The sequence below is a fragment of the Pezoporus flaviventris genome, unplaced genomic scaffold, assembly GCF_033815535.1.
Source record: "Pezoporus flaviventris isolate CSIRO_AGI_PZ_B2104156 unplaced genomic scaffold, CSIRO_AGI_Pfla_v1 ptg000031l, whole genome shotgun sequence".
NCBI lineage: Eukaryota > Metazoa > Chordata > Aves > Psittaciformes > Psittacidae > Pezoporus > Pezoporus flaviventris.
The window spans coordinates 67,327,703-67,452,046 of NW_026892579.1; the positions used below are offsets into that span (position 1 = coordinate 67,327,703).

At 41.9% G+C, this 124,344-nt stretch overlaps 4 protein-coding genes and 1 long non-coding RNA gene across 23 annotated transcripts; 3 read left to right on the plus strand and 2 right to left on the minus strand.

Annotated features, from left to right (window-relative positions):
• The first annotated feature begins 780 nt into the window (after positions 1-780).
• CCDC88A (coiled-coil domain containing 88A) lies at positions 781-82,813 on the plus strand. 18 transcript variants are annotated; one of them, XM_061461690.1, is made up of 36 exons: positions 781-919; positions 1,448-1,818; positions 1,938-2,038; positions 23,135-23,243; positions 29,405-29,474; positions 34,081-34,139; positions 34,893-34,976; positions 35,521-35,661; positions 36,775-36,944; positions 40,376-40,457; positions 40,972-41,130; positions 44,547-44,693; positions 45,419-45,563; positions 46,065-46,249; positions 48,642-48,779; positions 51,620-52,690; positions 53,248-53,375; positions 57,135-57,276; positions 57,909-58,085; positions 58,634-58,795; positions 61,286-61,563; positions 61,754-61,897; positions 63,890-64,076; positions 64,439-64,584; positions 65,173-65,265; positions 65,458-65,672; positions 70,654-70,737; positions 71,765-71,968; positions 72,263-72,334; positions 72,868-72,954; positions 73,102-73,158; positions 73,308-73,388; positions 74,812-75,077; positions 76,491-76,980; positions 81,119-81,218; positions 81,762-82,813. In XM_061461690.1, exons 2-35 carry the CDS (start codon positions 1,756-1,758, stop codon positions 81,181-81,183), a joined length of 5,802 nt encoding a protein of 1,933 aa, XP_061317674.1. In that variant the 5' UTR covers positions 781-919; positions 1,448-1,755; the 3' UTR covers positions 81,184-81,218; positions 81,762-82,813. The 18 variants fall into 18 exon arrangements, with proteins under 18 accessions (XP_061317674.1, XP_061317676.1, XP_061317677.1 ...); XM_061461692.1 differs by lacking the exons at positions 72,868-72,954; positions 73,102-73,158; XM_061461693.1 differs by lacking the exons at positions 72,868-72,954; positions 73,102-73,158 and having other exon boundaries at positions 57,138-57,276.
• A 4,197-nt stretch (positions 82,814-87,010) lies between these two features.
• Positions 87,011-88,545, minus strand: LOC133273341 (prolyl-tRNA synthetase associated domain-containing protein 1-like). The gene is made up of 2 exons (XM_061461662.1): positions 88,404-88,545; positions 87,011-87,730 (listed from the first exon to the last, which is right to left on the minus strand). Exons 1-2 carry the CDS (start codon positions 88,488-88,490, stop codon positions 87,293-87,295), a joined length of 525 nt encoding a protein of 174 aa, XP_061317646.1. The 5' UTR covers positions 88,491-88,545; the 3' UTR covers positions 87,011-87,292.
• A 4,501-nt stretch (positions 88,546-93,046) lies between these two features.
• Positions 93,047-102,497, plus strand: MTIF2 (mitochondrial translational initiation factor 2). Of its 2 annotated transcripts, none has more exons than XM_061461663.1 (13): positions 93,047-93,578; positions 94,108-94,213; positions 94,687-94,858; positions 95,304-95,464; positions 96,021-96,197; positions 96,720-96,859; positions 97,850-97,974; positions 98,884-99,088; positions 99,701-99,953; positions 100,656-100,796; positions 101,584-101,748; positions 101,948-102,088; positions 102,247-102,497. In XM_061461663.1, the coding sequence occupies exons 1-13, from the start codon at positions 93,354-93,356 to the stop codon at positions 102,414-102,416; spliced, it is 2,181 nt and encodes a 726-aa protein (XP_061317647.1). In that variant the 5' UTR covers positions 93,047-93,353; the 3' UTR covers positions 102,417-102,497. The 2 variants fall into 2 exon arrangements, with proteins under 2 accessions (XP_061317647.1, XP_061317648.1); XM_061461664.1 differs by having other exon boundaries at positions 93,450-93,578; positions 94,072-94,213.
• Positions 102,498-103,056: 559 nt separating this feature from the next.
• RPS27A (ribosomal protein S27a) lies at positions 103,057-105,254 on the minus strand. Its single transcript, XM_061461665.1, has 5 exons — positions 105,136-105,254; positions 104,793-104,847; positions 104,566-104,651; positions 103,913-104,044; positions 103,057-103,235 (listed from the first exon to the last, which is right to left on the minus strand). Exons 1-5 carry the CDS (start codon positions 105,181-105,183, stop codon positions 103,086-103,088), a joined length of 471 nt encoding a protein of 156 aa, XP_061317649.1. The 5' UTR covers positions 105,184-105,254; the 3' UTR covers positions 103,057-103,085.
• A 5,891-nt stretch (positions 105,255-111,145) lies between these two features.
• On the plus strand, positions 111,146-113,471 carry LOC133273347 (uncharacterized). The gene is made up of 3 exons (XR_009744757.1): positions 111,146-111,593; positions 112,014-112,898; positions 113,402-113,471. It is a non-coding gene; the product is annotated as an uncharacterized LOC133273347 (long non-coding RNA).
• The last annotated feature ends 10,873 nt before the right edge of the window (positions 113,472-124,344 follow it).

Here is a 124,344-nt window from a genome sequence, read left to right on the forward strand (position 1 = left end):
TTACCGCGGTGGTCTCCAAAAGGACTTCGGTTTCACTGCACTGTCTAGTGGTGGTGGTTTGGGCTTTTTTGTTAAGCTGTGCGTATAAAAGTAAAGGTCTTTGGTCAAACACTGCTGCAGTTTAATTTGTGCTACATGGGAAAGAAGCCGGATTTACTCGGAGCTTTTGCAAGACGCTTTGTGAATAAACTCCATGATCTATTAAGCAGGCACGGTCCCGTATGGCAATGCAGGGACGTGACACACAAGTAGCAAGAGACAGCTTAAGGACAATAGCTTAGGCGAGCAAATCGCTGTCATCATTCGCTTTCCAGCGGCCAGGTCGCCCCCTCCCCGCTCAGTCCCTGCCGTGTGCCGGGCTTTCACCTCAGCAGCAAACCTGTCCTGCTTCCCAACGGTGAAGCATCCCCCATTTTACCCTTCAAGGGCGGCAGCGACTCCAACGGGAGTCTCCCCCCCTCCTCTTTTTTCTTCCCACACAACGAGTTTTTCCTCACCGACCCCTCATTTTTTCCCTTAAAGGCGACTCCACCAGCACCTCCCTCACCCCAGGGGCAGACCTGCGTGTGCCAGGCCCCCGGCCGCTCCTCCATCCTCCCTCCTCATCCTCCTCTGGGGGCCGAAGCCGCTCTCCCGCCTCCCCTCACGCGGCGCGGCCGTTGGGCGCGCGCTCCGCCGCAGCGCGCCGCGCACGAGCCCTGCAGCGCTTCCCCCCCCCCTTCCCCGCTTCATTCTTTGGCCCCGCCCCCGAGGAGAGGGAGAGAGGAAGGGACCGGGTCCCGGTCCGGCGGAGGGATCTCCGGGTACCGCGCACACAGCGAGGGGCGGAGGGATCCGTGCGCTGGAGCCGCCCGTCAGAGGGAGAGGGAGGGAAGGAGGGGCGGGAGTGATGCGGCGCAGCGGGGCTGGCTGAGGCGAGGTGGCCGTTATCTGGGAGCAGGGAGTGGGAAGCGGGGCTGGTGCGGCGGGAGGCTGAGGAGGGGTGGGCGTAGAGGGGCAGGCGAAGAGCTGGACACGGGGGTTTAGAGCTGGGGAAGGGGGTCGGGGGGCTCCGGAGGCCGAGGGGAGCGGCCAGCGCGGGGGAAGGGCGAGGTTGTGGGGCGAGGCGGCGTGTGCCGGTCCTGCCGCTGTCTCGTTTGGTGGAAGAGGGAAGGGGGTAGAAAAGGGAACTGCGTTAAAATAGCCTCTCATCCCTGCCGCCGGGGGCTGGTTCCCCCTCTGTGGCTGTCGTGCCACTGCGGGGAGGGGAGCGGAGGGGCTCTCTCGTGTGCAGGGGCTGAGCTGGGGGTCTCTGCCCCTCATTGCCTCCCCTCCTCTGGATTTTTGTGTGTGGGGAGGGGGCAGGATGAGCCTGCAGAGTTTTACTGGGATTTCTCCTTCCTTTCTGAGGAGCTGCCGCTGCTGAAGCAGATTTTTTCCTTCCTTCCTTTTTTTTTGTCTGATGCAGAATCCCAGTAGCTAGGCAGCCTCCCTCTTTTCTTTCCTTCCGTCCTTCTACCCCTTCGGTATGTAGGAAGGGAGAGACCTCAATGGAGAAGCTGAAATACGCGTAGATGGACTTTCAGATGCCTTTTTTCTTGCACGAAGAAGATAAATCCCAGTTGCCAGCGCCCTTTTTGTTGGTGTTGAATTGCTTGGTAAAAATGGGGTTCAGTTCCTCCAGCTAAATCCTCGGAGCAGTTCAGAGTTGCTACAGCAAAGGACTTCAGGTTTTTTTTACATCAGCTACGTTGATGTTAACCGTGTTCTTGTAAGATGGAGAACGAGATATTCACACCCCTCTTGGAGCAGTTCATGTCTAGCCCTCTTGTCACCTGGGTAAGCATTCATCTCTCCTCACACCTTAACTCATTTATGTGCTCATTGTTTGATGATAAACGCCTTGCGGTGGAGAACAAGGTGGAGTTAGTGTCACGGTGGTGATGGTTGTGTTTTAGGTTAAGACGTTTGGACCGTTAGCTGGAGGAAATGGGACCAACCTGGAGGAATATGTGGCGCTGGTGGATGGCGTGTTTCTGAACGAAGTCATGCTGCAAATGTAAGTGTGTGCGAGTTGTGCCTTGGGTTCGTTTTTCTGCTCTTCTTTCTCTTGCGTGGTTTTATTTAATACGAAAACTCTTCCCCCCCCCATATTCGCCTTGGTAAATTTCTCTGTTTTATACTTGAAGTAGTAACATGGTTAGTTAAGAGGAGACTTGGGAGCATAGCAGATACTCTTCACACTTGGCTGTCCGAGTGATGTATTTGCAGGATGTATAGTGAATCACGATATGCAGAACTTACTGGAAAACTGGATGACTGTAAATAGTTTCCCAGCTTTCCAGTGGGGAAGCATAAAGGTTCATTCTGCTGTAAGTCATGCTCGTAAACAAAAATCTGAATAAATTTGCTTGCTAATAAGATTTTAATACCTGTCTTGGTTCATGTGACATGCTATTTAAAGATCATATGCAAGTCACATAATGTTGTTTACTGGGCAAACGGACTGTCCTTCAACTCCTTCTGCTGTATTATTCACAGTTCTAAATCAGAGTAGGTAGTTGTGCAGTAAAACTGATGTTTTAATTGACTCTATAGAATGCTTTTTGTCTGTGAGCCAGTGAAGAAACATTTTTACATGGTTTTATAAACTGTTTATTCAAAACTCTGATTGTTAGAAACATTTCTTTATAGTGACTTTTTGTTCATCGTAGTTGTGACTGGAATGTTGCCCACTACTGTAATGCTGGAGAGTAATGCTTTTGTCAAGTGCCTACTGATTTAATCATAAAAATGTTACTAGTGGAAAAATATTCTCCATACCTTTTTTTGGGGGGGGGGGGGGCATTTTAAGTTTTTACAGAGAAATGCAGTCTTTGTTTGTATAGATATGAAAAAATGTAGGTTTATGAATGGCTGGATAGATACGGTGGTGTGTGAGCGTGGCTTGTGTTGACAGCTGTTCCTCAGCAACACTGCTCAGTGATGGGCATCCTTTTACTCTGTTTACAGTTTTGACTCATTTAGTACTTCAGAGGTTTTTGCTGTTGCTATTCAGCTTGTACAACTCGTCTACATAGAAAGATCCACATGTTACATTCAAGTTTGAATTTTCATCCTTGTGAAATCAGCATTTGCTTTTCTCACCTAGTTTTGTGCAGCTAAAATTCCAAGTGTTCACTCATGTAAAATTGAGAAACATGGAAAACTTGGTGGAATTGAACTTTTTTGGAAGAAAAAAACATCTTGAGCATATTTCTAGCATATTTTAATAAGAATTTGAAGCGATGCATTCACTGAAGCATGCTGCTTTTATTTTATGTATTTGTTTTCTTGGACTACATCTAAATGAAGTAGCTTCTCAATGGTGACCATGCACTGAACTTGTAGAGCTTGTATCTGGTGAAAATATTTGGAAGGTGGATTTGGCACTGGAACTGGATCAAGGTGCTTGTGAAGAATATAGCCTTGAAATTAAACTTTTTGAACACTTAAGAGTATAAATTGATATCTGATACTTATGTGGGATAGGTGTATGTAAAATGGAAAGCTGTGGAGAGGGGACATTCCCATGCTTAAGCCAGAGTGCCTTTAATTTGGCTTTGACTTTGTGCTTTCTTCATCCCAAACCATGATTACTGCAGTTAACTTAGGAGTTGGTTGTGTATGTATTAAAAAAACATGCCCAGGAGATGTAAAATAAAATAGCTTGGTAATCAGAACACTTAAAATCTGCCTTAAACTAGAGGTATGGTATAAATAAAATTCATTTTACAAATACGTACCTACCCTGGAAGGTGTATTTCATTGAAAATACCTTTTTTGCGGACTGAAATGTGTTATGGTTGGTTACTGTAAGAGTACAGTTCTGGAAACTTCAGTTCTAGTTTGGAGGGGTTTAGTTTGTTTTGGGTTTTTTGCCAGGCTTGAAAGAGGGGAAAAAATGTTTCACGTTTTGCAGGCTGATTCCATCTCTGGTGAAGTCACTGTGGAAATCTGTGTTAGCTTCCAGTCCCGTTCACTTTGTATAGCCACCTATTAAACACATGTCTTCATTTGCAAAAACATTTCAAAGATGCAGCTCCAACTACTCATCTCCATAACTTATTTTCAGTATTTTCCCTTTTTATTAGTATTTCTCTCTTTCCCTTTCAGTCTTAACTGCTGTATGTTGAGAAAATGGGGCAGAAAAATTTGTATCATGTGACATCAAAAGCAAAATATTTTGCTACAGAATGTTATGTTTTGGGTAATTTTTCTTTTAAGCCCTCGCTGACTTAATTCACATGAATTCGAGTTCTGTGGTTAGGAGCTGTGGCTCTCTTAAAAGCTATAGAGAAATGTTCCTGCAGAAGTCATCAGGAGTGTCATTTGTAGAAATACGTGGAAAGCACCACTAGAAGTTGCTTTTCTTACATGACTTGTGTTATATAGTGCTTAATATTCACACCAGTTTTGAGATATTAAGGCTGTTCTGGTGTGGAAATACAGCTAGTGCATACCTGTCAGCTAAGGGCTTTTTGATGTGGTGGTGGTGTAGATCATTTCCTATAGTTGTAAAGGTTTTTGCAGCATGAGATGCTTTAAAGGCCCTTAAAAGCAAGAGCAGGTGGTGGCTGTTAGAGGTGCTGTGGTCCTGCTTTATATATGCTTTCATAGTTTATTTTTGCCAAATGTTGAAAAAACAAATTCTCTGACCATAAAAGTGAGTGCTAATATTGGATTAGGCACGGTTTGTAAACAGTTACACAGCCAGAAAAAGTGGCTTTGTTACTTGGAGAAGGCTTTTTGTTCAGTTAAAAAAGAGTTAATCCTGCCCTCCATCAGCTACAAGTGAGAGTGTTAGTATGGCATTTGTTTCTCCTTGTGCTTGTCTAGACCAAATCTATTTTCATCAATTGTAATGATTTAGACAGAGGAAACAGATGTCAGCATTGGAATAGTTGGGGGATAATGGTACTGAGATGGTTGGGTTTTATCAGCATTGAGTTTATTAGTGCCTCACGCATGAGAGAGAATAATTCATTGAATTCCTTTTATGTCTTTTGCTTTTGAGTTTTTGGACATTTTAGTACATGTGAAAATTACACAGATTCCATTCAGTGTTACATCTGAAGAGCTCGCTCTTTGCTGGAGATGCCACAGGCCAGTTTTGTTATTATGATTTCATTTCATTTTTAATTAAGGAGAGTTCCAGTGTTACAATATTAGCTCCTAACTTGAGAGAATGTTTCTCATTTCCTGTTTAAATTTAGGTCCAGTTCTACAAAAGTATTAGGTTACCTACCTTCTGCTGGGATCAGTCAGTATCTGATACCTCTGGATAGAAACCCATCTGTCTTTCTAAATCTGAGCCTTTATCTTTGTGTTCTTTGATACAAACGGAGGTCATGCTTCTTGGAAATAAATCAGAACTCAAGAGATCACTCCAGTGATGTTCTGCCACGGCAGGGAGGTGGAGGAACATACCAAGAATACTTCATACCTTTACTATACCTCTATATCATAATGTTTCTAATGTTATGAAGTGCTCATATACTTGAGTAAAATAAATGAAACAGTATTTTAATGGATTTAGTCACCTGTTGCACATTTTGGTGCAATTACGGTAAAATAATACTTAGTTGTGTTAGAGATGTTTTTCCAGAACCTGACTAACAACACCTCATTTATTTTAGCCTTAGTATTGCACTGCTTATATACACTTCTGATCCCAAAAGATGGATGTTTCTTACAGAAACACTCATTTTCTGAGTGTTTTTGATCTTCATTTCTGATATTTGTTAATTGACTTTCAGCAGGGTTGTGTAAGAAGTGCTGAAAGTCTTGTAGTACAAACTGTTTCCCAAACTGACAAGAGTCTTACTGGTTCCTTTGAATAAAAATAGGCAGCTGCAAGGAATTAAGAGACTGAGACTTTAATTACATTTAGCACCACCATTAATTTTTGTTCAAGTAACAAAGGCTTGAAACTGCATTTTAGTTTTAAAGGTTTTACTTTTTTATGGTTTGTATTTGTGGAAATGGATCTGTTTGAACTATTGGACAAATACTGTGTGCAGAACCATTACAGGACCAAACTCTGAAACAAGGTTCATTTAATCCACTGCCTGGAGAACCTGTCTGTTTTCATCACAGTGTTAGGTTCATGACTTGTCTTAATTGACTATATTAATCAACATTATCCGTATCAGTTGCATCCAGACATGCTGAAAACTACTTCAAAGGATTAAGTATTTTATTGTTCTGTTTTTCTCCCCTTTGCTGCTTCCCCCCCCCCCCCCGTTTTTCCCTGTCTGGATCCACATGCCAGTGTTTCACACCCATAGAATTTTCCAGGTGGACCGGCTGACTCTTTCCTCTCTTTCCTTCCAACACTCTCGTGGTGTCTGCCTAGAATGTGCAGAGTGCTTCACTGAGTCCTAGTCTGAGCTCTTTAGTTGTATGCTTTTTTCCAAGCAATTGAGCTTGCCAGCCCATACTTCTGGCTTGCCTGTATCTTTCCCTGAAAACTGGACTCCATCTCTAGTGCTTGAGCCAGCTGCCTGCCTGGGTGGAAGACTTCAGGAACATGCACTCCAACCCAATTAACTCTTTTGTGAGAAGACCAACTAGCAAGAGGCAGCTTCAGGTGGGGAAAAAAGGCTTTGGGAAAATAAAATTGAGTTTGGCAGTAACATTGTGAGCATGTACTTTAAAGAAAAGTCAAATATTATGAAGGCTCTGCCTTTCTCACCTTCTTGAAGCAAATGGATTTGATTCACACTTTTCAGATGTACTCTGTCAGGCTTCCGCACAAGGAAGGTAGATGTCACTGTAGTAGCTGGTGAGAGCTCTTGCTCCTAAGAGTGGTTCTGCAGCTGTAGAGCCTACATTTTTCTTAAGGAAAGCTGGATTTAAAACATTCATTTTTCTTGTAAAGAAGCAAATTCTGTAGTAAGTGTCAAGCAGAATGTGCACCATGGTGAAGATTGCTGGAATTATAACCTTTTAATTACAAAAAAGGAAAGGGCAGTTCTTAAGGTGTAATGATGATTAATTTTGCAGTGAGCTTTGAATTGGGCAAATGAAGGGAACATAGGCGGATACCTGTACTTCTGAGGTGCTTGGGTTTTCGTGGCTAAAGGGAAGTGTGGCTTGAATGTGGAGTGCTTAAAGTATTTGCTCTTTGCTTATGCCTGAAGTTTGACTAGGGTTTTTTATGCTTTTATATTTTTTCTGCAGTTGGTGTCTGCTTTCCTTCATCCCGTCTGCTCTGATTTAGTAAACTGTTCTGTGGTTCACTTGTTTCTTGCAGTGTTTTAAAGATTGGGAAGTAAATAATCTTTCTCTGCTTGTATTCATCCATTTTTTTTTCTCTCTTCTGCATGTGCTATCTTGAGTATATATCTTTCACTCTGTCTTCTTGTTTCTTTTGGTAGTGTACTACTTAATCCCATCCTTAGTCCAGGCTGGTAGCAGTAGCTGTGTCCAGGGAATAAAAGCTGAGTTAAAAAAGTTTCCTAATACATACAGAGATGCTCCCTTGAGTCTACCTGCCTGCTCCAAAAATAGCAGTCTTGATTGAAAGATCTAAAATCAAAATAACTTGTTTCAGCAAGTAAAATATTCTGCCAAGGGAAAAACATATTCATTATGGTTTTACAGTTTTATTTTCAGTTTATTTTGCATTTCACTCACATTCTACATGCTGTAGAATAATGAAATGAACCTACTGACAGCTTTCTAGGCTATAATGCGTTTCACTGTCATAAAGGTAAGAGTGTGCTGACACACCATCTCCTCAATAGCTCAGGGCTGTTTTGCTTGTAGAGACACACAGATAGAATCATAGAATAGTTAGGGTTGGAAAGGACCTCAAGATCATCTAGTTCTACAACCCCTGCCATGGGCAGGGACACCTCACACTAAACCATATCACCCAAGGCCTCATCCAGCCTGGTCTTGAAGGGATTGATGCATTGGAGACTACACAGCAGAGATGCCTGAGCAGAATAATGGAGGAGGTACAGTCAGAGAACACAGTGCAGCACTACTAAATAGAGCTGTTGTTACACAAGGTTGAGTTGGGTTTAGCTGAAGTCGGAGGACCATGTGGGGAGCACCAGGAGTGTGATGTTGAACCAGAGGAAGACAGCTCCCTGTATGACGCTAGTGGCTGTGTTGTGTGCTACTGTAGCAGTTCGGGCGTGATGGCTGAGTGGTACATCTAAGCATCATTTGCCCTTTGCAGCACCCAGCGTTCAGGCTGGGTGAGCTTTCTAGTTCCAGTTATGGCTGGCTATGATATTTCTGTTTGTGGAGCTGACTTTGCTCTTTACCTGCCTCTGCTTCTGTGCTGTGGCTGTCCTGGCTCCCTGTGTTGTAACAGAAGGCTGCTTCTGCTCTACTTTTTGTACCAGAAAGGCCAGTTTGCCCAGGTGACTGAGGTGCCTTGAGCCACCCTACAATGTTGCCGTATTTCTTTGTTGTATAACAGCAGTAAATTCCAGAATTTTGGATTAGCTACAGATGGCTTACTTGTGCTGATCAGCTTGCACCTTCCAGTGGCAAGGCTGTGTTTCCTGAAGTATCATGACTGGTTGGGGATCTCTACAGCACAAACCTTTGCCAAGTATTGCTGTGCTCTTGATAGTTCTTTTGAAAACTAATCAAGTACATTGACAAATTGATTGCTAAATCCTAGTATGGTTTGTGTTGGAAGAGACCTTAAAGCCCATCCATTTCCAACCGCCTGCCACAGGCAGGGCACCTTCCACTAGAGCAGCTTGCTCCAAGCCCCTGTGTCCAACCTGGCCCTGAACACTGCCAGGGATGGGGCAGCCACAGCTTCTCTGGGCACCCTGTGCCAGCACCTCAGCACCCTCACAGGGAAGAACTGCCTAAGAGCTCATCTCAATCTTCCCTGTTCTGGCAGGTTCAAGCCATTCCCCTTGGCCTGTCCCTACAGGCCCTTGTCCCAAGCCCCTCTCCAGGTTTCCTGCAGCCCCTTTAGGCACTGGAGCTGCTCTCAGGTCTCCTCTTAAGGAGCCTTCTCTTCAGGCTGAACCAGCTCAGCTCTCTCAGCTTGTCTCTAGAGCAGAGCTGCTTCAGCCGTTGCAGCATCTCCATGACCACATCATCTGGGCACATCTTAAGCTCATCTTAAGATCATTTAAGCACATCTTAATCTTGTGTAAATTCAAGCTTGTTCTCATGTATTTCTTCTGTTAAAAAGGGATTTTTTTAGCTTTGTGTTCTTTCATATGTTCCACTTATATTTGGTTTCCCCTTCTTTTTCTCTAAATACCAGTTTGTTGCCTGCCTTGTCTTTCACACTGTACCACTTTTCCCTATGCAGTAATTATTTAGGAATCAAGATTGTTTTCAAAATGCTGTTTTGTTAAAGCACATGACCTCAGTGGTCAGAGATTGTATGGTAATAACTGTGCAGGAGTCTCTATTTGTTTGTTTGCTTTGGTTTAGAGTCCTGTATCTCAGCCTTCAGATGCTCCAATGAGGGATAGCCTCTTGGGCAGCTGTTAGTAACCAGTGCTTAAAAAATGCCCCCCATTGGACTAAGGTATGTTAAGTCATTGAATCAAAGCAAGACTACTGCTTGACCCAAACTGTTGGTGTGTTTTCCATTGGCTTCCCCTAAAGAAAAGGCAATAATAACCTTACATTGTATGCTTAGATTTGAAAATAGTAAGGGATGAAATTGTCAACAGCTTGTGTCATGTTCCTGTCTGTTGAGTGACTCTTTGAATGTGTTGCACATTTTGATACACTTGAAAACTTGCTTCCGTTCCTGTACTGGTAGGAGATAGAGTCTGCTTGGGGTTATTACAGAATTTTATCTGATTTTAAGCTGCAGTGAAATATTTGCTCTAGTTTTTGTTTGTATTTTTATTTTCTTAAATCAGCCCTTGAGCAGAAAATGTCAGGTGTAATTTCCTGGCAATTTGAGAATATACTTGTATATTGAGAGTACTGTGTAAGCCAGACAAAAGCAGAATACAGATACTAGTTGATCTATGGTAGAATGTAGAAAAATGTCATACTTGCAAAGTGCTGGGTTGCATCTTAGCCAGAATATTAATCCTTTAAGAGTTTGTATGTATGCTTATCTTGTAGCTTTGGGTAGTCAACAGGGGTAAGGTCTTTCTGGTGTGTATATATATATATATATAAAAATCAGTAGGAGATTGTACATGCATTGATATGCATGCAGAATCTGCAAGGCATTTCAGTTGGTGTGCTGAAGCAATGAAGTTGCTCACATGGATGAGATTTTTACAAGAAATGTAACTTATTTTCTTTGGCAATCCCCATCTTTCCAGGAGCCTTGCATATGGATTTGTCTCTTTCTCTGGAATAATCTGGGCAAAGGCTCAGGTATGTCAGCAGTTGAAGAATTCGTGCAGGAAAAGATGAAGATGTATATTGTTATTAGCTTACTTACAGGAGGGTTATTGTCCTTCATAAGAAAAGAGAAGTCTAGATTTGTGTTCTAACCTGAAGTATTTAACTTGACAATACATGATTATCAAATAAAGCAGGGTACATAGTGCTGTGGTGTTGAAAGTTCAGGTAGGAGAGAAAAAATATATGCAAACTTAATCTCTTAAGAGTTTGGGTTGTTTTTTTTAAGCTCAAGTAAAGAAGATGCATAAATGTCTCTTAAATTCTACATAAATTATTTTCCTTTATATTAATATTTGAAATAACTTTGCATGTTAGCTTCGCAAATGTCATTTGCTGAGGGCAATAAGTGTTTATTTGCTTCTCTTCTGTTCTGCTTGCTGCTCCCTATCTGTGATGACAACTTTCTGGCCCTGTTCTGCTTCTTTTATAACTCTTTCTGATGTTTCTTCCAAACCACTTAACCTGTATGTTTGCAGAATGTTCTTTTCAAGGTAGATTGTAAAAACATTTTCTCACTTTAATGCCTTCTGATGTTTGGTACCAAGTCATGCTGCATCTTGTGATCCAGATCGGAGAGTGCTTACTTGTGTAAGGCTAATCTTTCTGTCACAGGATTATTGGGGGTGTAAATGTTTGCAGTGTTTTAATGGCCTGTTAACATGAGGTGTTAATCAGGAAGTCAACTAGTTTTCACTTACTCTGTTAAATAGAATTGGACTAAATAGATCTCAAAGCTTGAACTCACTTCAGAAATAAGAAATGTTGACCCTCAGAGGGAAAATAACACACGGTGAAACTGTACAAAACTTCAGTATTCCTTGTCCTCAGTACTTTTTTTTTCTGTGGTATGTCCATCTTCTGAAGGGGGCCTACAGGGGTGCTGGAGAGGGACTCTTCATCAGGGACTGTAGTGACAGGACAAGGGGTGATGGCTTCAAACTGAAGCAGGGGAAGTTCAGGTTAGATATAAGGAAGAACTTTAATGTGAGGCTGGTGAGGCACTGGAATGGGTTGCCCAGGGAGGTTGTGAATGCTCCATCCCTGGCAGTGTTCAAGGCCAGGTTGGAGTGGGCTTGGAGCATCCTGTCTAGTGGAAGGTGTCCCTGCCCATTGCAGGAGGTTGGAACTGGAGGAGCTTAAGGTCCCTTCCAAACCAAACCAGGCTGGGGTTCTGTGATTCTGTAGATCTTCCTTTCCGTTACTGACACTTTGGTTTGGTGGTAGCCAGTTTACCTGTGCTCTGTGGAGCAGAGACTGCTCCATGTTCTCATTGAGAGTTGCAGGGAGCTCACCCAAGTTACTCAGTGCAGTTGGTGGTGATTCACCGTTTTCAGTCTTTGGCAGAAAGGTTTGTTTGAGGTTTTTTTACATAATGTGATAGGAAAAAGAGTACATCTGCTAGTCAAGCTGAAACAATAGTAGTAAAGTTGTTCCATGCTATGCGATGATAAAGACAGCTGTTGATCTGTAAGCTTGGAAGGTATGGATTTTTGGGGGGTGTTAACTCAGTGATACCAGTGTGTGCTTAGTAAATGACAAGTAAGCTGTATTATTTCCTTTTGTTTTTTCCTACATGTTGCTCACCTGCATGCATCTTCTTTATTACCATTAAGGAAAAGTGACAGAAAATCTGGTCTGTTCTGGGCACTCCTTTTTTAAAACCATGGGAGGTATACATTAAAGATCAGCCACCAGCCTCTGGAGTGTACTATACTTTGAGGTCCTTAATGCCATGATTTAGTGGTGGACTTGGCAGTCCTGGGATAAAAAGTTGGACTTGATCTTAAAGGTCTTTTCCAGCCCCGTTGCTTCTGTGATTTTTGTCTGGCTGTTTGCACATTCAGGTGTACACCTGGGAGTACACAGATAGGAGGGGATTTCTCTTCCTGCAGATAATACCACTGACAGTGGGACCATCCAACAGAGCAGTGTTGGTCAGAGCAGCCTTGCGGTGCAAGGTGCAGCAGGCCCATGTTAATGGAGAAGGGAGGGGCAGGGTTACTTGGCACAAAGGCTTGTGGCACTGCTTCAGATACAGTTATTCCAGCACACTTCAGCCATGAGTAATTAGGTAGCTCCTCTGCTGTGAGTGCCAACAAGAGAGCTTACGCACTGTGCAGCTACCCTGTGAGTAGTTCGGCCTGGTCAGATGGTGCAGAACTAAGGCAGAGAGTAGGAAAGCTGTCTCATAATGCTCAGTAGTGTTCCCCTTGATCCCCACTAGCCAGTTGATTTGTTGTAGGCCACTTGGTCATGTTTTTTTTTTTTTAACGTAGGCCTAGAGCTTCAGCCTCCTGATAGTTTATGATGTTGGATGTAATCCTGGGAAGTGGGGTTTTGTGCCAGGGCCAAAAGGATTTTGATGTCAGACCTACTTCCTGAAACTCACATTAGCTTGAAACAAAAACCTGTTGCTACCAGCTGCTCAACTTCTGCACTTACAGTCAATCTTTGCTAAGTGCAAAATGTGCTTAAATGGAGATAGTAATGGGCATCTTGTTTTGTGGTGAAGGATATCATGCATTTGTAGTGGTATCTTTAGATATTTAAGCAGGTGTCTGCAGAATTACATGACCATTTTATCTGCATTGATTGCTGCTCAAACACTGTTCTTGGAAGGGTAGAACTACAGGCACTTTACAAGTAAGAGACAGATTATCATAAATGCCTGTTAAAAAGCCAAGGAAGAGTGGTTAGTATAAATCATGTTTGCTTATTGCAAGTCAGGATTTGAGCATCCTTTTACTGGATCCTGTGTAGATAAAACAGCTTAGCTGGATTCAGAAGTGAACACTCCTAGAAATGATATCCCTTGTGTCTTCAGCAAGTCGGACTGTAGCTCTCCAGTTGTGTCAGTCATGTGTGCATTGTGTGATATCAGTGGGCCATCACATTGTTCAATATTTACAAGGGCCTCTAGGGACAGGCCAAGGGGAATGGCTTTAACCTGCCAGAACAGGGGAGATTGAGATGAGCTCTTAGGCAGAAGCTCTTCCCTGTGAGGGTGCTGAGGCGCTGGCACAGGGTGCCCAGAGAAGCTGTGGCTGCCCCATCCCTGGCAGTGTTCAAGGCCAGGTTGGACACAGGGGCTTGGAGCAAGCTGCTCTAGTGGAAGGTGTCCCTGCCTGTGGCAGCGGTTGGAGCTGTATGAGCTTTAAGGACCCTTCCAACCCAAACCAGACTGGGATTCTGTGAATATCATCAGTACATTGCAGCCTCTGGGCTTGCGTGTCTTGCCTGATACTCTTCAAGAGGTGGAGGGACTTTATTGCCATCTCTTCTTCAGATAAGAATGTGTTGAGTTACTTCTCTGCATGCTTCAAGAATGGATAGTCTGTGTTCATAGGATCTTAGAATCAACTAGGTTGAAAAGACCTTTAAGATCAAGTCCAAACTATTACCCCAGGACTGCTGTCCTTAGGGAAGTCATCCATTTAAATCCATTTCTGTCAACATAGGAATTCTGAAAAACATGTGCTGGAACTATAGCAAAGGAGTTAAGATTTTTTTTTTTTTTTAATCTTTTTTATAGGTTTAGCATGGAAGCAGCAGCAATTTATCATACTGATAGATGCAGGAGGAGTTTGAAGTACACCATCTTGTCCCAGCCTTTCTAGAACATACACGGTCAGAAGATTCAGCCACTGAAATACTGTACTTCAGAATCTGCCCCATCCTTTGATACAGTAAATCCTGCAGGCTGACCCTTTAGCTGTGATTGATGAGTTTAAAAATGATCCAGCACTACCCTAGTGGAGGCCAGTGTTCCTTTTGTCCCACATGCAGAGGTGCTTCCAATAGATCCATTGCCTCAACTACCTGCTTTGGTGTTGCTTCAAATGCTTAAAGCAAGTGGAGATTATCAGTTATTCTCCAGTGAAGGCCCTGATCTTACTTCAGCTTTCACGGTAAAAGGACACTGCTGTATTAAGTTTTTTTGCAAACCACATTTTGTATGTGTTTATTATTTTCCTACTAATAGTAAATAATGGAAATGCTGCTTTATCATTTGAACTGTATCTGAAAATTCCATTATCAGTAGTACTAAAGTATTTGGCAGAGAGGGGGAATGAGCCTCAGTATTCCAGTTAAAGGAACTTTGCAAAAAATGCAACTTTATTAGTCAAGCAACGCTTATGTGTAAGTGAATACTATGCTGCTGTAGGTTAAAACACAGAGTAACAGTCAGTATGTTACCCTTTGAGATGTACACTTTTGCAGGATTTCTTCCAAAGTGCTTGTTTCAGCATTTCACTGTAATGAACAAATACATTCAAACAATGATATATTTAGAATTAGAGTGCGTTATAATACTAGAGTTAATCATGAAGCACCATCAAGGAACAGATGGCAGGAGGGGACACAACTGGTTTGCAGTCTGCATAGATTTAAGCATGAAGCCATTAAGCTATCAGATTCCCATTTCTGATAGATTTTGGTCAATGAAAATTTAAAGACACCTAATCCCTGATTATATGAGGTCTCAATCTGTAACTCATGGAACTGGTGGGATTTCAAAATCACTGAAGTTCTCTAATCAGGAGTTTTAAACTAATGCATTATTGGGATAGATGCTCCTGTCTGGTTTTACTGCATTGAAATTAATGTATCTTGTCATAAGTAGGTTGCTCTTAAATGTAAAATTGCTTAAGGGTATCTTTTACTGCTCTGCTTCCTATTGACTTCCGGACAGATTTGCCCTATTTTGCCAGGGTATTTGCTGCTGAAGCAGTTCAGTATCTCTACCTAATAAAAGCAGTTCAGAGCATATATTTGCCTTAACAATATTTACAGTGTAACAAGCACGGTAGCCGTTACAATCTAGCATTGTTTAAAAAGTCTTTTTTAAAGATGTATTTTACAAAAGGTCTGGTTTAGACCTGATTTCTTTTCAAAATAATTTCATTTGCATCTTATTCCCAATAGCACATACCAGTTTATTTCAGTGGTATTGCACCAAATGTACCCTAATGAGCAAAATGGTTTGGTATTAATAAACATGTAATTATTACAACATTTTCTTAGTCATAGAAATTAAATAATTCACTATAATACAAGTATTTTATTAAAATCTGTTACAAGTTAGTTGCCAAGAAAATGTGAACAGATCTAAAGATGCATGCTCTTGAAAGTACGGGTTCTGGTGGCTTATGTTTAGAACTTTATCTTTCTATATGAAAAAATAGGCAGATTTGATTAGTTATTTCAAGTGCTTGGTGAGAAAATTAGTATGTCTGTTCCTGGCTTGGACCAGACAGACGAATTACAGTTATACAAACAACATATAACGGAAAACTTGTAGCTAACATTGTGCTGTGTTATTTCCTCTGGGAGAGGAATGAGTTAAGACATCGATATTTAAGAAGATGGACTGTATTGACTAACTGAAGATAATTTAAAATGGTGTTTTGTGGATTAAGGAGACTACTGAGCTTTAAAGTTGGAGGTTCAGAGGAAATGAGACCTGGTTATCAGTACTGGGAATGAAGGTGGGTTTACTTTTTACTGTAATAAATCTGCTGAAGGATGTAATCACAGCTCTTTTGCTAACAGCGCACAGTGTGAGAAGCGATCTGTCAGGTCTGGTCTGGCTGTTCAATGCTCTCTGCAAGTCAAAACTGACATTTCAGACATAATCTGAAAGCTCGAAATCGGTGACTGCAGATGAGAGAGCACTGGTAAATGCAAACACTGAAGGATTCTTCTATCAACTGGTCTCTATTTTAGATGTTTATGTTTCAACAGGTGGGTCATTTTAGTAGGGAGCCTATTAATATTCTGTGTTTATAAAGTATAATCACTGAATCAAATAATGTGGTTAGAAAGATTTAAATGACCATAGCAGAGAGGTAAAGGAAAGGTATTTGCACAGGAGGATATTGAGACAGGATATCACTCCAGGAAGAGTTAGAAGAAGTTTTTTTCTGAGTGAAAATCGCCCTAGTCATTGCTCACATGTATTGAGTGAGAGTGGTGATGAGAACTTACCCCCCTTGTTTGAAGGATAACAAGCCAATACAACAATCTTTACCACAAAGAGACAAAATCAAGGAAATAAAACTTCCCAAAGGGCTATAGTGCGTTACGTTGTTATGAGGATGATCAGGGGCTGGAGCACCTCCTGTATGAAGATAGGCTGAGAACATTACGGCTGTTCAGCCTGGAGAAGAGAAGCTGCGTGGAGACCTCAGAGCAGCTTCTAGTATCTGAAGGGGGCTACAAGGATGCTGGAGAGGGACTCTTCATCAGGGACTGTAGCAATAGGACAAGGGGTGGTGGGTTCAAACTGAAAGAGGGAAGTTTAGGTTGGAGATAAGGAAAAAGTTCTTTACTGTGAGGGTGGTGAGGCACTGGAACAGGCTGCCCAAAGAAGTAAATGCTCTATCCCTGGCAGTATTTAAGGCCTCAGGCGATATGGTCTGGTGTGAGGTGTCTCTGCCTGTGGCAGGGGGTTGGAACTGGGTGATCTTAAGGTCCTTTCCAACCCAAACCACTCCGTTTCTATGTTTAACTGCATTAGAAATGATTGGTAGAGATTAATAATGTTAGTACTGATATTTAAGCAACTGTAATTTTATTATTGCTCAAAAGCAAGGGGTTAAACTTCCTGTTAGCACAATCTGTTTTAAAGTTCTGTTGAGAAACGTCAAGGGACCTCTGAGATCTGGTTTTCTGGTGGACCTGGTGTTGTAATCTTTTGGAGAAATGCAATTAATTCTGTGCGCCAGGTTGTCCTGGGGCTGACATTCTGATTTTGCTTGGTGATAGTCTGCACTAGCACAGGATCATATAACTGGCCTGTGAGGGTGTTTTTCAAGTGATAAAGATACAGCTCCAAGAGCACATCTGTGGCCCAAGTTTTTGCAGCAAAATTCAGTCTCAGTAAACTGCTGCCTGCAATTCATGCCAAAAAGAAAATGCAGAGGTTGAATGCTTTCTGTTCTGAGATACAGGAATGAATCCTTTTGACCCAGTATAACTTTTGTAAGAAAGAAACCTGGAATTTTCATAAAGTGTCAGGAATTTGTCAGCAAGTATGAGTTGGTCTTGATAGATGCAGGTATGCACAACATCAGAAAAAATACATCTATGGAGAGAGGGGGATATGATATGTGGGGTGAATTGGTGGAAATAAATGAATGTTACTTTACATTCAGCAGCAGTTGGTACATATCAACAGAATTTCTAACTATCTTTGTCAGTGTATAATTTGGTGGAGTTGATCAATATGCTGTTGGTTTTCTAAGGATTATGATGGAGAACATGAATCATAAGAATGACTCGCAGTGGTGCTGTTGCCAAGGGTCCACTACAGTGTTCTGTAAGGGCCCAGATTGCGTTGTATCTGTAGTGCTCACATGTGAGAGATGTAAATTACTTTTGTACTGTGAGAGGAAATGCTGGTGTTCAGGTGCAACATCCAGGTACCAGTATAATGACATCTTGCTATTCCTGATCCGACTTCAAGGGTTTATATTTGTAATGTCAAATAAAACACAGAGCTCATGTGCTCTGTCTTTGGTGCATGCGAGTCCCTGTAGTGAAATACTGTCCTGCAGAACCATCAGGGTCTAACTGGAGGAAACCCCAGCATCAGACCTGTTTCATTTGTGATTCCAAGAGTGAAATTAAGACGCAAGTGAGGTCAAGGACTGTAATCAATCAGTTGGTTTTTTACAAAAAGACTGTTATTATAAACAAGGAAACTGTTATAAAAAAGAGATAGCGATAGGGCAGACTGGAAGAAAGATAGAAATAAAGCAAGGATTTGGGTTGCAGAGACCGAGTCACCACCGTGGATCCAGCAGTGTCCTGGGGGTCTGTAGTTGTCCTTGGTGGTGGGGGTCCTCCAGGGTCCATAGTAATTGTCGGAGGTGGGTGTCCCAATGGTCATTACCGTTTCCCCCTTTTATTATGAGTTGGGGGGAATACGTCTGTTCTTAACGTCATGTACTGCACTGGTGGACCAGTTTCACTGACCTTGCAGCCAGCTCTTCAGCTGCATGTCTGTAGCAATTCCTGACACCAGTCCTTGACGTAATGGATGAAAGAGTCTTAACTCCTCCCACCCATCTCTCAGACAATGGACAGTGGAGTCCCACCTCAGCTTCTCATGCCCATCTTTGAGACAGCGGATGGTGGAGTCTGATTTCATAGAATGTTTTCCTTGCAGATGCTCTGGAGTGTGACTCACAAGCCTTTGCAGCTCAGATGGTTTTGCAGAATGAGCTACCAGCAACCCCTTTGTCTGTCCTTTGTGTGATATTATTGAATAAGCTCAAGGTAACTCATACCTTAGAGTAACTACTACTGTAAGTTCCTGCAATCGGTGTTTTCACACTTGTTTCCCATCTGTTAACAGCAACAGAAGTTACCTGTGCAAGAACAGGTTTATCGCTGTCTCACAAGAACATGAAGACAGCAGTGGTGTCAAAGATGTGGAACTCAGAATTTATGTCCTAAGAAATCTTGGGCTCTAACTGCCCATTTTTTAACTCTTCCACACTGATATCTTAGGCACTCTTTAGGATTTCGTTTCTATGTTAATTTCCCATTTGTACTATTGGTATATGAACAATTTGTATTAAAAATGTGTAAAGATTTACAGAATCACAGAATCCACAAGCTGTTGGAAAAGACCTTTCAGACCATCAAGTCCAACCATTCCCCCAGCACTGCCAAGGCCACCACTAACCCATGGCACTGAGGGTCTCATCTACTTGGTGTGTGGACACTTGCAGGAATGGTGACTGCAGCCCTGCCCTGGGCAGCCTGTTCCAATGCCTGAGCACCCTCTGGGGCAGGAATTGTTCCTCAGCTCCATCTAAACCTGCCCTGGGGCAGCTTGAGACAGTTTCCTCTTGTCCCATCCCTTGTTCCTTGGGAGCAGAGCCCAGCCCCTCCTGGCTCCATCCTCCTGTCAGGCACTTGTAGGGAGCCATCAGGTCCCCCCTGAGCCTTCTCTTCTCCACACTGAACCCCCCCGGTTCCTCAGCCCTTCCCCATCACACTTGCGCTCCAGGTCCTGCACCAGCTCCGTTGCCCTTCTCTGGCCCCTCTCCAGCACCTCAATGTCTCTCTCGCATCGAGGGCTCCAGAACTGAACACAGGATTCGAGGTGCAGCCTCACCAGTGCCCAGCACAGGGGCACAACCCCTGCCCTGGCCCTGCTGCCGCACTGGTGCTGATCCAGACAAGGTTGCTGGGGGCTTCTTGGCTGCCTGGGTACGAGCTGCTCATGTTCAGCTCCATCACTCAGCACCCCCAGGTCCTTTTCCATGGGCAGCTTTCCAGGCACTCTTCCCCAATCCAGGAGCGTTGCATGGGGTTGTTGGTGCCCAACACAGTGGTATGTTTACATACTCATTAGGAAAACGTAGTGCTATGCAAATGATAAAGTTTTTGTTCTTACAAGATCTAAATTTTCTAGTAAAGCTTTTGAAATGAGGAAGTGGAAAGCCTGAGCTTTTATGACATTTGTGTTTTGAATTCTTGTGGTTGCACACTAATTTTTGTGTTGATGCTGAAGTAAGAGCTATTACAATATCCAGGAAACTCCAGTGCCCTCTGTTGTGAGTGCTCTAAAGGGAGAGCCATCTGAAATACATGGCTGTGGAAATGCTGCTGAAGATGATGAAAAAGCCTGGCGATAATCTGGTCGTCATTAAGATTAAAGATGAAGATTAAGGGCCCAAATCGGCCATTTGGAGATACGAACTAGGGGACTTCAGCTGATCTCTGTATGCCAGCAGGGCAGCAGGATTTATCCTGGATTTTCTCTTCTGATTTTAACCAATTTGAATGAATTCAGTTTGGAAAGGAGCTCAGTTCTACACATCTCCAAAGCATAATCATTGTTAGCCCATTTAGTCCTGTTTGCAGCTGCAGGTTGGCTGAATTAATAAATCCAAGGTGACATCTTAGTCACATAGTTTGGGCTAATGTATTCCAAAATGTACTTTGTTTATGGTATTTTTAGGAAGGTGGGGATGAGCATTAGGAACGAAGCAATTACCCATTTAAGAATCCGTGTCCTAATTTTCCTGGATTTGTATTAATATATATGAGAAAAAAGATGCTAAGCTTACTCCTTGTCTTCTAAAAGTGACTGTGTTGGACGTGCATTTTGTATGTGATCTCACTTCCTTTCCCTGCATTACTTTTTCTATGTTATTTCTATCCATGCTTACAAAACAGGAAATTCTGATAGCAGTAAACTGAAGAAAACAACATAAATGTATCTCCCTAAATGTCTTAACATGCTAAAACCAAAGAAAGCTTTAAAAGGTAAATTAAAGTTTGTGTAGGTAAATTATATATAAATGTTGTTTACACATGAAACTACCAAAGGGATAAATTGCATCAGAGTAAATCATAATGCTACAAAGTTCAGTGGAGTAGAGGGAATAGCTTAGTTTGGGATGCAGGTGGTTTACACTTACACGTTACAGTTGAGTATCTGTATAGAAGCATATGAATCGTGTGTATGGATGATGTTGTAGGCTGCTTACATGTAGTTTCTTTAGATATGTTCTGTACAGTGTACATCCTTTTTCTGGTGTCCTCTGCACAGCCTTCAGCTTGTGTGTATCAATAGCATCTGGTGTTCAGGTTGCAGGTTCTGGGTGTTCTGCCAAGACAGCTCATGCTGACCTGTAACCTGCTCCATTCAGTCTCCTCCTGAGGAACTCCGTGGGAATGAATACACTGTGTTCTGGATGTGCTGTTCAATAGGCAGTTCCTGCTCTCTGGGGGCATGTGGACCTGTGTGTAACCTGGCAATACAGTGCACCCAGGTGACTGGGGAAAGGCTGTGATGAGCCTTTGCATGCTGCTTAGAACCCAGGTGATTCACCTGTGGAACAGGTACAAATGCAGACCTTCCCTGGAGTGTGACTGTCTAGTAACTGAAACATCATCTGTACCATGCATAGAACCCCAGACTGGTTCGGGTTGGAAGGGACCTTAAAGCTCCTCCAGCTCCAACCCCTGCCACGGGCAGGGACCCCTTCCACTAGAGCAGCTTGCTCCAAGCCCCTGTGTCCAACCTGGCCTTGAACACTGCCAGGGATGGGGCAGCCACAGCTTCTCTGGGCACCCTGTGCCAGCGCCTCAGCACCCTCACAGGGAAGAGCTTCTGCCTAAGAGCTCAGCTCAGTCTCCCCTGTTCTGGCAGGTTCAAGCCATTCCCCTTGGCCTGTCCCTACAGGCTCTTGTCCAAAGCCCCTCTCCAGGTTTCTTGTAGACCCTCTTAAGGTACCTCTCTTTAAACAATATTTGTACTAAAAAATTGAAGAATTAGGTTTTTTTGGCAATGTAAATTCTTTTGCCTTAGTGTTTGGTTGTGTCCACTATAATGTTCAGGTCATTTTTGTATTATAACAAGTTACTCCTCTTTCTGCATTTGATTCCTGACTATAACCCCTTTCCTGTACGTGTTGTTATTGAATTCTACTATACTGCTGTTGCACCACTTTTGCACTTTATCGTGATAGTTCTCAACTGCCATAATGTTCTTTGAAGTTTTGTGTGTGTTGTTTTGATTTTTTTTTTTTTTTCCTCTTTTCCTCCCCATTTTTGCCAGTGGCAGTTCTGGTAAGAGTGTTCTGTATTCCATTGTCTAAATCATTAGTGACAGTGTTGACCGAAACCAGACCCAGCAGACACACACCCCTGCAGGAACCTCCAGCGTGACAGTGAGAACTTAGTAGTTTGAGTGTAGTGTCCCAGCCAGCTGCACACTTACCTGGCAGTAATGTCATTAAACAATGCCATAATATCATTAAATATCCAAAGTTGTGTTGGGCAACTGTATTAAGTGTCTTTGTAGAAGTTAAGATGCTTCACACTGGCCATAACTTTTGAGTTCTGTACAGGGTGTTGTGGGAGAGCTGCACTGATTCTGCATTGTTTTCCCTGAAAAATGGTGGTTGTCACCCTGTCTTGTATGTGACTAATAACTTGGTATATTACGAGGTATTGAAAAAGGGTGACTCATCTGCATTTCCTCAGATCCTTTCTGCTTTGTGAAGGAAAAAGGGATTGGTTTCCTCTTTGAAGCCAGGGGAAAATCTGGTAGTATGGGAGAATACGTGACAATAACTCCAATTAATAATGCCTTTGTTGACAGATTTCACTGAGCTGTAAATAACTGTGAGATAATTTAGTGTGTGCTGGCATGATGGATTTCATATTGCTCATTGTTCTGAAAGTTATGTTCTGGCCTTGTGCCTCATGATAGCTAAATAGCATCATACAGCTTTCCAGTATATAGACATTCGATAATGTAGCCAGACTGAATTCTGTTATTGGTAATTGTCTGCATCAGTGAGAATGATTCCTGATGTCTGCAGTGTGTGTGCTGGGATATTTACATTACAGCTGTGCTCTGCTTTCTGTATTCTGTCAGGGAGAAGTGCAGAGCCAGAGCCACAAAAACTTTCTTCTCGTATTCATTCTCCTGTTATTGTGATGGGTGCTCCCAATTACATATTGCACTAATAGCCAAAAAGGGTGCTAAGCTGAGTAGCTCTATCAGAGACACATGTTTCAAGTTATTGTTTCTTTCTGCCTTTGGCAGTCACTTCTACAGCTCCTCCTTTACTTGTGGAGGGGAAAAAAAAGAAAAGAGGCATGGTGACGAAGACAAGAAGCTGTTATGCTGGCACATTGACTGTATCATTTGTTTTATAGAGAGCACATTAGAGATTAATGTTCAGTGTGTTTAATTTATCCTTTCTTTTTCCAGTAATCCAAAGTCTGCTAATCAGAGGATAAACAAAAAAGTGAACAACGATGCATCACTAAGGATTCAAAACCTGTCTATTTTGGTGAAACAAATAAAAACTTACTATCAGGTCAGTAGTTGTTTCTTGTATTGTGCTTTGCCTGGAATTGTTTTTGAGTATTCTTTTATAGTTATGCCTAATAACAAAAATAAGAATATTTAGAGATACTTCATGGGTGGTGTATAAATCTGGTCACGTTCTTCATCATGGTTAATTTGCAGCTATGGTAGTAGTCTGGAAACACTTGGATGTGAGCAATGATGATCTGTTTATATAATAAATATTCTGCATGTTTGAATACTCATAGTACATTAAGCAGTATCGGTTGGTGTTTTTGAGTTGAAGCAAGTTTTGTGCCTATTAGAGAAGTCATCGCATGTGCATTTAGTGTTGTCATTGGAATCTTTGTAAGAGAAATGTGATGAAATTTATTGGACTTAGAATTGATTTAATTTTCAGGAGGAAACGTCAGTGAGGTGACAATGATCAAATAGGAATTCACAGTAAATGCAGTGATGATCTAATCTAGAGCTGTAAAATGGGCATTGAATTTTTGTGTGTTTTGTGTAATAGGTAAGAGCTGGTACCATCCCTTCTAGCCTGGAGAGAGTGGTGTACACATGGGCTCCCTGTAGTAGAATCATAGAATGATTGGGGTTGGAAGGGACCTTAAAGCTCCTCCAGCTCCAGCCCCTGCCACGGGCAGGGACACCTTCCACTAGAGCAGCTTGCTCCAAGCCCCTGTGTCCAACCTGGCCTTGAACACTGCCAGGGATGGGGCAGCCACAGCTTCTCTGGGCACCCTGTGCCAGCGCCTCAGCACCCTCACAGGGAAGAGCTTCTGCCTAAGAGCTCATCTCAGTCTCCCCTGTTCTGGCAGGTTCAAGCCATTCCCTTTGGGCTGTCCATATAGGTGCTTATCAATAGTCTGAGGTATTGTAAGACTGTTGCAAGGTAGGAATACACTGCAGATATCATCAGTATCCCTTGTAGTGTGTCCTTTAGTGCCCTTCCACACTTCTCTGCTCCTTTTTGCCAAAAGAGCCTACATCTGGGAGAAAATCTTTGATCTGCTTCTGGCAGTGCGTCATGGCAGAGCCTGCACTGATGTATGCTTTGCCTCATGTGTACACACTTAGTGTGTTTTCAGAAACTCCAAAGCACACTGAGAATTCCCAGCTGTCACTTCCTGCAGTGGTCAACCACTGTATGTCTTTCTAGCTCACACTTTACACATATGCATGCTTCACATTGTTCTTTACTTGGCAGCTACTATACGTGGATCTAAGTGCTGCTGCAAAGGCCCATATGCTTCTCTATTTCCTGATGGTAATAATTTTCAACCAGGCATTAGTGTTTCACAACTGGTCGAACACTGGCAAGATTGATCTTACTTTGAATACAAAGCATTCCCTGTGCTGCTTTGGCTTTATAGTATCAGCAGTGCTATCAGGCAGAATTGCTTGCGTTTAGGTAGCTTATCTTGGAATGACTCCAAATCTTTGTTAGAAATGTTTTATTATAGCTTTTTTAAAATAAAAAAAATATCCTTAATAAATGTTAAAATGAGGCACCAGGCCTTTAGTGGTTCAGGTTTGTCCTGCTTAAGTGTGAGCTATATGGAACTGCATACACTTTCCCTCTCTTTCCCTCCTCACTCTCTGAGGCGTGTGAGATGCCAGCCTCCCCACACAGTACAAGTGAGGCTACATGCAAGCACTGCGGGTCTGGTATTTGAGTAGGATTAAAGACATTTAGTAGCCAAACTACAACACTTGTTCAAATGTAAAATTGCTTTTTCCATGTGTTGATGGTCACTCAGCGAAGCCCACATGTGTGCAGGGAGCTTTACACATTGTGGTAGTTCACTGGGTTTGGAGAGCAGTGATGAAGGATGGGCTGTAGGCTTTGTTGCCTCTCAAGCGTAGTGCAGCCTAGCACATGGAGTGTTTCCCCACAGCCACTGTGGTTAGCAGGGTATCATAGCATGCTCAGTTTCAAGAAGGGGTCAAGTTAGTTCCTGTCACCTGTAAAATTACCCAAGGCAGAAAAGCTAGTGCCTGATGGATGCCTTGTAATCAGGCTGAGAGGCCACTCCTAGCCTGGGGTACACGTTGGCAGAGCAGAGGCGTGAGCCCTCACACCTGAGGGCTTCAGAAAGCTGTACAGGTACATTGCTAGGTGCATGTTCTCAATGGGATGCCTGAGATCTGAGAGTAGTCAAACATATAAATAATGACTGTCTTGAGGTACAAGAGTAAAGAATGTCTGGAATATTGCAGTAGGAATAAGATATTAATTGTAAGGGGACTTTTAATTTTTAGCATTATGTTATCCTAACTGCTAAATCTAGAGAGAGACCTTTTTGTGGCCTTTCAGTACTTAAAAGGGGCCTGTAAGAAAGATGGGGAGAGACCTTTTAGCTGGGCCTGTTGCAATAGGATGAGGGGTGGTGGTTTAAACTAAAAGAGAGAAGATTCAGGCTGGATGTGAGAAAGAAATTCTTACAATGAGGGTGGTAAAACACTGGCACAGTTTGTCCAGCTGCACCATCTCCAGAGGCATTCCAGGCAAGGCTGGATGTGGTTCTGGGCAACCTGATCTAGTTGAAGACATCCCTGTTCATTGCAGGGAGTTGGACTAGATAAGCTTTGGATGTCCTTCCCAATCCAAACTATGCTATGAACTTTTTATTGTGAGCTTGTCCGTGCTAGTTTGTTCTATGTGTTTTTATACCACCTGTGGAAAACATTTGTTTAGCAAATTATTCCATTAGTGTGTTAAATATATTTATCAAAAAACCTGCACTTGCACAACATTGAAAATTAGAATGTTATGTGAGATTATACAAGGGTTTTGGTTCCTGTGTCAGCTTTGTTCTTCTTTGTAGTTAGGATTGCAGGTCTTTTTACCAAGGAAGCTGCTTTATTTGCTTTCAGCATCTTACTAGGTCCCAAACGAGTCTTTTGAGCCTGTAGGTGTGTGGAGGTGTTCTCAGCAGCTGATTCAGGAGAACTGATCCCCTTATAAGTTTTGGTGGGCTTGGGAGGTTTAATAGTGAGCCCCATGAGTGCTCTGTCAGCCTCATTTGGCAGATGATGTGCAAATCTTTAATAGAATAAATGCTAATGAACACTACAAGTTTGTACAAGCAGGATTCTGTAAATAGGTTTAGTTTATTTTTACAGGTTAAACAACAGTGAAATATGTGAATTTTGGGACACATGAGTTCCAATTGCAGGTTTTTAATAGAATAAACACAAATGGAGAGGAGTTGCAGCAAGCTTACTGGTGAAGTTAGCAACGTGTGACAGAAAAGGTGGTAGACATCTTTGAAGCAGGGTAAAGGTGTTGTAAGAAGAGGTGATAATGGCATTGATCCTTAGAAGATACATCTTTTGGTTACCCCTGCTTGTGCTGTGCTTCACAATAAGAAAAGCTTTATAATAATAATACATAATGATAAGCATCATGGAATTATTTGGGCTATTATAACAAAACAAAAAAGCCGCCAAGTCCCCACTTCTTAACATACGTAATTTTCATTTGTAGTATCTATAAATACTCATTGAATTCCTTATATTTTACCTGTTCTTTATTGATTTAAAACTTCCTTTGGGGCACTTCATATATGTTTTTTTGTTTGTTTGAAAATTGGCTTTGTTGAGATCTCGGGATACGAAAGTAATGTTTGAAATTCATGATGTTTGAGTAGGTCAAAGCCATTTTCTCCCTTCTCATAATGTCTAAGGTGTGTGCAATCAGAGTATGTGTTTTTCAGTCTAGTATTAATTCAGATATGATTTTTTTATGTACCCCCATTTTCAAGAAGGGGAAATTGGATGACCTGGGGAATTACAGACCGGTCAGTCTCACCTCTGTGCCTGGCAAAGTCTTGGAGCAGATTCTCCTGGAAGGCATGCTAAGGCACATGAAAATCAACAAGGTGCTTGGGGACAGCCAGCATGGCTTCACTAAGGGGAAATCCTGCCTGGCCAATGTGGTGGCCTTCTATGATGGGGCTACAGAACTGATGGACAGGGGTAGAGCAGTTGATGGCATCTACCTGGACTTGTGCAAAGCGTTGGACACTGTCCCACACGACATCCTTGTCTCTAAACTGGAGAGACATCAATTTGATGGATGGACCCCTGGGTGGATAAAGAACTGGCTGGATGGCCGCAAACAAAGAGTTGTGGTCAATGGCTCAGTGTCTGGCTGGAGACCAGTAACGAGTGGTGTCCCTCAGGGATCAGGGTTGGGACCGGTCTTGTTTAACATCTTCATTGCTGACATGGACAGTGGGATTGAGTGTGCCCTCAGCGAGTTTGCCGATGACACCAAGCGGTGTGGTTCAGTTGATACCCTGGAGGGAAGGAATGCCATCCAGAGGGACCTTGACACACTTGTGAGGTGGGCTGATGACAACCTCATGAAGTTTAACCATGCCAAGTGCAAGGTCCTGCACCTGGGTGGGAGCAATCCCAGGCACAGCTACAGGCTGGGCAAGAAGAGATTCAGAGCAGCCCAAGGAGAAGGACTTGGGGGTGTTGGTTGATGAGAAAATGAACATGAGCTGGCTTCAGTGTGCGCTCACAGCCCAGAAAGCAACCGTATCCTGGGCCGCATCCAAAGGAGCGTGACCAGCAGGGCGAAGGAGGTGATCCTGCCCCTCTACTCTGCTCTCATGAGACCTCACTTGGAGCATTGTGTGCAGTTCTGGTGTCCTCAACATAAAAAGGACATGGAACTGTTGGAAAAAGTTCAGAGGAGGCCACGGGGATGATCAGGGACTGGAGCACCTCCCATATGAAGACAGGCTGAAAAAGTTGGGGCTGTTCAGCCTGGAGAAGAGAAGCTGCGTGGAGACCTCAGAGCAGCTTCCAGTGTCTGAAGGGGGGCTATAGGGATGCTGGGGAGGGACTCTTCATTAGGGACTGTAGTGATAGGACAAGGGGTAACGGGTTAAAACTTAAAACAGGGGAGGTTTAGATTGGATGTAAGGAGGAAATTCTTTCCTGTGAGGGTGGTGAGGCACTGGAATGGGTTGCCCTGGGAGGTTGTGAATGCTCCATCCCTGGCGGTGTTCAGGGCCAGGTTGGACAGAGCCTTGGGTGCCATGGTTTAGTGTGAGGTGTCCTGCCCATGGCAAGGGGGTTGGAACTGGATGAGCATAAGGTCCTTTCCAACCCTAACTATTGTATGATTCTGTGTGTTACACTAACTGATATACAGGTATGTGTGATATTACAGGTGATAATTTCTACAGGTGTTTTCCAAGAATATTGTCCTTTTTCAAATTTGGCATAAAATGAGTTGACTTTTAGGTTAGATTTTTAGTTTACAATATGACACCTAATTTGTGCCTTTTGGATATAAAAAAAAGGGGTGGTTTTGGAATACATTGCTTATGAATATGAACATTTTATCTGTTGATGAGAATGTCACTGTGGAAGAACAAAAAGCTGCTGATGGGATGGCATCTGCTGTGAATAAACATCTGGGAACAGGAGGAAGACCATTCTGCTTCAGAAGAATTAGGCTCTGTCTAGACTGGGGATTTGACCTGATTACAGCCACTACTGGCTGACAGGGGCTATGCATTGATGCAATCTATGGAATAGGTGGGCAGAGCTGCTGCTTTGAGCAAACTAAACTCTGCTTGATCATGCAAATAGGGGTTTGTACCTTTATAGTTAGGATTTTGCCAGCATAACTGCAGCAAACCCCCTACTTTTCACGTCCATGTTTTGGCAGGGCCACTGAGACAATGGACATGAAATAGGGGAAATTGATCTTTGGGACTGTAAATGGAACTGAGAGCCAATAAAATAAATCTTATATCAATGAGCCAGCAAGAGAAACATGATCACTCATAACTTAAAGGGGTTTGCTACCTTCTGAGACACGGGCTGTAGTTGACTCGAGATCCGTTAGCCAGCTCATTGCCATGAGAGGGTTTTACAATGTTGTGATGATCTTGCAAACCAGTAAAACAAGGCTTTTGTACAAGTAATTCATAGTTGTAAGTTTGGCTTGTTGTTTTTCTTTTGAATTAGAGTCCAAATAATTAAGTATTGAACATGGGTGTATTAAGACCGGAAACATTTTAAACTACTTAATGTAATACAGTGTATGTAATGTAATTTCTCTTCAGTGATGGTTAGTATTTGATGTTTGTTTTTATTCAATGCATATGATTAAAACAATATTTTAATTAACTTTTGTAGGAGAATTTGCAGCAGCTGATCATGATGTCTTTGCCAAATGTATTAATAATTGGCAAGAATCCTTTTTCTGGTAAGTTTGGTTTTAACTCAGATGAAAATTCACGTACTTATTATACCATTTCACTGGAAATAGCATTCATGTAGGATTGAGCCTTTCAACAGAAGGTTGTGTAAATACTTGTAGCAAATAAGGGGTTTCATAATGATGAGTAACATTTTCTTTGTTCACACCGAGGTCCACACTTTACAATAATGTGTTCTGTCCAAACCTCAGCACTGGCTGTCATTAGGATTTATCCTGAAAGGAAGTGCATTCCCAAGCAACCAGTGAGCCACTGATACAACAAAGTATAAGTTTCATGTGTTCCCAGTTACCACACTTTCAACTTTCTTTACCTGAGCCCCCCCGAGAGAAGAGGCAGTTCAATGCATCTCACATGATCCAAGTCCTAATCCTTGTTTTTCCTTCCCCAAAACTCTCCTGCTTCTCTTGCATCACTACCTGAAAAATATTGCAATGACCTTCTTGCTTTCTCCCCTGAACTGATACTGTCTTCTCCATGCTCCCACCTTCTCTGCTTCCAGCTCTGAGAGTTGCAATTTTCAGACCAAGAAAATTAGCCTGTGTGGACCCAGCTGACTATCCACAGCCACTTGGGAATCTCTGCACCATGCTCTCAATTCCAGAAGCACGGAGCAGACACACCTGGCCTGCATGGAGCCACTATGGATTGGGCAGAATTTATTTACTTGGGTCTAATGTGTCCCAGGTGTTCTACTTCTGATGTTCTAGCACCTCAGCAGAGAGGTTAGGAACTACTCTAACAGGCTGTGTAGCTTCCCCTGGCTGTTTTTATTCATTTAAGATGTCTTATATGCCATGCTTCTGTGTATGTGGGACAAGATTCTTCTCATGAGCAAGAAGCCCCATCTGTGTTAGTTTGCTTTTCAGTTCCAGGGTTCATAACATTGATACTTTCCATATCTCATCTGCATATATGCCATTTCTGTAGGTATCCTGATTTGTTTGATTTTTCACTTGCTGCTTTTGAATATTGCTGCTTTTGCTTCAGAGGTCACAGCCTTTTAAGTTTCTCTATGTGTAGATGCTGTAATCTGTCATATGCGCAAAGAAGTGTGAATGTGGTCTCTTCTTTTCCAAAAGCATAGAATGCATTGTGCTTTTATAGTTTGATTCCAGGCTTTCTTAAGGTTTTCAAAAGCCTTCATGGCTTTGCCTAGAAACCAGATTTAGTGGGAAAACAGATTAAAAAAACCCAGGTCATAGTATTGTTTTTGCAGTGATATTTTTTAGTCTCTTCAAGATGCTGAAACAAAACCTGTCTTAACAATATTTTATCGTGTAAGATGAAGTCTTATTTAAAATGCACTACAAACCCCCACGGAGCTAATGCAGTATTCAGTTGTATACATAGAAATCTGTTCTTTAGTCATGAAAACAGAGGCTTCTTCCTGTTTGGGGACCTCAGCTAAGTCTATGCAGCTTTTGTGGTTTGGCAGCTCGAACCTCTGCTGGTGTATGCCCTGCTCTCCTGTGGGGATGTTACTGGATTTGTGAGAAAATACAGACTTTACTGTAGCATAGCCCACATATTGGAAAAAGAAGTGCTGTGTACACGCAGTATTCCTGAAGATGTTTCAGATTCCTGCCTGGGTTCATCAGAGTTTGATCTGAATCAGAAGGTAGACCTGGTCTCTTGGGTGCCATCCAGAACCTTTCCCCTTTGAAACTTAGGCCTGCTCTTGCAGTGTCAGCTTGAAGTGGGCCTCATCCCTACAGGGATTTTAAAGCTTTTTCCTTTGGTGGGAAGTGTAGTGAAATCAAACCTCAGTGACCTTTTCAGAGACTTGCTGTGCAAATCTGATTGCACCAGGGCCAGTCCCCATAGTAAAAGTCGATTCTCTGATAATGATTTGGATTTGGTCCACTAAAGCTTAGGCTGTAGCTGTGATTTTTCACAGGGATGTCTCCCAGTTTTCCCCCTTTGCGCTTCAGGAATGATTATTAGAGAAATGCCAGAGGATGACAAATTGCAGAAGGCCAGGGCAGGTACGATCTCAGGAAGAGAAACGTGTTTGGCTGTATCAGAGGCAGTTGGCTAACCAGGGAAAATGCAGCTAGAATGCTGGATTTGAGCTGTGGTATAAAAAAGAGGTCATTAGAGACTTGATCAGGAAACATTTCAGTGGAGCTAATTGGCAGGAAGCCAGTTGGAGGAGAGAACTGGAGGAGAAGTGCTACAGACTGTGACTGTAAATGTGAAGTTAAATTACAGAGGAAAAGGAGAAAGAAGATAACAAGGTGAATGTTCTTTAATGGGGGAAGAGGGAGGATTAAAACAAGTTTGTGTTTCTGAGGGAGCAAGCCTGAGGAGGATGGACAGCTACAGAGGGGATGGAAGTCAGGGATAAGAGTGAGTGCAAGGAAGATCAAAGGAGGACAGGGTAGGATAGGGACAAAGTTCAAGTAGCAACTTGGAGGGTGTGGGAGAGAATGATCTATTTTTGTATTTGTAATGGGGACAAAAAAAAGGGGAAGAAAACCGTAGAAGATGCTTGGTAACAGTGGGAAGCTGAGGTTGTTCCAGTATTTTGCCATGTTTCCTCAGGCAATATGGGGAGAGACATGGAAACAATATTCAGGTAGGCTTTTAAAAGGTGGTCAAGAGATGCTGAAGCAGAGTGTAAAAGGAGGAGTTCAGGGATTGCTTTAAAAAAAGGAGAAAAGAAGTGATGAATTTATTAGGATAAATGAATGTAGGATGCGAGATGCTGGGATGGATTCCTTCAACTGCAGTATCCTGGTTAACCTTCATTGATCAAGACAGGCAGCCAGGTGGAATTCCCCTTCTTTAGCTGAAGTAGTGAGCTTCTGATGAAATATGTTCCTTGATGTTTTCTATTTCTGTGCAAAAGGCTTCCCACCACGAGTCTTTGGGAGGCAAGAAGTCTCTATAAATGATTAAGGCTCTCCCATTTGAGCTCATGTTCTTTGTAACCTATTTACTTGACAAACCTCTTTTGGAAAACTTAAAAGTTCCATGTTCATAGGGATTATACACACTTCCCTCTAACAAAAGCAGGTTCAGTCAGTCTTGAAATATACTTAATATTATAATGCACACAGAACTGGAGCCATAAGGAAGGCGGAGAAGCTTAGCATTTATCTTTCATCTCTGCTTTACGGCAGCAGGCTTGACTCTTCACTGAAAGCTAGTAATAAACATTGAGTTTTATGTCCTTTTAGGTGTTTTCTTGATTTCTTTTTAATTTCCACTTTTGATCAAGATTGCCTCATATCTGTAACTTTTTGAGAAGGACTTGACATTTAATTCACTAGCAAAATACTGTGGATCAAAGCAAAAGACAATTTACTTGTGAGTGAATAGTTACATCTATCTCATGTGGAGGTTCATCCAAAATAGCCTTAGTTGACAAGTGTAGAAAAAGATTGCAAGTTGCCATTTCAGAAAGAAGGTTCTGATGAGTTTTCTTTTTGATGCTTATAATCATCATAGAATCAACTAGGTTGGAAAAGACCTTTAAGATCATTGAGTCCAACCATTACCCCTTGCGATCATTGGAGATCATCTGTGATTACCAGCTGTGTCCTTCAAAAGAAGGGACTTCAGTAACTTAGATCAGGTTCCAGAATGACTGTGAATACTTTATTATATGCTAGACATTCGCTGTTTGGTATTTGGACTGAGTGTGACTCTTGGTATCAGGAGTAGTTATACCAGCTGTGTCACAGAGTTTTGCAGAACAGAAGTCAGGTTTCTAGCCAGACTCAGCATTATTATATTTGAGAGCGTAGCTTTTGTCTGGTTAGCTAACAGGAAAATAAACTACTGGCTGAAACTCAGATTATATTGGAGAAAGGATCCTGTTAGGATCTTTTTATTCCTAGATAGCCACATGGATAGTGTTTTCTGTTTCAGTAAAGCTAAATGATATGTGAGCATATAGAATTTAATTCCAACCAGCCCAAGCTATTTTGCCATCCTTAAATTGGTTGCTTTATGGCATTTACATTCTAGATACAGCATATATGTAGTAGCAAGATGAGGATGTTTCAAATGTAAAAAGTAAGAAACATCTTCACTATAATCTGTAAACGGAGTCCTTTAACTTAAGCTTCTTTAGGAGATTAAGATGCTTAAAGCCAGATGTGGAAATATATTTTGATTTTTAGATGTGCAGATTCTAATACAGCTTTAAAAATAATTCAAATGAACTCATCACCCAACTCTTACAGCCTGGGGGTGTCAGATAATTGAAGTACTTGTTAGAACTATCTTGAGATATCTGAGATTACAGTTGAAAATGTGATTGTAGGTCTCCAGAGCACTTCTGAAAATGTCACTCACAACTTCTGCCTTACAAAGGGCTGAAATGCTGTGGGTTTTTCCACTTAAAGATGTTATGGCTGTTAAGCTGTTTGTTAACACTGAAAGTTGGCAGTCGAATGGCAAAAAGGACTGAGTTGAAAGCTGGCAAAATGGGGTTTTATTCATCTTTTTGCTTTCTAAACTAGGTTATCATAAGTTACATGAAAATAAAGAGAAAACCTGGTGTTTTCTGAGGGGTAGGGCAGGAAGCTCAAATTCCTAGTTTATGCCTACCATTTTCTTACAGTTCTGTTTTCCTCTTAGAGCCAGGTACCGAAGAAATAAAAAAACTCCTTCTGCTTTTACTTGGTTGTGCAGTTCAGGTAAGTTTAATGATGTTGATGTCTGTGTGAAATAGTTTTAAGTGTTACAGATCTCTTTTCGTACTATTTTAATGCTTTGACCTTCCTTTCTGTATTGGTACTATTGCCTTCCTGGAAAATACAGATCTTACAGTTAAAACGGCTACAGCATCTCATATTTTATTGTACAAATATAGCAGACTCTATGTACAATTTCTAATAGTTATCAATTGATTAATTGTAATATTGTTATTTACCTGATGCCATAAGGAAAGGAAGAAAATGGTAAAGTATTACTTCCAATTATCTTACTGATAAATCTTACTAATAGTGTTTCTCCTATTTAATGAACTAGTTGGATGAGCTGATGTTCTTACTAGGGAAATTTGTACCATTCAACTAATTAAAGTGAAAAAATAGAGCCAGTTATATGTTCATAACAACTTAAATAATTGAGTACTAAAGGAGGACACTGAAAAAATTCCTGTGGAACTCATTATCATAAAACGTGAACAAGTATCTATTTTAAGAAATCTCTTCCTTGCCCCATTTCAGTATCTGTTTTTTCTTTATCATTTTGGTAGTGTTGAAAGTTATAATTACTGTAACACGGCATCAAACAAGTATTTAGTGGTCTACAAGATTACTGGATAATAATTCAGTAATGGGATATTGTGTCAGCTTTATTATTTTAGCTCTTAGATATGCAAAGGAAGAATGAAAATACAGGTATATATGTAAAAATGTATATAAAATAGATGTCTTTATTTTTAGTGTCAGAAAAAGGAAGAATTTATTGAAAGAATCCAAGGTCTGGATTTTGACACTAGAGCAGCTGTTGCAGCCCATATTCAAGAGGTATATTGGGGTTTTCTGTGCTTTTAACTTATTTGGAGGTGGAATATTGTGTTGTAGGAAGATGAATTACATTTGTTCAAAACCAAGTAAATCAAGTATGTGATTTGCATACCAAGTGGTTTTAGTAAGCCAAAAATGCCCTCATTTTTTAACGTGGTTCACAGAAACATTTCATGATTGAGGGGTTTTTGGCCTACATTGTTAAAGCAGGACCAGGGAGCAAGTTTGTTGCTCCAAGAAATTCTTATTGTAGTTTAGTGAATTTGTCATGTGCAAATTTATTTATAAAGTATACTTCTAATCCCATGTATGTGCTGTGTAATAGATACTAAGTCATAGTCACCTTTTGCTTCTCATTTTGCTAGAAGTACAAGGTGCTACTTTGAAGTATTCCATTACCTACAGTTTAATCTATTTTAAATGGTTTTCCATACCTTGTCTAGAGAGCTTAACCCATAAAGTTTCAGCCTTATTTTCTTTATGCTTCCTTTCTATCTCATAATTTAAAGGGAATGGTTTTTCTCTTCCATTTCATTCCGTGCAGGTAACTCATAATCAGGAAAATGTTTTTGATCTCCAGTGGATGGATGTCATTGTACTGACACAAGAGTATGTTGAACCTCTCTTGAAAAATATGGCATTACATTTAAAAAGGCTTATAGATGAAAGAGATGAGCACTCAGAGGTATGGATGTGGTTTTTTTGCCTAAGAGAAGTATCAGAAATTCTTCTAAGATGATCCAGCTTACCACTTTTATAACTAATAGTTTAATATGTGTTCTGCTAGCATATATAAGCAAGGATTCCTTACTGCCAGAAAGCTGTTTCAGGTAGAGTTGGTGTGCATGCTAGTTGTTGAATACTGTGACAAACTCTGAAAGGTCATAGCAGATGATCTTCTCCATGTAACCAGAGTCTGTAACAACTTCAAATAACCTTCCTCTGTAGCTAGAAACAGAAAATCCAAAGCTGTATCAGCTGAACTTTCCAGGAATCACTAAACAGTTTGCAAGCCATTCACTGAAAGATGTCTGTCACATTACTGTATCCTGTTATACAGGTTTGAACTGGAGCAGGATCCATACTAGGAGAAGGAGCTTTTACAAGCTTATCATGTGGTACAGTCACTGTTCTGTGTGAGAATGAAGAAACAGAAGTGTATTAAATAAAACCTGCAATTTATGGTGGTCCCAGTAGAGTGTGGATATGTTCATGTTCCAGTTATTCCAAATGTTCCTTTGACATCAACTGTCTGTCCAGTTCACAGCCTTAATGAGTAAAACAGAAACTGGACAGTGAGGCCAGACAATGTGTGGTAATGCTTTTCTGCAACAAAAAGGAAAAGTAACTTTAAAACACAAGAGATCTTCATATTAGGATAACACCTTTATTTATAGGATGAACTAGGAATATTCCTATAGGGCTCATGCTTTACTCATTTGGCAAGGATGCTGTTGCTCACTGAACACAGTTTCTTTAGAGATACATGTTTATTCTCATGTCCAAGGAATTCATGCCCTTTCATGACCAAATCCATTCTGACCACTGATAGTTTTGTGGACTTAAAAGGCGAAATATGAGTAGTTTAAGAACAGTCAAATGGTACTGTTAGAGGTGTTTGCTTTTGATTTGCTTTAGGAACAGAGGTGTGTTTTAGGGCTTCTGACTTCTTCTAGGGCAAAACTTTTCCATTATTCTTTGATTAATTGAGGCAGTGAATTATGGCAGTTTCTGACATTAAAGGCTCTCTGAATGCAGTTTTGTATTGCTTTATCTCTTTATTTTTAAAACTCCTTAGACTATCATAGAACTCTCGGAAGAACGGGACTGTCTCCGTTTCCTACCTCACGCATCGGCAGCACAATCACCTTGTGGATCTCCTGGCATGAAGCGCACTGAAAGCAGACAGCACCTCTCAGTAGAGCTAGCAGATGCCAAAGCAAAGATAAGAAGGCTTAGGCAAGAGCTGTGAGTACATGTACATCACAGGAGTGTGTTCAGAATGACAGGGGTTTAAATGTTGTTTATTTCACACAGTAGTAGTTCCCTCTAGACAAATCCTTCGTTCTTTCAGGTGTTAAATTACAGTTTTAAATGCTTTTTTTTTTTGCTTACTGCACCCCAGGAAGCATAGTTTATAATGTGAACATATCTGGGGACCAGTGTGACAAATGCAACTTTTCATCTGTGTTTGTCTTAATTTGTCTTATGAATTATATTAATGTTTTAACCATAAACACATGGAAATCAGTGAACTGGTGCTGTGCTAATTTTGTGCCTTTTGTACTCTGAACTGACTGTGTTTGAGCAATCCCTTGAGCATGTTACAATGCAGTACTGAGCTCTTTGTTCTACATAAACTGTTTGTCTTTTAGAAATACGGCTAATCTAATGCAGCCTTGCCTCTTCTCTTACATATTGCCTCCATATTGTTGTTTCAGAGGCAAGTTCTTTGTGCTTCCTCTGTTGTTCATTACCATTAATGACTGTCTGACTGTAGTTTTAATGTATCTGTGTATATATATGCTTCTAAGACAATAGCTCTGCACTTGAGGCAGTTATGGGGTGACACTCAAGAACAATTACATGGGCAGGCAGGTAGGGACTGAAAGCAAGAGATGTGTCTTCAGCATTCCAGGATTAGTGACAAAAACATCCTTTTTAAAAGGAGATTGTGCTGTAGCGATTCCTGATCAGCAGCATGATTGAGTTACCTGTTTCTTGTTGGAAATAGAGTAAGAAATAGTCATCTGTGGTTCATTCATGGTTTATGAAACATCTTCACTTGTTGCAGATAGGAAGAATTTATCATTTATTTCCTGTCCCCCATCTCTTTGTTTCTTTCTGTGTAGAAGATCCCTTGTCTGCACAACACTTGTTTGCTCATGTCCTTCAGTGCTGTTTCACTCTACAGAGAAAACTGTAGAGTGCCATGCCCCTTTACAGAGAAAAATGAAAGAAAGAAAGGGAATTCTGCCAACCAAACTCCTCTGAATCTCTTGACCCACTGCAAACCCGGATGCAGTGAAACAGACCTTAAGTTTACTGGCAGGAGTGGTCATTTATGTTTAAGGAATATATAGTTTGTAAAAGGAGTAAATTCTATAGCTTGGGTCAGTTACGGTTTCTTAGTTTCCAGCTTTTACATTCATCCAGTTAAGGGCTTGCCCTCTTTTCCTACTGATGGTGACCTCTTAGCTAGGGGTATATTCCCCTCCTTCACCTCATCCAAGTGAAAAATTAGTCCCGTTGTAACAAAGGTCTTTGTTTTTCACATTTTCATTGAAACCTCCTTTTATCCCTGGTATTTTATTGAAGAAAGCTAGTTCAGTAAGTGGGTACTTACTCTGTCTTCATAGTCTTGAAGCAAATCTGAGCAGTAGTGAAGCGTTAGAGAACAATAACTGTCAAGTGGAGAACCTGTTTCTCCCTATAGCAATATGTAATGTTGTTTTAGCAGAAGTCTGTGCAATCTGAACTTGAAATACAAACATCACATCTGAAGAGGTTCAGTATGTAAACCAGCTGGATATAGTTTAGAAACAGCATAAATAAAGAGATTTTTCTTTCAATCCATCATATCTCATGGAGAGAGGAAACTGGTAGAATTAAATGGAAAGTTGAAGGTAGCAGAAGTCAATTACCAGCTCACTGGTCTGCTCTTAGCAGCGTTTGTGATCAGATCATCTCTAGCTGGCTGGGTTAAGTATCTGGTTGATTTACTCAGAGCATCCCCTTCCCCCACTACATCCTGGTCTTCATGAAGAATAGAGGACAAAAAGATAGGGCTCTTTTTTTTCCTGATGTCTGTATTATTATGTGTCTACTGAAATGAGCCCGCCCAGGATATTCTATAAACAGCTGCACCAAGAAAATTAGTGAAAAAATTGCTGTTATTAGTTTGATTGACAGTTAATAGATAGCCTAAACACTGCACACTGCTATGCTCTGTATAATTTAGTACAATCCTCTCTAGTCTGGAGCTGAAGCATGCAATTAGGGCACCAGTGATGGCTCAGAACATCTCACATTTTGCACTCTACTTGAATTCAGTTCGTAAATAAATTTCCTTTATGCATAGCAGTATATTTAAAATACTAGACTTTGATGAATTAACTTCTGTATGTGGCATTTGGTATTAAATGCTGAGTGGATTTGATAAATTTAAAATTAGATTCATTCCAGAGTTGAAAATGTTCAGCTGAAAACCTATTTATAATCTGGTTTTGGCAATGAACCTGGTTTAAGAGGCACTGCAGCTAATACAGTTTCATACAAAGGGTCTGTAAAGATGGTTCTTTCAGTTGGATGCAAAACAGCTATTTGAGGCTTGTAATAGAGAAACTCCAGAACTGGAAATTGCACACCTAATTTTCTATATTGCATCCTGTGTCTTTCTGTGGAGAACAACAATACAGGAATATGGATGTTAATAGGAAAGTTACAGTGATCTAACATAGCAGAGAATACATTTGTATTCCTGTATGGTTTCTGAACACCGATGCAGAGGGAAAGCTCTGGTATCTGCTGTGCACAGTCAGCTATGCATAGATGAACCTTTGTATACTTGGAGGCTGTCAAGAAACATAATTCATGGTGAGATTTGGCTCATTTTTAAAAACAACTGGTCTAGTTTTGTTTAAAACAAATATATTTTTCATTAGTATGGTGACTTTTAGATTGTATTGTATGCTTCAGTCCATTAAATTCTCTTATTTCCTCCTTTTTGTTTCATATTTGTATTCCAGAACATTAAATAATACAGTAACATGTTTGACTATGCAGTCTATCTTTGATAGATCTGAACTATTGGATATGGCAGGTTTTTTCAACAGTGAATACTGGTTGTTGTGAGGTGCAGTTGAACTTTGAACACTGGGTATTCCATGTCTTTGAGAGAATTAAATATTTCCTTTGCACTTAGTGATTCATGAGCTCATTTGTTGAGTATTGAGAAGCTGAAAGTGAAGAATTAGTCCTGTAAAAGTTGTAGGATTCTATGTTTTTCTTATTACAGAGATCTCCATAGACTAAAACAGACACCGTGGTGTTTCCATAAAATTGAAATGCATTAAGCATTTCATAAAACTAAGGTTGTGAAGTTCCTCATTCTTTTAATGGATAAAGGCATCTGAAAACCTTCATTCTTCCTCCCTAGGAAAAATAACAAGAATCTAAAGGTGCTTTGTGAGTTGGCTTTAGCTGCTCTGTGACAGGGTGTATCAGCGGTCACTGTCTGGTTCTCCTGGGAAATATTTGGACCTTTTCACTGTATATTTTGAAATTAGCCTAAGCTGAACCCAGGACACTCACAAATCCTAGTGTTTTGTTGTCAAATGAGATGATGTTTAACCACGTTTTGCAGTTACATCCAACTGGTTTGTGTTTTCTCTTTTAAGTGAGGAAAAGACTGAGCAGTTGCTTGACTGTAAGCAGGAGCTTGAGCAGATGGAAGCTGAACTAAAGAGACTTCAGCAAGAGGTACAGGGTTTGCAGATGTATTGTTTAATAAAAAAAGGGGGAGAAAAAAGTGGCCACCACCAGAACAATTCCCCTTCCTCCCCCCCGCTTCTTTGTCTTAGAAAGTATGTTTTCATGCATTTCTTCATTTTGCACTCTGAACATCAAATCATAGAGTGGCTTGGGTTGGAAGGAACCTTAAGGTCATCCAGTTCCAATCTCCTGCCATGTGCAGGGACACCTTGCACTGAACCACGTCACCCAACACTCCATCCAGCCTGGCCTGGAACACTGCCAGGTGTGGGGCATTCACCACTTCTTTGGGCAACCCATTCCAGTGCCTTACCACCCTCACAGTAAAGAACTATTCCTTATATCTAACTTATAAAATACACGTTTTTTTCTTTACCCTTGTCAGTATTAATGTATATCCCCCTGCATTACCCCAGCTTAAGTACTGAAGCAAACATATTACCCCTCAGCGTGTACTGCCCAGTATTCTTGCCTTTAATTTCTGTGTTTTTGTATTTTCTAGAATATGAATTTACTCTCAGATGCCCGTTCTGCCCGAGTGTATAGAGATGAATTAGATGCCCTTCGTGAGAAGGCAATTCGAGTCGACAAGCTTGAAAGTGAAGTCGGCCGCTATAAAGAGAGGCTGCATGATATTGAGTTCTACAAAGCTAGAGTGGAGGTATAGTAAGGAAAAAACCCACTGAATAACCATCATTTTGTGTTCGGTCTGGCTTTCTCAAAGTTATTTTGATGACTGAAACATTGGGATGTAAAAACGACATCACAGCTTCTGGCTCTGGGATGTATGATAGTCAGTCTTTGTGATAAGTAACAGTTTTTAGGGAAGAGTCCCTGTGTCTAATGGCATGCAGTCTAATTTGAAGTCAGCAGTATTCACCCTAGCTCTAAGCCAGCAAGATCAGTAGGAGCCTCTGTTTAGGATATTGAGAAATCCAAGAAGGAATTACTTAAAATTAGGCTATAAATGTGATAATTCATTTCTCCTCTTGCGGGTCTTCTAAGAGAAGGTAATTTTCCAAGTGTTGAGGAAATAGTGGCTGTACATATAAATAAGCGTAGGATGACTGCATTCCATGGGTAAAATATACTAAAAAGACATACACTGATACCAGCCAAGAGGCACCTACAGTTCTGTCATGAATTAGGAGTTTAGGAAACCAGTCATCAGCATGCAGGATTTTATCAGGCCGTAATTCTGCCTGTAAATGGCCAAATTGTTGGGTGAATGTCAAGGCGGCAGAATTTGTGAAAGAAACATTTGTGGAAGTCAAAACTAATGTAAGTTTAAAGGCATTTTCAAGGTGGTTATTGAAAAAAAGAAACTCTTAGAAAACCTGGAAGAACTCGAAACGAATGCTTGTTGGAAAAATATTATGTTTCCTAGATGTAGTTGCTGAGATACTGGTATGAAGCCCTTTCTTCAGAGTCAAAAAGACTGAAAAGCAAACCCAAGATAGTAGGCTAGGTTGTGGCATGGAATATTTGTACATAACTTCTTCATTTAATGTGGCCCCTTGGATTAGGACCTGGATAGGATCGCAGACGTTCATTCAGTTCTTCTGCTTTAAGCATGGTATTTTTTATATACCCATTCCCCTCCAAATAAAAGCTTGGTGCTAACCAGGGCTTTAGGACCTGAGTGATGAGGTGTCCACAGCCTTTTATAGCAGCTTTTTACAGCAGCCTTTCATACTTTAATGATGGCTTTACCAGTTCTGAATACAGTTCTGAATTCTGTGTTTTCTCTGCACCTTCCAGTGTAGGAACTCCAAAGCAACACCTCAACATTGTGATCTGTGATAACCTCCAGATTCTCTTCCCACTGAACTACTGCCTAGACATGATACAATATCCCCAATGATCTAGTAATTGCATCTGAAAAATGTCATAATACTAATGACCAATGATAGAGCATCCTCTAGAATGAGTTGAAACCTTTAATGAATGTATACTTCATATGTCACAGCATAAAATAGCTACTACTGATACAAGCTGATGATAATGAGAAGGGGAAGACTGCAAAGCAAAACCCAAATATTTTTGATGTTCAATGTAGATCCTTCATCTAAAATTTCTAGTGGCTTTATTGAGAAATAAAGCATACCAAGCAACATGGGAATTACTTGTTTTTTATGGAAAATTAGATGGAGAGTTTTTCCAAGGGAACTGCAGTGTAAAAAAAGCTAACAATGGAGTGTACTGAGAGATGGGTGCATGGTGCAGGTCAAGATGTTGTTTGAGGTTGTTAAAATGTCATGGTTCCCAAGGCTTTTAGCATTTTCAAGATGACCTGTTCTTAGCCTTGTTTGTGGACATTAATTTTACCATCTTACTATGTAATGTGAAATGATCTGATGAAATTGGAAGAAGCTTTCTCAAGATATACCAAATACATACCTCAGTAGCTGTCACTGAAGCATCCATTCTTAGGAGGCTCCAAACCTGCCCTCACACACCACTTAAAAACACGGGCTGGGAACCACATTCCAGCTGTGGATCTTTTCTCAGTGCTCGACATACTTTAAACAAGATGTTGCTATTCAGCACGAGCTCAGTGATAAAGGTCCAGTGCTGTGATTTATGTTCCCAAATTTCCTCAAAGTTTGTTGGCTGTTACCTACATGATGCAGTAGTTTAGCGTACCTGGGGCTGTTGGAAAATCAGGTACTCTTGAGTGGTAAGCATTAGCATGAGCTTAATAATGCATCTTAGAACACCTTTGTGTAGGAGCTACTTGAAAACCATCTTGCATGAATGACTTTCTAAGTCGTGATTGTATCTACTACTGTTGTAAGAGGGACTGAATGCATATGTTTAAAAAACCCAGTAAAGGAAAAGAGAGTAGTGTACAGGATTTGAAATCACTGAAAACATGTCGAAACTGTAAAAACCCCCTAAAATTTGTTTACATGTTTCACAGCTTTTAAGCTCTGATTTTTCAAGCATGCTTGAATGGAGACAGATGTTAATTAGTTGGGTTTGCTTCATAATAATAATTATAAGTTAATATTTGTGTAGGGAGGAGTATGAAGGATAAATATTTATGTGTTCTATTCACTGATCTTTATTTCAGAGTTTGCAGCTGAAGTGTGAAAAGTTGTCTTTAGATCATGAGTAAAATTGCCAGCTATATGTTTTTACCCAATATTATTTTCATCAGATGTCATTTAAAAAATCCTCTATGTACATAAATCAAAGCCGTTTGGGACCTTTGATTGTGGTTGTATTTTAAGAACACGGTTGCATTTCAGCATCATGTCCTGACTTTGGGCTTAAGTAAGTTGTAAAGCTGATTTATGGCCTACAGAAAAATTACTCTCAAGTTTTATCCTCCATAGCCTGCAAATCAAAGACTAAGGAGTTCAGTGTGATAAGATAAATTAGGGACTGAGAAGGAGTATCTCCATCCACCTCCAGTCTTTGACAGTGGCCAATAGCAGATGCTTAGAGGAGAATAAAAGGAAAGGGCAAGCACTTGATGGTGCTTTCCTGTTGTGCTCTCCAGCCTCCAGCTTAGGAAAATCACGCTCAGAGGTGGTACTTTGGGGCTTTCTGCCCTTCTCTTGCACGAGTTAGGTAACTTAACTCTCATACATGTAAGCCTTTTACATCTACACAATAATGTAGCAACAAGCTCCACAATTCAGTTCAGTGGTGTGTGAAGTAATTCTGTTTGTTTGAGCCTGACACCTGTAATTTATATTTGATGTCAGTCTTTTGCTTAGCTGTAGTCCATATATGTGCAATACATCTTTCCAGATCACATCTCAAATCACAGACATACTTATGGTTTGATTGATGAACACCTTACTTATTCCTGTGTGCTTTAGGGACTATTTAATTTCTCTTAAATTATGTAAAATTTACTTTTAATGAAGATTTCATAAGTTAGTTATGTAAAATTGCTTTAAATATGGGGGCTTTATTTAAATAGTCTGCTACAGCTTCCAAATAAATCTTACAGCATTAGCGCAAGCTTTCTAAGGCTAGTTATCAGTTATGATGTGTATCAGCGTTTGTGTGGAAAGGAAATACTTCTGTTGTGAGTTTTTTCTTGTTGCTTAATTCCTGCAGGAGTTAAAGGAAGACAATCAAGTGTTGCTAGAAACAAAGACAATGTTGGAAGACCAGTTAGAGGGGACCCGAGCCCGTTCTGATAAATTACACGAGTTAGAAAAAGAGAATCTACAGTTAAAAGCTAAATTACATGATATGGAGATGGTAAGTGGAGGATGGCAGAGACAACTGATACGCATTGAATTTCATATCCATTTTTAATAGAAGGAACTTCCAGTCCCAATAGTGGGAGAGAGGAGGAAGGAATGTCTTGATTTACTATAACAATTTATAGAGAAGGAAAAATTGCAAAAGCAGTATCTTCCTAAAGGCAAGACAGTGCGTAATAGCTAAAATATGATGATAAGAGTTACAGAGACTCATTAGTAAATATGACAGGATCCATTGGTTTTTTATGTGAAGATAGTGTGTTGTCACTTAAATACTTGGATGCAAGAGGTTATTCAGATTTCAAATGCTGGCAGTATAGTGACATATTTATCAGAAGGTTATTCCCAAAATGATTTCTGGGTTTAACCAGTTCTACTCCAAAAAGTAAATATGCTAATATATAACATCAATTTGATATATTACATATTATAATAAATACATTATCATGTATACTTTGTATGCTTTCTTTGCTGATAGTTGCAGAGAAGTGAACTTTGAAAAAGAAACAAGTAATCATTGCCATAGGTTCTGCTAAATAGAGGTTCTTCTCTGTGTAATTTTCTCTGCTAGTTGCAAGTTCTCCATACTTTTTCACTCCCTGTGTGTCAGGACACCAGAAAATGCACTTTTGCTTTTCTCTGTGGCATTCTTGATACTAAAATACTCTGTGTGTGTTGAGACATCCTTTTTTTAATGTTACATGTGAAATACCTTTTAAGGAGCGTGATATGGACAGGAAGAAGATTGAGGAACTCATGGAGGAAAATATGACTCTAGAAATGGCCCAGAAACAAAGTATGGATGAATCATTGCATCTTGGCTGGGAACTTGAACAGATAAATAGGACTACTGAACTTTCTGAAGGTAAACCTAGTAATGCTTGCAACTTCATAGATAAAATAGAAAACTTGGAAGCTCATTTAAGGTCCTGGATTCTGCAGCACAGATCTTAAGTTATCTTGCTTTACTATTCTCCAAGTTAAAAAAGACTTTTTAAGGCTTTTCAGAGTAATTGTTTGCAGAGGTAGCTATGGCAAGAGTTTTGAACCTTCCAACACAGCGTGCTTGGTCATTCATTGGATCCAGACAAATTATTTGTGGAAATGTAGAGATATATCCTCAGTTGCAGGAGACAAATCTCTGCTGTAATGAAGAGCATCAGGATGAGTAGAACATTTCTGTTCATGCATCTACAGTGTTAACTGTTGGGTGAGGAGGGTGGGTCATTAATCCTGACTAGCCCTATTCACCAAGAGTGCATTGGAGGACTGTTAAAAGCTTCAGCCCCCTAAGCCTAAAACTGAAAAGTCCCAAGAATTCGAGGTAATAAGTAATCTTTTTTTTAATGGCGTTTTTCTCTTACAGTGCCACAGAAATCACTTGGTCATGAAGTGAATGAACTGACATCAAGCAGGTTACTGAAGTTGGAAATGGAAAACCAAAGTTTGCTGAAGACAGTGGAAGAACTACAAAGTGCAGTGGGTTCAGTAGAAGGCAGTAGCTCAAGGATCCTGAAAATGGAAAAAGAAAACCAAAGACTTAGCAAAAAGGTAATAATCAGTGCCTGGTTTGAACTGTGTATGAGTTACTTGATGCTGCTTGCTGTTTTATGAATTGCTGTTGGTTTAGGTAAAGTATTAATGGAGCCTGAATAGTGTTTGTAAGTTTATGGTAAAAAAAGAAAACCACCTCAGAGGTTTTTGTGTTTTCTGGGTAAGGTTTTTCATTGATGTAAGTCTGTGACCATTTTATTCAGAATGGTGTTACACCATTGGGGAAAAAATCACTGACATATTGGGGACATGATAAGTAATGAAAGTATTTTAAGATACTTGATAACCTTATATTAATTTCTGTAATTATTGAGTAGGGGAAATTATGTGCGTAGGGGTGAAGGGTGATAAGGCTAAATGGAAAACTTGGTCATGTATCCTCATTCATAACTGGGAAAGTGAGAAGATGGGCCAGGGAACTGATGAGCAAGTGAATTAGAGGAGTTTGTCAGATATATCTGTGCTGATCTACAATATTTTACTCTCCAAATTATCTGTATCAAGTAGAGTCATTTAGTGATATTTATAGAGAATAAAAAATGGGAATTAATTACAGCAGAGTGAAATGAAATAGCTTTTTCTTCAGCAATATTTCAGATGTTAGACTATTCTTGGAGTGGGAAAGAGATCATTAAAAATCCTAAATTGAAGGAAATCCCTCATGTATTCCATGCTCCTGTGCTTTTCCTGATTTCTTAACAACATGGTGGGTTTTGCAGCGGCCTCTGTGATGCTTTGGGTTTCTGCGCAGTACCGGAATGAAGCTAGGAGTGTGCAAAAGAGGGAATAGGTATATGAGGTACATTATGTAATATATATATATATATATATATATATATATATATATATATAAGATGTAGGTATATAATGTACAAGAAAAGTTGGGGCTGTTCAGCTGGAGAAGCTGCGTGGAGACCTCAGAACAGTTTCCAGTGTCTGAAGGGGGCTCCAAGGATGCTAGAGAGGAACTCTTCATCAGAGACTGTAGTGATAGGACAAGGGGTGATGGGTTCACACTGAAACAGGGGAAGTTCAGGTTGGAGATAAGGAAGAAGTTCTTTATTGTGAGGGTGCTGAGGCACTGGAATGGGTTGCCCAGAGAAGCTGTGGTTGCTGCCCCATCCCTGGTAGCGTTCAAGGCCAGGTTGGACAGAGTCTTGGGTGACATGGCTTAGTGTGAGATGTCCCTGCCCATGGTAGGGGGTTGGAACCGGGTGATCTTAAGGTCCTTTTCAACCCAAACCATTCTCTGATTCTATAGAAGCAAGCAATAGTAGATTCTTGTGATTTTCTGACGCTGTTCCTGCCACTCTGGATGTCTGGCAATGTGTCCTTTTCCTCACTTGCCCCTAGAAACAGTGTTCTGAAAGGTGATCAATTCAGCAGAAAGCTTGAAGTAGAACAAAATGTGTTCTGAATCCTGTACACATAGTCTGCTTCTGTCTTCTCCTTTGCAAAAAACAGTGAAAGTGCCAATATCCCTATAAAATGTGCACTGGCCTGCTAAGCAAGGGACCAGGAACATCTGAGTTTGAGGGGAAGAAGGAGAGGGAAGCAGAAGACTGGTCAAACATTAGTATTCTCATCTCAAGAGAAGGATTTTATTCAGGTTCCAGCCTAATTGTTGCCATGCTTTTTGCAAGTTCCATTCTGCTACCTTTTGTGATTTTATTTCTCTGTATTCTTTAGCAGCAATATAATGCATGATTCAGATAACTTGTTTCAAAATGTGTTCCCCTGCCTGGGAGCTGAGTTATGTCTGAACTCCTCTAGGATCGGGTAATGCATCAATGGACTTGAGTTAGCATATGACCCTTCCAGCAGATGATTCTTTAAAAATACAATGTGTCTGTTGCTTTTAAGCGACTAATTACAACTTATACCTGAGAGAAAAATCACACTTGTCTATTTTCACTTATGAGCAGTTTTGTTGTCTGGCAGCTTTGCAGGCTGGAACCATTCGCCAGAGCAAACCTCTGTGTTTAATTCCCAAGGAATCATCATAGTATCTCTTGAAAGAGTTAAGTAAAATTAAACACTCAACCCTTGTCAGTTAAAAGGGACTTGGAGGAGCAGTTCAAATCTCACTAAAATGGAATTTTAAGAGAAAGAAAAAGATGCTTGGAGAGGTATCCAGAGCCTAATAAAATCTGATGTTTTTCTTATGCAAAAGTACTTTATAGATACAGACTGAGCCAGGGAAAAGTCTGGCAGAAAGAAATTTACTCCTAGAAGAGATGAATTGTTTCAGATAAAGAATAGAAAATTCCATGTTATTCTTAACTTTAACCTTTTTATTCGTTTTTATAAGAGTACCTCCAGCCCAGCTCAGAGCAGTGCTGTTGTCATGTGTAAGTACGCTGTAAAAAGCTTGTTTCTTTTTCCCTAGCTTGAAGAGCTAGAGAATGAAATTAGCCAAGAGAAACAAAGTCTTCAGAACAGTCAAAATCTGAGTAAGGATTTGATGAAAGAAAAAGCACAGCTTGAAAAGACACTTGAAGCACTTCGAGAAAACTCAGAGCGCCAAGTGAGTAGCAGAATTGAAAGTCTTAATGCTGCATTGCGCTGTACTGTTCTCTTCCTGTGCTTTTTTACAGGCATTCAGGGATTGTCAATGTAGCAGACTTGCCAAAAGGACCTATCTGCAGCAAAATAGCTTGTCTGAGACCTGCAGGCACTGAGAGACATGACTCATTTTTAGCTGAGGCTTGACTGTTAGTTTTAGAACTCTCTTAGTGTTCCGTAATGCTGCTGTGGCTTTCGTGGGCTGTGCATTTGCTGTGGTTGCTTAGAGGGCGTAGCTCAGCCAAAACAGAAAACTGGGAACTTTGGAGGTAAGCCAGGCACCTCTCAATGGAGGAAAACAGGTTCCAGACAGCTGGGCAGTGTTTGAAGTAATGCTGGAGTACTAATGAGAATTACAGCAGCCTGTCCCTCAAAGGGACCAGACCAGTGTAGCAGAGCTGCTCTGTTGCTGACTGTTCCTCCTGTGTCACCCATAGTCTTGTTTGTTTGGGGTAGGATCCCTCATACCCAGCTTCATAATATTCCCTATACTGGAATGTTTTCTAGCTGTGGCTTATAGGTGGATGGCAGAATGTATTTTTGGTCACCAGAAACTGGGTCTTTATAAAAGATTTGAGCTGTATTTGGGAGTTTTCTGGATGTCACTGGTTTTCCTGGGTCTAATGGGTGCTAACGCCTTCTCAAGGGCTTTGCAGAGCAATTCAGGGGGCCTGTGGAAGGCAGTCATTAGGACACAAGAGTTACTGAAACTTCTGGAAACCCCATGTTTAGTAATCAAGTCCTTCAGAATCAGAACTGCAGTTACCTTTTATACATTCCACTGATCCTTCTTGATGAGATCAGCATCTTTTTAAAGTACAGCATTATGAAATACAGAATGTTGTATTTCAAAGATCCTGATAGATTTAAAGGCCCAATTTAATCAGTAAATAAAATTCCAGACATAGGAAAGAAAGGAAAAAAAGCTTGGCATTGAAGCTTTACTTTCAGTTAAAGAGAACAGTAGGGATAACTTTAAAGAAAATAAGCCAGCTTGTCTTGTTTAGAAGTGTTAATTGCTATAAAAGTTGATTTATTCATTGTATTAGAAGTGTACTCCAGGGAGAAAAGAGCTAAGACTTTCTGGAATAAGTCCTAAGTCCCAATTCAGCCGTACATAAATTGTTGTAAACGTGTTGGAGTAGGACTGACATTTCAGTGGGACTGTTTCTGCTTAAAACAACATACTTAGGAGCTGTGATGGGTTAGCAGCATCTTTCATGTCTTTTACAAATCCTGTGCTGAAACTTCTGGGAGTCAACTCTACAAGGTTTATTGGATTTCATTATGGATGCATTGATCATGATTTTTTGTTTAGTTTGGATTCTAGAGGCAGAGTTGATGGAAAGGAATTGTTCATGTGCAGTAACATAGAAGAGAAACTGCGTGAAGACCTCAGAGCTGCCTTCCAGTGTCTGAAGGGGGCCTACAAGGATGCTGGAGAGGGACTCTTCATTAGGGATATGTAGTGATAGGACAAGGGGTGATGGGGTTAAACTGAAACAGGAGAAGTTCAGGTCAGAGATAAGCAGAAGCTCTTCCCTGTGAGGGTGCTGAGGCGCTGGCACAGGGTGCCCAGAGAAGCTGTGGCTGCCCCATCCCTGGCAGTGTTCAAGCCCAGGTTGGACACAGGGGCTTGGAACAAGCTGTTGTAGTGGAAGGTGTCCCTGCCCATGGCAGGGGTTGGAACTGGATGATCTCAAGGTCCTTTCCAACCCAACCCATTCTGTGATTGTATGAAAGTTGTGGTTTTAGACACGTGTTTATTAGTTTCTAGTTAATGGCTTCAAAACAGTTTGTCATTGCTGGGATGGAGCCGTAGACCCTGTAATTAATAGTTACATTCAGACTTGAATATGAAAGAATAGTCTATAATTTTCTCAGGCTGTTTCTCAGAGCAACCAGCACTTCTGCTTCTCTCCCAAGCAGTTTATTGTTGAAGCATCCTTTATGCTTTGTTATTAGTGTTTCTTTAAATATAGGTCTAAACAAATTGCTGGATTTTGCTCTCTGTTGTTACATACCCAAATAGTTTCAAGTGATTTGGAGTAACTGGAAGAGTCAAGAAATACTGAAATACTGAAACTGAAGACATAAATTCAGCCTTTATCCTTGTAGTAGATCTGGGAATATGTTGCTTAAGAAAATAATTCAGTTCCAATATGATTTACTTTCTCTGGAAGCTGTTGTGGAACATCATGTCCAAGGGTTCTTTTTAACTCAAAACTTAATGGAACTTTGCTGTGTTTCTTCCCCAAGTGTTACTGGCTGTGATCAGGATGCCCTCGTATCCCACAGTACTTTTTCCAAGTGAAATAAAGGCGCTTTTGTGGCTCTCACACCTCCCTCCACGTCAGGTTTGGTTCAGAACTTGACTGCAGGTTTGTTTTTTGTGGCCACACATCTCTGGGAATTAGAGTTGAAGAGAAATAATCCAAGTCTGGTAAACACCAATGAAACTGAAACGATGCTGAGAAGCAGACTGAGCTTTGTTTTGCTTTGTGCTTATGTTAGTTTTGGTTTTATGTTACCTACTAATAGCCAAGAGGAAGAGACTTGAAGATTCACTTTGACTTATTTTGTTGTCAAGCCTGCACCTGTGTACATACACAGTGTGTATAAGTTTCAAATAAATATTTTAATTCAAATAAATAGAGTAAAAGGATATTTCTTGTTTTAACCTAAAATGAAAGAGAAAAATGGTGGAATCATTTACTCTTAGTAGCTTTCCATTTATATATGGAAATAATTACTTGTTGGCATATTGCTCACCAGAGTTTACTGTTTTTCTACCCAAATTAGATTAAGCTGTTAGAACAAGAAAATGAACACTTGAATCAAACTGTAGCTTCTCTAAGACAACGCTCCCAAATCAGTGCTGAAGCCAGAATGAAAGAAATTGAAAAGGAAAATAAAATCCTTCACGAGTCCATTAAAGAGACCAGCAGTAAGTTAAATAAGGTTGAATTTGAGAAGAAACAAGTCAGGAAAGAACTGGAGCACTATAAAGAGAAAGGGGAGAGAGCAGAAGAACTGGAGAATGAGCTGCATCGTCTGGAGAAGGAAAATGAGCTATTACAGAAGAAAATCACTACCTTAAAAATCACTTGTGAGAAGATTGAGGCCTTAGAACAAGAAAACTCAGACCTGGAAATGGAAACCAGGAAACTGAAAAAGACTTTGGATAGCCTGAAAAACCTCACTTTTCAGTTAGAATCCTTAGAAAAGGAGAATTCGCAGCTTGATGAGGAAAATCTAGAGTTAAGAAGAACAATTGAATCCTTGAAGTGTACAAGCATTAAAGTGGCACAGTTACAATTAGAAAACAAGGAGCTGGAGAGTGAAAAGGAGCAACTTAAAAAAAGCCTGGAGCTGATGAAAGCCTCATTTAAGAAGACGGAACGCTTGGAAGTCAGCTACCAGGGCCTGGACACAGAAAACCAAAGGCTACAGAAAGCCCTTGAAAACAGCAATAAGAAGATTCAGCAATTAGAAAGTGAATTGCAGGATTTGGAGTCTGAAAATCAGACTCTGCAAAAGAACTTGGAGGAGTTGAAGATCTCCAGTAAGCGCTTAGAGCAGTTGGAAAAGGAGAATAAGTTGTTAGAGCAAGAGACTTCTCAACTGGAAAAGGATAAGAAACAGCTAGAAAAGGAAAATAAGAGGCTTCGCCAACAAGCAGAAATCAAAGACAGTACTTTAGAAGAGAACAATGTCAAGATTAGTAACCTGGAAAGGGAAAATAAATCTCTATTTAAAGAAATAGTTGTATATAAAGAGTCGTGTGTGCGCCTGAAAGAACTAGAAAAAGAAAACAAGGAACTCGTGAAAAGAGCCACCATTGATAAGAAAACCCTTGTCACTTTAAGAGAGGTAAAGAGAAATCAGTTACCTCCTGGCACGACCTGTTTGATATGTGAAGAAATGATACCTGTGTGTTTGAAAAAGATCTTGTGTTTTGTAGTTTCTGTGCTTTAATCTGTATACTGATAGCATCCGTAATGGGTACAGTAAGGAAAGTGTTAGACAATCAGAATTTATGCAATAATAATAATCAAATGGAATAATAGAACCATATTACACTTAATTCTGTAAGGTTGCTTGCAGATTGTCACGGAGCCTTTGTTAAATGAATGTTGTTCAGATGCTTCATGTTAGTATTGGTTCTGGCTGAAACCCTTTCTCTTCACTGTAATGTTCAAAACCAAGTTGGAAAGGGAGCTCCTACAGCAAGGAAGGGAGTGAACACCTAGGGTGAAGTCATACTGTAGCTGCAGTGTGATGTCTGGTCTAGCTGAATGGGAAGGAGAGTTACCATTGAGTTATTCAAGTCATGTAGCCGCAAAAGACTCTCGTCTCGGCCCTTCTAGGATTAAGAGTGCATCGTTTTATTTACATGGTAATTCTGACTGTACCTTTCTCTGTGCAAGGACTTGGTGAATGAGAAATTGAAGACTCAACAAATGAACAATGATTTAGAAAAACTGGCCCACGAACTTGAAAAAATAGGCTTAAACAAGGAGCGCCTCTTGCATGATGAGCAGAGCAGTGATGACAGGTGAGGATGTCAGGGCCTACCTGGAGCAGGCAGAAACGAGGCTCTTTTTTACTCATAAAGTAGTTCTACAGACTGGTTTTGTGCATACTCTTGAGATTTTTTTAAAGCACATTGATAGACCCAAATTGGAACTTGCTGTTCTTTGAAATAATAAGGTAGTTGATGTGCTCTTCCATTCAGCTGTCTCTGAAAGAGAGTTGGCACTTTTTGTTTCTTGAAGTCTGTCAGTACATAGAGCTAATGTGTAATTAAAATGCTTTATGTTCAAGTTAGCAGCAGGAGCAGTGGCAGTAAAAGATAATAGAACCAAAGTGGGCTTTTTCCTTCTTGACTGCTTGACTGCTAGAAAGGGTCTTTACACTTTGTCACGCAGTGGTTACCTTAAACTGTCTCACTCTTTCCTTCCACTGTTTCCTTCTAATTCTTCCTACCAAAAGGAAGCTGCTTTCCCACTCAGACTGGTTGGGAAGTGTCCAGTACTTGAGTGTCTCCAAAACTTCATAGTGGCTCAATCACTCTACCACACCTGCCATTATAAAGCAGCTGCTATCCTGACATCTGTTTCTTCTGCTGTATGTTGTGCTCTGTCTTGTCCTGCAGGGATTTAGGGAAAACTTGTGACAGGAGAAGAGCAGACTAGCATGGGCTTCTAGCCAAGCTTTATTTCGGGATGCTATTCAGTTGTGCTATTGAAGAACAAAAGAAAAGCTGCTGTCATGGTCTGTCATTATAACTGATTGTCATGAGCATTTAGATTGATTTTGGGTCTTCTACATCAAAATATCTGTATCTATATCCCCCCCACCACCCAATCAAAATCAGTTTCTCTTTCTTGCTGCCAGTGCTCTGTAGCTGGGGTGGTGCCAGGATCCTGTATGAAGAATCTGTTACCACCTCTTGTTTTGTGCTCGTGTCTTTCATCCACCTTTATCAACTCACAGACCAGAAGTTCTGTCAAGAAAAGTCCCCAGAACTTGACTAGTGAGATCTCTTCTGATTTAAGCATCACTGTGTCGCACGAATGTACCAGACAAAGAACAATCATTGAGCTGGGTTGAAGCTTAAACTGCTTAGATGAAGAAGTCCAGATTGAGCAAGGTTTTCCTAACCCATATTCTAGATTCCAAGTGGTTGGAGTGAGTGCTCCCATAAAGGGAGAGAATGTTGTTCTGTGAAGGTGCTTTTGTAGATTATACTACATGAAAAAATGTATGAGGCTACATCCCCTTTCCAGACAACAGCATTTGTCCTTTGCTAGTGCTCATACTCCTAAAGATCAGCTGGTGTGGGTTCACTTCTCATAGGTGAGCTGGTTTGTGACATTGGGCCATATAACACTGGTGTTTCCTTGATGTTCTACCAAATGATGTTAACATTTGATCTATAAAGTATAATTTGGAAGAAAATTTGGAGTTGCATGTCTCTGGAATGGGGAGTTTCATCCAGCTTTCATTAAATTACAATCCATAAATGAACTTTCAACATACTTCTGGCACATATCATGACCCGTTTCATTTCTTCCTTTGCTTCCAGGTTATCTGTGTGTGGGAATTACACAAACAAGTTGATTTTCATTCCCTCCACATCCCTGTATTTCTTTTCTAATGGGTATTCCTTTTGCAAGGAGCTCCTGCACCTTTTTTGCTGTGTTATGTATTAAGAGCAGAGCCTGGGGGCAGGCATTGCATGCTGATTGACCTGCACTTGGCAAATGTCTGCTGCTGGCATTAGATCTCCTGTAACGTGGTGCTGCTCAGCTGCACTGCGTAAGAACAGCTCATGCCTTATTCTATGCAGATTGCCTTGCAGCAGGAGATAACGCCTGTCTAGAGGGGTGTTCATGGTGAACTGGTTGTCCAGCACTGACCATGTGAAAGCACCACAAAAGCAGATGGAATATTTGATGGTTCGTGATATTTGGCCATCAGGCTGTTTGGGTGTGATGTGTCTGTTCAGCCTGATCCAAGGTGAGGTATGTGGGAAGCAGATCTTGAAGCTTACCTGGGACACTGTTTAAAGCCTATCTTTGAGCTCAGGTTTGTGGCCACATTGTTTTAGATGTGAAGTGATGTGGGCTATGCTACGGTTTTCAGCTTCTCAAACTTCATGTAGAGTTGGAGGTTGTGAATGGGCAATATTTGTTTTCAAAGTGGAAACATGGGTTGAAGTTTTGCTCTGCCACTCTCCTGCCTTTCCATTATTCTCTACTTCCTCAGTCATCCAAAAGGTACCTGGGTTTATTTCCTTATATCATTACATATGTGAGGCATTAGCGATTATTTCATCACGTTCATTATGGCCAAAATGACTTCTCAGTGTATTTTTGGTCTGCCTCTCTCATGTTGGTGATGGGAATTAAAAATGCATTATTTCTCTCTTTTTACTTGGAGAAAGCTGCTTGTGGTTTCTGTTGGATGTTCTTGGTAGCACCTACTACGTCTGATGAGTTATCTTTGATGTGTTTTCCATTTTCTCTTCCCCTTCTAATGGCTGTTGTCTTTAAGCAAACAGATTCATGGATGTTGACCCTAAATCTAAAACAGCCAAATCTCAGTGGAGTTAGAAAATTCATCTTTGATTATGAGGTGTTCAAAAGGAAACTGGGTATTGGCTCTCTGCTATTAGTCTTTTTCCTTCTTTGTTTTCTATGTAATGTATAACTGAATGTATGCTTCAGCTCAAAAAGATGAAACACTGTCTGTTCTACTTGTCATAGACTGCCTACTGTTTCTTGAGTCGATGAGAATTACTTGTCAGACCTTAAAATGCAGGATTCTCATCCTACTACATGATGCTACTGGACAGCTCTCGACTTATTAATCCTCTTACCATTGGTCTTCTGCTCCAGTTCCTGACTAGATCTAATGCTCTTGTCCATTCAGGAGTCTTTTGCAGTCTATTCCTTTCACTAAGCTGATAGATTCTTCAGCAGTCAAGATTAAAAAGGGGGATATTAGTGGTTTGCTTTATTTAATCCTACTGTGGGGAGAAGTGGGATGTTTTCCAGATTCTGAGCACATGTACAGAGAATGAACTGCTTAAAAGTGATTAATGAGCGTGGCTTTTAGTGTTTTCTAAAAAGGAGATAACTGTTCTAAAGGGATATATTCTAAATCTGACCATTCCTCTCCCAAATATGTAATTAGGGGTTTTTAGGTGCCCTAAAATATTATAAATATAGTAAGAAAAATGGCAGCTTTACACACTGGGAGTGGTAACAGTCTTAAAAATAGCAGCAGCTGGGCTGAGCGAGCAATTTGCACACTCATACATCAACTGAGTATGCACCTGCAGAGTGCTGCGTTCATCTCCTTCCCTGCTCCTCCTCTTTGTGAGCCGGCAGGAAATGGAAATTGATGAAAATCTTGCTCTCCAAGTACTTCACATCCTAATTTAGATCAGGTCCCCGCTGGATTCACTGGAGGGGAGCCAGAAAGAAGAGTGCTGTCATCACACACGTGCTAATGATCCAAAGCCAGTGCCCTGCTGCTGTGGCTCAACGGGGCTTTTTGTCCCTCTGATAGGTTTTAAAAGAAAGAAGGATTCAGAAATGGGGTTGACTCTCATGTTCTGGTGTTTTAAACATAGGACTTGCTATCACTCCTGAGGTGTCTTCATGCTTTTGAATAGAGCAACATCCAAGCAGTTTTGCATGTAGCTTTGAGATTACTGTTTCAGAACAGTTTAGAATTGAGATACCTCAAATAATCCTTTAAAATACAGACTTTGTGTGTGTGTGTGTGTGGTGTCATTGACCAGTAGGTACAAGCTTTTGGAGTCAAAGCTAGAATCCACACTTAAGAAGTCTCTCGAAATAAAAGAAGAGAAAATTGCTGCTCTGGAGGCACGTTTAGAAGAGTCAACAAATCTGAACCAGCAGCTCCGTCAGGAACTTAAAACCGTAAGAGAATGGTGATTTCTTTCAATAAGATTAAATTATTCCCATTTCAGTTATTGTTATTTCCACACTCAACCTTGTGTGAGACAACAAAAGGTGGGCACCGTTCAGGTGATGTAAAGCAGGACAAAGGCGTGACTGCATTTTAAGACTGCAGTGGTGCAGGCCCAGTGTTGAAATCACACGAGAAGCTGCTGAGTGTATTCATTGGTCACAGAATGTGTCAGGTGGATGAATAAGCCAAGGCTGATTTGATTTGGGATGTCAGAAGTAGTAATTTTCAATTACGTGTTCTGATCTGAACATGCCATGAGCAGCCCAAGTGGGCTGGTTCAAAACTGAAATGCAGTCTTGTTTGTTGTAGGACTTTATAGTAAGTGGGGGGATACAGCTGAAAGCACCGAAATAAAATAGAAAATAGAGGTCTTTTTCCTTCAGAAACTCATTAGGGTTAAGCTATCCATATCCATAAATATCTTGTACGTCATCTCCCCAGTCACATACAAAGAGCAGATCTACCAACACAGTGATGTAGCACTTTCTGTTCTTTGAAAGACGGTATGCTCATGTAGTCAGTTAGGATGTAGAAAATGGAAAAGGCTGAACCTCATGTAAGTTGTCCTAAATCATTTCAGGTGAAAAAGAACTATGAAGCTCTCAAGCAAAGACAAGAAGAGGAAAGGATGGTTCAGAGTTCTCCTCCGAGAAGTGGGGAAGAAAATCAGTCTGTCAATAAGTGGGAGAAGGAAAACCAGGAAACGACTAGAGAGTTATTGAAAGTTAAAGATAGATTAATTGAAGTGGAGAGGAATGTAAGATGTGTTTTAAATACTACTCTGGTTTAGGTATTTATTGTGAGCTGTTCCAGTAATATAAATGAGAGGATTTTTAAGGAAATATGCAATTTATCACCTACTTTATGATCCAAGCAGAATCTGAATTAAATATAGTTTGTGAAGCAGCTGGATTCTGCTGGATTCTGTTCTGGATTCTGCTGTAAAGCACTTGAGCAGTGTATAGAAGCAAATGTGGAAACCTGAATTTGCCCTTTTGAATCCACAAGTATCTCTAAATCCCTCTTATATGATCTTTGTTTAAATGAGTCATGGAGATTTCTCTACTGTTTCTCCATGGGTACAATATTTGTTACCTATTTTTTCAGTCTTAACCTGTAGTGATAATATTGCTGTGTTACTTGGTTCTACAGGATGATTTACACACTGGAACAGAACTGTAAATCTCTGTGAAGTCATGCTGCTTTGTTTGTTTAGAAGAAACAAACTCTAGTTTAAGTGTTACCTTTGGTTCAGTAAACAGCTTTGAACTCTCATTTTCATTATATTTCCTTTAATGTTCTAAGAATGCCACACTGCAGGCAGAGAAGCAAGCACTCAAGACACAATTAAAGCAGCTTGAGACACAGAACAGCAATCTGCAGGCTCAGATTCTTGCACTTCAGAGGCAGACTGTTTCTCTACAGGAGCAAAATACAACTCTACAAACTCAGAATGCCAAACTGCAGGTAATATTTTCCTGGTCTGCTTTCAAAACTAAAATGAATGCAGAGGGTTTTTTTCACATAAAAGCATTTAAAGCTAATGGCAATAAAGGATTTAAAGGGGAGATTTTGCTTCTGGTACCGACATGGAAAAGAAAATGATGTGCAAATAATCTGCACTACAAGCAGTCAATATTTTGTTTGCTGATGAATAACAACATCTCTAGAAGTCGGTTTTAATCCTTCATGTTTGTCCAATTTAAACTCCTAACTTTATCCTTGGAGTGGAGAAAATTCTCTTATCCAGTCTTCTAAGATATTTTTCTGTTTTATTTCTTTTGTACTTCTGAACTAGGTCAGGGTAATAAGGTGTCCAAAGAGACACATAAAAACTATGTAAGTATGTGAAGATTGAGTTCAGATAATTCAGAGGCAAAGAAATGATGAGTGACCATGGGCATTACAAAAGTGATTGCCCACAGTCTTGTAGCTCTTAGAGCCAAAATTCAGCTGTCATTCCTCATATTTTCAGAGGGTTATTAGATACATAGCTTGTTTTCCTCTCATAAATGAAATATTCTTGTTAATGGATGTAATGCTTTTTTGGAGCTCTGAGAATTAAAACTACTTAGAGAGGGAATTCGAGTCCACAAATCAGCAGAGATAGTAAACAGTGTCAGGAATGATGGAGGATGGATGGAAGTCCAAGAGTGAAGGAGTCTTTAAATGAGTAAACAGTAATGAGTAATGCAGTTTGTGGACGTCTCCAGTTATCCTCCTGCCTGTTTCTGGAGAGCAGGATGTGGTTGTACCACAGATGCACTTTCCATCTACCACACTGAAATCTGGTTAGTGCACTCCCTTTTGTGGCTGGCAAGGCCAGGAATGGAACAGGACAGTGGTGCACGCACTGTGTCTTGTCTAGTCATTAAAAACTAGTGGATGTGGGCATGGAAATGCACCATTTTAATCAGATGAGGACGTATCTCTGGGATTCAGAATTCTTTGAGGGTTTTGTAATACCATTTGTCAAAAGAAATATCTACATGGCTCCTTTTTGTCATGAATTGCACACCAGCACGGGCCTTTCCTATTGCATAAACCTGGAGAATGAATTAACTGCAGGTATGGAAAGTGTTAAGGCAGTGAGTTGGGAGAAGGAAGCATTTTTTGCCTTTATTTTAAATCAAGTATTTTTGTGGTGAGCTTCACCAAGCAATGCAATTTCTGTTGCTGGGAGTGACTGGGTGATGTACACCCAACAGACAGAGAAAGGGAGTTCTTTTCTTCCTCAAATTCAGCTATTTTTGCTCATAGCTTCAGGCATGTTGCAAGACAACTGTCCATGAACTCTGACTCAAAAAGAAAGGTGAAATATGTTCATGAAAATAAAGTGATTTAACTATTAGCTAAATCTGAAGTGCAGACTAAGCTGCTCTACGTGGACTGTGTCAGAACTGTCCTTAGGCAACTGTAATTCTACTGTTCCTTCCAGTTCCTGTAAGGAGCATAGAAGAGAAAAGATGTCTTAAAGGACAACTGGGAATTCTGAGCTACATCAAGCTCGGGCTTCAGTCTGGGAAGTTTCACAGCATACACATGCCATCAGACATTACTTCATTTCCAGTGAAAGGTTCAGCTTTCTCATCTGTAACAAAGAATGCCGCAGTTCCAACAGAAAGGCATTTGTTCCTTAGTAACAGCGTGCACTGGAGTGATAGATTTGGGGTTTTTTCCCTTAATAGATACCCTGAGGGCATTAGAAGCCTCAGTAGTTTGTTTTTTTCATCTCTTGAATAGGAAAGAGAAGGAATCTAGCCTGACACAGGTCAGATGACAAGCATGTTAAGTATCAGCCATTCTTTTAAGATCTCCTATGATTAGTTTAGGTCAAGCTATCCAGAGGCACAGAAAGCTGTTGTTATTGTTTTGGGGTTTTTTTGTCTGTCAGCTGTTGAAGGCTTTAATGTGTTAATAGACATTAATGCTCTTCTGACATAATCAGTGGAGAAACTGTACACCAGCTCTCACAACATGTACATGGTGACCAAGTGACACTACTGCTGTTCGGAGAGAACCGGGAAAGGCAGTTCCTCAGTAAAACAGAATACAGGTGGTTCATTCCAGGTGCTGTTGTTTCATTTCCCTTACTCTCTATTAAATGAATGCTACTGTTTGAAGTCTCATTGTAAAGAATATGTGAGTACAATAAGAATTTTGTGGGAACAATAGAGATTCTGTACAATAAAGACTAAAAAACCCCAAACTATGCCAATATGAAAGTTCATTTTATTTTAGTCATGTCAGGAAAATGTGTGTCTCATCTAGACAGCACTTGAACAGATATTTGAAGGTAAATAATGATTTGGTATCGTCCCCACCATGTCAGTAACTAGAAGGTTGCTAAGATGCTAAGGATTAAACTCAAGAAATCTCTCAGTGGGAGGAGATAGACAAAGATAATCCAGACCGTGGAATTCACTTGCAACTCTTGTCAAATGTCTCTGACTGCAGGTTGAAAATTCCACCCTTAACTCTCAAAGCACATCTCTTATGAACCAGAATGCACAGCTGCTCATCCAGCAGTCTGCTTTAGAAACTGAGACCGAATGTGTGCTCAAGGAGCGCGAGGATCTCAAGTCGCTCTATGATTCACTTCTCAAAGACCATGAGAAACTGGAGCAGCTGCACGAGCGCCAGGCTTCCGAGTACGAATCTCTGATTGCCAAGCATGGGAGTCTGAAATCTGCACACAAAAACCTGGAGGTGGAGCATAAGGACTTGGAAGATAGGTAAATACTAATGGGCATAAGTGAAATGAGGGTCTGCAACTCCGGAGGAAAAGCCACTGTATAACTACTATGAATAAAAGTAGTATTAAATGCAACATTAAGATCTTTAAACTTTGAAACTTTTCTCCAAAATTCCATATTTTCTTGTCATTCCGCAAAAAAGTAACTTAAATATTGTTTTTGCTTGCAGGTACAACCAGTTGCTGAAACAGAAGGTGCAGCTGGAAGAGCTGGAGAAGGTACTCAAGGTAGAACAGGAGAAGATGCTGCAGCAAAACGAAAAGCATGAAACTGTAGCAGCAGAGTATAAAAAACTCCGTGATGAAAATGAAAGGTAAAGCAGAAGTCACATATGGAGTGGTGCATATGGAATATATTACACATAAAATAATACACATATTCACATACAGAATATGTGTATTGGCAGAGCTCTGAGCACTTGCTAGTACATTCGAAGTGTTGCATCCTCTCACATTTCTTAATACCTGATGCTGCAATTGAGGACATTTACAATTCACAGCTTACAGCAGCTCCTCTTGTTGGTCTGTGATACAGTCTTTTTAGAAAGACTGAATAGGAAGAAACCAAACTCAAGCCCACAAAATGCAATTATTATATCCCAAGGATACTTAGTTAGAATCATGGAATCATAGAATAGTTTGGTTTGGAAAGGACCTTAAGATCATCCAGTTCCAACCCCCCTGCCATGGGCAGGGACACCTCACACTAAACCATCTCACCCAAAGGTTGTCCAACCTGGTCTTGAGCACCACCAGGGATGGAGCATTCACAACCTCCCTGGGCAACCCATTCCAGTGCCTCACCACCCTCACAGGAAAGAATTTTCTCCTTATATCCAATCTAAACTTCCCCTGTTTCAGTTCTAACCCATTACCCCTTGTCCTATCACTACAGTCCCTAATGAAGAGTCCCTCTCCAGCATCCCTATAGCCTGCTTCAGATACTGGAAGCTGCTCTGAGGTCTCCATGCAGCCTTGCACATACTGTCTTCAGGAATGGCAGGCCAAGCATGATGCAGCATGGTTGTGAGCTGTAGAGGGAGCAAACCACTCCGCAGGAGTTGCTTAAGGGACAAGATGATTGAGGTTAATACCAATAGGAGTAGAAGCACAGTGGGTGGTGAAGCCCTGCTTGACCCCTGCAACTGAGATACGGCTTGCCATAAGTACTTAGGTTTAACAGTAGTATTTACATAGCATGATACTTCCCCCCTCAAGCAGAGGCATTAAGGTTTGTTCATCTGGCAAAGAGGCTCACAATTAAATGCCTCCTACCTTTGGTGTTGTATGAGGAGGATTAGTAGGGGCTGGAGGTGGTTTTTAGAAAGGGACATGGCCAGGCCCAGCAGGGACAGAGGGAGCCCAGAACCAATGTATGAACATAGAATCATAGAATAGTTAGGGTTGGAAAGGACCTTAAGATCATCAAGTTCCAACCCCCCTGCCATGGGCAGGGACAACTCATCCAACCTGGCCCTGAACACCCCCAGGGATGGAGCATTCACAGCTTCCCTGGGCAACCCATTCCAGTGCCTCACCACCCTAACAGGAAAGAACTTCCTCCTTAGATCCAATCTAAACTTCCCCGTTACCCCTTGTCCTGTCACTACAGTCCCTAATGAAGAGTTCCTCCCCAGCATCCCTATAGCCCCCTTCAGACACAGGAAGCTGCTCTGAGGTCTCCACGCAGCTTCTCTTCTCCAGGCTGAACAGCCCCAACCTTCTCAGCCCATCTTCATATGGGAGGTGCTCCAGCCCCTGATCATCCTTGTGGCCTCCTCTGGACTTGTTCCAGCAGTTCCATGTCCTTTTTATGTTGAGGACACCAGAATTGCACGCAATGCTCCACGTGAGGTCTCACAAGAGCAGAGTAAAGGGGCAGGATCACCTCCTTTGACCTGCTGGTCACGCTCCTTTGGATGCAGCCCAGGAGACAGTTGGCATCATTGCCAGAGTTTGGATTGTTCCTATTAATCACTGGTTTGTGTTGGGAAGAAATTTTCACTCGTTTGTAGGATTCCTGTATTTTGAAAAGTGGGATCTTACAAGCAGTTGTGATGTCTGCATTTAGGAATCCTGCTTTATTTTTAACCATACAGAGAACATACAGAGTGGTTGGCTTAAATCAGAATGCATACCTAGGAAAGTTAGACTGAGATGACTTGCCTCCAGTGTGTGAAAGCAACAAACAGTTATATGGGTTCTACGGAGTAGCAGAGAGCTGCTCCATAGAGAAGTGTCATTACCCACATGAGTACGCTTCCTTCTATCTGCATATATTCCTTTATGATGTCTTTTAATTCCAGGCTTACTCACACCTACAGTCAGCTCTTGAGAGACAACGAAGTTCTCCAAACAGACCATAAGAATTTGAAAACGCTATTGAACAATTCCAAACTAGAACAAACACGATTAGAAGCTGAGTTTTCCAAACTCAGGGAACAGTACCAGCAACTGGATATTACGTCGACAAAGCTAAATAATCAGTGTGAGGTATGTGGGAATTATGCTATTTATCATGACTGGTATCACTGTAATATTCATAGAAATGTATTTTTAGATTCATAAAACCTTATGAAGTGCTTGAGAATTAATCACTGGGTTTATAGATAATGAAGTGGGTCTGAAGACATGAATTTGCCTCTTGTGCAGGCAATACAAAAACTGGGGCTCGTGTTAGGTAAACTGATTTAAGTTATTTAAAGCCTCAAAGAGGGTTTTATCAATTGAGTCATGGTATAGTTTTCTGTTTGATTTGAGTCCCTTCATACACCTCAGTTTTCTTGATAATCTCATTCTCTGTGTGTAAATATGCTCACATATATATGCATGTACCATTTCATGTATTTTAACAGCTGCTTAGCCAGCTTAAAGGAAATCTGGAGGAGGAAAACAGACATCTACTAGATCAAATTCAGACATTAATGCTACAGAATAGAACATTACTTGAGCAGAATATGGAAAGCAAGGATCTCTTCCATGTAGAGCAAAGGCAGTACATGTGAGTCTTTAAAACAATGAAATTATTGTCTTTAGGGCAGTTACCGTAATACTTCTTTAAAGCTTCTGTTTCATATAGAAATCAGCATTCTGAAATGTGCTACTTCTGAAATGTTTCTCTTTTTAAAAGACAAATGTAAATTATATATGAAAAGCAGATAAACTGCAAGCACACTTCTGGTTCTGAAGGCTCAGTGCAACTGTGTTCACTGCTGATGATGCAGATGAGGACTAAATATGTTACGCATTCCTCATTGTGCTGCAGGCGAAGTTTCTGGGTTCATTTGAATTTGAGGGAGAAAGTGCCTGACTAAATAATTCTTTTAGAGCACTTTATTATTCTTCAAAAAGGGGGAAAGTTCTGTTGTGTAATAAAAGCAGATGGGGTTTTTTTCAAGTTTATATCATAACATTAAACGTAAGACTGTGGTTTGCTGTATCTTTCCTGAGTTTTCAGTCAGAAACATGTCTTACACAAGAATTCCTCGTAAGTGACACCTTTGAGAGAGCAGCTATCTAAAGGAACGTGCTACTCACCTGTTACACATGCATTTTTGAGGCATGCATTATCATTGGTTTCTGTTAACAGCGACAAGCTGAATGAATTACGGCGACAGAAGGAGAAATTGGAGGAGAAGATAATGGATCAGTATAAATTCTATGAGCCATCTCCACCAAGAAGGTACTGATGAGCATGATCTAAGCACAGGTCTAAGCCATGGCATGCCTGTTCTGCTCCAGCTGAAAATCAAGATCTCTTTAAACTTCAGGGGAGCAGAATCATGTCTGCGTTAATGCTTACAAAGCAGGAAGAGTCTGGAGGTATGAGTGATGTATCAGTAATGCCATCGATGTGCTGTGTCATTGGTAACAGAAGGGGCAACTGGATCACTCTGAAAATGAGGAAGCTGATAAAGTCCAAGAAGGATGTTAACAGAGAGCGCCTCAAGTCCATGACTCTTACACCCACCCGCTCGGAGTCCAGTGAGGGCTTCCTGCAGCTGCCCCACCAGGACAGTCAGGATAGCTCCTCTGTGGGCTCCAACTCTCTGGAAGATGGGCAGACCTTGGGCACCAAAAAGAGTAGCAGTGAGTACTGCAAACCATTTGTTTTTCTATTAATAATCCTTGGCTAAATGTGTTTCTGATGTGATTAAAAGTTAAGAGGTGCTGGAAAAGGCTCTGTGTTTTGGAGGATTTAAGTCTTTAGGAATGAAGCCTGAATTCATTTATTAATGACAGGTTTATACCAACTTCTTGTAAACTCCTTGAGTGTTTGGGCAGGAACTAGTTCTTAGCATATCTTCAGCTCTAAATACTAAAATGCATTTACAGTGCTGGGATAAGCTGAAGCAGGCTCTGTTCCTGGGTCAGGTGAGCAGAATCCTGGGTAGAATGTCCGATGCCACCACTAGAACCCTTTTCTGTTTGTCCCTCTTGTCCCAGCATGAACCTTTCCCTTTGCCTTGGAAGTGCTTTCCAAGCTGTGGCTGTGCTACCATCCTTTAGCTGCCAAATAGATCTGTCTGGAGGTGTTTGTCCAGCATCTCACAAAGCCAGTGATGAAGAACTTTTATACTGTTTCAATAGGCAATAGGAAGAGGCAATTTATAGACATAACCTGTTAAGAAGCCTAAAGGCTGGAGTTAAGGGCTGAGGGAGACTGAGGAGGGTTACAAAGGGGGGGGGATAGATCCAGTATGCCAGACACAATTTGCTCTCCTTTCAAGAGCCCAACAGCTGTCACGTTAGGATGCCCGTTGTAAAAGGCCACATTCTGTGCAGTGTGTCCATTTATTATCTATATTTGTTGTAATCCACTCGTGGCATGAATCATGAACTGCCCAATTTCTCCCAGCTTGAGCGATAATACTGCAGCCCCCTTATCAGGTTGCAGTGATTCCCTTTAATAGTTACGCACCAAAAGCATTTTGGCTGTGCATGTAAAAGCATCAGGCTGCGCGTGTGTTAACAGTCACTTTTGCAATGCTTTTATAAATGTGACGTCTTGGGTTTCAGAAGACAGCAGATTGGTATCCTGGCTTCTGTGCCAGCTCTGAATTTGCTGTGTTAGAAATGATTGGTGCCATGATGATGCATTTTTTCTTCTGTACTTCTTGCAGAAGCTTAGTCAAAGCTAAAACCCACTATGTCAGGGGAGCTAAAAATCCAATTTGTGAGTACCTTTCAATAACTGAAGACAATAGTAAGTTTGAGGTTACATTTTACCACTTTCTTGCTAACTTGGCTCTTTTCAGTGAGGGTCTGTTAAGGTTCCAAACAGGTACTTTTGAACTGAAATGAGTAACTGTTGCTTTTACATCTCAACTGAAGTCTTGTGGAACTCGGGAGCGGCTGAAGCTACAGTGGATGTGTTTGCAAGTGTGTTAGTTTGAATCCAGAGTGTGCATGCTTTGGTTCAGACCATCCACATCCGTGTCAGTGATTTCATGTTCTGGAAGGGCTCTTGTGTGTGACAGTTTTCTCTGCATGATACTTGGGACCTTGTAGTGTGCAGTTACCTCCTGGTGGAGCCACGGTTGAAGTTACCATGGCTGATCCTCAGAGAGGTTTGAAGTTCTTCAGACCTCATTAATTTCTGCTCCATGGACTTTGTTCATGTTCCCCTTCATCCCAGTGTATTTATCCATACACTGGAAGGGCTGATCTAGTCCCAGATCCTAACCTCCCTCCATTACACATCACCATGGAAACCAGTTTTTGATAGAATTTGGAGGACTGATGTGCCAATTCAGTGCTGACAGTTTGCATCTCACGAAGCAGGGGAGTATCTTGGTGTGAGGTACCAGTAACGGTGCACATTTTGCACTCTGTTTCTCCTGCTTTAAGAACAACTGTAAATCCCAAATACCAGCACACTGTGGCTTTCTTTTCTCTAAGAAGTGGCTTGGCAGTAGCAGCTTCCACTGAAAGAAGCTACAAGAAAGAGAAAACCTCTTAAGATGCTGCCTGTCCACGCATGTGCTCAGGTGTTGTAGCTTTCCACACTGGTTGAAGGTAGTTTTGGGTATGGGAAGAGACAGGTTCTATTGCAGCCTGATCCCCTGTGTCTGGGAATGGAGGTGGTTCCAAGGGAAGCAGCTAACATTCCCCATGTGGCAGTCACTGGCACACATCATGGTGTTCTCCAAAGCCAGAGGACAGAGTAGCTGACGTGAAGCGAGCTGTGTAGGTTTCCTACCTCATATCCCCTGTCACAGAAAGCAGGAGGAGATCCTGACTCCAAACTGAACTATGCTGCTACTAGCACTGCTGGTAGATGGGTTCTCTGGGTGAGATCTGTGGATTTTCTGCTTTGGAAGCTGGTGATGGAGGCTGCTTTCCTGCTGCAGGACACTTTCTGATGCAGGTGTTTTTCAAGAGACCTTGAAACACTCATCTTACAGAGACAGGTGATCTAGGAGCAGCAATCAGGTTACCCTGTTCTGCAGAGACCACAGGCCCTGAGGTCTCAGAGTGCTCAAAGTCCTTTTGGGTCTTGAGGTGCTCTGGAAAGGAGGGGAGGACACATCGTGTCATAGTGGTAGTATGACTATGCTGCACAGAAGTAGTATATTGGGCTCCATTTTGTGCTACCAAAGCATTCAGAAGATGCCTGCCTAGCATTTCCTTGTGGCAGGAACAAAGTGATTGGAGGATTTGAATACCGTCCATACAGAATTCCCCAAGAGTATTTCTGGCAACGGGTAGGAAGATTGCAAAGCAGGAGGTTTCCTGATCAGTGGAGGAATTCCGCAGTACTCATCAGTCATTCTGAGCTCAGGAAGCAAGAACATGTTCATAGAATGCTGAAAAGAGAAAGAAAAGCTGAGGAACTGGAGGTTTTTGAGTAGCTGCTGACTATGACAGATGCAGTCTTTCTGCCTTCCTGGCTTTAAAGCCTGGTGGAATAAAGGTGTAAAGAGCTCAAGTTGCCTAGGGTAGACTGTGCTGCCTGTTTGCTCCTGCTGTAGCTTGGCCAGTCCAGTGGTTCTGTGCAGGATGCTTCTTCAGTTGTATTCTATGCAGAATTCCCTTAGGTAACTGCTCCGCTCCAGGAGGTTGCATTTTGCCAAGGGGCAGGTTTTGATGGATGATTTTCAGGACAGCCATAGTTGCAGTGGAGTTTTCTCTTTGGTGCAGTTGCTCAGAGCCATAAATCAACCCTCTGGGAGGTTTCTGTGTTAATGAACCAGAACCGCAGGTGACTTCAGCGAGTCTTGAACATCCTCTGTGTGCTTTTTAGTAAGGTTTGGGTGGTCGTTTTTAATGAAGAGGGATCAGATATCTATAAAGCATTATAGAGTGATGGGGGGGGGGGGGTGTCTGTAAAGGGTTAGAAGGCACAAAGAATCATGTTTCACCATGATGGCATAAAGTAGAGCAGGGTTGCCTCTTTGGTTTGATGGGATTAATGCTAAACCTCATTATTTACCTGTTAAAAGCCTAGTCTGATGCTGTGCCTCATGCTCCTTTGGCAGGGTTCTATATACTGTTAGATACCCGACACACATCTCCTTTGTGGGAGGTTCAGCAGTGCCTCTGCTGTTTATGAACCAGGCAGCATCCATGTTTGTGTTGGTTTTGGCTTATTTCCTCAGGGTCTACAAGAGCAGGAAAGCTTTATTGGTCTCATAAAACCCAAACCAAAATAACTGCTTATTTTGGAGTACATAGAACTATATGTACATGATAAAATATATTTGTATAGATTATATATACCCAAATACTGTATACTTCTGTAGTGGATAATTCACTAAGTGCAAACACAGAATAATAGGGACATTGGAACTATGGATCCCTCTCCAGTATAGATGGAGAGGGAGATGTCCTTCTCTTTCAGGGTGGTTCGTGTGCACTTACACACGCATATGTACATATATAAAGCTCTAAAAACCAAACTGCTACATAACAAACTGCTGGTAGTGCAGAAACCCAGTGTAAATGACAAAGTATGTGTCCCAAGAGTGACTTGAGGGAGATGAAGTGAGCAGATCTTGGGCTGATAGACTGGGCTTTCAGACCTGCGTAAAGGATGCTGGTCGGTAATTCCATGATGGATTTCCTTATGGATCTTTCCATGCCAGTCATTTGCATGTGGCTCCTGTGTGCTTGGCAGCTGGCTGACACCTCTATCTGGTGATTGAAAAAGCAAGTGTTACTAGTGCAGAAGAGCTGAATCTAAGCACTAGATTCACTTGGACTTCCCCCTCCTCTATCTTGCAATACTATTTGTAATTTTAACTCTCTTTTCTGGTATTTTATATATATTGAATAGATCCCAGTTTTCTCTTAGCCCTCCCAAAATGTTACAGCAACACTCACATTTGGATTTAATTCTTCTATTTTTCTCTAAATCTCCTATTTCAGCTAAAAGATTTGGTCAATCCCATTCCAGCCCATAAACCTTGACTTTCCTTTTCCTGTTAGAGATTTGAAGTGGATTACTACAATCACTGCACACAAGCAGTAGATTGAACATCAGGTCCGTGTCATATTCCAACAAGACAGTAGATAACCAAAGTCATCAGTTAGCACACAGTGTAGCACATGAAGCCTGATAATGGATTGGGTCCTTTTAGAGATGCAGGGCAAGGCATTACAGGAGTGCTTAATCTCAAACAGTAATGGTGTGGACAGATTTTAAAGCAGAATTTGGACTTAGTTGCTTTCATTTTAAGCTTTTTTTTTGCTTCACATTTTCTTTATGTTCAAGAAATGTTATTTTTCACAGGAAAAGCTAGATAATCCTTAATTTCTGTAAGTCTGCAAAGTTACCTTTATGTTTTCCAAGAGCTTGGCACTTAACTTTCAAACTGTATTACATCTTCACCATTATCCTCAGTGCATTTCTGAGGTTGTTAAGGTTTTCCTAGTGTAGCTTTCACGTTTCAGTGTAGCTTTCATGTGTCATTGTCACGCAGAAGCATGAGAACGATAGCGTGTAGCGTAGCTTAAACTCAGACATTCATTTCTGTCCTTAGTTTCAACATTTAACTTCCATCTGTTCTTCTCCCCTTTTTTCTTTCATTTCCCTGTTTCCGTTTTTCCTCATGCTATGACATTAAAGTGGTTGCACTGAAAAGACTGCCCTTTTTGAGGAACAGACCGAAGGAAAAAGACAAAATGAAGGCCTTCTACCGTCGCTCCATGTGTAAGACTTTCTGACAGTTCAGCTTCTTCTCAATGGCTACACTGGCTTCCATTACTAATTTTTCACTAACCTCTCCCTGGACTGCGCTGTATTTTACCTCCTCTTTTGCAATGTGCAAGTCCTGCTACAATACAAGGAGCTGGAGCTTTTCCCTTTTTTTTTAAACCTTGGCACTGAATACTTTATATATGTGAACACACACCCCCCCCCATACTATACCCACACTATACACACACATGCACATACATATATATATTCAGTGCATTGTGACTGCATATATTTGTATACATAGTTGTCTATATACGCATGTCTCTATGTGTATATAAGCTGACAGTGCACTGTGTTAAACTAAGTAGCTGCAAATCACACATTTCATAAGCCTTTTGTTAAGCAATCACTGTAATCTTTTGTTTAAAGAAAGGGTAGAAGATAGTGCGAGGCTCTGTGGTGGTCTGTCACTCTTCAACCATCCATCAGTTGTTGTTGTTGCCGAAGTGTTTGTATTGAGTGGATTTATTTGGGTTCCCAATGAGGGGTGGACAATTTTCCCTAGTTATAGTGCAGCGAAGGGGAATATCATCAGATGTCATCTTTTCCAGACCCTTTTATTTGTTGTGATGTGAAATCCAGTATCCCTGCAGTAACCTGCACTGTACAAGGATCCCGTATCACTGTTGACATCATGTTGTATTACACCTTTGCCCATTTTATCCTTCTCCATTCCATTTTCTCATTGCAAACAGTGAATCAAAGCTTCTAACACGCATACTGCAGCGCAAGCATGGCAATTATATGTAATAAAAGCAGTTTTAAGACCCATACTGAGCTGAAAGGAGTCGCTTGCCTTACCTCACTCCCCACTCATTGAGCTGATTGCATGTCATAACACGGATGATCTTGTGCTTGTATCTTCCAGTATTCAATGTGCTTTAATGCTTAGAAAACTGTCCAGCGTTTTGCAGTACAAAATAAGACCAGAAGCGAATACATTGACCACGCTGATCATTTGCTTTCATTTGCATCCCAGCCATGAATGACCTGGTGCAGTCCATGGTCCTAGCAGGAGGACAATGGACAGGTAGTTCTGAGCATCTGGAGGGTCCTGATGATATATCTGCGGGTAAAAGGAGGAAGGAGTTGGGAGCTATGGCCTTCTCTACTACAGCTATCAACTTTGCAGCTGTCAACTCTTCTGCAGGCTTCAGATCCAAGCAGTTGCTAAATAATAAAGGTATAGGTAGAAGCTTTTTGCACCGTGACGTGACTGTGTGTAACAGCAATTTCGTGTCCATACTGGGTTTACTTCTATTTTAAGTTATTCCACAGAAAGCAACTTCAGTAAATTGAGTTGCAGTGCCAAGATGCGGCATAGGTTTAATAACTGTAGTTATATAAAGTGTTGGTGGGGTTTTCCTACAGCGTGTTACCTAAGTAAAACTGGATCGGTTTGAAAAATGCCTCAGTATGTTTTACATATTTCAATAATCATTTCATTTTACATCTTCTTTTATGTCTCTGTGTATAGATACCACATCCTATGAAGATGTAAGTCCACAAGGTATTAGTGATGATTCTAGTACAGGATCGAGAGTTCATGGTAAGAGGTGAACTTTAACTAGCTGAATTAAGGATACATTATGTATGTGAATGTTAACCAACTTTGCAAGGAAGAGTGAATGGCATGGTTAGAAGTGAGCATGCTTTCTGTGATTTGCCTCTCTTGAATGTGTAGTCTCATTTCTTCAGATTGTTCTTTTCTTTCTTAACTACTACATCAGATATTCTGTAGATATTCTATCTCGTAGAAAGTATCTATGAAGTGCATCTGAACAGGATCAAAACATTTTCCCTTTAAGAATTCATTTGGAGTTAATAGTAAAAGCAAAGAAGTTATGATTTCCATCCTAAAAGCCGTTTTAAACGCAAATCTGAATCTGGCCTGATTATTCAAACGTTTCTCCTTCGGTGAAACCTAAATTTGCCATGTATTTCATACAGCCATTTCCTTCAAGCCACGCTTGAAGTGAAAGCTGCGATAGAGTATGTAGCAGTGAAGCTTTACTACTGAAAATGAGCAGGAGCACAGACCTTTCTGGGGACAGTAACAGCGCGTTTCCTTGTGTTGCATAGGAGTGCAGGCCGTTATCTGTGCAGATGCTCTTGCTCCTCCTGTCGGTGGCATTTCAACTCTGTGCAAGGTTCCTTGTCAAATCTGTTGTAAGTGACCTGCTCACCAGCCGCTTGCTGCACGCCCTTCACCTGCACCCCCTGGTTTCCCACTAACCAGCCTGGTTCAACTCTAAACATGCACTCTGTTTCTCTATTTCTCTTTTCCTCTCCCTTGTACCTTTACTATTCCTGTAGTGCCCTTTCCTAAAGTGTCCTCTTGGGCTGCCTGGAAATCCCTTCGCTTTCTGATGTGTAAGAAACCACTTTGTTGGCAATGGGCATGCTCAGCCTGTGCAGTAGTGCATGATCCTGCCTCTGAGCATTCTGTGAGCAGAATGTGGAGGTGCCGTGCTGCCCGCTAAAACTTGGTTCCTCATCGTGTCTCCTCATTTCCCATTTAGCTTCCAGACCAGCCAGCCTTGATAGTGGCAGAACATCCACTAGCAATAGCAATAACAATGCTTCGCTCCATGAAGTCAAAGGTATGCTGTAGGTGAATTCACATACGTGCTTCATGTCCATTGTTTTCTCTGTAAGATCATCTATTATAGGTTAACATAAGTAAAAAATAGAAGAATTCGCACTAAGCACCACAGATTGATTTTGTTTAGGTGTTTTATAGCCTTTATTCCTCAAATTAGGAAAGGATACTTAATATAACTCACGGTTTTTGTAAATATTAAAGGGGTGATATTAGTGCATAAGTTACAAACCATTGTAAACCAAACCTAACCCAAGGAAGCAGGTTACAAAATAAGAACTCCCCCAAATTCCTTTAAAATGGCTCATTTGGAAGCAAAGAATTGCCCCATTATGTTTTTTTTTAATCCTAGCATCCTACTGCTGTAAAGCTCTGTGTGTAACACACAAACTGGACAAAACAGCGGCTGAAATACCAGCCTGTCGTCATCTGTGTTTGTTTCTAAAGGATGGATAACATCCCTGGATTTATAAATTTCATAGATCACGAGTCCTGAGACATTTTTGGTTATAATGGGAATAATAATCTCTAGCTGGAGACCATTGGACGTACTAGACTAGAATGCTGCCAACTCAAGACTTTGTTTAATACTGGTGGTTTGCATTTATTAAACAGTATCAGATTGGAAGCTCAGAGGTGAAGGCCAGCTTGAGATTTGGATTAGTTTTATTAGCTTCCTGGTTTTATTAGTTTAATTTGTGTCTGTTCCATGAGTCTTCGGGGTTCCCCTCGCCCTGTTTTCTGTACAGCATTGGAAAACTTGTACTCCAAAGTTAATTTCACTCCTTGGGAATAACACGGCATAGGAAATACTTGATGATTCATCAGTATTTTTGAAGCAATTCACAATTACTGAGCAATAAAAAGAATTGGTGCTGTGCAATTCATCTTGCATTGAATGCCGTGTGCTTCCTTTAGGCCACAGTTGTCAGAAACTAGAAGTAACAGCAGAAGCTGTGGGAGAAGCAGCATTCCTAAATTGTCCTCATTGAAGAGCTGTGTTTAAGAGAACATTTTCTGTCCATTCCATGCTTTGTATTTCATTTAATGTAAAACTCATTACTGATACAGTAGAGCATGTGCCTCACAGCGATGCTGAATAAGAAGGGGGCTCCTCTTTAGCCCCCTGGAATATGATGTTACATAGGTGGAGGCCCAGATTATAAGTGAGAGGTTGGGGTTGTATTCAGAAACCCCGATGATGTTTAAAGGGCTGTAAGAGGTAAGTCAGGGGAGTGCAGTTGTGTTAATCTGCTTGGTTTGAGTAAGAAAGGACAACTGGCCTTAGTATTTTAAGCTGGATTTAGTATTTTAAGTGGAGTTTGTTAACTGAATCTGATACTGTTCCAGATGTGAGTTTGGTTGTACTGTTCAACAGCTCCCATATATTCCTATGGAATCACTGAATGCCGTTTGCCCCAAAGCAGGTGCAATTCACAATCAGAGCAGGCCCCAGAGCCACAGCAGCGGGGAGTTCAGCCTGCTGCACGAGCACGAAGCGTGGTCCAGCAGCAGCAGCAGCCCCATTCAGTACCTGAGGGGTCACACGAGGTCTAGTCCTGTGCTGCAGCAGAGAACGCCCGAGATGCTGGATGCTCGTGGCAGGCACCTCAGGACGGGTTCCCCTGGCAGTGAAGTCGTGACCCTGCAGCAGTTTCTGGAAGAGAGCAACAAGAGTTCCTCCAGCGAGGTTAGTTTAATGGAGTGAGTAGAGTGGCTGTAAACTGTGTGGAGTTACTGGCTGCGTCTACATCTACATTAAGGAGTGGTGTGGACTGCATCCCGATAAACTGCACTCACTGTATTGCACACAAAATCAGTTGGGGTTTTGCAGCTTCACTCTTTCTGGGTTACTGAATCAGGGAGGAAAAGTCCATCTCTGCACAAAACTGAGACCTGGTGCACTCACCAGAGCTCAGGTGAAGGCCACACACTCAGAGTAGCTTTACTTCCCGTTCACCTCTTGTCCGCAGTAAGCGGATGATGCTTTACTTCATTCCCTGAGGAGAGGCTCTTGTCTGCTTCAGATTCATCTTTTAACTAGGCAGAAAAATAAAGAGCTTGGAGCTCATTGAAATCTGAGAGGAATAAGGCAAAGAGAATGTTTCTTTCAATTGGTGGCAGTTTGTTAGAAGCCCAAAGTCCCTTAGTATTCCAATTGCTTCTTCACCAGTTCTTGAGTAGTAGAGATGTCCAAAAGCCAGAAGAGCTGTAGGATAAAGCAAGCCCGTTACTGTGACTAGGCCCTGCCCTGAGAGAGGACCAGAATCCATCTGGTTTTAATGCCACAGTTGAAAATGAAGAACACACGTTCACATCTGAATCGATTGGGGAAGTAAGTCAGAGGTTCCAGACTTGGATCTGGAACTGAGTTCATGGATTTTTGCTAGATCCTTCCAATGACCTCTCACCTGTGGAGTCCCTGACAAGGATTTTGGGATTTGAGCATTAGACAATACTCTTCTGGCAACAGAAGCAGCAGAAACCCCCGAGTCATCCGTCCACTGCTGTTCGTGTATCACAGACCCGTTCACAGCATCACAAAACCATTCAGGCTGCAGGGAGATTCAGGTCTCTTTCCAGTCTTCTGCCAGAGTATTTCCTTAATGCTTTTAGCTGAATTCTTCCCAAATTGACTCTTTCAAGAAACAATGGGAAGCTCTCTGGTCCAGATGGAGGCACTGTGGGTGCCCCAAAGTTCTGTGCTTTCTGTTGCTGTGGGAGGTTTTTGCCTTTGTTATGTGAGTGATGAAGGAATTTGAGCTTTCAGCTCCGGATGATCAGTGTCAGTTGCAATGAGTCCACATGAAATGGTTTGGGAAGTATCAGTGTGTGATGGCACAGGGCAAGTGAGTGAGAAGATGGAGTTTTGAGCATATGATTTGCTGAGTTAATCAGTGTTAGAGAAGCTAACTCCAGATATTTGTGCTCTGTCTGGTTTTCAGAGTACTTGTAGGCTGTACAGAAGACTCAGTCATGTGTACCATAAACACGTAATGCTACTTTTAGATCTGAGAAGTTGAAGTACTTTTAGTTGTTCTCCATTTATGTCCACAAAGGTGAGAATTCCAGTGCATAAATTCCTGTTTCACCCTTGTGACAGATGAAATCAGCAAGCGAAGAGAATCTGTTAGATGAAGTGATGAGGAGTTTATCCGAGTCCTCGGAGCTGGCAGGGAAGGAGAAGCTGAGGAAGCAGCCGTCTGCCGGTTGTGGCATCGTGAGATCACTGAGTGTCAAAGCCACCATTGACTTCTCAGATGGACGATCCCTAAAGGCAGAGCAGCTGGTGAGGCCGAGCCTTCGGAAAAGCGACGATCCCACCGTCGCCAGCTCTCCGGTGAAGTTGACAGGAGGCACCCAAGGGAAGGCCAAATCCGTGAAGGAAAAGCTCCAGGGGAGCGTTTCCCAGCGCCAAGCCCGCGATTGCAATCCCTACGCCACCTTACCTCGTGCCAGCAGCGTCATCTCCACTGCAGAAGGCACCACCCGAAGGACAAGCATTCATGACTTCTTGTCTAAGGACAGTAGGCAGCCTGTATCAGTGGATCCAGCGCCAGCCACCGCCGACAGGAGCGTTCCATCGGCCTCTAGTGAGTACTCAGCACACCAGTTACCCTCTCCTTTTGTTCACTGTGTGGCTTACAGAGTAGATTGTTTTGCACAGAGCGATGCAGCTACTGCAGTTAAACCCCGTGCTGTGGGATGTCACTCTGATGTTCCTAAGGCTTCCAGGATGGAAAGGTCAAATTTTCGGGAGAGAACTTTGCTAAGCTCAAGTGTGTTTAATGATAAATCCTCTGGTAACGACAGCACAGGGTCGCTCACTGTGGCTCAGCCATTTGTATCCCTTAACACTGAATTAGTCAGTAATATAAGTGGGTTGCCTCACAGGCCTACTTCCAAACCAACTGAGCAGGCAAATCTGTCACCATTTAGATCAGTGCCCAAGAATCCAGAACAGCCTCCTGCTCCCCAGGAGCCTGCTCGCAGTGACCCACGGTCAGCTCTGAGTGGTGAACTTGTTCCTACCCCGTGTGTGAACACCAGTGAGGCTGAATCCCCACTGCTGGTTTCTGAGGATAACAAAACTGTGTGGTACGAGTATGGCTGTGTATGATAAGGAAGTTGTATTATTAAATATATATATAGTCTCACACAACACATAGGTGTTCTGCTCAGTGTCCGCTGGACTTAAGAGATTTCACTCCAATGACAGAACAATCCCATGTTAGATCTGCAGGTGGCTGTTGGTAGAGCTCAGTTGTGTACTCCAGCATGTCTGAATGTGGAATTGTAACCTCACCAAAGTCTGCATGAACCATTAATTGCACTGTATATATTTTGCATGCCTTGAAAAGTCTTCATAATGCGAGCGGTTTTATTTGTCACGCATCACAGATACTTTGGTTTCTCCCTGTATGTTACTGAATGCATGTCAAACCAGGCGCATGCTGCACTGCCACAAGTGGCACCAAGAGCAATTCCAGTACAAACCCAGGACTTCTCAGACGTAACAGTAACACACTGAGGAGGTACTTGGAGTAAAAATACTCCCCCCTCTTGTTACGTAAATGAGATAGTAATGAAAAGAAGCGGTTAGAGAGATTCCAGTGTCTTACCCTTTTCATTGATGCCATGGCCTGGCATAAATGCACTTCGCATGAGGAGCAAGTTACAGCGCCATAATTCATTGCCTCCAGCTTGCACAATAAACATGAATTACTGCTCATAGTTATTAAATTACTTGCACATCAATAAATGGAAAGACCGTTCATTATCCTAATAAATCTTAGGAGGAGGAGATAAACACTTACATGATACACAGCACTTGCAATGAAAAAATGACCCTTTCCACCTCTTCCCTTTTGTATGCTTTGTCTCTCCACACCTGGTGTACAAATGTGGTGAAGTGTATGGTTTATTAGGAGTCAAATAACGGAGTTATAGGAGACGCCTTGTGATGTGTGGTAATAAAAACCTGTATTGATCATGGTGGAAGCTCATTTTTTCTTCTGAATAGAAGTAACACTAATACAAGAGAAAAGAAGATGTGTGACAGGGATAGCTGTTACATTAACACAGCTAAATAAAAGACACAATCACCGAGACATTGCTTGTAAAGTTATGTGAGTATAGGGGATGCTGAAGCGAGTAACTCATTAAATCCCAAATGACCAACTACAGAGAAATGCTGAAAAGGAATTGCTTCATGTGCCCTTGTGGCTGCAATGGCTTGAAACCTCTCTATGGTGAATATATAACAATATATATATAATGTTATAATATATATATATAACAGTTTAAAATGGTATCATACTTAAATTGTCATTTATGAGGCTTCAGATACGGCCTTTTTTGCCAGAGGCCCTAGTTACCAACAGTTATCATATCATAGGCGAACATTACGTATGCTATAAAGACCTGAATGCCAATGTATGTAGAGGAGAAGTACTTCAGATCTCCAATACTGGAAATAATGAAGGCCATATTCTGAGTTTTACATTTAAATCTCTTTTGCCAGAGGTTCTGTGGCACTCATGGTACTGCTGGAGCTTTAATTCTTGAGTCTTTCACTAGGGAGAGAGCAAATCCGCTGCTCTTTGAGGGAAAGCAGCAGACACACCCCATATCTTAGTCTAGAAAATCGCCATGTCAAACATGAGAGTTGTTAATAGAGCAGGGAGATAGCTCTCCCCAGAGCTCCAGCTCCATTCCAAGATGGGGAAAAGGAAGGAGGGCAGAAGTTTGGATGTTTCAGAACATTTTGTGCAGGATAAAATGACTGTTCCACAACGTGCAGCAGCCATCCTTCCCCATGGCTGCAGGCGTCCCTTGATACAGGGCTGATAAGTGTTGCTCAAGCGAGCTGGCAGTTACTGCTGAGCTCCCTCTAGAATTGTGTCGCTGTTAAAAACCCCAACCCCAAATCTGAAATACCATCTGCATTTCACAGGCAGCGGGAGCAGCGTGTGCTGCTCTCTGGCCCTGTCACTCGACTTCGTTTCTGTTCATCTCTCTCTGTGTTGGAATTAGCTCTGAGGTGAACAGTGCTGAAGCGACGTGAGCATAGCACATTTTGTGGGTTATTTAAGGCATTATAGAGCTCTCAGAGTACTTATTATACACTCACACTGTGCTGCCAGTATCTGTGTCATCTGCTTAACTGATTGCAAGCCTGTGTCTTGTAGTGAGGCTGCTTGTTAGGATAAGAACAAGGTTTGCAGCTCACGGTAGTATCTCCTCCTTAGATCAGCTGCTGTTGTCCGAGACATCGGATAAGCTTTAGTGCATGATACTACCTCGTTTGCCAGCTTTGTCCTGCTTAGGTCCTTAGACTGTCACAGCTACAAACCCCGCCAGCATTGTCTCCAGATATATTGCAAACCCTCCAGCACTGAACCCTGACTGTAGTCAGGAGCAGGCCTAAGGTCTAAAGAGAAGTTGTAGAGGTCACCCCAGTAGAGTGAAGGTAAAGCTGCTGTCCATGCACTGGATATGCTGTTTCCAGCCGCTGCCCATGCAGCACTGCAGTTTCAAGCATCTCATTTCTCTTCCTAGCACTGAGCTTTCCAAACAAACCAAACCTGGCAGTGCATATCTATGCCTTTTAATGCCTTTTAGCCTGTGTTTTACGTTACCCCACTGGGGGGAGGGAGCAGCATTAACACAGCTGCTCTCTTAAACCCAGAGGGCTTCAGAATAACTGTTAGTGCCTTGGAACATGAGTGCCTCGTATCCTCTATGGCAGTTCTAGTCTCACCTTGCCCAGGTCAAGGTGCCATTTTGCATGCTTTATAACCTTCTAATGACCTGCATTTCAGCTCTGAGGGTACCAGCTTTCTGTGCTCCTGGGTTTGCTCTGCAGTGTTCAGCACAGCAGCAGACGCACGCTGCTAGGGCTTTTAGTGTCTCTGAATGATAAATTATCAACATTTCTTTATTATATAGGAGAGAAAGCAAATGTTTTCTGTACAGAAGGGTTATTTTTCCTTCCTTTTTTATTCCTTAACGATAACATCATGGACGTCTCTTGTGGTCTGTGCTCAAACAGTGGGAGAAGCTGTGAGGTTCCTTTCAGACCAAACTGCTGCCACTCCTTAGCCATGCAGATGGTGCCCTTGCTCATTCCTTGGTCCCTGCTGCCTTTAAAACTAAAGAGTTTAGGGCTTTGCATGGTAATTACAAACACTAAATAGGTGGCTGCTGGCCAGAAGAGGCTGTGTTGTTCAGGCTCAGTGATGTGCTTGCTGTTAAGGTTTGCTCGATGCTTTGCTTGCAGTGTGTAGTAAATTGAGGTCCTGCATTTTGCACGTTCAAGCTGTTGCATGCAAAGTTAATTCTGTGTTTTGCAGAGCTGATGAACACAGATGAGTCCTTGCTCTGCTGGGTTCAGTCAGCCTGGGTTCCATTGGGTTGCGTTCATTTCCTTTTCATACAGGCATTTAGGGTTAGTGTACCTGAAAGGGAAGCGTATCTGATTGTGGCTTTGAGAACAGTACCTGGTTATTCTGACTGCTAGGATGAATTGTAACAAGTGTGGTTGAGCAGGCACTTCCAGTGAGTTTCTTCCATCCCTCTCCTCTGTCCTTTCCTCTACAAACAAACCAAGAAGATGTTAAAGTGTATCCTTTTGCTCTACTAATGAGTAGAATGTATTTTAATGCATGAGGGGTTTATTTTCATGTCCTGGTCAACACAATGAATAACGTGAAATGCTTTTCTCTGCAGATGTGGAAGCTATCCCAGAAAGCAGAAATTCAAAAAGCAGGTCTAGGGAGCAACAAAGCTCCTAATTCTATTACCCACTACCTGAGCTGTGGGCCAAGTGGTGAGTTTCCTGCCCAAAACGTAAATGAGATTAATTTCATTTACAACAAACTAACAGCATTACCTATGAGAACAAGTGCACATTGCATTAACCAGTTGTAAATGCTGCTTGCTTAACTGGCTTCTGTCTCGCTTACTGGTTAGGCCAGAGCAGGATGGTTTCCAGCAGTTGTTTTGCCTGTGTAGGAAAGGGACTATCATCCCATGAGCCTTCTGCCTGTAAAAATGACATACACTTTATTTGTCATATTTCTTGAGGAAGAAGGTTAAAGAAAGGAGTAATGTTGAAGTCAGTTCTTAGAAAGGGACTGATATGTCTAAAAGGACAGTTTAACGGAACAAAAAGTGTTCCGTAGCACAAGGAGACTGCCTTTGTACAAAGCTTGTCTTTGGCATCCTGTCCTCTTGACTCCATGAAACCCCCTTTGCTGCATGCTGTTAGTGCTGTTAGTTCTGTTAGTGACTTAACTCCTGTATTTTATCCTTCCCCACTTTTAAGCTTTTCTTGTGTTCTTTTCTCTTTCCGCCTTGCAACTGAACGCAGAGAGAAAAGTGTCCTTCAGTATCTCAGTATGAAGCCTTTATATCTGAAGTAACAAGACAGCGACTGTAGGAATCAGTAATAAGAATTAAGGGAAATTTTTTACCTTCTTCGTGACTAGAGCAGGCAAGAAATAAAAACCTACCTACCTTCCTCCTTCCTTCCTTGAATCAAGGAGCTCTACTGGAGTCTGCTGCCGGAAACTTGTAGATGGTCTTAGGAATTATTGCACATTGCACTGTTAAGATCTACTGAATAAAGGACAGTTCTCATCTCTCCCTAAGGACCAAGGATTTTAAGGTCTCAAGAATTTCCTCCAGGGGAAAAAAAAAAAGGAGAAATAAAAATACTTCTTTCCTCTTCTGTTTATGAATTTAGCCACTGATTTGCTTAAGCTTCTGCTAATAATTAGCCAAAAACCCCCCTAACAAGCAGTTTCTCTTCTGTACACCTAAACCGCTGTAGTATTTTGTTGGAATTGACTGTAAATACAGCTCCAAACCCCTCCCCGCTTACTGGCACTTCACTGCCTTACTGGGTTAGCGTAATCTGCATGAAATTGCTCTTTAAAACGTTTCTGCTGATTTTTGTTGCGTTCTGCAAGGGAAAAAACCATGTTTACAAACCTGACAGAGTTCAGTGACGAACACGTGGGAGCCATGGGATGATCGTATTGATACAGAGATGGTTTGTCAGTTGTGTTCTTCACATTCCCCCGCGTTACTCCGCGAGTGTATGTTCAGATGTTCCTGACGGGACCTTGTCGGGTATGATTTTTCTATGCCTTTTCTTTTACTACAAGGCTGTTCTCAACAAGTGGCATTGCCAGGATCAAACTGTCTTACGATGTGTGTGTACTGACTCCTTTTTTTCCACTTGTTTGTCCTTCGACATGAGCTGATGGTGGCTTTAGGAGGTCTCTTGATGGCAGAAAAAGGAAATGTAAATAATATCACCTGCATTTTACAATCGGTTCCCCTTAAGGTTATCTTTTACTAGCAAGATACATTTTGTTCATTATTGATTTACATTAAAGTCGACGAATGTTATTGATACATTCAGTGGTTGCATATATTTGTCGTCTTGAAAGCCCGTGGGGAGAGCTCACAGGATGTGTATGTGAGCTTACAAGCAGAGCCAAAATGAGTTTACTGTAGTTGTATTTGACTACAAACCCCATAAGCACACCCATGCTCCAGTTCTAACGGGTTAACTGTGTAACCTCCTCACATCCCATCCTCTGACAGGCATGCGGGTGACTTCACCTCCAGCTATCTCCACTCACCTAAGTGAAGGTAAGCTGATGTGTTTTCGCAGGGTTTAGCACTTATAGTGCTTCGGGCTGTCAAGGACAGTTGGAATGGAATTGTTTTCACTGGAGAGAAGATGCAGTTCAGCAAATTCAAAAGCCTCCTGGCACTTAATTCATTTTACTGAGATTTTGTCAAAAAGGGTAAAAAGAGGAAAGTTGGAGAAGCTTTAAAAGGAAATTCTCTTGGTTTTCTTCCTTAAAGCGACTTCCTTCTGAGCTACCTTTGATGATAAAATACCCTAAAAGATCCAGTTCTGCACAGAATGTTCTGGGTTTACAACAGAAATACTCGGTTCAGTCTGGGATTGTTTTCCCGGAGGGCTTAAACATTTTTAGTTGTTTTTCTTAAGAGAAAACGGGACCAATTGCACAGCTCCACACCCATAGAATGTCCATTCTTCCTCTGCAGACATTTCTGGTGTTCCATTAAAATCACTGGCTTATTGTGACCAGCTCACACTGGCATCCAGTTCTGGTCCCTCACTCTCAGTGCCAAGCTTTTCACTGGTTCCAGCAGGAGTGTGGGGTGTTTTGTGGACTATCCACACAGAGCTGCAATCCCAGGAGGATCTGAAGCCTGCAGTGCTCCTGGTGTCCGGCTCCACAGTGGCTGGCTGCTTTAGCTGGAATCTGGAGCTCAGTTCCCCACATTGTAACTGGTACAAGGATGTTTTGAGAGGGATTTGGGCATCCCAGGCCACACAGTAACAGCCACGCTGGTTGTATTCATGGGATCCAAGTAGTTGGGTGGGTTCAGGTAGATCCTCCAGGACCCACTGGGCAAGAGTGTATTGCCCTGTGTGGTAGGCATTTCTCTGTGAGCAGTACTGCTGGGCACACATAGCCTGCCCTCACCACGAGTGGCTGTGTTAGTTTTGGCCCACAGGCATCTCCTGATGGTTCATTTATTAGTTCAGCTCTTTTCTGTGTTCATTAAGTTGTCCCGGATCACCCACCACAACTTCCACACTTGCTTTCTGCATGTTGTTACACCTCCCTAAAGCATCAGTGCAATCACAGCCAGGGTTACAACTCCTCATTAACCAATAATGGGTGTTAGAAATGAACCCCCCATCCAGTAACCTACACAAAGTTTACTCATACAAGAGAATCAGCCAGAGCCTGGGGGCAGAATTCCCCCTGCACCCCAGTCCTGGCTCAGGCCTGTCTGTGCCAGTGGAAGTGGGTTTTTACTCACTTCACCTGCATCAGCACAGAGGCCACAGCGTGGGATTTGGGGTTGTGATTGCTGACTTAGCCAAGCCCAGCACCAGAGACGCGCTGGTGTTTGAGAGACCAGGATCTGCTTCTCGCAGTGCTTTGTTTTGCAGACGTCTTGGAGCAAGGGAGCTGTCAGGAAGCTCTCTATGCTCTGAGGAGTTCTAATTATTTTCTTTCTCCTTCTTAATCTTCCCAGTCTGTGCCCTTCAAATACAATAACCATGTAAATTTAATTAGGGAGCTGCTTCACGTGTTCTGAAACACCATCTCCCAGGGGAAGACCAGGGCGGCCGTTGGGCACTGTGTGTACAACAGGGGTACAGACACTGCTTCCCCCTCAAGCACTGCCAGATGTGTCACCGCTGGTTCCGGATCACAAACAGGTTGTAGTGCTGTACAATGTGTCAGTTTGATTTACTTTGCTGAGGGTCCGCAGAGGATTTGGTATCATTCCCAACACGTCTTGTGGCTATTCCCAAGACATGCTGCAGCCCCAGTGAAGCAGCTCATGTATGATTTGTGGAGTTAATGATGATGTGTGTGTAAATAATGCTTTGATATTAATAAAACTGCCTTAAAGGAATGTACCGAGGTGTGAAACAACATTCAAAAAGCTCTTATTTAAATCTGTAATTTCCTTTACATACTGATTTTTTAATTGTTTGCCACTGTAAACATTTATTAATGATGTTATTAAAATGCCAAACCAAATAATTCTTACTTTGTGTGTACATCTATACACACTCTCTCTGGAGACTGATGTTGCTGGAAGGATGCTGGTGTTCAGTTGTGGTCAGTGAGTTCTTCTCACTGCTGGCGCAGAATCTTTCCTGGACAGTGTTTGTGTTGTTTCTCTGTGTGTGGCTGCTCACTAGACACTATTTTCATATTATTTAAATAAAAAAGGCACTAATTTCAGAAGTAAATGCAAAAAGAAACCATTCTAGATTTGCCAAATGTAGCATTTAAAGCTTTGATTTTGCCTGGTTGTTACTTCTGCTGAGAGAAGTCTCAGAGCCTCTCCTGAGGACAAAGGTAGTTAAATTTTAGGCAGTACAGAGCTGGAGATCCATGAAGCACAGTAAAGTGCTGTGTGCACATGACTTTAAAACAACTTTTCACATTTAAAGCTTTCTGGGTATAAAAACCTTGACAAGTCAAATATCATTTGGGGTTTAAGCTATAAAGTATTCTGGGGTACCACAAAGAAACCTTAAAGGGAAGGGGACTGAGTGACAGACAGAGGGTAAAGTAAATTCTACTTTTAAAGACACATAAGACAGCATCCACATGTTCCTTTCAGTCCCTTAACAACACATATAAAACTACATGTATCTGGACATCATTCTAGTGGCTCTTCCTACAGCATCAACATTTTTAGGTCACCTCTTTCCCACTTGAGATGACTGCAGTGACAGATGGGGTTGGTTTGTGTCTTTGGAATGTGGAGGGGAGAATTTAAAAACAGAACATTTACGAGACAGCAGTTCAAGGGCATGGCTCTGAGAACAGGCTATCAGATCCTTTGGAGGATTTGAAGGACACAGTGGTAAGGCTGTTTGTGCAGTGACTTGCTTTGCCCTGGAAGATGCTTTTTCTTAATTGATCACTCGGTGGAATTTAAAGTTTCACTTTCTTAATAAGAAAAAATGTAGGAAAAAATGCGGCATCCTTTAGAGTGATGCAGTAGCAAATAGTCATCCAAGATCATGAGGTCTTTAATGGGGTTTTTCTTCATCCGTCTGTGTTCTGTTCTGTCTCCGGTTCGTTGGTGTTACTGCTTGTACACGACATTTTCGTTAGGCTGCGTTCAGAAGCCCTTTTCCTCATCATCTTTACGTTGTGTCCCTTGCTTTCACTGCTCCCCTCTCTCTGGGTTTTGGAAGGGTACCTGTTGCCACAGCACGTTTACTGGACTTCATGGAATTTCTTGCTGCTTCTGTCTTCAACACACATTCTGTTTGAAGGGGGTTTATTCATTTAGGCAAGAGAGGAGGAGAAGGAATTGAGAGATTGCGTGTTGAGTGTGTACTGGTCGTAGGGCAGCAGATGTTTCTCTGTACAAAGTATTACCTACTGAAAGCCAAATCAGCCTCCCCTCTATCTCTAGGGACGTGTGGATGTTTGTCAGTAGAAGGCAGTGTCCTTCTCCCGATGGGAGAAGCTCAAGTACAGCCCCTTGTTGTATCCTTCTCTCCACTTCTGTAGGTGCTGGTTAAAGTACACTGGAGCACAGACACAACAAAACCACACACAAACATTGGTACGGCTCCCGATTGTATTAACTTTCCTCCCAAGCATCACCAACACAGATCAGGAACCCACAGTAACGTTACTCCTTCGAGCTCATCCATTAGGGAGGCTGGTACTGGGGTTTGCATCCCAATTGCTGAGAAGCTCTAGAAATGAGAAAGGTGCATGTCTGTGCTCATGGGGCAAGCACAAGGTAACTTCCCAAGGGGGAGGATACTGTGAAAGTGAAAATGCAGGTAAAAACATAGACAATCAAATGTGGTTTTGGTAGTGTAGGCAAACTGTTTCTTTCTAGGTGAAAATAATTAAAAAGAAAGCAATGTGTAGTAGAGGATGAGTGGGTACAGGTACACAGCAGAGAAACCTCTGTCCTGTGTGTACTGACAAATACTGTGGAACTTTAATTTCTTAGATCCTAATGGTGTTTTAAGTTTAACCCTTCAGGGCCAGTACCACACATGGGAAGTTCCAGTTTTACCTGTTCTGTTAATAAAGACTGTAACATTATTTAAGTACCACCTTTTCTGGTTACTCAGTGATGGACTGCAAACATGTCTTGTCTTTTTAAGAATATTCTGTTCAACTTCTAATGATCCAAAGACAGAATTTTTTCTCACCAGATTATAAACTTACACAATTGAAAGAATAAAAAGGATTGAGCCTGGGTTTTCCAGTTTTATTTGTAATGAGACTTTTGCCAGTTTTTCTTTACAAAACCTATGCCTCGTCATAAAAAAGTGAACTTCATCTACTTTGTGTCCTCATCAAAATGTATGATGATGGGATCGTGCCCTGTCGATCTCACAAACCTCAAGAAGTCATCAGGGCTCAAACCCATGGTTGCACAGTTTGTCATTGGGTGGAAATACAGCTTCTCGTGGCCACCCTCCAGGAAGGCAGCGTCCAGCACCAGCCTCACCTCCCCCTGGTCACAGAAGAGCGCCAACGGTGTGGCACAGCCCTGGCCCACCTTCAGCTTTTCCAGCATGGAGTTTTCATCAGCAAACCTCAGGTTCCCACTTCCAAGGCCCAGTTTTCTCGCGAGGTCAGTTAAATTGATCTGCCTGTTGTGCAGGAGAGTCACCAGCCAGAAGCCTTTCTTCTTCTTGTCTTTAAGGAAAAGGTTTTTACTGTGACCTCCTTTCATGTGTTGGACATGAGGCATCATTTCTTCAACAGTGAACACCTGGAAAATGCCATCAGTGCAGTGTAAGACACTGTATCCTGTTAGACTTTTGGTTGTGTACTGGCAGTATCTTTTGTTAAATACTTAGAAAATGACTGAATGTTACACTCAGCCTAAAAACTGTACCCTTTTATGAAGGAGTTTTAACAGAACACAAATAAAATGTGACATACTTCTCCTGCTCACTTCCTGATTCATTTCCGTCTCGTATACAGCAAGAATTACACTTTAAAGATACAGACAGGCAGCGCAGACAGCATGGCTTTTCCAGGCAGACGGGGGTGACGTGGCATGCGTGCTTTTAAATGGGAGTGAGAAACACTTTGGAAAGCTTTAGATGCCCTCAACTTCTAAGTGAAGAAGTGGGTGAGCTGCAGCTCCTGAAACTGGAGGGGGAAAAGGGGATGTGGGCAACAGAAATGCAGAGAGGGATCAACCCAGCCCCCCCAAAAAACATTCTGCCAAGCCAATGGCTGCAAGTCCAGTAGGTCAGAAATTCCGTATCGATTCTTAATTATGCTGCCAAATCATCTACAGAGCATAAAGCTGCCCTGCAGCTCGCTCTGCCCTCTTTGTGTGTGTAACTGTATTCCCCTAATTAAGAAAGATGCGGAGGACGCCGAGAGAGGCGCGCTCGGAGGGGGCAGAGCAGCGGCCCTGACGCGGTCCCTACCTCGGGGTGCTCGGCGGTGACCGTGGCGATGCCCAAGTCCCGCAGCCGCTGCTCCAACGCCTCCCGCAGCTCCGGCGCCGCCGCCATCGCCGCCCCGCTCAGGCGGGGCCGGGCCGCGCTTCCGCCCCTTCCGCCGGGCAGCGCCCGCCTTCCGCGCTGTTAACGGGGCGGCGGCCTTCCCTGCCTCTCGCACGGGGATCGGGATCGGAGCCGGGTCCCTCGGCTTGCAGGAACCGGAGTTGGGTCCCTCGGCTTGCGCTCCGTTGCGGGGATCGGCGGCGGCGGTAAGCCCTCGGCAGCGCAGTCGGTCAGATGGGAAGTGCGGTCTGGGCCATCCGGTTGAAATGGAAGCAGGGCAGTTTGGAGCTGGTAAGACTGGATCAGAATGTGCGGTCTCCAGCTGTGGAGACACTCAAAACCCATGGGGACGTGATCCTGGTCAGTCTGGGATCCGACCTTGCTCAAGCCAGGGTTTGAGAGCATATCCAGAGGTGTATTCCCAACTCCACTGCTCTGTGATCCCACCACACAGGAGACCAGAATCTGTCTGTCCCTCCTGTCATACAGCTCCAGGAGCTTCGTGCCATCCCCCTTCGGCCCCTCCTGGCTGGAAAGCAGTTATCCATAACACTCTTCCATACATCTCCACATACCTCCCCTCCCATGCAGCTCAATACATTCCGTGTTTCCTAAGACATTCTGTGTCTTTGTCACACAGTGGCATTAGAACAATATGTTTGACACACACTAGGTCACTAGGTTTCCCCATCCAACATGAACTGTATTTGGTTCAAACACCGGTTTCAGAACAGGTATTCATTGTATATATACTCACCTGCCTGTGCTCACTGTAATTTCAGGTGCCAGCTTAGTTTTGCTGAAACGTTGCTGCTAAAGCAGGAAGTTTAGGAAAGAATCAAAGCTAGAAAAAAACAAAATAAACGCTAGCCAATGAGACACATTGAAAAGGAGAACTGCAGAATCATATGTTTGTGGTTTTTTAAAGGCAGCCAGTAAAAACGAAGAGCTGCCACTAAGGGACAAAGGGAAGCACTAATGGCCACAGTTAAGTGGAAACTATTTCTACAACCCAAACCATGGTCCTGACTTGTGACATTAGAAATTGTTTGTTTTCAGTTTGCCTGCAGGCGATCTGTAATGAAGCTTTAAATTAGAACAGCATGAATCTGTGGTTAAGAGACACGTGGATACAGTATGACCCACGCTAATTCTCAGAGCCTTAGAGTAGCACGCAAAGACTTTCAGGCAGCCCCCAGTGGAAGATCAACCCAAAAAGCAGATTTTCAGCAAGCTCTGGTGACTGTTTTGTCTGATAAATTTACCTTTTAAATAGAGTTTCCCAGGTGTATCCCAGGCTCATGTGAAGGACACACTGCCCTCAGGATGAGAGCTGGCAGCTCTGTGGGTCATAGAATCATAGATTAGTTAGGGTTGGAAAGGACCTTAAGATCATCCAGTTCCAACCCCCCTGCCATGGGCAGGGACACCTCACACTAAACCATCTCACCCAAGGCTCTGTCCAACCTGGCCTTGAACACCACCAGGGATGGAGCATTCACAACCTCCCTGGGCAACCCATTCCAGTGCCTCACCACCCTAACAGGAAAGAACTTCCTCCTTAGATCCAATCTAAACTTCCCCTGTTTAAGTTTGAACCCGTTACCCCTTGTCCTATCACTACAGTCCCTAATGAAGAGTCCCTCCCCAGCATCCCTATAGGCCCCTTCAGATACTGGAAGCTGCTCTGAGGTCTCCACACAGCTTCTCCAGGCTGAACAGCCCCAACCTTCTCAGCCCATCTTCATACAGGAGGTGCTCCAACCCCTGATCATCCTTGTGGCCTCCTCTGGACTTGTTCCAACAGTTCCATGTCCTTTTTATGTTGAGGACACCAGAACTGCACACAATGCTCCAAGTGAGGTCTCACCAGAGCAGAGCAGAGGGGCAGGATCACCTCCTTCGACCTGCTGGTCACGCTCCTTTGGATGCAGCCCAGGATACGGTTGCTTTCTGGGCTGTGAGCGCACACTGAAGCCGGCTCATGTTCATTTTCTCACTGACCAACACCCCCAAGTCCTTCTCCACAGGGCTGCTCTGAATCTCTTCTGTAAAAATCCATGTGCATGACCCATGTTTGAGTCCATGTGCTTGTGCGGTCTTTGTGCCCAATTCACGTCCCTGTGCAGGAACACAGACTGCACTGAACACCTTTGTACAACCTTTGGTGTTTAAGTCTGAGGGGTTTTTAACTGCTTTATTTTTTAGATGTTTTTTTCCCATTTTACCTTTGGAGAAACACTCGAGGGCCCTGTGCATTGTCAAGGTATCAGTCCCTGACAGATTCATCTGCAGGTGGTCTCTTTGAAATACAGAACAAGGTTTTTGGTCAATACCCTGCATCATAAATGAGCAAATACTCACCATAGTGAGATACTGAGGGCCGAACAACACGTAGATGCCACCTATTCTTGTGTGGAAAACCACCTATGTGAGCTACTGTCAGTCCCACATTAAGGGCAAAGTGTGTAAAATGAACAGCTCAAACATATATAAAGTTACGGTTATTACTCGTAACACACAATTTGCAACCACTTCATGGGAGATCATTGTTCAAGCAGTGCTGTCCCAAGGCTGAAGGTTGTTATAGAGGTAATTTGGGATTATCTCCGGGTTTTACAAACAACATTGATGGAATAATGGAATAGTAAGGATTTTACGAAAAAAACATTTACAGAGCTTCCTCTTAGGTATCTTTTTCCCCTAGTCTGTTAGGTGATATTATTTTAGAGATGCCAAATTAGAACTTTAAACACAATCAGCCATGTTAAAGCTTTGGAGGTGGCGTGGGAGGACACAGAACCGCAGACCGGTTTGTGTTGAAAGGACCTTAAAGCTCCTCCAGCTCCAACCCCCTACCAGAGGCAGGGACCCCTTCCACTAGAGCAGCTTGCTCCAAGCCCCTGTGTCCAACCTGCCCTTGAACACTGCCAGGGATGGGGCAGCCACAGCTTCTCTGGGCACCCTGTGCCAGCGCCTCAGTACCCTCACAGGGAAGAGCTTCTGCCTGAGAGCTCATCTCAGTCTCCCCTCTGTCAGGTTCAAGCCATTCCCCTTGGCCTGTCCCTACATCCCTTGTCCCAAGCCCCTCTCCAGCTTTCCTGCAGCCCCTTTAGGCACTGGAGCTGCTCTCAGGTCTCCCCTTCAAGAGCCTTCTCTTCTCCAGGCTGCCCCAGCCCAGCTCTCTCAGCCTGGCTCCAGAGCAGAGCTGCTCCAGTAGCTCTGTGGCCTCCTCTGGGCTTGCTCCATCAGCTCCACGTCCCTCTCCTGTTGTTGGACATTGCAAAGAAAAAATAACATCTCCCCCCAGGCAGAAGAACCCCAAATTTAAGCATGCGTGTGTGTATGTAAATACAGAGCCGCAGGACGCGGAAACACCTCAAACACCATCCAGCCTTCCCAACAACGCCACACTTCCCTCCGTCCTGTCAGGCGTTTTCCCGCCTTCCCTGAGGAGAGGCACCGCGCACCGGCAGTCGCCTCTGCGCATGCGCAAAAACCGTCGCGCCGCCGGGCGCCTGCGCAGTAGAGCGGCTGAGGCCGGCGTCCTGCAGTGGGGTGAGGAGGGGAGGGTGGTTCTGGGGGCTCCCCTGGCGGGATGGGGTGCGGGCTGGCCCCGGGGCCGGAGCCCAGGGGAAGGGGATGAGGGGGGCCGTGACTGCGGGGAAGGCTGCAGCTGCCGGGTCTGCGGTGCCGTCCCCCTGGCAGCGGGGTGAGGGTGTTGTGAGGCGGCTGCTCGCGCCTTGCCCTCAGGGTCTGAGGAGCCGGGTGGCTTCTGTGCAGTGCCAGCCAAACCGATGAGCGGAGCTGCTGTCGGACAGCGCCCGTCCCGGCACTGCTGACCCTGAGAGCCGGGAGTGGTTTCCTTGCTGTTAGCAACCTCCCGTGGGGTTCTGCTCCGTGAGCTTCTCCTGTCTCATCCCGAGCTTGTGTTAGTTTTCTGTGTATGCAGTCTTGTGGTGTTCCTTGGCTTTACCGGTTCTGTCCCTTTAAAGTTCTCATTAGGGAGAAAAAACCCACCCAAGCAGTTCGGTTTGGTCGGTTTTTGTTGGTTAGTTGTCATCTTCTCACTTCTGCAGGTATCTGGATACAGGAGGGTTGATGAAGTGACTGCAGTTGTTTTGGGAGGACCCGATAGCATTTCACTCATTCGGAGCTGCTTGGAAGACCATACAAAGCCACCTCTGAGGGAAGAGATAGAGGGTGCAGAGCATGGCATCGCTGAGCACAGGGACTTAAATAGCTCTGAACAGGAAAAGAAGTTCAAATAGGAGACTGTTGTATAGGGTAGTTCACAAAATGACCCAAGCCAACGTTAAGATGGGTAAAACAAGAGGTGGGATGATCTGACAGAAGCATCTTGGAAAGCTTAGTTGCCGAGGCAGGGCTTAGCCTCAAAGGACATCTTTGTCCATGTGACAGCACTTTTGTTCCTACAGAGCTACAGAGTTGTAGTGGTTGTTACGCTCTTGTAAGAAGCATACTGCAGATGTGGCTTACAGAGAGGTTTGTTGCACCTGGGTACTACTGGTATAGAACAAGGCATGCAAATGTCTCTTTTTTTCTAGGTAATGTCAACCCAAAATGTAATAGTTTATATTAAAGATCAGTGGAGGAAGGCGTAAGATTTGTAAGCTGTGGCAATATTAGTAGATCTGTGTGTCCACAGTGGAATAGTGGAGGGAAGTGAAGCACTGAAGGGAACTGAAAAAACTGGAGCAGTTACTGAACAGATCAACTTTTTCAGCATTAAAAGGCCTGTTTTGAAACCCAACACTCGTGCCTTGTGTTCCTGCCTGTATTATCACAGGGAAGAGTATCTTTCAGCTTTGAGTTTGATTTCAATGTGTCCTTTGTATTTGCAGTGAGGAAATGAATCGGGGGTTGATACTGAAGTTTGAGAATCTGTTGCAGTTACGTGGTGCTTGTCGGCAGCTGCGGACTCTGTCCTACAGAAAAGTTTCCAGGGCACAATGGAAGCCTGTGCAGTCATCTGCACATCCCGTGGGATCTGTCCTTCTGTATCCACACTTCTGGCAAGAAGACAAATCAATCAGTATCGCCTTATCGCAGCGCAGACATCTAGCTACAAAGGAGGTGACTAACAACATCCAGTGATCTCTGGGTTTATGTGGAAAGTGCAAGAGCTCAGTTTGAAGGTTTTAATTACAGAAAGAAGAGCTTTATTAATGAATATAGAGGAGCTTTTATAAATGTATAAGACAGAATGTACTTAATATATGACTACACTGTGACTTCCTCTCAAATGCTAAAGTGCTTATACCAGCAGCATCATGAATCCTGCAGAGGCAGAAGGAAGTTAGTTATTACAAACAGAAATTAAAATTATTTTGTTAATTTTTCCCCTGGTTTTGAAATATTCAGAATGAAAAAGATTAAATGTAGTATCCTGTACTACAGGATATTCATGTAAATATTCACCATGGTGTGTTAAGTCATTCGTTTATCGTAGTTCATTACTATCATAGTAAAAATACATATTTACATCATGTGGCTTGATTTTTTTACATCAGTGATTTACATAATTGTCTTTTTAATATTGTTTTTATTATTTCTTACTTTATGCCAGCTGTGTGTTCCTATATATGTGTCTAATTCCATGTAGGAGACAAAAAAGAAGAAAAAGAAAGTACTGCTAACAAAAGGTGAAGTGGAGATAAAGCAGAAGATGACTGTTGAGGAACTTGCACGAGCTATGGGTAAAGACATAGGTGAGACCCTGCTCTGTTGTTTGAGATCAGATGAAACACAGCAGTTAAAATCTGTCATGCCACTTTCAAGAGTGCCAAAGGGAAGGATGTCTATGATGGCATTAGTCAGTGGTTGCTAATCCCTCCCTTAGCAAGGTAAATTGCACCCATGCCAAAGGTTTAGGTGAGTTTTAGTTGTTTCCTTCTTAGGGGTTAATGGAAAAGCAAGCTCTGAAAATCTGAGTGAAAAATAAGATTGCAGCATCTAATAAGACAGTCATTTTCAGTAGATGCTTTTCAGTCAAGTTCTCCTCTGCAAGTCTGTAGCATAACAGGGACTTGCAGATCACGCTAAAGGCAAAATGCTTTGTAAATGAAATTTATTAGCATGATATAAACGACTAATGAAAAAGTCTTAAATTGTATGAAGTGGGATGTTTTTGTCCCACGTGTGTTTGTGGATATAATTGTTAAATGTCTTTATCTTTTTATAGATCATATTTATGAAGCGCTGCTGTACACAGACATTGACCTTGATTCACTAGAACCAGATTCCATCTTGTATGAAGACCATATCAAGATGATTGTTAAAAAATCAGGAATGAAGTATAAATCGGCAAAACTGAAAGAGGAAAAAGAAAGAGAAAACACAGATGCTGTCAAGAGGCAAGTTGTGAACTGCTCTTTTTGGTTCTTTTTATCCTACTTGCTCCTGCAGGTGTTTTTTGTACACTGTATTTCCTTTGTTCTGATGATATGTTGGTAATATCTGATACAGTCATGATCTGGTAATATTTAATAGGGAAGTTTTACTGTTTTGATTTCTTTGGCCATAAAGTTGATACTCGGATTCGATTTTGTTTAGGTGAGGTTTTTCTGTGCTGTTTCCTGGGGAAAAGCCAATTCTTTGCCTTACGGAATTGCTGCAGTAAGACTGAATACTAACAGAGCTAACTGGGGGGTATAGCTGGGAGTTGTGATCTCAGTGGGGAGCCTCACCCATTCATCACTGAGTTCTGGTAAATGGCTCTTCCTTAGCCATAGTGGGTGTGCAATATCACTCAATGAACTTCTTTGGTATTTACAAACCACCTCATTGCTGTAATTGTAGGCCTCCTGCAGACCCAGCAGTACTAACCCCCAGACCCCCTGTTGTTACCATCTTGGGCCACGTAGATCATGGGAAAACAACCTTGCTTGACAGCCTGCGAAAAACTCAGGTGGCAGCAATGGAAGCAGGAGGCATCACCCAGCACATTGGTGCTTTCCTTGGTATGACTCATGTCTACATGCTTGTGTAGAAACCAGCTTACTCTCCATCTCGCATCGCGGGCTGACTTTCTGCCAGTTCAGTGGGGAAAAATCTGGCAACGTAAACAGTGTATATGTAAGCAGTGAAAAAGGAAATCATCAATTGTGAAAACTGTCATAACTGTGTGGATGGAACTTAGAAGTGGATTGTCTGCACAGCTGATATTAGACTTAAGTGTTCAAGGACAGGTTGGACGGGGCTTGGAGCAACCTGCTATAGTGGAAGGTGTCCCTTCTGGTGGGAGGAGGTTGGAACGGAATGAGCTTTATGGTCCCTTCCAACACAAATTTTGATTCTACTATGATTCTACTTTGAATTATTGAAGATTCCAGGACACTTTTTCCTCCCTGAGGATTTAAAAGCAGGTTTCACTCCATGCCAATAGTTATCCATTTGCCTCAAATATGTCATTACTATTAAAAAGAGTTCTTAAAAGAGTGATACTTGATTTACAGTAGGTCAAATAAGGTTCTGAGAAATGCTGATTTTAAATGTACCATATCCATTTGTTCACAGTGCATTTGCCTTCTGGGGAAAAGATAACTTTTCTGGATACTCCTGGACATGCAGCGTTTTCAGCCATGAGAGCAAGAGGTACCCATGTTACTGACATCGTCATACTGGTCATAGCAGCAGAAGATGGAGTAATGCAACAAACTATAGAATCCATTCAGCATGCTAAAAATGCAGGAGGTAAGGTGTTCACCTTGTTAATATTACACTTTGGAGTGGCAAGTCCAGTACTCAAAGTAAATGTACAAGGTGTATGTTACTGTGCAGATCAAACAGTTAATACTTTGCAAACGTTTATTTACTTCTCAAAAGAAGCTCCTTGGACTGGAATCCACACACTTGGGAAATAACTGTTGCAGTCCCCTTCCTTCTCCCTCGGGAAGGTGTTTGAAAATGTACTGAATGTTGCAGTAATACATAAAGATATTAAAATACTAAGGGTTTTGCAGGACTTGCATGTTTGTGAGAACCCCCTTATAGGGTGTGTCTGTGGAGGTTATTGGGGCTGGTTTTCCTCTTCCAGAGTAAGATAACTCCTCCAGCTTACTCGTGGTAGTTCAGATCTCAATGCCTACTCAGGGAATAGGCACAAAGTGAGGTCATGTGCTCTGAGTGGCCATAACCTGCTCTAACCTTTTGTTGCAGTTGTGTTACTAGCAAAAATATATGGTTAGCTTGATAAAGAGTTTGTTCTCCTTTTAGTTCCTCTTATCCTCGCCATTAATAAATGTGACAAACCTGAAGCTGATCCTGAAAGAGTAAAGAAGGAATTGCTGGCCTATGATGTGGTCTGTGAAGAGTTTGGAGGTGATGTTCAAGCTGTAAATATTTCTGCACTCAAGGTAAAGTTTTGGTGGAAAGAATGATGGTGTTCATGGGTGCATGCAGCTGCATTTTTATTTGTCAGCTGGAAAACAAAATGCTAATCGTCCTGGTATTTCACCCCTTACTATGAGCTAAGTGCTGCTGGCTCTCACCAGAATCATTTAAAACATCCTCCTGTCATACATTGAAGCTCAGACCTTCAGTCAGCAATAATATATCAGTTTTCTTCTGGTTATTTTTTCAGGTTAATGCTAATTGCTGTTTCCTCATATATTTGCTCACTGTGTGAAATCAGAATCAAGGTTGTTGATGATGCTATGCAGGAAGAGGAAAATTCAGACAAGGGTGAATGAGTATTTTCCTGACACTTGCCTTATCATAGGAATGTAGTTCTGTAGTGGTCTTACAGGATTTACCATCATCCTGGCAAACAACTGAGAGCTAGAAAGTGAAAACTCAAGTAAAATCAGGACTTTAGTTTTGTGGTGGACAGAGCAGCTTTGTCCAAACTGCTGCAGCATCTTATTGCAGCAGCATCCTTATTGCTGGCTTTCCAAATGTATCCCAAGGAATTTTCTAAGTTTTCAGGCAAGTTCAAGACCTTTTGAAGCCATGTCCTTAGACTTTAAAATAGCCATACATAAAAATGGTTTCTTCATTCACTTCTGTAGCACACATTGTTGCCCTGATTCATGTAGATCTGGATCTGCTGACTGACAGCTGGCTCGTGTTATCTGTTCTCAAAACCAAAATGTAATTAGAACAAATTGGGGGGAAAAGAGAAGAAAACAGACCAACAGTTTTGTCTCTATGGTGTCCTGGAGTCCTGACTGGGTGGTAGCTGTCATCAAGTTTCAGTTTGGGTGGTTTGGCTAGTTGGGGTTTTTGGGGGTTGTTTGGTTGTGTTTTGGCTTTGTTTTTCAATGTGCATTCCTAACACACTTGTAGCAAATTATTGCAAGTTTTATAATTACTATATATATTTGTTTGTATATGGTTTTATACAGGGTGAAAACTTGATGGTTTTAGCAGAAGCAACTGTTGCTTTAGCAGAGATGTTAGAGCTGAAGGCAGATGCCACAGGTCTGGTAGAGGGGACTGTAATAGAGTCTCGCAAAGACAAAGGGAAGGGGTAAGTAACCTGCTGCTTTTTCAGCTTTCATGAAGCAGCTTGTAACAGCGCAGAGATACTGTTCAGCTGGTTTGTCCCTGAGGATTTATGTTTAACATTGAACTTTCTGTTGTTGTTAAACTGTAACAGTTTCTTTGCAGTGTTTGTGACTGAAGCATTGAACTGTTATTGTACAGCATGAGAGGCAGAAAAAGAAGTTATAAAGTGATAGGGCAAAACTCATCATCTCACTGAAGTTAAATCCTGCAAGCACAGGAAATAGAATCATAGAAAAGTTAGGGTTGGAAAGGACCTTAAGATCATCTAGTTCCAACCCCCCTGCCATGGGCAGGGACACCTCACACTGAACCATGCCATCCAAGGCTTCATTCAACCTGGCTTTGAACACTGCCAGGGATGGAGCATTCAGAACCTCCCTGGGCAACCCATTCCAGTGCCTCACCACCCTCACAGGAAAGAATTTCCTCCTTATCTCCAATCTAAACTTCCCCTGTTTAAGTTTGAACCCATTACCCCTTGTCCTGTCACTACAGTCCCTAATGAAGAGTCCCTCCCCAGCATCCCTATAGGCCCCCTTCAGATACTGGAATATAAAATAGCTTAAAATGCTACAACAGATGCAATTTTTTAAAGTTTCATTAAAATTAGGGATGATGAAGTTTAATATTCATAATACATACATAATTTTTGGTGAATTATGTGTAACATGACATTGTGCTCTTTTAAATATTGTTGTTCCTTTGCAGATTCTCTGGTCACAAGGTGTGTTTTGCCCTCTAAAAATGAACTGAATTCTAGAAAGTTAACACTTAATGTGTTAAATGTGTTTTCTTACTAAAGCTAACTGCAAAAAAACCGGAAGAAGAGTCACTTTAATTTTGCCTGTTTCTCTCCTCTGCTCTTCACTAGTCCAGTTACCACAGCCATCATCCAAAGAGGAACTCTGCGAAAAGGCTGTGTTCTGGTTGCTGGGAAGACATGGGCAAAAGTGCGTGTCATGTTTGATGAGAATGGCAAAGCTGTAGATGCAGCGTCTCCAGGCATCCCAGTGGAAATCGTGGGCTGGAAGGATGTCCCTTCAGCAGGAGATGAGGTCCTTGAAGTAGAATCTGAGGTACAGAAAGACCTCTTTAATGGAAAACTCACACTGCAGTGAGGTGGAGGGGAAGGAGCTGAGTGAGAAACAGGTGATAGCTTTCATTGTAAATAACCTGGATAATTTGGTGAAAGATGAAGGATGAGCATGGGTATTGAGACCCGAACTAGGTGCTCTGAAAGAGGAATATCCAGGATATGTTCTGTGTTCCCTTCCTAAAGGCACAGAAGACTTTTATATGATCTTACTATCATCCTACCAGAGGAACAATCCACTGCTTAATTATATCTGTTTTAATTTTAGAATGAGAGAACTAGTTTCTGTTAAGAACATGCATAAAGTACAGCTTGAAATAGGTGCGGTGAGAGCTGGCCAAACACCACATGGAATAATGAACAATAATTCTTTTCTGCAGCGCAGATTTATCGTAAGAATAAGCCCTGAGTCATGTTGTAACCCGAGAAAGAAGCTATTGTGCTCATTCTCTGCCATACTTGCAGCAAAATCTGCTGTTAAATGTGAAAGTAAATGAGTGAGCCTGTAGAGAAGATGCAAAATGCTGAAGCTGCATTACTGTAGAGTTTTCTGGTGCAGTGCTGTGAAAGATAATGTTTCTGTCTTCCTGCCCAGCAAAGGGCGCATGAAGTTGTGGCTTGGAGAACCTATGTTGAACAACAGGAGAAGCTGAAAAAGGATGTGGAAGTTATTGAGGCAAAGCAAAAGGAGCACAGGATGGAATATCAGAAGAAGCACCAGCAGCTAGCCCATCTGACCTGGAGGCAGAGGAAGGCAGTGCTGTACAAGGAGAACAAGCACGTCATGTTTTTAAAGCCTAAAGAGAAAACAGAGATGGACAAAAACGTGCTTTCGGTAATTGTTAAAGGTGCTGCTCCATTCTGTTTAAACATTAGTTCTGCGTTTCTCAAATGCTCAGTTTGAAGCGTAGCACTGAACTAGTAAGAACATTCTGTTACCAGCAGTTTGATCAGTGCAAACCTGAACAGGTTACTGAACCTCTCATTCAGAGGGCAGGCATCCAAAAACACCCAGTGGTCAGAAGAATGGTACAGCAGGTACAGAGAAACAGGAAAATTACAAGCCTGAACCCCTTACCCAGAAACTCCTGAGTAAAACCCATATAAGTGTCTCTAGATATAAATATATATTAAAAATATGTATATTAAAAGAATTAAGTACAAGCTATATGAGCAGTAGTACCGCATCAGCAAAATGGAGGACAAGAACAATTATGTATTAGTTAAAGTGGGACAGGGAGAACTTGGTTTGACCTCACATTTAGTGATACACAGTGACAATAGTAGCTGATAAACCACGCAAACCTGACCTGAAAATGACTGCAGATGTAGATCCTCTATCCTACTGTATTTATTGAATTAATTTTTGGAATTAATAAATTTGTTAGATGTGTTTTAACATTCTGCTGAAAATACAGTAAGAATGATAGATGTCAAAAGATTTCCTGTTGCATAGTGTGGAGTTGCCAAGTGCTAGTTTTAGCAGAAGTTCTACTTCAGTGTTTCTCTGATGTGTACAAAGTGAGCAGTGCTTCTGTTTATACACACAGGCGACGTGGATGGATCTGTTGAAGCTATTCTGAACATTCTGGACAGCTACGATGCTGACAGTGAATGTAAATTGGAGATCATTCACTTTGGAATGGGAGATATCAGTGAAACTGATATAAGTCTTGCTGAAGCATTTAATGGTGCGTGTTTAAAAATGGATTTACAATTAGCACCAGCTCTTTATTGAAATGGGTAGGACTCATTCTGGTTTTGTTCTCTCAATAATAATTACCAGCATCAGTAAGGTAAACTTGTATCTTAAAAATGTTTCCTTTAACATCAGACAGTGCAGGGAGGGGAGACTAGAAATACCACAAACCAGAAGGACTTTTGGCAAGTTGACTTGTTAAGGTTAAACTCTGACTCTTCACTCAGGTTTTTATGATGCTCAAACAGGGCAAAGCTGGAAAAGTTGGTTACAAAAGAATTCCCTTTTGCTCAGGGAGGTAATTGGAAAGACAGTGTTGGTAGTTGTTCCCATATATACTCCCTAATGCTTGCCTGCTGTAGGGTCATTGCACCTGTGATAGTCCACAGATAGACAAGAATGATTTAGAAGCTCACTTCCAACTTGATTTGACAACCAAGCTGTTTTTCCAGCCCCAGAATGGGAGGTCCTTATCCTTCACATGAGCTTGGGTGAGTTGTAAGCAGTAGTTTCTGCTTTGATACATCCAGTTCTGTCATAGGCAAATGTTCTCTTAAGGCTTTTTTAGCCATTAGCTTTGATTCAAGGTTAGTAGCAGTCCATGTGCAATAGTGGTAGAAGTAAATGGTCTCTCCTTAAAAGGGAAGTAGTAAAATGCTGGTTTTTGTTTTGCTAACCACTAATTCTACCCTGTCATTGCAAATGCAATGTTACAGAATATTTATTGGTTAAAGCGTGATCCCCTGTAGTCACGGCTTGCTGATTGTTTTATTTACCAGGTGTTATATTTGGATTCAGCGTGAAAGCCAATGAAAGCATTAAACAGCTGGCTACTAAAAAGGGAATAAAAATTAAACTTCACAATATCATCTACAAACTTGTTGATGACTTGAAAGAGGAGTTGAATAGCAGGCTGCCCCCCTCCGTGGTGGAGAACACAATAGGTGAGTTTTCACGGGCTGAGAAATTCTTGCTCCCTAATGTGGCCTAAGGTTTATTCTCCAATGCAGTGTTCCTATTGAATCAAGTATTTCATATTGTCCTATATCTGTTATAAAGCTTGGTCAGTGGAAGAGTGGAGCTTGCTTCTGCTCATTGCCAGTTTGCTGTTCTCATCTCCCTCATACAACTTTTTCCTTTCAGGGGAAGCTTCTGTTCTCAACATCTTCTCTGTAACAGTAGGAAAAAACAAAGTTCCAGTTGCTGGATGCAGGGTACAGAAGGGGCTGCTGGACAAGAAAATGAAGTTCAAGTTAATCCGCAAGAGGGATGTTATTTGGAAAGGTAAGTGGCATTGCCACAAAACAGGAATTGTGTCCAAGCGCTGCTGGAGCCCTGTGAAGTTAGTGCAAAATGTACATGCCATATTCACAACAGAAGGGCAAACCAAAACACCCCCTCTGATATTGGTGACTCTCTTTAATGCGCTTTTGTCTTTGTAGGATCTTTATCATCACTGAAGCATCTTAAAGATGATGTCCAGGTAATAAAAGCAGGCATGGATTGTGGATTGAGTTTGGACAAGAATATAGAATTCATTATTGGAGATGAAATTATTTGTTATGAGGAAAAAGAAGTTCCACAGACAACTTCCTGGGATCCAGGATTTTAAAAGGCATTAACACTAAAGGACATGTATTGTTCCTGGCTGGCCTTCAACTCTTAACATTAAATGGACTTTCAAAGATGCACATGAGCTTCTTCCTCTCTGATGTTTATGTAACAATGTTGTGCTTTTAAATGTCAGCAGCCACCTTACCTCACTGGAACATGAGATAAACTGTAACAATTGATAGCAAGCAGCTAAGGCATTGAAACCATCACCCTCTATTTACGATGTCTATTGGTTCCAAATAGCCAGACCATCTTCTTTCTCCCCCTCCTCAGTGCTGTGATAAAATTCCTCAGTACGTAGTCGGACTCTACTACCCTTCTCTCTAACATTGAGCACTGTAGACATAACTTCAGATCTCTGTTTTTCCAGATTACATGTACAGTTTACTCCTTTCATGTTTAAAGAGACCATTTCCAAAGTTAGCCAGTATCATTTTTTTCCCTCTGCCATTGCTACTAGTTATCCCCTTTCAAGGAGACATAACCAAGGCCACTCCTTAAAGAAGCTGCTGCTTCAATCTAGAAACAAACTATTCCATCCTAGCTGACACTCAGCATCTAAAGTTTCAAAGCCTTTCCTCACTTATCAGAGGAAATACAGTACCACAGGAACCAAAAGTAACTACTTAAACCGTACAGAAGTTCAGATTTTTATTGTCTAGTACATTTACTTGTCTTCTGGTTTATTGAAGCAGTACGTCAGACAGCACTTGCCACAGTAATGTCTGTCAAAGTGACTTGCCATGAAGACTCCGGCTCCACACTCCTCAGAGGGGCACTCCCGGCGCAGACGGCTGATCTTGCCGTTCTCATCCACCTGGGAATCATGGAATCAGAATGGTTTGTGTTGGAAGGGACCATAAGATCATCCAGAGTTCCAACCCCCTGCCACAGGCATGGACGCTTTCCACAAGAGTAGGATGCTCCAAGCCCCATCCAGCCTGGCCTTGAAAGCTGCCAGGGATGGAGCATTCACAAGTTCTTGGGCAATCTGTTCCAGTACCTTACTGCCCTCAAACTGAAGAGCTTCGTCCTTATATCTAACCTAAATCTCCCCGATTTAAGTTTAAACTCATCACTCCTTGTCCTATAACTATAGTCCCCGATTCCCTGATGAAGAGACCCCCATAGGTCCCCTTCAGATACTAGAAGGCTGTGCTGAGGTCTCCACACAGCTTCTCTTCAACAACCCCAATTTTCTAAGCCTGTCTTCATATGGGAGGGCAAAGAAGCAACATCTCATAAATGCACTCACCACCTTTTAGCACCAATGATAAATTTGAGTTGGGTTTTTTTTTTAGCAAAGTAGTTTTTGTGACAGTACATCAAACTTCTTGAAGCAAAGTTCAGAAGTGCCCAGTTGCAACAGTTAGTTTCTTTTCTATTTAACAGGTGGGATGCGTGCAAATAGAAGGACTTTAAATACACCAGGCTACCCACAGACTAGTTACAGGCTTCGTGTCCTTCCTGGTGAGAAGAGTTAGTTCTACATACCTTGTAGTACTTCAGCACTGCAAGCTTAACCTTCTTTCTCTTATGCTTGTTCTTCTTGGGGGTTGTGTAAGACTTCTTCTTCCTTTTCTTGGCACCACCACGAAGTCTCAGCACAAGGTGAAGAGTTGACTCCTGTTTGGAAAGCACATGAAATAGATTAAAAACGCATTTAAGCAGGCTTTTATCTACAAGAGCTCCAAAAGCATTATTCAATATACAGGCTCCAGAGAACAGTGGCTCCTGCATCCCAAACCCCAGAAGGTTCAATTGCTGTGCCTATATTCTCAATTCTAACTGGAATTGCAGAATCATTTCCTGATATAACTACACCAAACTGACAGCTTTTTGTAGCTCCTCCTTCCCAGTGGTGCTCACTGCCCTGTCGGGTTAATCTGGCAGAAGTGAGCAGGACTTTTCACATCAGCCCCCTAACACAGCTCATCCCCGTGTGCCATATGCCCAGGCTAACAGAAGGGAGACGCTGGAAGCAGAATCTTTACACTTCCCCAGTCAGAAGTGCCACCCAACCCTAAATCAACTGATTTGGTTAAATCTATCTGCAACATTTCTTAGGTTCCGCTTCAAAGGCCAGTCTGCTCCCACAGTGCCAGCTTGTAGGTTCTACAATGCTCTGTGCAGACTCTCCCACTCACTTTTTGGATGTTGTAGTCAGACAGCGTGCGTCCATCTTCAAGCTGCTTTCCAGCAAAGATCAGTCGCTGCTGGTCAGGAGGAATGCCTGATGGGGACATGGATCAAGATTAGGTGAAGAGTACAGTCTAGGACATTCAGAGTAATGTATGAGCTTGCTGCAGATGATTACACATGCATACGATACACATCAACCAAACCGAGAACAGTAAGTGCACCCTGAGCTTACCTTCCTTATCCTGAATCTTAGCTTTGACATTTTCTATTGTATCAGAAGGCTCAACCTATTAAAAGAAAACGAAACAACGGACTCAAAACACATTTTGCCTTGTTGTTAGCCCAGAGATGCAGCAGAGCCACGAGGAGCTCCAAGCACGCCGCCTATGCTGTCACGGCCATTTCGCCTCCCCACCACGGGCAGCGGCAGGGCAGGCGCTGCTCCGGGCACCCCGCACCACAAATGCCCCGGCCGGCCCGTCCCGGGGCAGGGCCCGAGGACGACGGCGGGGCCGGAATGCGGAGGGGCCTCCCTCGGCTAAGGCAAACCCTGCTAAGGAGCCGCCGCGGCTCACCTCGAGGGTGATGGTTTTCCCCGTGAGGGTCTTCACGAAGATCTGCATGGCGAGGCCGGCACCTGCGGCGGGGCAGAAGGGGGAGAGGCGGTGAGGGGCGGCTGACAGGAAAGGGGGGGCCCGCGGCCACGCGTGCGGCGGCGGAGCAAGGCCTCACCCGCGGCTTCCTGCCGGAATGGCGGCTCCAAGAGAGCGCGGCGCCGGCACGCACGGGGTTTCCCCGGCCCGGGCCAAGGGGCAGGACTACATGTCCCAGCATGCCCCGCCGCCGCCAGCCGCGCCATGGGCTGCCGGGAGCCGCAGTCCAGGCCGAGGGGCATCATGGGAGTGGTAGGCGGGGCTGGGCGCGGCGGGGCGGGGGGACCGCAGCTCCCACAGTGCATCGCGGCCGTGAGGGGAGGAGGCGGGCGGCGGTGAGGGGAGGAGAGCGGGTGGTGTTGATGTGCTCGTCAGAGCCGTGCCGGGGGAGGGTGTTGTGTGGGGACTGAGGGTGTGTCTGGTACTTGTGTCTCCATAGGTCTGTGCTGAGGCCTGAAGTGCCAGAAATCGGTGCGCTGGCCTCGGTGCAGGCAGCTTAAAACCGCCTTATGGCCGGCTTGGTAAATGTGGATTCCCCAAGATCAATGTCGAGTTTATCAGGGCTTCTCTCTTTAGAATTAGAAAAGTTGTAGCTAAGTGAGGAGGAGCAATGCGGGCCATGTTAATTTGGAAATAACTTGTTAGGTGGGCTGATGCATATGAATTGAATATGGGAAGGGTTAAGCTGAAGGAATTGCTTGAATAATGAAGTATCATCTGATGCTCTTGTAACCATTTCACCTACTTTAGGGTTTGATCTGAGGCAGTTGTTGGACAAGGGAGGAAAGAGGTTTAGACTTTGTGTGAGAACTTGCTGTTGTATAATGAAGACCATTGGATGGGAGCAGAGCAATGTTCTGCCTTCACTCCTGCCCTTAAGAAGAGTAGGAGATGTCCATAGGAGCATATATACGGACAGGAATTGAGCAAGCAGGTTGTGACGAGCACACACACCTGAGGAGTGTTACATTATAGACAGTAAAACATTTCACAGGGTAATATTTTTCATGTACATGAGAAGTGACTGATAATCAGTGAAAATTGGTTTGCTCCTGCTTTGTCTTCTGAGGAAAAAGTGTATTAGCAGACCAACTGGGACTTGTTGGTCAAGGGTAGGTATGCTTTCAGCTGGTTTGCGCCCCTGTGTGCACTGTGGTCAAATAGAATCCTCTCCAATAAATTCGTATTACCAAAAGTTACAGCAGTGTTCATGCTTGGAAACCACTTTTCATAACTTTGTGGCAGTGATAAACCAAGAATAGATATTCTTACTTTTCAGGATAGATAGGAATAAAGATTATTGAATCTGCTTTTAAATCTTGACTTGGACTGCCATTTTAAGATACTAAAGTGCACAGTACCCTCTCCTTTGGTTTTCTACACCTGTAAGTGCTAAATTCATTCAGTGCCTTGTTACTTGCTTCTGGGACTGTTTCTTATTATTTTAGATCAGTGCCACAGAACTTGATCCAAAGGCTATCTAAGGAGTATTATTTTGTCCCTTCATTTCATTTTAAACCTATTATGCTTATTAGAATGTTCCAGAAAGCTGCTTTACTATTCATTCTCTTTAAGTATTATGTTAAAGAGACATTCACATGTAAGAAAGTATGTTACCATGTACAAAAATATCCTGACTTCAGTCAAACAGGAACGTGAGGCCTTTAGTGCCAGAATAAAGAGTGGCCAAAGGAACATCTTTTGTCTTCAGGAGATACTGAAAGCTCTGGAATCAGAGCCCGTAACTCTGAGATCATAGAATAGCTAGGTATGGAAAGGCCCTTAAGATCGTCTAGTTCCAGCCCCCATGCTGTAATAAAAGAGCAATGGAATTTGAGGACAAATTATCTCTAATAATGTTTAAAGCAAAATACATTGTTGTCCTGGGTTCAGCAGCAGCAGTCATGTTTCTCCTTCTTGGTAGCTGGTGCAGTGCAGTGTTTCGACTTTCGGCCTGGGAACAGAGCTGATAGCAATGTTTTGGTTTGGCCTAAGACTTTGTGAGCCTCATGCTCTGCCAGGGAGGAGGGGAAGCCAGGAGGAAGCAGAGACAGGACACCTGACCCGAACTGACCAAAGAGGTATTCCATACCACAGCACGTCATGCCCAGGAGGTAACTGGGAGTTAGCCGGAAGGGCTGGGACTGCGGGGTTGGAGGAGGTATCGGTTGGTGCTTGGTCGGGCCGGGGGGCCGAGTTATCGGTTGGTTGGTGGTGAGGTGTTGTATTCTCTTCCCTTGTTATTTCCTTTATCATTGTTATTATTGGTAGTAGCAGCAGTGATTTGTGTTATACCTTAGTTACTAAACTGTTTTTATCTCAACCCGTGGGAGTTGCATTCTTTTCGATTTTCCTCTCCGTCCCTCCAGGAGTATGGGGAGGGAAAGAAGGGGGGGAGTGAGTGAATGAGTTACCTGACTGGGTTTAAACCACGACAGTTGTTTTAATTAGGACATTAATAATTTAGTTGTCGCTGATTTCTCTTATTTTTTTCAATGTTTCAATTCTTGTTTTATTTTTATATGCAAACTGCCACTGGTTGTGTAAAACCTTGCTAACACATGGTGTTAGATTTCTGCTCCTCACATCCTGGTGCTGATCATTGTGCATTCAAACTTGAGGTGTAATCAGCAAAGGCTTTGCTTGCGGAAAAGCTGGAGGATCAGTCTCAGAAGTTAAACACACACAGATTCTTTCCACCTATAGAAATATCATAGCCTGAAAATGAGGCTGTTGTATTCCTAAAGTGCACTGTCTGAGGTTGAGACAGTATGTGCTGTTGTCTATTTTTTCTATTCTTTTATTAAATCCCAAATTCAGTGTAAGCATAGCCCAGACAAGCAATGCCAACAGCTCCTTCTGAAGGACACATTTTGGTTTGGTTGCTCTCAGCCTTTCTTACAGCACTGTAGGCTCCAGTTTTGCTTGAGACTTTTCTTCTCTTACACTAACAATGGACATAAGATTTGTCACAGCCTTCTGTGGATTAAAAAATAATTACTAGGATATTAATTTCTTCCATTTTATTGTTGATGTCAGTACCAGATCCACAGTTTCAGACACACACTAAAACCATGCTTAAGCTGTAAACCCAATATCTGCACTTGACCTTTGTTTTTCCCTTTATAAGGATAGGATGCAATCGTATTTGAATTTCTAGAAATGCGTCTGTTTCTGAGTGTTTGATTTGGAGAAGACATTAAAGTGACAGCGATGTGTTTTCCTAATTCAGAGTAGATTTGTTTGAAATGGTGAGCAGCTGTAGTACAGTCTGGTATTAAATGAACTGTAACGGGTGCCTCTTAGGTGAAGACTCCTGTGAAAAGCAACAGCTTTTTTGAATGCTAGCTTGTATTTTAGTTTTAAATTCAGATTCTGAACTACCTTGTGCCTGTGTCAAAATACCACTTCTTTAAGTCCTAACCCATAACCTGTCCTACTTTAGCATGCTCTTTTGGCATGCTGCAGTCATCCTTGTTCTTGGAGTAGTAAGACCTCACTACTTACATCATCACACTGAAACTCTTTCTCAAGCCATGCTTTATGGCCACCTTGGGAATCACAAAGTATTACAAAACACAATGTGAGTAGCCAACAGCTTAGTTCCTCTGGGGTGAAAGAGTGAAAAGCAGCTGTAGTTTCTACTTTCAAGCATTCCAGATGTTTACAGTAGTCAGGGAGCTGCAAATGGCTTTTAATTGCTGGAGAAGCCTGTTGAAAAATAGTCAGTTACTGAAACATGGTGATGCCTTGTTTGTGTAGCTCCAAGTGAGCTTCACCTCCTGTTCCAAGGCTATAAGTTCTGTGCTGATTTTAAAACAGTCTTTCACAAATTCTAAACATAAATTAATCCTAAACCACTTAGATTGTAGCAGAATTGGTAGCAATGCCTACAGCAGACATTACATAGCACTTGACAGTTGAAATCCCTGTAGTTGTTACACTATCATTACTGTAACTGTGGCACATAACCAGTACTGAGCAGATCTGCTTCCACAGCCCACTCTTTTTCTTCACAATGCCTGGGCTAGGTTAAGAGAGGTGCTTAGATTTAAAGATACTATTTCTGAAAATTAGGATTTATGCTTCCATAGCTTTGCATCTACTGTGCTTTTTGTGTCTTGCTCCAATAAACTGCCTTTAACTTGAGCTGCCTGCAGCTCCCCTGTCATTCTATTGCTCTTATGGGTTTCAGAAGTGATCTTGATTGGAATCAAAGGTATTTTGAGTGCAAGGTATTTTGGCCTTTAGGCTTTTTACATTAAAACAAGCACTGTTTTTCCTATGGGCCTTTAATTTCATCAGCTTTTTCTTTTTATTTTAACTCAGCTTTAGGATTTATAATCCATCAGGAAAAACGGTGAATGGTTTGTGCAGTATGTTTAATATGAATAGTAGGAAGCTTTTTAGGGCAAATATGGCATCTTTAAATGCAGTTGGATTTTTTCTTAGATGCATTGAACAGGTTATTCTAAATGATACCCTCTGTACTTTGTAAGACTGGAATAAAATAGCAGTTGCTTGTGCAGAAAATAAGGCTGAAATGTTATCTCAGGGAATCGTATCGATTCTCCCCTCTCAAAGGATGGAGTGTTTGAAACCTCGCTGCTTGAACAGCATGCGGGGATAATGGAACATGTTTTCCAGTAGTTTTAGGGTGTAACAACAGAGGGAGCTCTTACAGCAGGCAAGCGACAAATCCTTTTTGCTCTTTTATGATCTGGAGTAAACACTAAGCATGAAAAAAAAAACAGTGCTAAGAATTATTTTACTATAAAATACCACTTTTTTATCCCTTTTAATATGTCCGTGTGAGAATGTGTGGATGTTTTCACTTTGTTTAACTGAAAATGTATTCTCACTGTAGAAGGAAGTGGACTTGTACTCTGGAATAGTATGGTAATGGCATGCATGTGCTTTCCATCCAGTTCTCAGCTTTAGTAAATCTTGTCTGTCCTTTAATATAGTGCTGGAGGGAGATACCACATGGGGTTTAGAACCAGCATGGTTAAGAGACACTAAGAGTGGATCATCACTATGGACAAAGAGATGGACAAAGAGAGTGTGGTGTACACGTACCCTGTTGCTTTGGTCCTTTTGTTTTTTTCCTGCTAGACCATCACTGGAGTCATAGTACAAGTTAGATTATCAAGATAATCCAACAAATCCTACCAAAATATAACAAATGTTTACTTAGTTCAAATTTAGGCTTCAGTTATATGCATCCCTCTCCTCCTTGTATTGCTGTGGGATTTGAGGACTATATTACAGTGTCAGAGCCAGTGAAGGAATTTGGCTTTGACTGATTAGTAAAAGGGGGTAATTCAGTCTTTGTGGGAAGGCAGATGCCACTGCAGTCATACACCAGCAGATGCACTGGGTGCATGTTGGCAGAGCCTCTTGATAGCTCTCAGCCCACAACCCGCATAAACAGGAAACATGCTGAATGTCATTTGCTGTTGTCACTGTGCTACATGTTCCCAAATAAGAGATATCTCTATAATTAAGCTAGATATAACTGCTGCTGGTTTGTGTCAGTTTTAATGGGCTTTGGCTAGATATAAAAGCTGCTGGACCATACTTTTTATTATATGGGTAAATCTGCAGGGTTAGGATTCACAAGAGAACTTCCTTTAAAAGAGAATTACAAGTCTCCAGATACTGTAAGTATTGTGTGGGTGAGGAGCAGGGAAAGGTATGCGAGTTCAGTTTTCAACACATAGAATAATATCTCATGTAAATATAACCCCCAAGTTAATATATAAATGTAGAGATATAGACCTGAGGAATCTTTCAGCAAGAGAGAGCACAGCTAATGGTGGTAAAAGGGCAATGCCCCATTCCACATGGTGGTTCTGCACCCACTGAAGTTAAAAGTTGGCCTCATCACCTATCCCAGGTAATCCTGCTTATAATTAATTAATTAATATTTCTGAAATAAATTAGTATTAAATATTTTTCCTAGTAATGCCTGACCCTTAGTAATGTGTTTCCGAAGGCTTGTGAATTATTACCACTCTGCAGAGCTTGCAATTGATGCCATTTTTTAGTGATACACTCTTTGTTACGAGCATTAGAACTTCTGCCTCAAGAGTGGTTCAGTTCTATCAAAGGCTGTCCAGTTCAGAGGTGCTTGAAGTGTATTCAGTGCTGCAGAGAAAGGTAAATTCTGTGACCATGGGAAGCAGGGCCTTGCCAGGATGCTTTCAAAGTTGTCTAGCTGATCACTTCTTTTCCTAGCTTGGGTCTTTTTAATCTGATGTGGTGTTTTCTGTACTCTATCTGCTATGCTGAGAAGGAATTTCTAATATTTAAAGGGCAGTTGATACAATCCTTTTTGCAGGAGAGGGGTGAAAAAGAGCTGATACTGTCAAAAGAATGTGAGCAGAGAGATTTGAACTATTTATTAAAGTCTCAGTTTAATGAACATAGGAATAAGCGACTTGTGCAATGTCTACTTTACATATTGCAGTTGAATATTGTCTGATGTTCAATTCCATTTTTCCCAGAATTCTGAGAATGGACTACAAATTAGGAATGGTGTTTTCCCTTTTAGTGCTTGTTGCTATTCATGTAACTGAAATGAATGCAGTCCTGCCATTATGAATGTCTGTGCTGATGTAGATGCTCCAGGAGCAGTCAGATGAAAAGGTCAATGCTGGCAGCTTCAGTGAGATTTCTGAACACAGCCCATCTATAAAGCAGAGCTCTGAGCAAGTGCTTATGATTGGGTGAAAAAAGTACTGTTATTTCTGTAACAGTAGAGCATTCATTGCTGACACTTGATCTTTTCCTTATAGCTCAGCTTGACACCACCTGAGTGACTGCAGACTTCTGCACTTCCCGATTGTGAAATGCAGAGCAGATGAATTCCATAGAAGAGAGTTCCACAGCCCGGTGTCATCACACACGATGAATACACAGCTCAACAGCCATTTCTTTTCCCATTTATATAATTCAATTATAAAGTTATGGAATTCTACTTATGACCAGGTTGTATTGTGAAGTTCAAATCTCAAGTATATCTGAAAACCAGACATAAGCAAGGGATCAGAAAGAACAGCCAAATATCTTTTGTATGCTAGCAAAAGAGAGCAGGTATAAACTCTCAGAAGTAGTAAAACACCTTCATGGAAAAAAATAGTCCATGCTAGATGAAAATGGATTTATTCTTAGCCATTGCTGTGCCTACTGAAACCTCAGGTTCCATTTTCGCATTTCATGTTATGCTGGTGGATATATATTCATTTTAATGGTGCTGTTTCTCAATATGTAATGAGTGACAAAAGGTCATCATCTGATTAGTTGCCACACTGATTCTAAGATGTGGTGTTTGACCTTAGATTCACTGTATATATTGTAACTCGATTTACAGTGTAACATACATTGGATTTTGACCAAAAGGATGAAAACAGTGAATGAAAGATTACTGACATTCTTTCTGCACTGAAGCTGACATCATACAGGAAAGCAGTGCAGCTGTAACTGATAGTTCCCAGAGTGATTTCATGGGGATTGTTTAATGTTTGTTTAATATTTGCAGCAGCTCAAAATGAAAGTCCTTGTTAAATTGATCAAGACAGTGATGGGCAAAACCACAAAGTTTTATTCTTTTTCTTTATAGCCATTTTTGCTGTGCAGAAGTGGTTTCTAGCAGGGATACAAGATCAAATGGCAGACCTGAGGTAAGTGCTTCTTTAGTTGGCCTGCTTGCTAGCTGTTTTGTACTTAGTGTTCTCTGGAAGCTCTAGAAATCATGCTACATAAGAAAAACAACGCAAGTGCAGTGTCCAATGTGCCCCCTGGAGCAAACACAACTGTTACAGGGGAGGATTGTGTGCTGTTGCATTATATGCCTTATTTTCCTTCAGAATTTGGTGTCTCCCAGTCCAGGAATCAGTTGCTAATCATCTGCTGGGATTTAAAGCAGTTTAGACCTGTGTTTTGTTCAGCAACCTCAAGAATTTTCAGTCACCTCATCTTGAGAAAAACAAGAACTGTTTTGAGCATTCTATTTGGCAAGGTGACAGTTTACTTTTACCCCGAGTGTCCATGAAAGCCAAGTAGTGTTTTAGAAATATTCAAATGCCCAACATTACATGTAAAGAAGAGATGGAATTTCAACAAGATAGAGACATTTGCAGGTTAAAAATCCATTCCTTACAAATCTTTATGTTCCCCATCTCAGATATTATTTTGAAGAAGATTTACCCAGTTTCACAGCAGTGAAGTAGAAGAGCTGTCTTGTTACCTTGCTGCTAAGAGAGATTTTGAAACATTTGGCTACTGTCAGTGCTCACATTTCTTTTTCCTCTTATTTATTAATCAAACTCAGAATTTATAATTTTCCCAGTGTTTGACAGACTTTGACTTGGATAAAAGAGTCTGGTCAAAATATAATAAAGTGGTGGTGAGCTTTAAAATACTTCAAGACTGAACAAACTGTACAGATACACAAGTGCACAGCATCATGGTGCTGTGCAGTTTATTACTGCCAAGCTCTGGCTGACTTAATTCCCATCTCTACTTGACTTGTGTGCTGCACTTACCTCCTTCCAATGCAGACTTCACAGAGGTCAGCCACAGATTTATACCTTGATCTAATGAAGAAATTAGGTTCTTACAAGATAAGTGCTATGGAGGGGTTAAAGATACTGGAATGAGAGGAAATGTTGTGAGGTTAGTTATGTAGCCTAGTGCCTGGGACATATACCCAAAGGAGGAATCATAAGCTGTGCTTCCTGATTTGTGGAATTCTTCTGTCTTAGAATTAATTCATTATTCATCTTTTGTCTTTAATTAACCACTGGAAAAAGTACAAATCCCCTCCAAGATCCACTTCCCAGGTGAGTACCCTTACCACATATGAGATGGGTTTTTTCCAGCCCCCAAGAAATTTCAGTAGAGCTTAAAGAAGTGATAGTAGTATTTTTATTGCATTCTTGTCTTTGTGAGATGGGGTTTTATGTTACTCTGGCAAGTTTTATTAAAAGGAGATGACCATAACTTAGCTTTATGCATGGTTTAATCCCCAAACTCCTGTGTAATGTGAGAGGTTTCCTGGGGTTATCGAAAACAAGTAAGATTTTGTGATATAGTTTTCACCAAATGCAAATCACAGGGAGAGGGTTGTCAGTATAAGAGTTTGTATTAATAACTAGGTAAATGATAAAGATACTGATAAGGGTTTACGTTGATAAGAGTCCATCAGTGATATTCATGAGGCCCTTTTAAAATTAAGATACTCAATTTTTAAACATTTTTTATGTTGTTTCTTCAGGTTTTTCCCACTATTTAACTTTTTTCCTTCTAGTTTTCTTGTATCTCCAGAGACCAATTATACTTGAAACCACAGAATGGTGAGGAGCAATCTTTCACTGGTGGAAGATTAATGGTGACCTAGCACACACATTTATGTGGTCTGTTTCCATCCTTCTGGAATCCCATTGAAATCCATGAGTCACAATAAGGATGTCTGGCTTCACACCTTTTCCTTCAGTCAGTTTTATGACCCTATGGGCCTCCTTTCTGATTTTGAAAGCTGTATTTTGAAAGTCACTTCATTGCTGAAGCCATTAGTCAGAAAGAGCTATTGAAGAGGCAGCACTGGAGATACCTCACCAGTTATCTCAGCTCTCCCAAGTGTAATTACTTATGTCCTAGATGTATTAGCATTGCTTTGACAAATGCTTTTGAAACTTCCAGATTCATTGAGAAATCCTGATAGTTTTATTCCAAATGAATTGATGGAATCTGCTATCAACTCACAGTGCTCCAGAATTCATTAATTAAAGCTTCTCACTGGATTTAGTAAGCTATAAATTCTGGACTGTGTTTTCCTCCAGTGATAGTCACTCTGACTGTTCTGCTGGAGAGCTGAAAATGGAAGTAGGTTATCTCTGAAGATAACAGAGCAAAAAAACAAGTATTAGTTGCTGAGCTTTTGTGGTTGGGTTCTGTCAAGCTTAAGCTCCAGTTGTTCTCTATTTTATGCTCAACAAAAAATAACCATAGTCCAAAAACTAGGTTTAAGAAGTGCTACAAATACAGTGCAGGAGACAGAATTAGCAAGTATGCAGCTGCTGACAGCAGATTTGCTAAGATGGAGTAAATGAGTTTTGAATGAAGCTCACATTGATATGAAATTTAAAAGGTCCAGTAATTTCCCAGTAAGTCACCATTAACCCCAGGTGTAACTGGAACTTCTAACTAGCTATGTTTCTACTTCAGAAGTAACAACTACATTGTAATAAAAAAGAGTGATACGTCATAGCAGCTACACTCATTTAGGTCTGCAGTCCCTGATGGGTTTTGTTTCAGTTTAACGAGACTGTTCCTAATATCTATTAAGAAGCATCAACACAGACAATCCCATGATTTATGTTCAGAGTGCATATTGCTCAAATGCAGGGCAAACTGCACAGCCCTCCCTCCTGCAATCAGCAGAGCAGCAATTACAGTCATTTTGATGATAAGCCATCAAGGAAGAGGGGAGGCAACCCACAGTGTTTCACGTGCTGTAGGAACACAAAACCTTATAAGCAGAATCCTATTTTTTAAAACAATAAAAGGCTTTCTTTCAGTAAAACAATAATAGAAAAGGAATCTCTGCTGGCTATCTTGCAGAGATTATTGTTTCTTATACAGTGCTAGCACCGAGCTACAGTCTCATTTTACCAGGTATTGTTCAAATACCAGCAGGCAGACAGCAAAGGTGAAAGGAAAGCAAAGTACAAACACTGAGGTGGGTCTGGAAAGGTCATTAGTAGCTATGTTTGCTGTGGGTACTTCTCTGAAGTCTAAAACACACAATGAAAAGAGCAAAGGGAGAAGGAGACCCTGTAATAACCTGATATTTCTCGAGCATGTTATTCTAAAGATTCATTACCAGTTAATTTGTATTTCTGAGTTCTATCAGGACCAGAATTGAAGTGTAACAAATGTGGCTGCTTTGTGAATAGAATCTGGGCGTGTGGATAAGCTAAACAGCTGCTTATTTGGCAGTCTTGAGTGTTCTGTCATTTTATTCATCCTTGAACAAAACTATAAGGTGCTGCAGTATCCCCAGCATGTAGCAGGGAGGTTACCCCCAACTCAAGGCACCAAACTCAGCAGAAGGTTCGTTTCCTGAGGCTGCAGCCATTGCTGTCATGCACTGCAGGGTCAGAAAGCAGCGCTGCTGCCGGTAGCACACAACTGGGCCAGAACATTTCCCCACTCCCCTCCTCAGCTGCTGTTGCTCAGGCAACAAGATCATTCAGCAGCAGAAAAGCACAGAAGGAAACTGTAAGGAGTGGGAGGAGAGAGATTTTCTGGGGGCTATAGAAAGGGTGGAGGAAAGAAGTGAGAGAATATTGGTGCCTGTCTCAGGGAAAACGCTTGCCCTTCTTGTTGCACTGACAACGGTGCCAGAGGCTGCTTCAGAGCGCTTCAGTTAAGCTTCTTTCTAAATTTCCCATTTGGAGTAGCTTCTTCCTCTGTCTTGGCTGTTGAAAGAGGGGAGAAGATCGAATGAGGTTCCTGGTGTTGGATAGTGTTAATATCCTGCTGTATACTGGAACGGTATTTTTTAGGAGTCATTTAGGTGCCTATACCTGGTAAACTTGGCATGAGGGATCTTGTCTAATCAAATGCAAGCTGAGGTTTGTGTTGAGCCAGCAGCAAAGTTCTTCTGGTGCACACTTGCATCTCTCAGAGGAGCAATAGGACCTTTAGGCTGTTGACGGCCCTCAGGGCATCTCCCTTTGGCTCTCAGGAGATCATGGTGTGTATTTTAGGGCTCTTGCCATATGAAGGCATATAAAGGTAGTTACCCTTCTGGTAACTACTAACTAGGGGAAAATGGTGTCTATGACCATCCTCTCTTAGGGGTAGAGAAAGCATTTTAAAAAGTAGAACAGCAACCCCATAACTCTCCATCAGTGTTTCTACGTATGTGTTTGCAGTATTGATGCCATTATCAAAGCTGTTAAAGGTGAGGAATTGTTACTGAAACTTCTTTAAACTTAACACATGAAAAATGAGCTTCAGTTCTAAACATTACCTCTTCATTATCATTTGTTTCAATAACTATTACAGTTCATCAGTTACAGGAGTACTCTGTAGCCTTTACTGCAATTCTGATTTCCAATGAATTAATATTGATCAGCCAAGCTAACAATCATTATTATTTAATTTTTAACACATTTATTTTTAACATATCTTATGAAGAATATGAAGTATTCAGGTTTTCCTTCACAGATGTTTTACTGCTGTTCCCTGTTAGCTATTATGTGCCAAAAAGCTGCCATTGTCCGACACAGTCCATATGAAAAAGAAGCATTTTAATCTTTAAAAGCTGCATTGCAGTCAGTCTCTATTGACAGCTGGATTGTTCTTTTTAATTGCAGTGAATGTCATTTTTTTGGATCAACCTGTTTGTTTTTGCAGTTGCTTTTGGAAAGTTCTGATATGAATTCTTACAATGATGTCTAGAAAATCTTGATCACAACTGTATGATTAGTACTTCTCATGTTGGCCAATATCATTATCTCATTACTTCCCTTGTAGATAATTTACACGTGTTGTGTCTCAAATAGTAAATCCTTCAGAGCACTGATTGTCTTTTGTACTATATATAGCACCTTGCAGATGAAGTCTTGTTTATGACTTGGGCTCCTGTGCACCGTGGAAGAGAAATCTTAATCTCCTCCTGTATGTTGTTCCATTAATCTAGGTAGAGGTGGCAGCAGCAGAACAATGCTGTTAACAGACAAGTTAATGCTGTTTGGGCTGGGCTTCGTGGCACTCACAAAGGCTGCAGTGTGCTGACACAAGTGGGTTTGCCCCTGCTTCAGAACAAAAGTCATTCAAGGTTTTATACTTACCTCCTCATTTGAAGTTCTTCTCTTCAAGGGAATGATCAGGAAAGCAACCAGTAATTCATAAAAAAAGATTGAAGGAATGTCAGAAGACAGGCATATCTTTATTTCTGATGCAGGAAAGACTGTCATCCCATGGCCCTTTGCTTGATGGATGTATAGCTTTGATACCTTTCATTTTTAATTGCTGTAGGGGAGTCTGTCTTTTTTTCCTACTTCCTTTTCACTGAGCTTTTCACTAGAAGGAGATACCGAAGCCCAAAGAATGAATTTAATGGTTTACAGTCATATCAGTATTGAAATGAACTGAAAATCCAGAAAGCTTAAATTATTGTCATTATGGGAAGGTACCTCTTAACAGTGTGAATATTACAGAAGCGTTATTTGGAATATTTGAAACTAGATTGGACAGAAGACCTGAAAGGTGATTGGTGACTTCCTAAATGTTCTGTTTGTGAGCATGGATGATGCAGAATTGGCATGCTGAACCACCATTGCTTTCCCTACACTTGCAGCAGGTCTTTATCTTTAATTAGGCTCACAGACAAGTAATGCTGCATGAATTTGCATCTCAACGGTTGTATTCCAAGCTGGGATTTGAAGTGCCATTGGGAACTGGCGGCTGCTCATGAAATACTTGAATTATATTCAGGATTTTCCTTCAGGACTTTGCTCTAGTGAGACCTCACCTGGAGCATTGTGTGCAGTTCTGGTGTCCTCAACATAAAAAGGACATGGAACTGTTGGAACAAGTCCAAAGGAGGGTCACAAGGATGATCAGGGGCTGGAGCACCTCCTGTATGAAGACAGGCTGAGGAAGTTGAGGCTGTTCAGCCTGGAGAAGAGAAGGCTGCGTGGAGACCTCAGAGCAGCTTCCAGTGTCTGAAGGGGGCTATAAGGATGCTGGGGAGGAACTCTTCATTAGGGACTGTAGTGACAGGACAAGGGGTAATGGGTTCAAACTTAAACGGGAAGTTTAGATTGGATATAAGGAAGAAATTCTTTCCTGTGAGGGTGGTGAGGCACTGGAATGGGTTGCCCAGGGAGGTTGTGAATGCTCCATCCCTGGCGGTGTTCAAGGCCAGGCTGGCCAAAGCCTTGGGTGAGATGGTTTAGTGTGAGGTGTCCCTGCCCATGGCAGGGGGGTTGCAACTAGATTAAGGTCTTTTCCAACCCTAACTATTCTGTGATCTTTTCTATGATCTATGCACATAAATATTCTTATGCATAAGGGTTTGTACACCCCTCATTAGTTGCACTAAATCCTCTTTACGCTGAGATACTTACAGTGGTGGTTTTAGTTATTCTTAGGGTTGATCCTTCTGCAGAAGTATGTATGACAAGGTTCGGTAGTTGTACACTTGCTGCTGCTAAGCCCAGCTATTAAAAATGCTTCTAATTTCCATTCAGTGAGTATACTCAATTTGTCTTCATAGCTGTGGTTGTAGGAGCAAGCTTGTATTTTTCATTAGCTAATGTTTCCAAATTGAGTGTTGTGTCATTGGCAGAGAATCTGAGAGCTGAATTTCTTCCTCATTCCAAAGCCTGCATGTGGCAGGAGGTTTGTTTGAAGAGGGACAGAGAAATGGCCTTCTTATTGTAAAGTGCTTCTGGAAATTCCCTTCTTGAGTCATGCACTTGTAAATTTAGATTCTGTTTGTCACACATGAATAATGCCTAATTCTCTTGAGCCTGGTGGGAATATCTGACTCTTAGAGGTATTTCTGTATTCTCTTGGGTTTTGAATGACAGAGACCTGTACAAACAACACTTTGTTCTTTCTAGAACAGTGTGTGGTGCCATTGTCTGCAAAGAGAGAATATGTCTATACTAGGAATAGGCATGATCTGGAACTTATGTCCTGTGAGTTGCAGGGAAATGGGGAGTCATAGTTTTGAGTCCAGACCTTGACACAATGCATGCTTTTAGCTCTTACTAAGAAGATGAATCACAGTCTTCACCACTGGTCAGAATGAGTGCAGACTTAGGGTCATATTCATAGCCAAGGCCAAGACTTTGCGGCTTAGAATCAGCTGTTGCCTAAGTGTGTGAGGCATACAGTGGGTTAACAACAGCAGTATAAATAGAATATGTGGTAGAGGTTTTGGTAGCCTGGGTGGAAAGTCACCATCACCTGCTGTGATGATTTGCTGGTAGTAGCGGGATGCTTCATAGCACGGAGATTGGCACTGCTGAGTCTTGTCATCTAGGACAGTGGGGTAGGAGATGGGGTGGTTGGCTGCAGATGACAGGCTTGTGATGAAAGGCTGAGGTGCCATGGGAAGAGTTGTGTCCCATACTGGGTGGGCTTTCCTTCCCCTCCTTTAGCTGCCACGAGTGGGAGCAGAGGAAGACCTGAAAGCTCTGTGCTCCAGAGCTTTGCTGGAAGTTGTGGGTGAGCCTCTGGAAAAGAAAATGCCTTTCAGGAGAAAACATTCCACACTGACCTGGGCATGGGATGTCATTAGAGGTGTCAATAATTAATCAAATGCCGGCAGATGGCGCCCACGAATGTGGAGTGTCAAGGCCGGAGTCTTTGCTCGGGTGTATTTGCTACCTGAACATGCTGCTCTTAAGCTCCACGTAGCCTCTCTGCCTGAATTAATTTGTAGAACAGCAAGTAACACATCAAATGCACAATCAGCTGTTGCTGCGTGTAAGAACTGAAACTCTCTGGAGGTTGGTTGCAGTGTCAGTGACAGGGGAAGAGCCGCACTGCAGGATTCCAGAGGGTAATGCCCATGGCAGGAGGAGAAAAGCCCCTTCTTCCAGGTGTGGCCTCACTTCAGGAGTAGTGACTTGTCTGCAATAAATGCTTGTGGTAAATAAAATCCTTATAAAGCCCTGCAGAAGGCAACTTAATTGCAAATAATTGCTCGGGTGGGTGTAATAGGGATGGTATGGCAGGAATGAAGTTTTTTGCTTAGTCATACTTCGCAACATATGTTCAAGCATCTCTTTGCTCTCATAAATATTGGAGAGAATAAGATGGGATGCCTGCATGTGGGAGCTTTCTGCTCTTGCTTTCAGCTCTCAGGTGAAACACACAGAGGGATTAAAAATGGATTAGATAAGGATTCTTGAGGGAGTTCTTGAGAGAACTCTGGGAACAGTGCTCTGGCCTATTAATTGTGAAGGATGCAAAAAGCTGCCTGGCCCTTTCTGGTTGGGGAAAGCATAGTATTTATATTGGGGTTTATCCTATTTACAGCTTTCTTGTTATTTTCCTCCTCTAGTCTTTCTTTTTAACTGTTTCAGGGTATTCAGTGTGTCTTCACAATTCTATTGATGTGTTCTTTCCCTGATATATCCCATCTGCCTTAAAATGTCAGTAGGACTGGAAATAAAACTGTGACCCATACATTAATGCTAAAATTCTTGTGAAATTCCAAGATCTTGTCAAGATACAAAATTGAACTTTTAGGCAATTTATTCTCTTAAGGCAGTGCTGGACTATTTTAGAACTTTACTGTTGAATTCAGTGGGAAGGAAGTGAGGCCATAACATGTATATACGTTGTGCACCCCTTTTTCTTTATTCTTGTATATTTTCTAGCTGATGTTGTGGAGGATACTCAAAGCATGTCATTCTTATGTGTTAAATACTGCCCTAAAGCTACATTTAATTAAACCTTTAATAGCAACAGATTACAAATATTCCTGGAAAACACATTTCTCTTTGTGCTGTAGGGCTGTTATAGTGCAGCTTAACTGGAACCCCAGAGACTGACAGCACCATCCAGCACCTCTTGTTCTGTGGGGAAAGATAAGAACACTGGTAATGAAGGGCAAAATATGAGGGTCAGGATTTCAGCAGCTGAAGCTATTCTGTCTGGCTCCTGCCAAATAGGCTATTAAACCTTTTAGCATTATGCTGTCTGTGACACTAGGAGTTGCTCCCATTTACACTAATAGCTTTACTGGGAGAGAGTAGCATGAATACCCTTCATTAGTCCTACAGATAAAACCCTGCGTAGTACGTGCAACATAAGGTGCTTAAAACATGTTGTTCTCAATATAGTATAGCATGTCATGTGTTACACTATCTGTTAAACATACATGGGTAGTCAAATTGTGTATCACTGTTCTACTGAGGTTCCACACTGGATTGAAAGCATAAAATTGCTGCATATAATTTCCATTTATTCCATGGCTTCTGTCAAACTAGTTGACCCTTTACCAGCCCCTTTGTCTCTTTTCTTCCATGTGTACTGCTTTAAAAGTGTATAATCCTCACTGTAGTTCAGGATGGCACAAAGGAAATGTGCCAAACTGATCAGAATTTCATCATGCAGACTTGTCAAAACCATCTTCTGAGCCATGCTACACTTTAATGCAATGCAGTGTCCTTTCTTAAGGCTTGCTTCTTCCTTACTTAGCAGCTGCTCAGAACTGCAGTATGCCATTTGCTTATGCACCATGATTTTTTTCACAGAAAATGCCTCTTTTTTCTTCCCCCTTCCACAGATACTAGTCAAGAAACCAAAAATAGTTTGATTTCTCATAGTACAAATATTATTAGAGGCTTAAGAGTTATGGCATCACTTAGAAACAGATCTCAAAGACTTCTGTCCTTCTCAGCTGGGATTCTGAATTGCTATGAAATTGCAGAGTGCAAGATATTGAGGAATCTGCCTGAGAAGCTTAAGCAGGCAGTGAACTCTCATTCATGGTAAGGTGCCACACTGTGCTGATTGAAAACCCCAATCAAACAACACCAAGTCAGAGGTAGGTATGTGGTCTGTGAATATTTAGTAAGAATTAAAGGAAAAACTGAAGCAGTCAAACATGTCAGATACTCTGTGGGGTGTTGCAACTCACTGTGCATACTTCGAGGAAAATCCTTGTGAGATACTTTGAATAGCAGATGCTCTTGGAGTAACTAGAAGAGGCATTCTGCTGCGTAGTGTTTTAGCATAGTCCATAAACAAGGACAGCCCTCAGCTTCAGCAAGACAGACTAATGACATAGAAAATAAAGCATCAGAAATGAGGTAGGCAGGAGTGAGCAGAGAGAAAAATCTGCCCTGATTTACCTATGTAAATGTAGTTCGCCCCCTCTGTGTACATGGGTTATAGAGCCTTTAATCAGGTAATGGCATACTGTGGGAAACAGCTCAGCAGAACCACATTGTGATCTGTCTTGTCCACACTTGTGATATCATCCCAGGCAAGTGTTTGCATTCCCACAGGTTTATTCCATGCATTTCCCTTCTCTTTGGCTTCTTCCCAAACACTAATAGTTATGTAATTAAACATCTTATTTCCTGCAAAGGCCTATTGGCCAGTGTATTTACTTTCCACTTTGTAATTGCTGCAAATCTCCCTGTTTTAAGCATTATGACAGAGTTGAAGCTATGTTTCTTTGTCACAGTGTAGTTTCTCATACACAGTTGGTATCCTTACACAGTGTTTGCAGAGATACTGCTGTGCTTTGTTTGCACACCCATCTTCTGCTATCTTTCTGGATAAATGAAGTTTCCCTTTGTCAGCCTTTTGAAACCACCCGGTGCTAAAGAGGAGGCTGAGAAATCTAAGCTGACACAAGATTTTTATCCCCAAAGCTGTACTTGGGGGTAACTTACAATAAATTTTTGGTCCCCATATGCTATTGTACAGAACAACATGCGGTCTTATGCCATCCTTACTGGGGGAGCAGTGTTTGTGAATGCGAGCTGCTTCTGTCACTAAGATGGATGTATTCGTTCTTGCAGGGCTTTTGTACACAGCTATCAGCCTGATATTACTTCCAGGCTTTGATTTTGTGTGGAATTAAATGATCTAGAGACTTCCAGGAGGAAAAGAAAACACCAGAAGAGAGGAATTCATGATTTCTTTAAGTAGCATACTATAAGGAAAGGAGATACGTAAATTCCTTTGGATTTCTTCATATCAGACTGCAGTTGCTTACAGCCTGTTACTGCTGGCTGCTTCTTCACTCAGCCATTTCCTCCGTGATGGGCACTGCAATACAATCACAAAATACATGTGGTGTTGCCACACAGCCTCTTTGTGTCCCACACATGCGCTGGGTTTGGTTTTCATTTCCAGAACAGTCCCTTCTGAATTTTCTTGCCATGCTGAATGCTTCTTCATTTAGGTTTATAGGGAAGAAATTTCACAGCTCCTACTTAAAGGCTTGCAGAGAGCCTCGCTGAGGCTCTGACATTTCCTGTTAGGTAATTGAGGTTATTGTAACACGTTACTTGAGGGGCATGCAAGAGAACAGGCTCCATCTGAGATTCCAAAATAAATGCTGACACAGTTTTTCAG

Coding starts and splice junctions, on each gene's coding strand:
- CCDC88A (XM_061461676.1), top strand. CDS start 1,756: ATGGAGAACGAGATATTCACACCCCTCTTGGAGCAGTTCATGTCTAGC. Junction 40,458..40,971: donor TAAAGAGACTTCAGCAAGAG/GTACAGGGTTTG, acceptor TGTATTTTCTAG/AATATGAATTTACTCTCAGA. Junction 71,969..72,262: donor GCAGTTGCTAAATAATAAAG/GTATAGGTAGAA, acceptor CTCTGTGTATAG/ATACCACATCCTATGAAGAT.
- LOC133273341 (XM_061461662.1), bottom strand. CDS start 88,490: ATGGCGGCGGCGCCGGAGCTGCGGGAGGCGTTGGAGCAGCGGCTGCGG. Junction 87,731..88,403: donor TCACCGCCGAGCACCCCGAG/GTAGGGACCGCG, acceptor GGCATTTTCCAG/GTGTTCACTGTTGAAGAAAT.
- RPS27A (XM_061461665.1), bottom strand. CDS start 105,183: ATGCAGATCTTCGTGAAGACCCTCACGGGGAAAACCATCACCCTCGAG. Junction 104,045..104,565: donor CTGACTACAACATCCAAAAA/GTGAGTGGGAGA, acceptor CTTTCCAAACAG/GAGTCAACTCTTCACCTTGT. Junction 103,236..103,912: donor CAGTGCTGAAGTACTACAAG/GTATGTAGAACT, acceptor CATGATTCCCAG/GTGGATGAGAACGGCAAGAT.
- MTIF2 (XM_061461663.1), top strand. CDS start 93,354: ATGAATCGGGGGTTGATACTGAAGTTTGAGAATCTGTTGCAGTTACGT. Junction 93,579..94,107: donor GACATCTAGCTACAAAGGAG/GTGACTAACAAC, acceptor AATTCCATGTAG/GAGACAAAAAAGAAGAAAAA. Junction 94,214..94,686: donor AGCTATGGGTAAAGACATAG/GTGAGACCCTGC, acceptor ATCTTTTTATAG/ATCATATTTATGAAGCGCTG.